At 37.0% G+C, this 144,179-nt stretch overlaps 1 protein-coding gene across 6 annotated transcripts; it reads right to left on the reverse strand.

Moving 5' to 3' along the window:
- Positions 1–55,250: 55,250 nt before the first annotated feature.
- On the reverse strand, positions 55,251–103,622 carry LOC122005751 (E3 ubiquitin-protein ligase bre-1-like). Of its 6 annotated transcripts, none has more exons than XM_042560936.1 (6): positions 103,564–103,622; positions 102,906–103,010; positions 102,663–102,836; positions 86,061–86,136; positions 56,826–56,905; positions 55,251–55,704 (listed from the first exon to the last, which is right to left on the reverse strand). In XM_042560936.1, exons 2-6 carry the CDS (start codon positions 102,978–102,980, stop codon positions 55,468–55,470), a joined length of 642 nt encoding a protein of 213 aa, XP_042416870.1. In that variant the 5' UTR covers positions 102,981–103,010; positions 103,564–103,622; the 3' UTR covers positions 55,251–55,467. The 6 variants fall into 6 exon arrangements, with proteins under 6 accessions (XP_042416870.1, XP_042416871.1, XP_042416867.1 ...); XM_042560937.1 differs by having other exon boundaries at positions 103,558–103,622; XM_042560933.1 differs by having other exon boundaries at positions 102,663–103,010.
- Between the last annotated feature and the right edge of the window lie 40,557 nt (positions 103,623–144,179).

Below are 144,179 nucleotides of genomic sequence, written 5' to 3' on the forward strand. Positions count from 1 at the left end.
AATCCACTCCAGATATTAATGATGATCCATTATGCATCAATGGAGGACCAATTACAAGGGCTAGGGCTAAAAAGATGAAGGAAGCACTTAATGTGCTAATTGAAGATGTGAAGGTCAAAGCTACTATTGAAGAAGGTTTGACCAAGAGCAAGTCATCCGGCTTAGTCAACCTAATTCGAGCCTTAGAGGAGCTAAATTAGTATTTAAGTCTCATATCTATGTAGTATGGATATGTTGGCTCAATTTGGACTCATTTTTACCTTTATTTGGGATGTAATAATGCCATATGCTTAAAATGGCTAAGTAATCTATATGGGCCTTTACTAAATGGGCTTTCTTTTGGCCTTTTAGGGTTTTTTGGTCACCTTATAGCTATAAATAAAGGGGGTGACGGCCACACATGTATCTTTGATATATTTTTCAATCTAAAACACGGTGAGGCTCTCGCTTGTTGGTTCTTCATTGAACTTGAACTTATCAAGGCATCTCCTTGTGGCGTTCGAAGACTTATCAACCTCAGTCCCAATGTTGTGGCGTCTTCCATCTTCTATACCAAGGTTCATGCTTTTCTAAGCATTGGGTCGAGGTTTCTTTTCATCCATCTTATCGACTTAGATCTTCCTTCTTTCTATTTTCAATTCGTTGTGGGTTCTTGAGATATCTCTCTCGTTGGGTTCACATCATTTGGTATCAGAGCCAAGTTTTTCTAAATCGATTTGGTTATCCTTTTCTCTTTGTGCTTGAAACTTTGTCAATTTGTTCAAAATTATCTGCTTATCATTATCATCTCAATCCTAGTGAGTTTTATTCGTCTTGGTGCTAGCAAATTATTTTCGGTACAAAAAAAAAGAGTTGACATTTTAAAAAAAAAAATCGACAAAAAAAAATTGAAAAAAAAAATTTTTTTTTCCAAAAAAAAAAAGCCGAAATTCAAAAAAAAATCGAAAAAAAATAATAATAAAAAAAGTTGAGTGTAGGGAATTGTTATTTCTATACTAGTACTTTCCAATTCTGCATTTCTTTTAAAGTTTTGCCTATTATTTTACACTTTCCAATTCCACATTTTTCTTTAATAATTCGCCTAGTATATTTGCACCTTCCAATTCCACAATTTCTTTAAAGTTTTGCCTAATATACTTGCACTTTCCTATTCCGCATTTCCTTTAAAGTTTTGCCTAATATACTTGCACTTTCCTATTCCGCATTTCCTTTAAAGTTTGCCTGGATTTAATTCTACACCTGCCTAAATTAAGTTCTGGCAAGATCATTTTCAGTTCTTATTTCAAATATCTTTATCTCTTAGTTCCGCATTCGCATAAGTTTTGCCTAGATTCAATTCTAGCAAATTTCCTTTCTGAACTTAATTTAATTTTTCAACTCTGCAATTTGCATTCTTCTATCATTTCCTTTCTTTTATCCTATACCTTTGGGATTTTCAATCAGTCAACGATCATTTACAAGGAATTGCCACAATTCTAAGTTCCTTAAAGAGCTAACATTAGCGAGTTGAGTGATTGAGTGACAACAAATTGCATTAATGGCGACAAGTGGAGAAGAAGCAAGACCTAGAGAAACACTTGAACAATGTGCCTTAAGACAACACTTGGAACGCATGGAAATCAGATTCAATCAAATCCTCGACAGATTGGAGAGACAAGATGCTGTAATTACTGAATTGCAAAATAGCCAAGCTGGTAGAGTTCCCACACGAATTTCAAGGCAATATAACCGTGAAGACAACAACGATGATGATGATGGCATTTCTGAGGACATTGATGATAGAGTTTTTAGTGGCAGATCTGGTGGCATCAGAATTGGTGGTAGAAGGGGAAGGATGACTGATTATGTTGATAGAAACTTGGGAAATATCAAATTGAAGATTCCTTCGTTTCAAGGCAAAAGTGATCCAGACGCATATTTGGAGTGGGAAAAGAAAGTGGAATTAGTATTTGATTCTCACAACTACTCTGAAGAGAAGAAGGTAAAACTTGCTGCTGTCGAATTTATTGATTATGCTATTATTTGGTGGGATCAAGTTATTCTAAGCAGGAGAAGAAACAACGAGAGACCCGTTGGCACTTGGGAAGAGATGAAATCAATTATGAGGAAGAGGTTCATTCCATCACATTACTATCGAGATTTGTACCAACGGCTACAAAGTCTAACCCAAGGATCCAAGACCGTGGAGGAATACCAAAAAGAGATGGAGATTGCCATGATTCGAGCCAATGTGGAGGAGGACCGAGAAGCAACCATGGCAAGATTTTTACAAGGTTTGAATTCAGAAATTGCAAATATAGTAGAGTTGCAACATTATGTGGAGCTTGAATATATGGTGCATATGTCCATGAAAGTTGAAAGGCAACTCAAAAGGAAGGGTTCAATCAAACATGGTCAAAGTTCTAATTCATCCACTTGGAAATCTAGTTGGAACAAAAGAGATGATAAAGTTGCATCAAAGAGTAAGACCGAGTTTTTGAAGAATAAAGATGCTAATTCTCCATTGGTTAAAGGTAAAGAACCTATCCAATCTTCAAGAAATAGAGATATTAAATGCTTTAAGTGTTTGGGAAGAGGACATATCGCTTCACAATGTCCAAACAAAAGAAGTATGCTTTTGAAAGAAAATGGTGATATTGAAACTGAGAGTGAGTCTGAAGATGATAATGCCTTGCCACCATTGATGGAAAGTGATGTAGAAGAGTATGTCGTTGAAGGTGAAGCCCTTGTCACTAGGCATGCTCTAAATGTGCAAGTGAAGGAAGAAGATGAAGAACAACGAGACAACATATTTCATACCCGTTGCCACATCAAAGACAAGGTATGTAGTATGATTATAGATGGAGGAAGTTGCACTAATGTTGCTAGTACTATCTTGGTTGAGAAATTATGCTTACCTACCACTAAACATCCTAGACCTTATAAACTACAATGGTTGAATGATTGCGGGGAGGTTAAGGTCACTAAGCAAGTATTGGTTTCATTATCCATTGGTAGGTATCATGATGATGTTCTTTGTGATGTAGTGCCAATGCATGCAAGTCATTTGCTTTTAGGTAGACCATGACAATTTGATAGGAGGGGCATACACGATGAGTTCACAAATAAATATTCTTTTAAGATGCATGGCAAACTTGTAACTCTTGTACCATTAACTCCTAAGCAAGTATATGAAGATCAATTGAGGATAAAAAATGAGAGTGAAAAAAAAAAGAATGTGAGAGAAAAAAAATGGAAAAGAAAAGGAGTATGAGAAAAGAAAAAGTGAGGATGAGAGGAATGAAAAAGAAACAAAAAATCTAGAGAGTAAAAAAGGGAGCTTTTATGCAAAAGAAAGAGAGGTTAAGAGAGCTTTTTATTCTTAACAGCCGATGATTATACTTTTGTATAAGGAGGCTTATTTCAACACTAACAATCTTAACCTTCTTTGCCTAGTGTTGTTAAATCTCTTTTGCAGGAATTTGATGATGTCTTTCCTTAAAAAGTTCCTGATGGATTGCCACCACTTAGGGGAATAGAGCACCAAATTGACTTCATCCCAGGAGCAGCTATCCCTAATCGACCAGCCTATAGGAGCAATCCTATGGAGATGAAGGAGCTTCAAAAGCAAGTTGAAGAATTGATGAGAAAAGGGTACGTCCGAGAAAGTTTGAGTCCTTGTTCAGTTCCTGTTTTCCTTGTGCCTAAGAAGGATGGAACTTGGAGAATGTGCGTTGATTGTAGGGTTATCAACAAGATTACGGTAAAGTATCGTCATCCTATTCCAAGATTAGATGATATGCTAGATGAACTACATGGTTCTTGCATTTTCTCTAAAATTGATTTGAAGTCTGGCTATCATCAAATTCGCATGCGTGAGGGAGATGAATGGAAAACTGCTTTTAAGACTAGGTACGGTTTGTATGAATGGTTAGCCATGCCATTTGGCCTAACTAACGCACCTAGTACTTTCATGAGATTAATGAACCATATTTTACGTGCTTATATTGGGAACTTTGTTGTAGTATATTTTGATGACATCTTGATTTATAGTAAAAATTTAGATGAACATCTTAATCATTTACAAAAAGTTCTACTTGTTTTGAGAAATGAAAAATTGTATGCTAACCTTCAAAAATGTTCTTTTTGCACTAATCAGATAGAGTTTCTTGGTTATATTGTTAGTGCTAAAGGAATAGCGGTTGATGAAGAAAAGGTTAAGGCAATACGTGAATGGCCAACACCAAAAACGATAACTGAGGTACGTAGCTTTCATGGGTTGGCAAGTTTCTACAGAAGGTTTGTTAAAATTTTTGGTTCTATAGCTGCACCCTTGACTGAAGTTGTTAAAAAGAATGTTGGGTTTCGTTGGGATAGTAAACAAGTTTCAGCTTTCAACTTACTTAAGGAGAAGCTAAGTTCAGCACCATTACTTGCATTACCTAACTTTGCTAAAACTTTTGAAATTGAGTGTGATGCATCAGGAATAGGTATTGGAGCTGTGCTAATACAAGAAGGTCGACCCCTTGCTTATTTTAGTGAGAAACTCAGCGGAGCAGCTTTGAACTATCCAACTTATGACAAGGAGATGTATGCATTGGTGAGGGCTTTAGAGACTTGGCAGCATTACTTATGGCCCAAAGAGTTTGTTATTCACACTGATCATGAATCGTTGAAGCATTTGAAGAGCCAAAGTAAGTTGAATAGACGTCATGCAAAATGGGTAGAATTCATTGAATCATTCCCTTATGTGATCAAGTATAAACAAGGTATGGAAAACATTGTTGCTGATGCTTTGTCTCGAAGGTATACCTTGATCTCTACTTTAAACACTAAATTGTTAGGATTTGAATACATTAAAGATTTATATTCTAATGATTCTGACTTTGGAAATGTGTTTGAAGTTTGTGAACATACTGCATTTGGAAAGTTTTATTGACATGGGGGGTTTCTTTTTAGAGTGAATAGGTTGTGTGTGCCTAATTGTTCATTAAGGGAATTATTAATCCAAGAATCTCATGGTGGGGGACTAATGAGACATTTTGGAGTTAAAAAAACTCTAGAAGTGTTGGTAGAGCATTTCTTTTGGCCACAAATGAAACGGGATGTAGTTAAATTTTGTGAGAAGTGTATTATATATAGGCAAGCGAAATCTAGATCTTTACCTTATGGACTGTATACACCTTTACCAATTCCTAGTGAACCTTGGGTTGATATTTCCATGGATTTTGTTTTAGGACTACCAAGGTCTAAACGAGGTATGGATTCTATTTTTGTGGTTGTGGACAGATTTTCTAAAATGGCTCATTTTATTCCTTGTAGGAAAACAGATGATGCTAACTATATTGCTGATCTATTTTTTAGGGAGATCGTGCGACTTCATGGAGTACCGAGGAGCATAGTTTTAGATCGTGATGCAAAGTTTCTAAGCTACTTTTGGAAGACATTGTGGGGAAAGTTAGGAATAAAGCTTTTGTTTTCCACAACTTGTCATCCACAAACAGATGGACAAACTGAGGTAGTAAATCGAACTTTATCTACTTTGTTGAGAGCTATCATTCAAAAGAATTTAAAAGGTTGGGAAGATTGTTTACCACATGTTGAATTTGCTTATAATAGATCTATGCATTCTACTACTAATTTTTCTCCTTTTGAAGTGGTATATGGGTTCAAACCTTTAACTCCTTTAGATTTATCGCCTTTGCCTATCTCTGAGTGTGCCAATTTAGATGGTACCAGAAAAGCTGAGTTTGTGAGGCAACTGCATGAGAAAGTTCGATTACAAATTGAAAAGAGGACTGGACAATATGCTGCGCAAGCCAACAAGGGACGAAAGAAAGTGATCTTTGAACCCGGAGATTGGGTTTGGGTTCATATGAGGAAGGAAAGATTTCCAGCTAAACGTCGTACTAAGTTGCATCCATGAGGAGATGGTCCATTTCAAGTCATTGCTCAAATCAATGATAATGCATACAAGCTTGACTTACCAGGTGAGTATAATGTGAGTGCTACATTTAATGTTTCTGATCTTTCTCCTTTTGATGTAGGTGATCAAGATTCGAGGACGAATCCTTTTGAGGAGAGGGGGAATGATGGAATAAATGAAAGAGAACAAGTTGTGCAACAAGCTAGTGATATGGGTCATGCTCAATCCACTCCAGATATTAATGATGATCCATTATGCATCAATGGAGGACCAATTACAAGGGCTAGGGCTAAAAAGATGAAGGAAGCACTTAATGTGCTAATTGAAGATGTGAAGGCCAAAGCTACTATTGAAGAAGGTTTGACCAAGAGCAAGTCATCCGGCTTAGTCAACCTAATTCGAGCCTTAGATGAGCTAAATTAGTATTTAAGTCTCATATCTATGTAGTATGGATATGTTGGCTCAATTTGGACTCATTTTTACCTTTATTTGGGTTGTAATAATGTCATATGCTTAAAATGGCTAAGTAGTCTATATGGGCCTTTACTAAATGGGCTTTCTTTTGGCCTTTTAGGGTTTTTTGGTCACCTTATAGCTATAAATAAAGGGGGTGACGGCCACACATGTATCTTTGATATATTTTTCAATCTAAAACACGGTGAGGCTCTCGCTTGTTGGTTCTTCATTGAACTTGAACTTATCAAGGCATCTCCTTGTGGCGTTCGAAGACTTATCAACCTCAGTCCCAAGGTTGTGGCATCTTCCATCTTCTATACCAAGGTTCATGCTTTTCTAAGCATTGGGTCGAGGTTTCTTTTCATCCATCTTATCGACTTAGATCTTCCTTCTTTTTGTTTTCACTTCGTTGTGGGTTCTTGAGATATCTCTCTCGTTGGGTTCACATCATAAACTATTTAAAAGTATTTGGTTGTAAAGTTCACATTTTAAATACTAAAGATTACTTAAGAAAATTTACACCCAAATCGAACCAAGGAATATTTTTAGGATACTCCTCAACCAGTAGGGCCTTTAGAGTATATAATCAAAATACCTTAAAAGTTGAAGAAACAACTAATGTAATCTTTGATGAAGAAAACAACCTACCTAATATAAATGAAAATATTGACATCAATCCAAGAACTATAGAAGATGATGAAATCCAACCTAACCTTAATAAACCAGAAGAACCAGTTTCTGATCCACACATAAGACCAACTAGAGTAAGTACCTCTCACCCACCTGACCAAATTTTGGGTAACCCAAACCTAGGAGTCAGAACTAGATCCTCCTATAGAAACCTGAGTCAGATTGCCCTTATTTCTAAAATTGAACCTAAGACTATAGAAGAAGCCCTACCTGACCCAGACTGGGTTATTGCTATGCAAGAAGAATTAGCCCAATTTGATAGAAACCAAGTCTGGGAACTTGTACCTAAACCAGTAGATAAGTCCATAATTGACACCAAATGGGTATTTAGGAACAAATTGGATGATCAGGGTGATATAGTACGAAATAAGGCAAGACTAGTGGCCAAAGGGTTCAGTCAGGTTGAAGGTTTGGACTATAATGAAACCTATGCACCAGTAGCTAGACTTGAATCCATTAGGATACTACTGGCTTATGCAACACATAAAGGATTTAGACTATACCAAATGGATGTCAAGTCAGCCTTTTTAAATAGGTTTATTAAAGAAGAGGTCTATATAAGCCAACCCCCAGGATTTGAGGACTTAGACTATCCTAGTCATGTATTTAAATTGAAAAAGGCTTTATATGGACTTAAACAAGCCCCTAGAGCATGGTATGAACGGTTATCCAATTATTTAATATCCAAAGGCTTTAAACAAGGTAACATCGATCTGACCCTATTTGTAAAAACCATAGAAAAAGACATCTTCATAGCCCAAATCTATGTTGATGATATAATCTTTGGCTCAACTAACTCTAAATTTCTAAAAGAATTCGTTAAATTAATGGAAAATGAATTTGAAATGAGTATAGTTGGAGAACTAAATTTTTTTCTTGGGTTTACAAATTAACCAACTAAAGATGGTATTTATATTTATCAAACTAAATATGCTAAAGAATTAATTAAAAAATTTGGCATGGAGAATTCAAAGATAATTAATACACCAATGGCTACTAATGCTAAAATTGACTCAGACTTAGAAGGTAAACCAGTAGATTTGAAATACTATGGAAGTGCGATAAGAAGTCTACTGTACCTTACTGCGAGTCGACCAGACATAATTTTCGCAGTAGGTATGTGTGCACGATATCAATCTTGTGCAAAAGAGTCTCACTTAACCCTTGTCAAAAGAATCCTTAGGTATGTTAAAGGAACTCTAAATGTAGGACTATGGTACCCTAGATCTGGCACTCTTGATCTGACCGACTATTCTGACTCAGACTATGCCGGATGCAAGCTAGATAGAAAAAGCACAAGCGGTAGTTGTCAATTTCTAGGATAATGCCTAGTAAGTTGGTCAAGTAGAAAGCAACACTGTGTTGCTTTATCTACCACTGAAGCTGAATATATAGCCTTAGGTGAATGCGCATCTCAATTGCTATGGATGATGCATACTCTTAAAGACTATCAACTGGAATATCATAAAATAAAAATCTCAATTGATAATATAAGTTCAATAAATCTAACGAAAAACCTAATTCATCACTCAAGAACTAAACATATAGAAGTGAAACACCATTTTGTAAGGGATCATGTAGCTAAGGGTGATATTGCACTCAACTATGTTGAGTCAAAATCAAACCTAGCTGACATCTTCACAAAGCCCTTACCTGAACTTGAGTTCAGCTCACTTAGAAGACAAATAGGAATGTGTTGGGTAGAATAAGAATTGCCTTTCAAACTCTTTATCCTATTTCAAAACTGTTATCATTTTAAAAAATTCTAGGAAAATATTTATTTCAAAATCCCAATTTATTAGATTTTTCAAAAGTTGGACTTAGCCTAAGCTTTCCCCCTAGATATCATGTTCCCCTAGACTTAAGCCAGAGCATCTCACAAAAACCAAGGTATACCTTGCTTGTGTCTGTAAAACATAGAACGGCGTGAGATGTATAGGGTACAGCCTGGACTCAAGAATGCTTATTTCTGTGCATCAATATGAGTCTGGGCGTTAAATATTTTATTAACAGTAATACAGTCAAGTCTTCCAGTCTTAGTCAAATCTAACTAGACTAAATGACTTAACTCGACTAACCAAGTGAAAGTTGTTGTCCTCTAGGCAATCAGCAAGTAGCTACAGGTTAGATAGTTGGTGAAAGAAATGGATCTATTAAGGTTAAACATGCTTGTACTTTAGGGCTCTGATACCTGACCATATCATATTCGATAATTTAAAATTTCTTTAATTTGACTCATGCTTGGACTTAAGGACCAACTGAATAATTAACCTAAAATTTTAGCTACTCCCTCTTTGTTCTAAATATTCCCAAGTTCTTAATTGTACCCCTATTTTCAAAATCAAGTGTTGTGTTATTCAAGTTAAGCTAAGTTTTTTTAAAACTTAAGCTATATTTTTGAAATTCAATGTTTGCAAAAGACCTAGCAACTTTCATTTTTTAAAGCATATTTTTGAGCTAAGATTTCTCACAGAATCATTCGTTACTTAGAAATATTAAAAAGCATATTTTTGCAAACTTTAAAAATTTCTACTAAGCAAAAGTAGCTTTCAAAACTTTCTGCGTTTAAGTACTTGGTTTTTCAACAAAACGAGTTCAAAATTTTTCTAAGTCTTTCACTTAGATAAACGATGAAATCACTCATAAAATGCTTTTGAAATTCTCTCTCTCTCTTTAGAAATCTATTGGCTATTTAATTCTCTATCTTTCTAACAAACAATTGTTTTTGGAAAATCATTGACTATTCTACCGAAGCTAAGTATTCCATTACTTATTTTTGATATATGGCAAAGGGGAGAGTAGCCAATTCAATGCAAAAGTAGCCAATTCAAAATTGATTAAAGGGGGAGTAACACTTAAGGGGGAGCTTTACAAGATCATTTTTGCTCACCTTAAAAAAAATTTTTGCTTTACTTGCATATCTGTTTACTTAACTTTGAATTTGAGTTGCCCTAATCAAAAAAGGGGAGATTGTTGGTGTGGGAAGCATCCGACGATCGAACTCGTATTTTGATAATGACAAACGATTCAAAGTTAAGATGTTTAGTGATCTAACAAATCTGTTAAGCGTTTCAGGAAAAGACCTAACTGTGGTTAGGCAAGGGAAAACCCTAGGGGGTGGTAACCCTAGGTCATAGGGGGTAGTAACCCTATGCGGAAAGTCTTGCCAGGTCGAAGGCTTCAAGCAAAAGTCCTAGGGGTGGTAACCCTAGGTGGAAAGTCCTGGTGTCGTGAACCAGGTGAAAGACTGGACTAGCCGGGAAGCGGATGTCGAGCAGAAAGTACGAAAGCTTCGAGTGTTAACCAAAAGTCCAGTCGATCTGGAGGATCGCACTGGCAGTAGGTAAATCTCCTGAGTGGAGTAGGTGAGGACGCGTTCCCCACAGAGGAAACAGTAGGCGTCTGGTCGACCTAGGGTTTCCGGTTGGAAACCCGAAGTTAGACTCGGACAGTCCGGAGACTGTCAAACTTTCACTTTTATACTATCACTTATGTGTTATGAGCTAACTTTGTGCTGCAGGGTATTTTTGTGTTTAACATATCTTGCAGGGACCAAAGTACAAAATTAGCCTCGGATGAACAGTACCGAGGTGCCTCCATGGAGCTTGGAGGCGCCTCGGGTGCAAAACCTGAGCTGGCTGCGAAGCAAGCTTGGAGGTGCCTTGAAGGAAGCCAAGGCGCCTTGGACAGCTTGATGAAGGCGCCTTGGAGAGGCTGAAGGCGCCTTGAACCTGATAAGATTCGACCAGTTCAGCCCATATCTCCGCGGCTGACTCGGCTCGTTCAAGGCGCCTTGGTGAACAGTAGAAGGCGCCTTGAACACCCTTTATAAGGGATCTCGACCAGCAGCTCATTACAAGTAATTCCAAGTAATCTCTCTGCGACCAGCTGCTAACAACACGATCCCGAACTGCTGTGACAACCACCCGACGACCCAGAGCTCCGAAACTTCAGTTTTTCTCACTATCGTCAGTATAATTCAATTGTTTATTGTTAGCTATTGTACTTCATGTTGTAATCATTTTTATCGAGCTTATAGTTTTTGCCCACGCAAAGTGATCAAGGATCGTGGGCCTTCGAGTAGGAGTCGATCAAGGCTCCGAACGAAGTAAAATCCCCTGCATCTTTCTGTGTGATTGTTCTCTGTTTATTCCGCTGCTTTAACTCTTATGTCTTTACGATTCCGATAATCGAAACAAAATAGCCGCAAGCGCTATTCACCCCCCCCCCCTCTAGCGCTTCTCGATCCAACAAGCACCACGCATAGTAAGGAGACAAGACGCAACAAAATAAAATTTTACATTTATCGATCATATATTCCATAAGGGAATGTACATGTAATCTAGATCGAACAAAATGTAAAATCCTAAAAACTGATACAGCACTTACTGTATTTAATAATTACAATCATGCACACACATAAAATGCCCTCGATATGCCCGAGGGTCCAATCACACACAAGCACAATATGGCCATAATAGTTGGAACTAGGATGCCTGCAATCATAGATTTAATCTATTTGCACATCCTACTATTATAATGCCTAAATTTATGTATAAAAAGTACATAATTTAATTGAAAATCAAACACATAGAGGTAGAAAACTAGCTCTGATACCACTTGTTGGATGCTACTCAAAATTCTGTTCTGCTTCCCCTGTACAAAAATTTGTACAAGCACAGAACTTTCCTAACAACCTATGAGTTTCTCATGAGTTAAACTTGAATTGAAAACGAAACTTAACATTTTTACTTCAACTTCAACTCATGTGTTCTTCAGTAGTTAAAACTTGGATTGCAAACGATAATTAACATTATTAATCCAAGTTCATCCCATGTTATAGAAGTTGATTAAATATTTATCTCAAGGATTGGCTTCCAGGTTAAACATGACGAGGCACTCGGCCTTCTTGGGTATGGGATCATCCACCACTTCCTAGACAAAGCCTTTCAAAGAAATTGGATATTTAAACTTCTTACAATAACCCTAGGTTTAACTACAGAGACATCAATAGAAGTACAAGATCAAAACACTAAATCGAAACACAAAAATGAAACACGGAATCACTAGCCTCTTGTGTTGGTATTTCAGGATCCATACAAAGAAAAACTAGTTTCGCTACGGAATTAAGAACTAGTTATACCTTTCCTTGTAAACAAAGTGTTGGGTTTTTCGGGCCGCGAAAACCGCTTTTTCGCGTCGCAGAAACCCCGAAACCCCCTAGCCATTGGATTCGTGCGAAGAAAACTTTCAAAAATATGAGTATGAGTTTCAAACTATGATCTACAGTAGATCTATAAAGGAAAAACATTTTATACCTTTGATGCGCGCCCTTCACAATCCCGCAAGTCCAAGGTACACCGGATCTCGAAGTTGTCAACGTAGACAACTCTCTAGTGATATCCACACGAACAAGATGTGTTCTCTAACACTCAAGGATGGAGAAAAGAACACCACAAGTGTGCTAGCACTTCTTGATTCTCTCGGATAGGATTGGAAGATGAAGAAAGGAAAAGAAGAGAACACACTCCTCTAAAAACTCTATGTGACTTTCACTAACCTTTCTTCTTGGATTAGATTCACTCTCCTTTCTTCTCCCTTGCTTGAAACACACGACCAAGAGAAGAGAAGGAGCAAGAAGAGAGCTTAGGAGGAGGAAGATCACTTGAATGAGAATTACACTTGCAAAATGAAACTCTTTTCATCTAATTAAGCGGTTTGTAACCTCCATGGGATACCAAGAGTCACAACTCTTGGTAACTCCCATGAGGTGGCACTTCACTTAAGTAACCATGATGATGTGGAGCATCATCATTGGTCCACTTAATGCCAACTCACCAATGAGGTGGCATAAAGTCAAGTCAAACTGGACTCTTCATCTTCCTCTCAAGTCAAGTCAAACTTGACTTAATCTCTCTCATGGTTGATCTAATCCAACCATTTAATTCAAGCCAATTTAATATAATGAATCTAATTCATTTAATTAAATTGATTCAATGAGTCATAATCTAAATTAGACTCATTGAACACATGAATCAACTTGAGTCCAATTCAATTAGCCCAATTAGGATTACTCTTAATCCAATTTAATTCATCAAATGGATCTAATCCTCTTGGTTCATCATATGAACCTAATCTCCATCCACTTGTTCTTTGTGTGTGACCCAATAGGTTCTTGTAACGTTGGCAATGCCCCTAAACTCATTTAGAAACATAAGTAATGAGCGGTATCTAGCAATACATCATTACTACCCAAGTTACAAGAATGTTGAGATCCAACATCACCTTGTGACTACTAATTGTGACTCCTCACAATATATGACAAGTGCCCTTCTATCCTAGACATCTAGATTGATCAATGTGAGGCATAGACCGTGTCATCCTCTGACCAATCTAAATCTTGAACTCCAAGTAGACTCACTCAATCAAATGAGCTCAATATCTCATATTGACTCATTTGGGCATGGCCATGCACTTCGTGGTCTCACTCTATCAAGAATATTGATGTCACTCCCGTCATATAAGAGGGATAGATCCCATCTACATCACTCACATCCCTCCGCATAATTTGTTACATACCTAGTAATCGCCTTTATAGTCCACCCAGTTACGGTGACGTTTGACGAAACTAAAGTACATAACTCCTTATGTAGGGATCCATGGTGACTTCAGGTCTAAGGACTTGTAGTCATACTAATAGCCACATGAGAAAGTATATGACACTCATATAACGATCCATGATACTTTCTCATGGCGGGTCATTCAGTATACATTCTCTAATGCATACCCATGTGTCAACTTGATATCTTTATATTTATGACTTATGAGATCAAGTCATCGAGTTGACTTACATGCTAGTCATATTGCATTAACATTGTCCCTGAATGTTAATACTCGATTAGGAATGATTAAGATTAGTGTTCCCTATATCATCTCACTATCGATTCAACCAATCGATTGATATAGGTAAGAACCTTCTACTCAAGGACGTTATTATACTTAATTTATTTGACACCAATACAAGTAAATATAATAACCAAAAGCCAAATGCCTTTATTTATATATATAGAATATGATACAACAAGTCCAAAATATAATCATCAAATGATTGGCTCTAGGGCTCTAGCTAACAATCTCCCACTAGCACTAGTGCCAATCAGTGTAGGCTCTAAGCCCCAATGACCTAGTGTGACCATCATGGTTCCTCTGTGCCAAAGCCTTGGTCAAGGGATCTGCGATGTTAGCCTCTGTAGGTACTCCGCAAATCTTCACATTTCCTCTTTCGATGATCTCTCGAATGAGATGGAAGCGCCGTAGTATGTGTTTGGTCCGCTGGTCTGAGCGAGGTTCCTTCGCCCGTGCTATAGCTCCATTGTTGTCACAATAGATCTCAATAGGGTCAGCAATGCTAGGAACCACCCCAAGTTCAGTGATGAACTTGCGAATCCAAACTGCCTCCTTTGCTGCCTCTGATGCAGCAATATACTCGGCCTCTGTCGTAGAATCAGCTACTGTGTCCTGCTTCAAACTTTTCGAGCTCACAGCACCACCATTAATGCAAAACACTAACCCCGACTGCGATCTATAGTCATCATGTTCGGTCTGGAAGCTATCATCACTGTAACCCTTTACAGCTAGCTCATCATTGCCTCCATATATCAAGAAATATTCTTTAGTCCTTCTCAAGTACTTAAGAATATTCTTGACCGCTATCCAGTGACTTTCACCTGGATCTGACTGGTATCTGCTCGTCATGCTCAAAGCATACGAGACATCAGGTCGAGTACATAGCATGGCGTACATTATAGATCCTATGGCTGAAGCATAAGGGATCTGATCCATGCGGTCTCTTTCCTCTCTAGAAGAGGGACCTTGAGTCTTCGAAAGACTCACGCCATGTGACATCGGCAGAAATCCCTTCTTGGAGATCTGCATGGCAAACCGTAGGAGTACCTTGTCAATGTATATACTCTAACTTAGGTCAAGCAATCTCTTAGATCTATCTCTATAGATCTGTATCCCTAGAATGCGGGATGCCTCACCTAAGGCCTTCATTGAGAAGCAACTCCCTAGCCAGGTCTTGACAGACTGAAGCATAGGGATGTCCTTCCCAATGAGGAGTATGTCATCCACATACAATATGAGGAAGACAACTATATCCCCTACAACCTTCTTGTAGACACAAGGCTCATCTTCGTTCTTGATGAAACCAAACTGTTTGATTGCATCATCGAATCGAAGATTCCAACTCCGAGAAGGTTGCTTTAGTCCATAAATGGACCTATGCAGCTTGCATACTCTGCTAGTATGCTGTGGATCTACAAAACCCTCAGGTTGTGTCATGTACACATCCTCGAGTAGGTTTCCATTCAGAAACGCGGTTTTGACATCCATCTGTCATATCTCATAGTCATGGTTGGCTGCAATAGCAAGTATGATCCGAATGGATTTAAACATCGCTACTGGAGAAAATGTTTCATCATAGTCAATACCATGAATCTGCTTGAAACCTTTAGCTACCAAGCGACCCTTATAGATAAGTCCATCCATGTCAGTCTTTCTCTTAAAGACCCACTTACACCCAATGGGTTTTACCCCTTCAGGTGGATCAACCAAAGTCCATACTTGGTTGGTGTACATGGATTCCATTTCGGATCTCATGGCTTCTAGCCATTTCTCGGAATCTGGTCTCATCACAGCTTCCTGATAGGTGGTAGGCTCATCATCTATGAGCACAACGTCATCATGAAATGAGTATCTCTCAGGCTGACGACGTACCCTATCAGACCTGTGAAGAGGTATGTCTACTTGAACTGGTTGTTGTCCCTCAACTCCTTGTGGAACAACATCATCCACAACACTTTGTGGTTCCAGTTCAACTTCAATCGAGGCTTCAGTGCTATTGTTCGCATCTTGAACTTCTTCAAGATCGAACGTGCTCCCACTAGTCTTTCTAGAAACAAAGTCCCTTTCTAGAAAGACCCCAGTTTTTGCCACAACTACCTTGTGCTGACTGGGAATGTAGAAGTAATATTCCTTAGTTTCCTTGGGATATCCAATAAAATAGCACTTGTCGGATTTGGGACCTAACTTGTCTGAGACTTGACGTCGAACGTAAGCCTCACAACCCCAAATCCTCATGAAAGACAGCTGGGCATCTCTCCCAGTCCATATCCTATATGGTGTCTTTATCATGGCCTTTGATGGAACTCGGTTGAGTATAAAAGCTACCGTGTCTAGAGCATAGCCCCAAAGGAATGTCGGAAGATCTGTGTGACTCATCATAGATTGTACCATATCTAATAGGGTACGATTCCTCCTTTCGGATACACCATTCCACTGTGGTGTTCCAGGAGGAGTGAGTTGGGATAGAATCCCACACTCAGCTAGGTAGTCACGAAACTCATGGCTAAGGTATTCTCCACCTCGATCGGATCGAAGTATCTTAATACTCTTGCCAATCTAGTTATGTACTTCATTCTTGAATTCTTTGAACTTTTCAAAGGATTCTGACTTATGTGTCATCAAGTACACATAACCATATCTACTGAAGTCATCAGTAAATGTGATGAAGTACCTATAACCACCTCTAGCAGCGACATTGAAAGGGCCACATATATCACTATGTATGAGTCATAACAAATCAGTCGCTCTCTCACTGTGCCCACTAAAGGGAGTCTTGGTCATCTTGCCTCGTAGGCATGACTCGCATATCTCATATGATTCTAAATCAAATGAATCCGGCAAACCATCCTTATGGAGCTGGGATAAGCGCTTGTCATTTATATGACCTAAACGACAGTGCCAGAGGTAGGTTTGGTTCATTTCGTTTGACTTGAACCTCTTGGTATTTATGTTATAGATAGGGCTCTCAAGGTCTAGAATATAGAGTACGTTTATCAGAGGTGCACTACAATAGAACATATCATTTAAATAGACGGAACAACATTTGTTCTTTATTATAAACAAAAATCCTTTCTTGTCCAAACAAGAAACTGAAATTATGTTCTTAGTCAAGGCAGGCATATAACAACAATCATCTTATTCTAGTACAAGCCTAGAGGGCAGAGATAGATGGTAAGTTCCTATAGCAATAGCAGCAACCCGTGCTCCATTGCCTACTCGTAGGTCTATCTCACCCTTCGTCAATGCCCTGCTATTTCTCAGCGTTTGTACATTAGTACAAATGTGTAAAGCACATCCGGTATCTAATACCCACGATGAAGAAATAGAGAGGTTGACTTCTATAACATGTATACCTGAAGTAGAAATCTTATTTCTCTTCTTCTTAAGATCTTTCAAGTATTCTTTGGAGTTCCTCTTCCAGTGCCTTGCTTGTCCTTGATATAGGTGACAAAGATGTTCAACCATATCGTAAGCGCCCATCAACTCATGTTGCTTCTGAAGCTCAGAGTTCATGGTTGCGAGCATAAGACAGGACACATCTAATGCGTCATCTTGATGTTTCTTGTAAGCATCTTGGTCTGCTCACGTGGCAGTGGCAGGAGGAGCCTCCGGAATGGGCTGCTCCAGAATGTACAGTTTACGTTCTTGGGTGAGAACTATTCTCAGGTTCCTGTACCAGTCCAAGAAATTTGCTCCGTTGAGCTTGTCCTTCTTAAGGACAGATCGCAGAGAGAAGGTGTTCGTATTCGACGTCATGGTAATCTACAATAGAAATAAATGCAGAAATAAATATCATATTCTTAATCATTTAATTAGGCCTTTAACTAAATGATACTCCCACTAAATTCTATAATTTTGTGGGACAAGATCCACATCATACTAACCCTTGAGTTAGCTTTGGCTAATACGCCCAAGACATAGTATGATCGGTAGGTAACGATTACCAATTACATCTCTATGCAACTCTTGTTTATAGGATCAATATCCGCATTTATATTAAAACGAGTTAGCTTTGGCTAATACGCCCGAGAGTTAATATATATGTGATTTTGACCTATCTTTCTAACCGTTGGAAGAATGCCTATAGTTATACTCGATCCAACCGAGTTAACTAGGAATACTCAATCTAATTGAGTTGTACTCACCCCATGCGTTGATAGGCGGGACCAAGATTGTCCCTCCGTACCCTACCAAGATAGTATGTGTTGCTCTGCTTTGGCAGATTCAACAACTACATGCGATCGAGGTAGTGGTAGGTATCACAGCATGGTAGGCATTTCGAGTTGACGTGATTTAGATCTAATCTAAACGATGATGCGTATCATATACTCGATAGATCTAATCTAATCGAAGGGTGCATCATGTGCACGACTTAGATCTAATCTAATCGTTAGGCACTAATTAATTACTTAATTAACTAGCATGCATCACATACACACAAAAGCAATTAATTAAATAATTTTGTGATTATGTCATGGCCCTACTACGATCTTCTCAAGCCAATGAGAAGATCGGATGGTCAACCTAAGGTCAACAGCTTCTCAAGCGCCTTCCTTTTGACCACCTTGTGTTGCTCGCGCATTCCTCGTAACTCCGTCTTGAGTGGACCTTCCATTGCTTCAAAATTTACATTACATTTTGAAACTCGAGTTACATTTGAGTCTAAATCTAATTTACAACCAGAATATAAATAGGGAGGCACGACACGCAGGTCACGTATCAAATATAGCACACACAAACACATGACGGCACGCAGGCCATATTATAAATTACAACAAAAATCCTATCATATTGGCTCTTTTTGGGCCATGACTATCACAAAAATAATATATAATTCTAAATTATATTTTTTTCATAATTTTCTGTAATTTTTATATAATTTTTACAATTTTTATGAGTAAATTTTTCCCCAGCGGTCCCGATTAGCGATTTCGAGCGCAATCGCGGAGCAAATCCCCTTGCGGGGTTAGGGGCAGTACCCCTACCCGCGATCTAACCATCGCGAGTTGCTCCTAAGCGATCCTACAGCGCCTTAGCCCGCTGTCCCAAAAGGTTTTGGGTCGAAACATTGCCGTTTTGGAAAATTCTTCTCGGTAGTCGAAGCCTACAAGTGTCGAAACACTTGTGCTTCGCTTCTACGAAAAAAATACTCATAAAAACCATTAAAAACTTAAAATTACAGAAATTCATAGAATGTTTATTTTTCATAAAAACCAAAATAAACTCGTATTCGTCTTCGCACGTGGCTCTGATACCACTGTTGGGTTTTTCGGGCCGCGAAAACCGCTTTTTCGCGTCGCGGAAACCCCGAACCCCCCTAGCCATTGGATCCGTGCGAAGAAAACTTTCGAAAATATGAGTACGAGTTTCAAACTATGATCTATAGTAGATCTACAAAGGAAAAACATTTTATACCTTTGATGCGCGCCCTTCGCAATCCCGCAAGTCCAAGGTACGCCGGATCTCGAAGTTGTCAACGTAGACAACTCTCTAGTGATATCCACACGAACAAGATGTGTTCTCTAACACTCAAGGATGGAGAAGAGAACACCACAAGTGTGCTAGCACTTCTTGATGCTCTCGGATAGGATTGGAAGATGAAGAAAGGAAAAGAAGAGAACACACTCCTCAAAAAACTCTATGTGACTTTCACTAACCTTTCTTCTTGGATTAGATTCACTCTCCTTTCTTCTCCCTTGCTTGAAACCCACGACCAAGAGAAGAGAAGGAGCAAGAAGAGAGCTTAGGAGGAGGAAGATCACTTGAATGAGAGTTACACTTGCAAAATGAAACTCTTTTCATCTAATTAAGTGGTTTGTAACCTCCATGGGATACCAAGAGTCACAACTCTTGGTAACTCCCATGAGGTGGCACTTCACTTAAGTAACCATGATGATGTGGAGCATCATCATTGGTCCACTTAATGCCAACTCACCAATGAGGTGGCATAAAGTCAAGTCAAACTTGACTCTTCATCTTCCTCTCAAGTCAAGTCAAACTTGACTTAATCTCTCTCATGGTTGATCTAATCCAACCATTTAATTCAAGCCAATTTAATATAATGAATCTAATTCATTTAATTAAATTGATTCAATGAGTCATAATCTAAATTAGACTCATTGAACACATGAATCAACTTGAGTCCAACTCAATTGGCCCAATTAGGATTACTCTTAATCCAATTTGATTCATCAAATGAATCTAATCCTCTTGGTTCATCATATGAACCTAATCTCCATCCACTTGTTCTTTGTGTGTGACCCAATAGGTTCTTGTAACGTTGGCAATGCCCCTAAACTCATTTAGAAACATAAGTAATGAGCGGTATCTAGCAATACATCATTACTACCCAAGTTACAAGAAGGTTGAGATCCAACATCACCTTGTGACTACTAATTGTGACTCCTCACAATATATGACAAGTGTTCTTCTATCCTAGACATCTAGATTGATCAATGTGAGGCATAGACCGTGTCATCCTCTGACCAATCTAAATCTTGAACTCCAAGTAGACTCACTCAATTAAATGAGCTCAATATCTCATATTGACTCATTTGGGCATGGCCATGCACTTCGTGGTCTCACTCTATCAAGAATATCGATGTCACTCCCGTCATATAAGAGGGATAGATCCCATCTACATCACTCACATCCCTCCACATAATTTGTTACATATCCAGTAATCGCCTTTATAGTCCACCCAGTTACGGGTGACGTTTGACGAAACTAAAGTACATAACTCCTTATGTAGAGATCCATGGTGACTTCAGGTCTAAGGACTAGTAGTCATACTAATAGCCACATGAGAAAGTATATGACACTCATATAACGATCCATGATACTTTCTCATGGCGGGTCATTCAGTATGTTAGCTAGAGCCCTAGAGCCAATCATTTGATGATTGTATTTTGGACTTATTGTATCATATTCTATATAAATAAAGGCATTTGGTTTTTGGTTATTATACTTACTTGTATTGGTGCCAAATAAACTAAGTATAATAACGTCCTTGAGTAGACGGTTCTCACCTATATCAATCGGTTAGTTGAACCGATAGTGAGATGATATAGGGAACACTACTCTTAATCATTCCTAGTCAGGTATTAACATTCAGGGATAATGTTAATGCAATAAGACTAGCATGTAGGTCAACTCAATGACTTGATCTCATAAGTCATGGATATATAGATATCAAGTTGACATATGGGTATGCATTAGAGAATGTATACTGAATGACCCGCCATGAGAAAGTATCATGGATCGTTATATGAGTGTCATATACTTTCTCATGTGGCTACTAGTATGACTACTAGTCCTTAGACCTGAAGTCACCATGGTTCCCTACATAAGGAGTTATGTACTTTGGTTTCGTCAAACGTCACCTGTAACTGGGTGGACTATAAAGATGATTACTGGGTATGTAATGAATTATGCAGAGGGATGTGAGTGATGTAGATGTGATTTATCCCTCCTATATGATGGGAGTGACATTGATATTCTTGATAGAGTGAGACCACGAAGTGCATGGCCATGCCAAAATGAGTCAATATAGGATATTGAGCTCATTTGATTTAGTGAGTCTACTTGGAGTTCAAGATTTAGATTGATTAGAGGATGACAGGGTCTATGCCTCATATTGATCAATCTAGATGTTTAGGATAGAAGGACACTTGTCATATATTGTGAGGAGTCACAATTAGTAGTCACAAGGTGATGTTGGATCTCAACATTCTTGTAACTTGGGTAGTAATGATGTGTTGCTAGATACCGCTCATTACTTATGCTCCTAAATGGATTTAGGGGCATTGCCAACGTTACAAGAACCTATAGGGTCACACACTAAGGGCAATTAGATGGAGATTAGGTTCATTAGATGAACCTAAATGATTACGTTCATATGATGAACCAAATTGGATTAAGAGTAATCCAAAGTAGACTAATTGAGTTGGACTCAATTTGGTTCATGTGTTAAGTGGGTCTAATTTGGACTTAGACTCATTTAATTAATTTAATTCAATGAATAGAGATTCATTAAATTAAAATTGACTTGAACCAATGGTTAGATTAGATCAACCAAGGGAGAGAAGTGGTCAAGTTTGACTTGACTTAAGTAGGAAGATGAAGAGTCAAGTTTTGACTTGACTTTGACTTGACCAATGCCACATCATCAAGGCTTCTTCATTTGGTCAAGTTTGACTTGACCAAATGCCACCTCATGGAGGAGATCAAGAGACTTGACTCTTGATATTCCATGGGGGTTACATGCCTTGAAGTGGCCGGCCACTTTTAGGTGGAATGAAAAATTGATTTTTCATTCAAGTGGTTGTAACTCCATCTTCTTCTTCCTCTTGAGTTTTCTTCTTGCTCTCCCTCTCCTCCCTACTGATCTCTAAGGTTGCTAGCACATCCTTAGAGATTTTTCTCCATTTCTTGATTGTGTGGATACACATAGAGAAGTGTCTACTTTGACACTTTCGAGATCCGGTGAACCGAGGACAAGCGGTATTGCGAAGGGCTTCGCATCAAGGGTATATTCTTTCTTCCTTATAGATCTACTGTAGATCGAGGTTTAGAAACTCGTACTCATATTTTTCGTAAGTTTTCTTTGCAGGAGATCCAGTGGCATAGGTGATTCGGGGTTTCCGCGACGCGAAAAGCGATTTTCGCGGCCCGAAAAACCCAACAGTGGTATCAGAGTCACGTGCGAAGACGAGTACAAGTTTAATTTGATTTTTTATGAAAAATAGAGGTTCTGTAACTTTCTGTAAATTTTGGTTTTTTATAGTTTTTATGGGTATTTTTCTCGTAGAAGAGAAGCACAAGTGTTTCGGCACTTGTAGGCTTCGGGTACCGGGAAGATTTTTCCAAAACGGCTTGGTTTCGCCCCAAATCCTTTTGGGACAGCGGGCTAAGGCACCATAGGATCGCTAAGGAACCCTCGCGATGGTTAGATCGCGGGTAGGGGCGCTGCCCCTGGCCCCGCAAGGGGATTCGTTCCGCGATTGCGCCCGAAAACCGCTAAACGGGATCGCCGGGAATTTTTACTCGTAAAAATTGTAAAAAATTGGTATTAAAATTGCAGAAAATTATGGAAATTACATAATTTAGAATTTTGTATAATTTGTGATATTCATGGCCCAAAAAGACCTAATAAGATTGGAATTGTGTTGTAATTCATATTATGGTCTGCGCGCCGTTATTTGTGATGTGCGTGCTATATTTATTTTTATTTTTATTTTCACGACCTGCGCGTCATGCCTTTCTCTTATATTCTGGTTGTAAATTAGATTTATATTTGAATGTAACTCGAGTTTCAAAATTGTAATGTAAATTTTGAAGCGGTGGAAGGTCCACACGAGACGGAATTACGAGGAGGGCACGAGCAACACGAGGTGGTCAACGGAAGGAGCTTGAGAAGCTGTTGACCTTAGGTTGACCATCCGATCTTCTCATTGGCTTGAGAAGATCGTTGTAGGGCCATGACTAAATCACAAATTAATTTAATTAATTGCTTTTGTGTGTATGTGATGCATGCCAGTTAATTAAGTAATTAATTAGTGCCTAACGATTAGATTAGATCTAAGTCGTGCACATCACCCTTCGATTAGATTAGATCTATCGAGTATATGATACGCATTATCGTTTAGATTAGATCTAAATCACGTCAACTCGTAATGCCTACCATGCCGTGATACCTACCACTACCTCGATCGCATGTAGTTGTTGAATCTGCCAAAGCAGAGCAACACATACTATCTTGGTAGGGTACGGAGGGACAATCTTGGTCCCGCCTATCAACGCATGGGTGAGTACAACTCAATTAGATTGAGTATTCCTAGTTAACTCGGTTGGATCAAGTATAACTATAGGCATTTTTCCAACGGTTGGAAAGATAGGTCAAAATCACATATATATTAACTCTCGGGCGTATTAGCCAAAGCTAACTCGAGTTTTAATATAAATGCGGGTTTTGATCCTATAAACAAGAGTTGCATAGAGATGTAATTGGTAATCGTTACCTACCAATCATACTAAATCTTGGGCGTATTATCCAAAGCTAACTCAAGGGTTAATATGATGTGGATCTTGTCCCACATGAATTATAGAATTCAGTGGGAGCATCATTTAGTTAAAGGCCTAATTAAATGATTAAGAATATGATACTTATTTCTGCATTTATTTCTGTTGCAGAATTGCCATGACGTCAAATACAAACACTTTCTCTCTGCGATCTGTCCTTAAGAAGGACAAGCTCAACAGAGCAAATTTCCTGGACTGGTACAAGAACCTGAGAATAGTTCTCACCCAAGAACGTAAACTGTACGTTCTGGAGTAGCCCATTCCGGAGGCTCCTCCTGCCACTGCCACGCGAGCAGACCGAGATACTTACAAGAAGCATCAAGATGACGCATTAGATGTGTCCTGTCTTATGCTTGCCACCATGAACTCTGAGCTTCAGAAGCAACATGAGTTGATGGACGCTTACGATATGGTTGAACATCTTTGTCACCTATATCAAGGACAAGCAAGGCACTGGAAGAGGAACTCCAAAAAATACCTGGAAGATCTTAAGAAGAAGAGAAATAAGATTTCTACTTCAGGTATACATGTTATAGAAGTCAACCTCTCTATTTCTTCATCGTGGGTATTAGATACCGGATGTGCTTCGCACATTTGTACTAATGTACAAGCGCTGAGAAATAGCAGGGCATTGACGAAGGGTGAGATAGACCTACGAGTAGGCAATGGAGCATGGGTTGCTTCTATTGCTGTAGGAACATACCATCTATCTCTGCCCTCTGGGCTTGTACTAGAATTAGATGATTGTTGTTATGTGCCAGCCTTGACTAAGAACATTATATCTGTTTCTTGTTTGGACAAGAAAGGTTTTTCGTTTATAATAAAGAACAAATGTTGTTCCGTCTATTTAAACGAAATGTTCTATTGTAGTGCACCTCTGATAAACGGACTCTATATTCTAGACCTTGAGAGCCCTATCTATAACATAAATACCAAGAGGTTCAAGTCAAACGAAATGAACCAAACCTACCTCTGGCACTGTCGTTTAGGTCATATAAATGACAAGCGCTTATCCCAGCTCCATAAGGATGGTTTGCCGGATTCATTTGATTTAGAATCATATGAGATATGCGAGTCATGCCTACGAGGCAAGATGACCAAGACTCCCTTTAGTGGGCACAGTGAGAGAGCGACTGATTTGTTATGACTCATACATAGTGATATATGTGGCCCTTTCAATGTCGCTGCTAGAGGTGGTTATAGGTACTTCATCACATTTACTGATGACTTCAGTAGATATGGTTATGTGTACTTGATGACACATAAGTCAGAATCCTTTGAAAAGTTCAAAGAATTCAAGAATGAAGTACATAACCAGATTGGCAAGAGTATTAAGATACTTCGATCCGATCGAGGTGGAGAATACCTTAGCCATGAGTTTCGTGACTACCTAGCTGAGTGTGGGATTCTATCCCAACTCACTCCTCCTGGAACACCACAGTGGAATGGTGTATCTCAAAGGAGGAATCGTACCCTATTAGATATGGTACGATCTATGATGAGTCACACAGATCTTCCGACATTCCTTTGGGGCTATGCTTTAGACACGGTAGCTTTTATACTCAACCGAGTTCCATCAAAGGCCATGATAAAGATACCATATAGGATATGGACTGGGAGAGATGCCCAGCTGTCTTTCATGAGGATTTGGGGTTGTGAGGCTTACGTTCAACGTCAAGTCTCAGACAAGTTAGGTCCCAAATCCGACAAGTGCTATTTTATTGGATATCCCAAGGAAACTAAGGGATATTACTTCTACATTCCCAGTCAGCACAAGGTAGTTGTGGCAAAGACTGGGGTCTTTCTAGAAAAAGACTTTGTTTCTAGAAAGACTAGTGGGAGCGCGTTCGATCTTGAAGAAGTTCAAGATGCGAACAATAGCACTGAAGCCTCGATGGAAGTTGAACTGGAACCACAAAGTGTTGTGGATGATGTTGTTCCACAAGGAGTTGAGGGACAACAACCAGTTCAAGTAGACATAGCTCTTCGCAGGTCTGATAGGGTACGTCATCAGCCTGAGAGATACTCATTTCTCTTGTCTGACCATGATGACGTTGTGCTCATAGATGATGAGCCTACCACCTATCAGGAAGCTGTGATGAGACCAGATTCCGAGAAATGGCTAGAAGCCATGAGATCCGAAATGGAATCCATGTACACCAACCAAGTATGGACTTTGGTTGATCCACCTGAAGGGGTAAAACCCATTGGGTGTAAGTGGGTCATTAAGAGAAAGACTGACATGGATGGACTTATCTATAAGGGTCGCTTGGTAGCTAAAGGTTTCAAGCAGATTCATGGTATTGACTATGATGAAACCTTTTCTCCAGTAGCGATGTTTAAGTCCATTCGGATCATGCTTTCTATTGCAGCATACCATGACTATGAGATATGGCAGATGGATGTCAAAACCGTGTTTCTGAATGGAAACCTGCTCGAGGATGTGTACATGATGTGACCTGAGGGTTTTGTAGATCCACAGCATACTAGCAGAGTATGCAAGCTGCATAGGTCCATTTATGGACTAAAGCAAGCTTCTCGGAGCTGGAATCTTCAATTCGATGATGCAATCAAACAGTTTGGTTTCATCAAGAACGAAGATGAGCCTTGTGTCTACAAGAAAGTTGTAGGGGACATAGTTGTCTTCCTCATATTGTATGTGGATGACATACTACTCATTGGGAAAGACATCCCTATGCTTCAGTCTGTTAAGACTTGGCTAGGGAGTTGCTTCTCAATGAAGGACTTAGGTGAGGCATCCCTCATTCTAGGGATACAGATCTATAGAGATAGATCTAAGAGATTGCTTGGCCTAAATCAGAGTACATACATTGACAAGGTACTCCTTCGGTTTGCCATGCAGAACTTCAAGAAGGGATTTCTTCCGATGTCACATGGCGTGAGTCTTTCGAAGACTCAAGGTCCCTCTTCTAGAGAGGAGAGAGACCGCATGGATCAGATCCCTTATGCCTCAGCCATAGGATCGATCATGTACGCCATGCCATGTACTCGACCTGATGTCTCGTATGCTTTGAGCATGACAAGCAGATACCAGTCAGATCCAGGTGAAAGTCACTGGATAGCGGTCAAGAATATTCTTAAGTACTTAAGAAGGACTAAAGAATATTTCTTGATATATGGAGGCAATGACTAGCTAGCTGTAAAGGGTTACAGTGATGCCAGCTTCCAGACCGACCAGGATGATTATCGATCGCAGTCAGGGTTCGTGTTTTGCATAAATGGTGGTGCTGTGAGCTGGAAGAGTTCGAAGCAGGACACAGTAGCTGATTCTACGACAGAGGCCGAGTATATTGCTGCATCAGAGGCAGCAAAGGTGGCAGTTTGGATCCGCAAGTTCATCACTGAACTTGGGGTGGTTCCTAGCATTGCTGACCCTATTGAGCTCTATTGCGACAACAATGGAGCTATAGCATAGGCGAAGGAACCTCGCTCACACCAGTGGACCAAACACATACTACGGCGCTTCCATCTCATTCGAGAGATCATCGAGAGAGGAGATGTGAAGATTTGCAGAGTACCTACAGAGGCTAACATTGCAGATCCCTTGACCAAGGCTTTGGCACAGAGGAAGCATGATGGTCACACTAGGTCATTTGGGCATAGAGCCTACACTGATTGGCACTAGTGCTAGTGGGAGATTGTTAGCTAGAGCCCTAGAGCCAATCATTTGATGATTGTATTTTGGACTTATTGTATCATATTCTATATAAATAAAGGCATTTGGTTTTTGGTTATTATACTTACTTGTATTGGTGCCAAATAAACTAAGTATAATAACGTCCTTGAGTAGACAGTTCTCACCTATATCAATCGGTTAGTTGAATCGATAGTGAGATGATATAGGGAACACTACTCTTAATCATTCCTAGTCAAGTATTAACATTCAGGGACAATGTTAATGCAATAAGACTAGCATGTAGGTCAACTCGATGACTTGATCTTACAAGTCATGGATATAGAGATATCAAGTTGACACATGGGTATGCATTAGAGAATGTATACTAAATGACCCGCCATGAAAAAGTATCATGAATCGTTATATGAGTGTCATATACTTTCTCATGTGGCTACTAGTATGACTACTAGTCCTTAGACCTGAAGTCACCATGGTTCCCTACATAAGGAGTTATGTACTTTGGTTTCGTCAAACGTCACCCGTAACTGGGTGGACTATAAAGGCGATTACTGGGTATGTAATGAATTATGCAGAGGGATGTGAGTGATGTAGATGGGATCTATCCCTCCTATATGACGGGAGTGACATCGATATTCTTGATAGAGTGAGACCACGAAGTGCATGGCCATGCCCAAATGAGTCAATATAGGATATTGAGCTCATTTGATTTAGTGAGTCTACTTGGAGTTCAAGATTTAGATTGATTAGAGGATGACAGGGTCTATGCCTCATATTGATCAATCTAGATGTCTAGGATAGAAGGACACTTGTCATATATTGTGAGGAGTCACAATTAGTAGTCACAAGGTGATGTTGGATCTCAACATTCTTGTAACTTGGGTAGTAATGATGTGTTGCTAGATACCGCTCATTACTTATGCTCCTAAATGGGTTTAGGGGCATTGTCAACGTTACAAGAACCTATAGGGTCACACACTAAGGGCAATTAGATGGAGATTAGGTTCATTAGATGAACCTAAATGATTACGTTCATATGATAAACCAAATTGGATTAAGAGTAATCCAAAGTAGACTAATTGAGTTGGACTCAATTTGGTTCATGTGTTAAGTGGGTCTAATTTGGACTTAGACTCATTTAATTAATTTAATTCAATGAATAGAGATTCATTAAATTAAAATTGACTTGAACCAATGGTTAGATTAGATCAACTAAGGGAGAGAAGTGGTCAAGTTTGACTTGACTTAAGTAGGAAGATGAAGAGTCAAGTTTTGACTTGACTTTGACTTGACCAATGCCACATCATCAAGGCTTCTTCATTTGGTCAAGTTTGACTTGACCAAATGCCACTGCATGGAGGAGATCAAGAGACTTGACTCTTGATATTCCATGGGGGTTATATGCCTTGAAGTGGCCGGCCACTTTTAGGTTGAATGAAAAATTGATTTTTCATTCAAGTGGTTGTAACTCCATCTTCTTCTTCCTCTTGAGTTTTCTTCTTGCTCTCCCTCTCCTCCCTACTGATCTCTAAGGTTGCTAGCACATCCTTAGAGATTTTTCTCCATTTCTTGCTTGTGTGGATACACATAGAGAAGTGTCTACTTTGACACTTTCGAGATCCAGCGAACCGAGGACAAGCGGGATTGCGAAGGGCTTCGCATAAAGGGTATATTCTTTCTTCCTTATAGATCTACTGTAGATCGAGGTTTAGAAACTCGTACCCATATTTTTCGTAAGTTTTCTTCGCACGAGATCCAGTGGCATGGGTGATTCGGGGTTTCTGCGATGCGAAAAGCGGTTTTCGCGGCCCGAAAAACCCAACACAGTATACATTCTCTAATACATACCCATGTGTCAACTTGATATCTCTATATCCATGACTTGTGAGATCAAGTCATCGAGTTGACTTACATGCTAGTCTTATTGCATTAACATTGTCCCTCAATGTTAATACTCGACTAGGAATGATTAAGAGTAGTGTTCCCTATATCATCTCACTATCGATTCAACCAATCGATTGATATAGGTAAGAACCTTCTACTCAAGGACGTTATTATACTTAGTTTATTTGGCACCAATACAAGTAAGTATAATAACCAAAAACCAAATGCCTTTATTTATATATATACAATATGATACAACAAGTCCAAAATACAATCATCAAATGATTGACTCTAGGGCTCTAGCTAACACAAAGACCTCTTGATCTTCTACTGTATTCCTCTCCTTCTCTTGGACGTCATGTGGGCAACGATCTACCAAGATGAAATCCACCCGAACCACTTCTTCTTTGCCTACAAGTTTCGGCCACCCAAAGAATGCCAAAATAAGAAACTTCCTTCTCTTCTCCTTCTTCTCTAAGCAACCGGCCACCAAGTGCTTTTTCTTTTCTTTCAAGTTTCGGCCACCAAGAAAAGATGAGTGCCAACCTTAGAAAGAAGAAAGGGAGAGAAGAAGATGTGTGCCGCCAGTCTTAGGGAAGAAAACAAGGTGAAGGGGAGAAGATGAGAGAACCGGCCACACAAGGAGAAGAAGAGGAAGAGGTGTCGGCCCTAAGGGAGCAAGGGAATTATGGAGATGTGTATCACATAAGGCACCCTCTACCTCTCTTTTATAATCCTTATTCATGACAAAAAAGGAAATTTTAATAACAATTAAAATATCTCTCTTTTAAATTTCCTATTATGATGACTACAAAAGGAAAGTTTTAAAATTAATCTCTCTTTTAAATAATATAGATGGCTACAAAAAAAGGAAAGATTAGAATTAAAGCTTCTCTTTTAAATCATGGTTACAAAAAAAGAAAGTCTTATCAAAATTAAAATATCTCTTTTAAATATTATAGATAACTACAAAAAAAGGAAAGATTTTACCAAAATTAAGATCTCTCTTTTAATCCTTTGTAGATATCTATAAAAGGAAAGATTTTAAAATTTAAAACTCTCTTTTAAAACCATGTGGATGCCTTCAAAAAAGGAAAGATTTTACCAAAATTTAATTTTAAATAAAATCTCCTTTTTTTATCATGCAATGGTCGGCCCCTTACTTGGGCGCCAAGCAAGGCTTGGCCAGCCACTACTTATGCTCCAAGCTAATGCTTGGTCGGCCCCCTTGCACCAAGAAAGGATGTGTCTGGCCCATTACTTGGGTAAGAAGTAGACTTTGTGGATATAAGGCTTTATAGAGGCTACAATAGGGATCGAGAGGAGGAATTAATTTTGGTCTCTTGATGAGCTTGAGCTTCTTGTATTCGACCCGAACACCCAACTCAAGTTCATCAATAATAACTCATATCACTAAAGAGTTATTATTGAACTACCGCCGCACCAATCTCATATTACATTATGGACTCCTTCTTATCATGAGTGCATTAATCTCCCTGTGTTTAAAATATCGAATGTCCATTAATTAAACGAGTTACTGACAACTCACTTAATTAATATCTAGCTCCAAGAGTAGAACCACTCAACTTCATTGTCATGTCAAATAAGTCCACCTGCAGGGTTTACATGACAATCCTTATGAGGTTTTGAAGGGGACATCATCAACTTAGATAACTAGGATACAGTTTCCTTCTATAATCAACAATACACTATATAAATAATATTATTTCCCAACTTATCGGGCCTATTGATTTAACGAATAAATCTCACCCATTGATAAATTAAAGAAATAAATACTAAGTATATGTGCTTGTTATTATATCGGGATTAAGTGTACGCACATCCATAATAACAGAGATTATGTTCTTTTATGCAGTCAATATAAAAGGAACAACCTCAAATGGTCCTACTCAATACACACATAGTGTACTAGTGTAATTTTATAGTCAAGATAAACTAATACCAAATTACACTACAATCATTCCAATAGTGTGTCCCAATCCATCTTGGTTGTGAGCTACTATTTATAATTTATAAGGAACTGATAACATGATCTTCTGTGTGACACCACACGCCATGTTATCTATAATATAAATTAAATGGACAACTACATTTAACATAAATGTAGATATTTGACCAATGTGATTCTTATTACAAAATAAATGTTCATTCGATAAATGTTCATACAAAAAGCTAGGCTTTTAGTATACATCCTAACATATATGACCTAAAATCCTTGGTCAAAGCTCCTTAAAAAGAGATAAGAGTATGTGTCAATTGGCACATGATCTGAAACTTATTAAACCTTTTTAGTAATGTTGGGAAATGATAACTAACTACACAATTGGATTCTTGGGTACTTCAAAACCCCATAGGACTTGGAATGAGTCAAATCTGAGCTCTCTAAGTCCATCAATGAGAAGAAATCTCTAAGTGTGGAGAAGGTAGAGATGTTGTGAAAACATGGTCTAAGTCTCTTGTAAGAAATTATAGTTGTGTTCCAAGTGGCACAAACACTGGTACTGGTCTCGAAATACCAGCACCACTGTAGTGTTAGTATTTTATGATCAACATCATAGTGTTGTGTTCTTCTCAACAAGGCTAGTGTTGGTTTACAAATATCAATACCCACAGTGGTGTTGATCCTTTAAGACCAACACTAAAATGTTCTAAAATTTTTTAATCATTTTGACCACTACTAGAAAGGTCTAAAAATAGTAAAGGAGGTCACCTTTAGACTCCTATGCAACAGATAAACCTATGAAACTTGGAATGGGTAAGATCTAGGCTCTTTAAGTCTATCAATGACTTTTGACCAAAACTTATTGATGAACTTAGGTGACTTGGATTTTTGAAAACTTTCCATGATATGGAACAGATGAGTGTCTAGAAGGTATATATGGCTTGAAATCCTAGGCTTGAGCTCCTTAAAAATAGTTATTAGTCTATGCCAATTGGCATATTGTTGAAACTTCATAAACCTTCTTAGTAACACTAAGAAATGATAATTAAGGGCATACTTGGATTCTCAGGCACTTCAAAAACCCATAGGACTTAGAATGAGTTTAATCTAAGCTCTCTAAGTTCATCATGGGTCTTGACTAAAATCCATTGGTGAACCTAGGGAGATCAAAATTTTGAAAAATTACAATGAGATAGAATCTCTGAGTATGGATAAGGTAGAGATATTGTGAAATCATAGCTCTTAGTCTCCTACAAGATGTTATGGATGCATTCCAAGAGGCACGGACACTAGTGATGGTCTCTGAATACCAACACCATTATGGTGTTGGTCTTCCAAGATAAGTACCATAGTGTTGTGTTCTTCTTAGAAAGGCTGGTGTTGGTTTACAAAGATCACCACCTAAATGTAGTATAAAATTCATATTTTCACACATAACAATGTTCAATACTCGACTAACAATTAATAAAACCATAATACAATTATTCATTACATTTATTAAGATTATTACAAATATAATATAGAAATCACACAAGACTTATGAAATCATAGCTCTGCTATATCTTACAAATACAAATATACAAGTAACATAATTAAACAATTTTAGCTTTCAATCCTAACCCAAATGTTCTTGTTGCAACAAGATGGATAATTAACAATAAATTTTTTAGAACCTATTGTTGGGATTTTCGAGCCGCAAAAACCGCTTTTTGCGTTGCAGAAACCTCGAAATCCCATGCCACCGGATCCGTGTGAAGTTATAAAAACAAAATTTTCATGTACATGTTTTCTAAACCTAGATCTACTCTAGATCTACATGGTAGAGAGATTACCCATGATGCGAAGCCCTTCGCTTATCCCGCTCATCCAAGTTTGTCAGATCTCGAGAGTGTTCAAGTGGGCACTCCTTTATACGTATCCACATGAACAATTAGGTGGACAAAAACCAAACAAAAGGTGTGCTATCACCTTTGAAGGTTCGGCCAAGATTGATGTGAACCCAACGAGAGGGATATCTCAAGAACCCACAACGAATTGAAAACAGAAAGAAGGAAGGTCTAAGTCGATAAGATGGATGAAAAGAAACCTCGACCCAATGCTTAGAAAAGCACGAACCTTGGTATAGAAGATGGAAGACGCCACAACCTTGGGATTGAGGTTGATAAGTCTTCGAACGCCACAAGGAGATGCCTTGATAAGTTCAAGTTTAATGAAGAACCAACAAGTGAGAGCCTCACCGTGTTTTAGATTGAAAAATATATCAAAGATACATGTGTGGCCGTCACCCCCTTTATTTATAGCTATAAGGTGACCAAAAAACCCTAAAAGGCCAAAAGAAAGCCCATTTAGTAAAGGCCCATATAGACTACTTAGCCATTTTAAGCATATGGCATTATTACAACCCAAATAAAGGTAAAAATGAGTCCAAATTGAGCCAACATATCCATACTACATAGATATGAGACTTAAATACTAATTTAGCTCATCTAAGGCTCGAATTAGGTTGACTAAGCCGGATGACTTGCTCTTGGTCAAACCTTCTTCAATAGTAGCTTTGGCCTTCACATCTTCAATTAGCACATTAAGTGCTTCCTTCATCTTTTTAGCCCTAGCCCTTGTAATTGGTCCTCCATTGATGCATAATGGATCATCATTAATATCTGGAGTGGATTGAGCATGACCCATATCACTAGCTTGTTGCACAACTTGTTCTCTTTCATTTATTCCATCATTCCCCCTCTCCTCAAAAGGATTCGTCCTCGAATCTTGATCACCTACATCAAAAGGAAAAAGATCAGAAACATTAAATGTAGCACTCACATTATACTCACCTGGTAAGTCAAGCTTGTATGCATTATCATTGATTCGAGCAATGACTTGAAATGGACCATCTCCTCGTGGATGCAACTTAGTACGACGTTTAGCTGGAAATCTTTCCTTCCTCATATGAACCCAAACCCAATCTCCGGGTTCAAAGATCACTTTCTTTCGTCCCTTGTTGGCTTACGGAGCATATTGTTCAGTCCTTTTTCAATTTGCAATCGAACTTTCTCATGCAGTTGCCTCACAAACTCATCTTTTCTGCTACCATCTAAACTGGCACGCTCAGAGATAGGCAAAGGTGATAAATCTAAAGGAGTTAAAGGTTTGAACCCATATATCACTTCAAAAGGAGAAAAATTAGTAGTAGAATGCATAGATCTATTATAAGCAAATTTAACATGTGGTAAACAATCTTCCCAACCTTTTAAATTCTTTTGAATGATAGCTCTCAACAAAGTAGATAAAGTTCGATTTACTACCCCAGTTTGTCCATCTGTTTGTGGATGACAAGTTGTGGAAAACAAAAGCTTTGTTCCTAACTTTCCCCACAATGTCTTCCAAAAGTAGCTTAGAAACTTTGCATCACGATCTGAAACTATGCTCCTCGGTACTCCATGAAGTCGCACGATCTCCCTAAAAAATAGATCAGCAATATGGTTAGCATCATCTGTTTTCCTACAAGGAATAAAATAAGCCATTTTAGAAAATCTGTCCACAACCACAAAAATAGAATCCATACCTCATTTAGACCTTGGTAGTCCTAAAACAAAATCCATGGAAATATCAACCCAAGGTTCACTAAGAATTGGTAAAGGTGTATACAGTCCATGAGGTAAAGATCTAGATTTCGCTTGCCTACATATAATAATACACTTCTCACAAAATTTAACTACATCCCGTTTCATTTGTGGCCAAAAGAAATGCTCTACCAACACTTCTAGAGTTTTTTTAACTCCAAAATGTCCCATTAGTCCCCCACCATGAGATTCTTGGATTAATAATTCCCTTAATGAACAATTAGGCACACACAACCTATTCACTCTAAAAAGAAACCCCCCATGTCTATAAAACTTCCCAAATGCAGTATGTTCACAAACTTCAAACACATTTCCAAAGTCAGAATCATTAGAATATAAATCTTTAATGTATTCAAATCCTAACAATTTAGTGTTTAAAGTAGAGATCAAGGTATACCTTCGAGACAAAGCATCAGCAACAATGTTTTCCATACCTTGTTTATACTTGATCACATAAGGAAATGATTCAATAAATTCTACCCATTTTGCATGACGTCTATTCAACTTACTTTGGCTCTTCAAATGCTTCAACGATTCATGATCAGTGTGAATAATAAACTCTTTGGGCCACAAGTAATGTTGCCAAGTCTCTAAAGCCCTCACCAATGCATACATCTCCTTGTCATAAGTTGGATAGTTCAAAGCTGCTCCGCTGAGTTTCTCACTAAAATAAGCAAGGGGTCGACCTTCTTGTATTAGCACAGCTCCAATACCTATTCCTGATGCATCACACTCAATTTCAAAAGTTTTAGCAAAGTTAGGTAATGCAAGTAATGGTGCTGAACTTAGCTTCTCCTTAAGTAAGTTGAAAGATGAAACTTGTTCACTATCCCAACGAAACCCAACATTCTTTTTAACAACTTCAGTCAAGGGTGCAGCTATAGAACTAAAATTTTTAACAAACCTTCTGTAGAAACTTGCCAACCCATGAAAGCTACGTACCTCAGTTATCGTTTTTGGTGTTGGCCATTCACGTATTGCCTTAACCTTTTCTTTATCAACCGCTATTCCTTTAGCACTAACAATATAACCAAGAAACTCTATCTGATTAGTGCAAAAAGAACATTTTTGAAGGTTAGCATACAATTTTTCATTTCTCAAAACAAGTAGAACTTTTTGTAAATGATTAAGATGTTCATCTAAATTTTTACTATAAATCAAGATGTCATCAAAATATACTACAACAAAGTTCCCAATATAAGCACGTAAAATATGGTTCATTAATCTCATGAAAGTACTAGGTGCGTTAGTTAGGCCAAATGGCATGACTAACCATTCATACAAACCGTACCTAGTCTTAAAAGCAGTTTTCCATTCATCTCCCTCACGCATGCGAATTTGATGATAGCCAGACTTCAAATCAATTTTAGAGAAAATGCAAGAACCATGTAGTTCATCTAGCATATCATCTAATCTAGGAATAGGATGACGATACTTTACCGTAATCTTGTTGATAGCCCTACAATCAACGCACATTCTCCAAGTTCCATCCTTCTTAGGCACAAGCAAAACAGGAACTGAACAAGGACTCAAACTTTCTCGGACGTACCCTTTTCTCATCAATTCTTCAACTTGCTTTTGAAGCTCCTTCATCTCCATAGGATTGCTCCTATAGGCTGGTCGATTAGGGATAGCTGCTCCTGGGATGAAGTCAATTTGGTGCTCTATTCCCCTAAGTGGTGGCAATCCATCAGGAACTTCTTCAGGAAAGACATCATCAAATTCCTGCAAAAGAGATTTAACGACACTAGGCAAAGAAGGGTTAAGATTGTTAGTGTTGAAATAAACCTCCATATACAAAAGTATAATCATCGGCTGTTGAGAATAAAAAGCTCTCTTAACCTCTCTTTCTTTTGCATAAAAGCTCCCTTTTTTACTCTCTAGATTTTTTGTTTCTTTTTCATTCCTCTCATCCTCACTTTTTCTTTTCTCACACTCCTTTTCTTTTCCATTTTTTTTTCTCTCACAATCTTTTCTTTTTTCACTCTCATTTTTTATCCTCGATTGATCTTCATATACTTGCTTAGGAGTTAATGGTACAAGAGTTACAAATTTACCATGCATCTTAAAAGAATATTTATTTGTGAACCCATCGTGTATGACCCTCCTATCAAATTGCCATGGTCTACCTAAAAGCAAATGACTTGTATGCATTGGTACTACATCACAAAGAACATCATCATGATACCTACCAATGGATAATGAAACCAATACTTGCTTAGTGACCTTAACCTCCCCGCAATCATTCAACCATTGTAGTTTATAAGGTCTAGGATGTTTAGTGGTAGGTAAGCATAATTTCTCAACCAAGATAGTACTAGCAACATTAGTGCAACTTCCTCCATCTATAATCATACTACATACCTTGTCTTTGATGTGGCAACGGGTATGAAATATGTTGTCTCGTTGTTCTTCATCTTCTTCCTTCACTTGCACATTTAGAGCACGCCTAGTGACAAGGGCTTCACCTTCAACGGCATACTCTTCTACATCACTTTCCATCAATGGTGGCAAGGCATTATCATCTTCAGACTCACTCTCAGTTTCAATATCACCATTTTCTTTCAAAAGCATACTTCTTTTGTTTGGACATTGTGAAGCGATATGTCCTCTTCCCAAACACTTAAAGCATTTAATATCTCTATTTCTTGAAGATTGGATAGGTTCTTTACCTTTAACCAATGGAGAATTAGCATCTTTATTCTTCAAAAACTCGGTCTTACTCTATGATGCAACTTTATCATCTCTTTTGTTCCAACTAGATTTCCAAGTGGATGAATTAGAACTTTGACCATGTTTGATTGAACCCTTCCTTTTGAGTTGCCTTTCAACTTTCATGGACATATGTACCATATCTTCAAGCTCCACATAATGTTGCAACTCTACTATATTTGCAATTTCTGAATTCAAACCTTGTCAAAATCTTGCCATGGTTGCTTCTCGGTCCTCCTCCACATTGGCTCGAATCATGGCAATCTCCATCTCTTTGTGGTATTCCTCCACGGTCTTGGATCCTTGGGTTAGACTTTGTAGCCGTTGGTACAAATCTCGATAGTAATGTGATGGAATGAACCTCTTCCTCATAATTGATTTCATCTCTTCCCAAGTGCCAACGGGTCTCTCGTTGTTTCTTCTCCTGCTTAGAATAACTTGATCCCACCAAATAATAGCATAATCAATAAATTCGACAGCAGCAAGTTTTACCTTCTTCTCTTCAGAGTAGTTGTGACAATCAAATACTAATTCCACTTTCTTTTCCCACTCCAAATATGCGTCTGGATCACTTTTGCCTTGAAAAGAAGGAATCTTCAATTTTATATTTCCCAAGTTTCTATCAACATAATCAGTCATCCTTCCCCTTCTACCACCAATTCTGATGCCACCAGATCTGCCACTAGAAACTCTATCATCAATGTCCTTAGAAATGCCATCATCATCATCGTTGTTGTCTTCACGGTTATATTGCCTTGAAATTCGTGTGGGAACTCTACCAGCTTGGCTATTTTACAATTCAGTAATTACAGCATCTTGTCTCTCCAATCTGTCAAGGATTTGATTGAATATGATTTCCATGCGTTCCAAGTCTTGTCTCAAGGCACGTTGTTCAAGTGTTTCTCTAGGTCTTGCTTCTTCTCCACTTGTCGCCATTAATGCAATCTGTTGTCACTCAATCACTCAACTGGCTAATGTTAGCTCTTTAAGGAACTTAGAATTGTGGCAATTCCTTGTAAACGATCGTTGACTGATTGAAAATCCCAAAGGAATAGGATAAAAGAAAGGAAATGATAGAAGAATGCAAATTGCAGAGTTGAAAAATTAAATTAAGTTCAGAAAGGAAATTTGCTAGAATTGAATCTAGGCAAAACTTATGCGAATGCGGAACTAAGAGATAAAGATATTTGAAATAAGAACTGAAAAGGATCTTGCCAGAACTTAATTTAGGCAGGTGTAGAATTAAATCCAGGCAAACTTTAAAGGAAATGCGGAATAGGAAAGTGCAAGTATATTAGGCAAAACTTTAAAGGAAATGCGGAATAGGAAAGTGCAAGTATATTAGGCAAAACTTTAAAGAAATTGCGAAATTGGAATGTGCAAATATACTAGGCAAATTATTAAAAAAAAATACGGAATTGGAAAGTGTAAATATAATAGGCAAAACTTTAAAAGAAATGCATAATTGGAAAGTACTAAAATAGAAATAACAATTCCCTACACTCAACTTTTTTTTTATTTTTTTTTTGATTTTTTTTTTGAATTTCGGCCCTTATTTTTTTTGCCGAATTTTTTTTTTTTTTTAATTTCGGCATTTTTTTTTACAATTTTTTTTTCTAAATGTAAACTCCTTTTTTTTTACCGAAAATAATTTGCTAGCACCAAGACGAATAAAACTCACTAGGATTGAGATGATAATGATAAGCAGATAATTTTGAACAAAGTGACAAAGTTTCAAGCACAAAGAGAAAAGGATAACCAAATCGATTTAGAAAAACTTGGCTCTGATACCAAATGATGTGAACCCAACGAGAGAGATATCTCAAGAACCCACAACGAATTGAAAACAGAAAGAAGGAAGGTCTAAGTCGATAAGATGGATGAAAAGAAACCTCGACCCAATGCTTAGAAAAGCACGAACCTTGGTATAGAAGATAGAAGAGGCCACAACCTTGGGATTGAGGTTGATAAGTCTTCGAACGCCACAAGGAGATGCCTTGATAAGTTCAAGTTCAATGAAGAACCAACAAGCGAGAGCCTCACTGTGTTTTAGATTGAAAAATATATCAAAGATACATGTGTGGCCATCACCCCCTTTATTTATAGCTATATGGTGACCAAAAAATCCTAAAAGGCCAAAAGAAAGCTCATTTAGTAAAGGCACATATAGACTACTTAGCCATTTTAAGCATATGGCATTATTACAACCCAAATAAAGGTAAAATGAGTCCAAATTGAGCCAACATATCCATGCTACATAGATATGAGACTTAAATACTAATTTAGCTCATCTAAGGCTCGAATTAGGTTGACTAAGCCGGATGACTTGCTCTTGGTCAAACCTTCTTCAATAGTAGCTTTGGCCTTCACATCTTCAATTAGCACATTAAGTGCTTCCTTCATCTTTTTAGCCCTAGCCCTTGTAATTGGTCCTCCATTGATGCATAATGGATCATCATTAATATCTGGAGTGGATTGAGCATAACCCATATCACTAGCTTGTTGCACAACTTGTTCTCTTTCATTTATTCCATCAAAGGTGGAGGAGAGGGAGAAGAAGATGAGAGGAGGAAGAAGAAGGAGGTTACAAAACCAAAATAAAACTCACACAAGAGTAAAGTGGTCGGCCACTTCAAAAGCTTTTAAACCTCCATGGGATATCAAGAGTCAAGGCTCTTGATCTCCCTCATGAGGTGGCACATACATGTGCTAGCCTTGATGATGTGGCACATCATCATTAGTCCACTTAATGCCAACTCACAAATGAGGTGGCAATGATCAAGTCAAACTTGACCTTTCATCTTCCTCTCAAGTCAAGTCAAACTTGACCACTTCTCTCCCATGGTTGATCAAATCTAACCATTGGTTCAAGTCAATTTTAATTTAATGAATCTCCATTCATTGAATTAAATTGGCTCAATGAGTCTAAGTCCAAATTAGACACATTTAACACATGAACCAAATTGAGTCCAACTCAATTAGTTTACTTTGGATTACTCTTAATCCAATTTGGTTCATCACATGAACCTAATCCTCTTGGTTCATCAAATGAACCTAATCTCCATCTAATTGCCCTTTGCGTGTGACCCTATAGGTTCTTGTAACGTTGGCAATGCTCCTAAACCCATTTAAAAGCATAAGTAATGAGTAGTATCTAGCAACACATCATTACTACCCAAGTTACAAGAATGTTGAGATCCAACATCACCTTGTGACTACTAATTGTGACTCTTCACAGTATGTGACAATGTCCTTCTATCCTAGATATCTAGATTGATCAATGTGAGGCATAGACCGTGTCATCCTCTAATCAATCTAAATCTTGAACTTCAAGTAGACTCACTCAATCAAATGAGCTCAACATCTCATATTGATTCATTTGGGCATGGCCATGCACTTAGTGGTCTCACTCTATCAAGAATAATGATGTCACTCCCGTCGTATAGGAGGGATAGATCCCATCTACATCACTCACATCCCTCCGCATAAATTGTTACATACCCAGTAATTGCCTTTATAGTCCACCCAGTTATGGGTGACGTTTGACTAAGCTAAAGTATGCAACTCATTATGTAGGGAACCATGGTGACTTCAGATCCAAGGACTAATAGTCATACTAATAGTCACATGAGAAAGTATATGACACTCATATAACGATCCATGATACTTTCTCATGGCACGTCATTCAGTATACATTCTCCAATGCATACCCATGTGTCAACTTGATATCTCTATATCCATGACTTGTGAGATCAAGTCATCGAGTTGACCTACATGCTAGTCTCGTCGCATTAACATTGTCCCTGAATGTTAATACTTGACTAGAAATGATTAAGAGTAGTGTTCCCTATATCATCTCACTATCGATTCAACCAATCGATTGATATAGGTAAGAACCTTCTACTCAAGGACGCTATTATACTTAGTTATTTGGCACCAATACAAGTAAGTATAATAACCATAAACAAATACCTTTATATACATAAGAAATATGATACAATGAGTCCATACAACAATCAAAAATGATTGACTCTAGGGCTATAACTAACACCTATCCCTCAAAATTGATACTAATACATCTATTCTAAATTTTTTAATGTTTGCTTATTTGAAGTCCATCTTTAGATCATATAGTAAACTTCTAATATATTTCATCACAAAGAAGCCATAATCATTATTGTAAATAACTAAAAAATTTTAGTATTTCAAACTTAAGGTAAAATTAAATATTCATATTGATTCTATTTTACTTACCTGCTTCTTGTTGTGGACAATTAACTATGACAGAGGCCTATTGTCAATGGGGTGTTGATATTCTGAACTAGGATGAATGACAAGCAAGTTTCTCATGATAATATTCTTTTAATTTGGGCACCTACAAGAATGAAATGGAAAAGGTAACATAAATTGTAATTTATACTGAGATAACAACATAAACATGAATATTGTATGCTCACCATTGCTTCAAAATCTAATTTTCCATTATGATTATATGCAAGAGAGTTGTAATGATTTAAAGTTATTGCCTTTGTATTGATAGACAACAAGTGAAAATGTACATTATCAATGGTAATAAGTATAACCTAACCCCTCCCTCTTCCATATCAATTTTTATGATATGTGTCATGATAGTCTTCCATAAATATTTTGATGTTGACTACAATTGTGCAAAGAGATACATAAGTAACCAATTAATTTAATATATTCAACCATTATATATTATCAAATACTTGAAATTTCTTATAGTAAAGTAGGTTGAACAATATACAGAGTTGTTGTTTGGCCTACCAAATGAGAAGGCGGGGCCCCTAAACATAATCAAATAATAGGTATCAATTAACTTCTCTATTGTAAAAAAAAACATTACCATTTAAACCAAATAATAAGAAAGTCATAGTTAAACAAAAATGTGTTTCCTCCCAAATAAGTTATGTAGTAGACCTACAAAGAAAATCAATTACTTTCAAGAAGGTAAATAAATATTAGAACCTGTGAATGATTAAACTTGTGATAGAATTAAATTAACTATCTAATGAGGGGTTGAAACAACCATATTTTAATTTTTCAAAAATATTTAATGAGTAGGTCACATCTTCATCTTATTTTTTCTTCTTGAGAGTCTTAAATTGTTTCTTGACATACTACCATAAACATAAAAGAAATGTAATTAGTGATTGAAATCAAACTACTCAAACTAATTGATGTTTAAGTATTGACTTACTGCAATGGCTTCCAATCTCATTTTGTTTAGTTTAGCAATCCTTTCTTCCTACTTCTTGACCTCTTTTCAGAATTTTCTTCAAGAATTAAGATAATATCTCCCTCTTTGTGTGTATCATCCATATCAATTTTTCTTTTTCCCTAGTTAACAACAACTTTTGTTCCTTGTCATGTGAATACTTAGAAGGCTAGCAGATTTGTATCTTTATTTTCTTCTTTTGATATAAAACCTTGAACCACATAGGACTATCAATAGGAAGATCCCTATAATCATAGTGAGTCTGATCACGTCCTCTCCTAGTTCTTGTTTTAGAAGCAACTAGTTCAGGATGATGATCCACTATAGGATCGCTTGATTCATTCAAGGTGCCTTAATTTTCTATTATTTGAAGTAATTCTTTCACCTTTTTATTAAGTTACATGTTGTCCATTATTAGCTTTTTGATTTGGTTTTGATGAATAATGCAATTAGGGTATTCAATATTGTAGAACCAAAAAGTGCAATAGACAGGGGTGAATATCAATCATTTGAAAACTTTCTTTTCTTTTGAAATTAGAAACAAAGTCACAGTGGAAAGATAAATTATGAAAGACAAGGTTGGTTACTTGATTCACAGTCCAAAGACTACTACTTCAAAACCCACGATCCCTTGGACTATTTTTGAATGGGAAATCCACTAAAATTTCTCCTTCCGAAAAACTTGTGAATAAGAAGAAGAACATGTTACAAATGTGTAGGATAGGAACAACTTTACTATTCCTCTACTAAATAAAATGCAAGTACAAGATTATTGACAACAAGAGCATACAAAACATTGGTGTAGGTTGTCAGAGAGATCGGTGTGCCAATAGCTTGCTTTCATGAATTCCAAATGGATGAAGGTGTTGCTTGAGAAGAATTAAGGAATTGATTTACCAACTTTGAATCTCAATGCTTCTTTTATAAACTTTCCATCCTATCAATTGGTCATCTTTCTGGTCGACCAGCCTTAAAAAAATATCCCAATTCGCATCCAAATTTATAATCTGCCCAATCGTATCTTCTATGAAATCTACTTTATCGGTCAACTGATACTCCTTATCAATTGACTAGAAATCAAAACTCTCTTTGCTGATCAATCCAATCTTAGCTAATTTGTGATTACAATAGGTATTCATTTGACTGACCCCCCTCCCTATAATAGGTCAACTGAACCCTTGAGTTGTCTTTGTTAACTGATTCGATTATATCCAATCTCCAGTTACCAAATGTGTTCAGTCAACTGATTCTCATGTTCAATCGACTGAACCTTTATTTCCTTCTTCACTGGATATGGATCTGATTTGTGCCTATCCACTCAGATTGATCGACCGAACCCTTCCATCGATTGAACCCTTTGGTTGACCAAAGTCTTTGTTTATCTGCAAAATAAAGTTAGCATAATAGATATTCTAAATATAATAGTAATCCTACAAAATAGAGTTAGAAACCAATAAATGTATGCATTAATTCATCTAATAGTTAATACTAACTAATCTCAACTTAGAAACTTCCGTTGGTTTCTTCAATTAGATCAACCCTTAAGGTTGTCCCAACTGAGACATGTCCTCATTGCCTTCCAGAATGAAAGGCCTCTCTAGGACTTACCTTACTTATGTGTCATACATCTAGTCCAGTTATTTGGACTTCTTTTTCTGCTTAATGTTTGATCGATCTAATCCACTAATACTTTCCTGCAAAATTGAATAGCATAGTAGATACAAATAGTAAAGGTAAAACAATGTTAGCAATATTCTAAATACATTGGTTTGGTCGACCACTTATGGTCAACTAGAAACCTTGTTTCAGCCTCACTTAGTTAGAGTTCACTCCTCCAAGACTTCTCACTACCTATGTTTTACTCCCCTAGGATTTTCCTTTTTCTTAGAGTTGACTCCTCTAAGACTTCTCACTACCTAAGGTTCACTACCTTAAGATTTTCCCCTTACCAAGCATTTAGTCATCCTTGATGTGCTTAGGCGTTACCCGTGCCAAACATTTAACAACCTTGACTGGCCTGGTCTTTCTCCTTAACATGCATCCAGTCAAACTTGACCTACCTAGACTTTTTCCTTACCAAGTATTCAGTCAACCTTAACCTGCTTCAACTTTTCCTTTGTTAGTCATCTAATCAACCTTAACCTAGATGGACTTTTCTCTTACCTAGGTTAGCCTTAACTTATCAAGACTTCTAATTAACTTGGCCAACCTTGACTTGATCCCATTAAACATATTGTCAAACAAGTATCAAAATCCTAGAGGTTGATTGCACTAACAATCTCTCCCTTTTTGAAGTTTGACAATAAGTTTAAGATAGGCTAATTACTTAACCCAACTTAATAGGTCTTATGCAACAATTTAAAGAATTAGGATTTCTAACTTAAATATTTTTTTCTCTCCATTTTCATATATCAAAAGGAATATTAACTACTAAATTGTTTTGATTCCTAAGGAACTCCTTAGGTTTTGCACCAACAATCATTTAACTCCCTAGTTAAAAATACATCTCCCTTACCCTTTTGAAAGATAATTTCGAGTTTTCAAATAATTGCAACTCAATTTCATTTTGAAGAACTCCTTTTTAAACATAATTTAAAATTTATTTTCAATCTTATTTTCCATGATTTTACAAAATCATTTTTAAATATTTTTAAGATATTTTCAAAAGTAATTTTCAAAAATATTTACAAGGCATAAAATATTGTGCAAGACTACTCAAGAATATTTTAAAAGATATTTTTCAAAGTAGAATTGATGCTTCCAAAATAGAGGTGTAAATGAGCCAAGCCGCTCGTGAGCTATTCGAAGCTCGATTCGATAAAAGCTCGTTTGAGCTCATTTAATGAGGCTCGTTAAGATAAACAAATCAAGCTCAAGCTTCACAATATTCGGCTCGTTAGCTCGTGAACATGTTCGTTAAGCTCATAAATCAACTTTTAAATAAAAAAATAATAGTTTTGATATTGAATTTATAGATTTTACACTCTACTTATGAAAAACATAGACAAATATATTAAATTTATTTATTAGAATAAAATTATAAATTTTAATAAGAATATTATAATTTTTTTAAAATATATAATTTAGTTTTTAATGAATATTTAAATTTATAATTTATATTTATTAAGCTCGTTTAGGTTCGATAAAAGCTCGAATAAGCTCGTGAACCATGAATATATTCGTTAAATAAAGCTTAAGTTTGGCTCGATTATAAACGAGTCAAACTCAAACATCCAAGAGTTCGGCTCGGCTCGGCTCGATTACATCCCTATTCCAAAATAAATTTCAAGGAATTTTGCAAAAGAAATTTAAAATATTTTCAAGATATTTTCAAAATTAATTTTCACAAATATTTTTCAAAGCATGAAAATATTTTACAAGAGAAAAGATGTTTTTCATAGGAGAAATTTTCAAAGCACTTCCAAAAAAAATATTTTTGAAGGTATTTACAAAAATATATTTCAAAGATTTTTCACCAATATTTTTAAAACATTTTGAAAAATTATTTTTCAAAGGATTTTCAAAACTTTTTTCAAAAATTATTTTCCAACTGCCTTTTCAAAAAGTTTTAAAGATGAAATTTTTCAAAATCTTTTTCAATGTATTTTGAAGATAAATTTTTCAATATATTTTTAAAAATATTTATTTTGAAAATTTCCTTTTTAAAGATATGTCTTTCAATAGATCCTCCCCTTAACTTGACACCTTTAAGATATTCTTGTTAACCACAATGAGGGCATTCCTATGTGTCTAGGGGTTTTGGAGTTCATGGTTGACCTAAGGATTTATAATCTTAGGTGTTGGTCAACAACTATCTTTTTCAAATTGTATAAGTTTTTGAAAAATAATTTTATACTTACACATGGACAATAATGAAAATATATGACTCACTATTTTGAAAATATTTTTAAGAAAGTAATCATATCAATTTTGAAAACCTTTTCAAAATATTTTCAATTAACTTAGCATCTCACCAATTATAAATTTTCAAACATGGTAACCTTATGAATTTTGAGAGATGCTCAATTAAATTTATTAACACAATTTGTATAAAGTAGTTTGATCTTGTATTAGATTCAAACTTACCTTTGTGTCCCCCAAGCAAGCATTTTCATAATAAACTTCTAGGTTGTGATGAATCACAATGGACATCCTTAAAGTAACCACGTACTTAAGATAAAAAATTTATAAAACATCACAAGGTAAGTTTGAATCACATATGATTGTACCAAGTAGAACACATATGATTCAACCTTGACATACATTCGACATAGCTTCCTTAGCCTAATATCATCTCAACCCTCTTTGATACTATTGATCAAGATAAAACCCCTTTTTCTTACATTTGTCATATCTATCCATTCTAAGCATAAAGTAAACATGGCATTTAAAGCATAAATTAAGCATACAAGTCAAACAATAAAAAGAAAAACAACAAACTTGCTCCCCCTAAATCAATGATACAAGTTTATTTTTCCCTCCCCTTGGATCATAGCTTTGGTATCATTTATCTATGAAGTAAACATGATCTTTAAGAATCAAGAATTGGTTGTTTCCTATTTTGTTGATTAGATAAGATTCTGGAACCCATGCTTTAACATTTTTAGTTATATATCTATTCACCAAGGACATGTAGGTTTTATGTTGAATGTTAGACTTAAACCCTAGTCCGGATTCATTGTGCATAGCCCTTTAAGATTCAAGTATTATGCTTAGGTACTTGGAGCCCAAAGAGAACTTTTTCAATGTTACCTTAAGTTTTTCAGCTTGATTTTTCAAAAGGGAATTCTCTTCCTCGAGTTTTTGAACTTGAATTGAGGTTCCTTGTTGAACTTGCTTAATTGAAGAACTTAAGTTGATCTCCGCCTTAAGGACTCTTACCTCCTTTCGAAGGGATTTAACTAGTTCATTGAATTTAGCTAGCTTTCTAATTAAGTAGGTAATTATACTATACAAGTTATAAAATAAGGGAGAGAGGTTACCTCTTCTTCTTGGTCGTCTTAATCGGATATGGATCTGTGGCTTGATTCGAACTCAAACTCAGATTTGGGTTCGGACTCAAATTCGGGTCGAACTCAAGTTCAGCTACTTTTTCATTGCCATTAAATCCATGAAGCTCATTTGGTTTGATTCCTCCATGTCTGACTCCTTTAAAGATGATTCATTGTCCTACATTTTATTGTTAGATAATTTATTTAAATTAAGATTATTTTTTGTTACCTTTGAAGCGTCAATTGACCAACTTATTACAAAGTTCCTTAGTATTGTTGAAGGCTCCAACTCGATCAAGTTCTTCATTTGTTAATTCACACCGAAGGGTGTGTGTGGCCCGAGCGTCGATTGAACCTTCTTCTTGATATTTGGAGTCCACCTCCAAATTTATCAACTGGAATAGTGAATCCCTTCTTGATGATGATCCATGTATCAATTTCTACCGGGGATAAAACCCTGGTATGTTGCGCCAAAAATTCCTTCGACCCCCAGTCACCTATCCTGCCCAACATTAACCATGATTTACTCCCTCTGGAATCTTGTGGGGCCAGGGCCAGGGCCGCTAGGGTGGCGGTTCCACCTTTTGCCAATGTATCAATTTCTATCTTCAAAAATTGATCCATCCACCTCTTTCAAAACTGGAAACCTTTTCATTGAAGAATGGTGGGTGAGAGATACTGAACTCTTCTTTTTGAGACATTTTTTATTCTTGTAGAAAAAACTTAAAAGAATTACAAGACATTTTACGGTCTTAGGTAAGTAGTGCAATAGAAAAAATATAATAAGAAAGAGAAGCATGTTTTAAAAGAAAGAAAACATTTTCAAAAAGTTTAAAAAAATTGATTAAACTGATTCAAAGCAACCTTATTCTGATACCAATTGTAGAACCGAAAATCGTGATACTCAGATCTTGAGGTTTCTTTTATAAACTTTTCATCTGATCAATTGATCCTCTTTACAGTTGACTAACCTTGAGAAAATACTCGGGTTCACATCCAAGTTTACGATTAGACCAGATCATATCTTCCACTAAATCTACTTGATTGGTCGACTAATAATCCTTATCAGTCAACCACAAATTAGAACTTCCTTTACTAATCAATCTGATCTTATTTGATTTGAGATTACAATATGCATTCAATCGACCAACCCCCCTCCCATAATTGGTAAACTAAACCATTAGTTTCCTTTGTTTACTGATTCGATAATATCCAATCTTTGGTTACTAAATGTGTTCAGTTGAATATTCCTCATGTTCAGTCGACTGAACCTTTATTTCCTTCTTCACTAGATCTAGATTTGATTTGTGTCTATCTGCTCAGATCAATCAACCAAACCACCATGTTCGATCAATCGAACCCTTTAGTCAACCGAAGTCTTTGTTTATCTATAAAATAAGGTTAGCATAATAAACATTATAAACATAATAGTAATCCTGCAAACATAGTTAAAAACATATAAATGTATGCATGAATTCCTCTAACAATTAAGATTGTCTAATCTCAACTTAAAAAATTCCATTGGTTTCTTTAGTCGGATCAACACCTAAGGTTGTTTCAACTAGGACACGCCCTCATTGCTTCCAGAATGAAAGGCTTCTCTAGGACTTACCTTACTTTCCTACCAAATATCTAGCCCAGTTGACACATTTGGACTTCTTCTACTTAGTGTTCCATCGACCTAATCCACAAAGACTTTCCTACAAAACTGAATGAGCACAATAGATACAAATAGTAAAGATAAAACAATGTTAGCAATATTCTAAATACGTTGGTTTGGTCGATCGGATGTGGTCGACTGGAAACCTTATCTTGGTCTCACTTACTTGCAGTTCACTCCTCTTAAACTTCTCACTACCTAGGATTTACTCCCCTAAGATTTTCCTTTTGCTTGGAGTTCACTCCTCCAAGACTTCTCTCTATCTAAGGTTCACTCCCTTAGGATTTTCCTCTTGCTTGGAGTTCACTACTCTAAAACTTCATACTACCTAAGGTTCACTCCCTTAGGATTTTTCCCTTAACAAGCATCTAGTCACCCTTAACATGCTTAGGCTTTACCCTTGTCAAGCATTTGATTAACCTTGACTTGCCTGGACTTTTCCCTTGCCAAGTATATGGTCAAGCTTGACCTACCTGGAATTTTTTCTTGCCAAGCATCTAGTCAACCTTAACCTTCTTGGACTTTTACCTTTGCTAGTTATCTGGTCAACTTTGACCTAGACTTTTCCCTTATCTAGGTCAGCCTTGACATGTCAAGACTTTTAATTAACTTGATCAACCATGACCCGATCCCATTAAATATATTATCAAACAAGCATCAAAACCCTAGAGGTTAATTGCACTAACAAATATCACTTGGCCATCTGGCTTTTATATCATGTGTTGGTGATGTCTCTAATAGATGTGGAGTATCATTGAGATAAGGGAGGTTCTCAGATCAATAATAACCTATCAAATTAGGAATAATTATTTAGAAACTGCAAATGAAAGGTAGGTGACACTCTTCTATATTTACCTCTTCAGGTGAGACTTTTTCTGACAAGGCTCTCACCTTACTACTATGTGAATGAGTAAACCTTCACTTATTTATTCGTGCATATTCAATATTATATGATTTCTATATTTGAACATGCTTCAAAAATCATGTCTACTTCATTATATAGAGTGTTACATACATAATATTGTCCATATAAAAAATTCACATTTACAATTAAAAAACTTAAAGCCAAAAGATTGGCAAATCCCTTCAGGTAGGAAATATGAATCACTAACAATCAAAGATTCACTATCAATAGTATTCCATCATTGATTCAATCTAGTATACATCCAACAACGTTCCACTAGCCACCAATTTTTGTGTCATTATCAAAACTTCTATCTTAACCTTCATCTTATCTTGGAGTTCCTCATTGATCTCTCCCTTTAGCTTCTCTACGTTCACATTCTCCTTTTGTACCTTTTCTTTTTAAGGATCTGCATCTGCAACATATTCACCCATTAAATACAAAGAAAAGCACTATTCAATAAGGCCTAGTGAAGAGAATAAACAAACAAGAAATAGAATGAAAAGAATAGAGGATATTCAACTTAATACTTGATATTTAACTCCTAGTGCAAAGTTTCTTTGCGAGGTACTTTGTTTCATTTAATCTACTGGATTGCAAGTGAAATGTAAAATATTGACAAGAAAGAATCTAAAACAACTAGATTGAAAATTAAAGGGAAGCACTTTGTCTTTCACCCAAACTAGTAATATATCATGTCTTGTAAATGTGAATATTTTACTATATGTATTTACACAACAAAGTTAGAATCTCAAAAAATAATTCTACAAAGATAAGCATAGAAGTTGCCAATTATACAAAGAGAATCAAGACATAATGAAGGAAATAAATCATCAAATATTTTTATTCTAAAAATAATTTATAGTGAAGAGATTGAACAACCCTAAGTCTATGTCTACATATTGTGAGCATTATATAGAAAAAATATTGTGAACATTATATAAAAAGAATCAAGTAACGAATACAAAATAGTAATTTGTCCATAACATAAAATATTGGTTGATGAGCAAAGTAGATACTACTATGATTAGATGAGAAATAACAGCACAAACGTAACTAAAACTCCAATATGGCACATTACATTACAAAGAAATTAAAATAGATGCACAAAATTCTATTTAAAATATCTATAAAATTGTGGCAGGATACTATAGTAACACTTGAAAATATCCTCTCTCTCTCTCTCTCTCTCCCCCCCCCCCCCCCCCCCCCTTTTGTACATTTTCCATGTATCACTTCTTGAAAATCTCCTTTTTAACCATCTACAAACACTAGAGCATGACAAACAACCTTCAACCACATTGCTAATTGCCTTATTCTTTTTCAACACATTGTATCTCTAGCATCACAAACATCATTGTTCTAGCAATCATCTCAAACATAAAGACATTACCACATAGATATCGATACAATTTGGGCATATCTAAGCTTCTACTTCCTATTCTTTGTGAATTTTCCACATGCATACTTCCATCTTTTTGCAACTAAAAGATGCCTATGAATCGAAGACAATCTCACATTCCTTTAACTATAACATTAAGATCATAAGTTTGTCTAAGAGAGCAAACTACCACATAAAAGAATCCAAGGAACAATGAATACCTCATTGTAATTTGATGAATATGTATCAAAGTGGAATTGAATTCATTTTAAAGAAGCAGCTAAACTAGTCGAATTGTAGGAGGCAACATCCCATTGTCTAGTATATACGTTTTTGTACTTGATGTCCCTAGAGGCTAACTTCCAAAGATTGAAAGCGCCATGGACGAGCTTGTGGGAGTTGGCCTTGTCATCTTTGAAGAGAATGGAAGCTGCAGCAGCCTCTGTGGCAAGGTCAGAGCACCTAGCCCAGCAAATGGCAACCAACACCGATAATCAATGTCCTCTGGCCTCATCCAAGAGTAGTGGTCGTTTAGCTTGGATCCTCTTGAAGCTAAGCCTTGCCCAACCTACAAAAACTAAATATTTCAAAGCACCATTTAGGGTTAATTTCTATAAAAATTGTCTTTTTTTGCTTTCCTTTACCTCTGCAACGATGTTATTAGTGGTGGCAGCGGAAGAATTGAAGGTTTTTAGTAGGTAATCGACGCCCCATCTTATGATCTCCTTGACGTGGTGGAGCTCTTCGGTGGATTCGTATTTGGCACTGTACTCGATAATGCTCCAACTGAGCAAGGTCATGGAGAAGGAAAGGGGGAAGGTGAACTTGATGGCGTCACGACATCGTAGAATCCACTGACGAGACTCTTCCCGTATGATTGATTGGAGAGGTCATCCCTCAAGTCGGAGTTCCCCTTCCATGATACATTGTTGTGTTTTGGAATTGGTCATGCTGCAAAAGAAATCAGGGGAACATTTTTTATCCAATCAAAATCCTTTTTAATTTTTTGAAGAGGTTATTGATGAGGACTCACATCACTAGGCATTGAAGAACAGAGTGTGAGGTTGTAGTTATCTTGTGGCGACTCAGGGGCAGTAATGAGACTGAGGAAGGAGTGTCGTAGAGATGAAGGTGGAGTGCAAGGCAAAGCGCAAAAGATTTTGGCAGAGAGGAAGGTTTCAAGCAAAGAAGAAGGGTTTCGGCGAAGAGGGAGTAAGGTTTGCGGTGGAAAAATTTTGGTGAAGAGGGAGTCGCAGGGTGGCTTTAGGGATTTGGCGGAAAGAATTTGGCTAAGGATTTGTCACAAGGTGGGAGCAAAGTTTTAAGGATTTTAAAATTAAAAAGAATAAATAATAGTAACAGTGTGCAACATTCTGTTAATATTTTTTTTACCAATAATATTTATTGACAGCGTATATTTTTTACACGTCGTCATTTATATAAGTATAATAATATTAATAGCATACTCCACACGCCATTAATATTAAGTTTTAACAGCGCACTCTGCACACCGTAGAAAAGTTTATTAATAGCATACTTTTTCTACACGCCGACATTTATAAACATATTATATTATCCGCAGTGCACATAATTGGCCACTCCATAAAAACTATTATTAACAGCGTGCTCTAACAGCGCGCTGTTGATGATGCACTGCGGAATGTCATATTTATTGTAGTGAAAGGCACATCTCTTCTAGTGAAAGTAACTGAAACACTTAAAAATTTAAAATGATTAGTTTTTTCTAACTTTCAAAATTGGGAAATGTAGTTAAAAATATAAAAGTTTTAGATATTGAATTCCAATTTTGAAATATATTCATCAATAGACCGTCAATTTACTGAATATCTTATATATATAAAAAAAAAGGGAATTATTTAATGATAGTTTTGTGTCAATTATATAAACGAGCTATGCTTTCCTTTCATTATTGGAAGGCCAAAAAATTTATTAAAGTGACCTAAAACACTTGTCATTAGAGTTTCTAGCCAGCATCAATTGATACTTGTAATTTTAAAATATATACTTCATTAACATGAAAAAAAATAAATGTCGAAATGCACAAACAATGATTATAAGATTTTGATATTAATATAACAATATGTTCTTTGACTTCTCTATCTTTATCAATATGTTGATGCTAGTTTTCATATTGTAGAACCATCGTGATATTAATTTTTTAGAAATTGAACCATGTTGATCTGACTTCTCTATTTTTTTTAAATTGGGTGGTCTTGATTTTTGAAATTCAACACCACATTGGTCTGACTTCTCTTCTCTATTTTTTTTTTAAATTTGGTGGTCCTAGTTTTTGAAATCCAGCACCATAGTGGGGTTTTTGAAATCCAAACCCACCATTTCAGAATACCTGAGACTTGCTTCCAAGGTGGTACTGTTCTACTACCACACGATAAATTTACATACCCTAAACCTTAAATAGTGTGGTTGTTAGCAACTATAGGACCCTAAAACCAACACAAAATCAAAGAATGCAAGTTTATGTGTAAAAGACAAATCCTAAACATATGCAAGAGATGGGGACTATATTAGCAGTTGAATACATACCTTGGGAGATGATCAAAATTGAGAGGTTGAAATATTTTCTTGCGCTATTCTAAAATAGTACACAATAAAAGAGGGAGATGACCAATATAGTCTCGACAAAAATCCAACCTCGCTAACCACAAGCTGAGAGTTGAACTAGAGGGCCTATGTCTAGGGTTTAAAGATTAGGCTTCTGCAATTTGTGACGAGAGAGATTGCCTTTGACGCCCAAAGAGAGATCTTTCCCCAATCAAATTTTGCAAATATTTACTTTCCCCGAACATACATACATCCAAACCAACAAAAGTATTTTTTTTTTATTGAAATGTGGCTCGGATATTTAGTAAAACAAGAACGAAGTTAACAGAGGACTATCGAAATAAAATACGCCTCTTTTGAAAAATTCCAAAGTTCAGTGTGTCACAATCCCAAACTTTTATATGTATAGCTACTGTATTGTGTTTTATATTATACAATTACTTTTAAAGTGCATAATTTTGTTTAAGTCTCACTTCCAGCCCAGAATAATATTGAGAATTTTAAGTCATTGGAGGAATATGTCGGTGCATCTGTAGCAAGCCAGTTGTAAAATGTCAGCAGCCACAAGATGTTGTGCCTCAATGTTGAAAAACTAGAATATACCCTGAAAACACGATGAGATGTCAAATAGTTTACTACACTAACTAGGAAAATTATGCTAATATCCACTTGCAACTGTTACATTTTTGTTTTTGGCACACGGTAAGTTAATGTGACTTACATTTGATATAAAACCTATTCCAAAATAAAGAAAGCCTTGAGTATCTTATATAACATTATAGGTAGATGGGTATAAAACCCTTCAAAATGGACTCAAATAGCAGTCCTGCTCCATTCGTCAGTCAGTCAGCCAGTCACTGTTTGGAAGATACACCCTATGGAAATTGTTCATATTGAGCTTTCTTCGACATGTAGGGCATTTCTTTTGTGCTTGAATGGAGGCCACGATGCAGCTCTTACAGAAAATATGGCCACAAATAGTTGACGTTGCCTCAGTCATTGTGTTCATGCAGATGGGGCAAGAGAAAGTTGGTTGCTTTGGTGGATCTTGAATAGATTCAACAACCTTCTTGCCCTACAAAAAAAAATGCTCATTTGGGTCGTGCAATGATGTCTAACATGCAGTAATTAAATATATAGAGATGGCAACTCATTATAAGTACTAGCTTAAAAATCAAATTTCTGCAAAAGTGAACCGAGTCCCAAATTTTACAAACGCAAGGATTAACCAACTCTATGACATTCTTAGTGAAAGAATTCTATCGATAGTTCGAACATTGTTCAGAAAAAGGCTCATGAATGTTTCGCTAAAGGCAGAAGTGTTCACAAACTCATGCAAAGATCAAACAGTTTGCAAATCAAAATCAGTAATACACGGTTTCATATTTATGTTCGACCTTTTAAGAGATTCAATTTTTTCCTATCATATTTTAAATAAGAATAAACATCTCTTATGAGTAACACAACAGATGTTTTTCTCAACTTATCCTCTTTCCTTCATGCCACAAGATCATTCCACAAGATCGAAGTAGAGGAGAACGTCATTTCCAAATGACTGAAATACAGGACACTTTCTTCCTATCCTTACAACTGCAGCAGTAGTCTCACAAATCATTTCAACTGTGCAGTGAAGAGTGTGCACCTTTCTCTCAGATCAACCATTCGCTTGAATAACAATCACACCATTTTTCTTACTATCAAGTCCACTATTTCTTTATGAAAGTTCATGTCACAATTTGTTGACAGCCAACATTTGCTGAAATCAGTTGAACAAAGAATGACAAATTATAGGCTGATTAGATCTTTGACCTAACTAGGCTAGTTTCATGTCAATACAGTTCTATTTCATCATTTGTCAAAACCCACAAGTCCTTATCTGGTAGATATTGAATATCCAATAAGTCCCATAAATTTGGGAGGTCCAACATTATCAATCCAAAGTTCAGGATAGCCTGCTAGTACTGGGACCTGCCAATATAGAAGATTATGATTCAACATTTTAAAGCACGAGTATTTGCATTTTGAGTAACTCCTTGTACATTTTTATTAGCATATATCAAAGTGGTTTAGATACATTGTCATGCCGACACTCATCATGTTTGTGTGTTTGTCTCTATATGTGTGTGCAGAAGGTCAAACAATCAACTACATGAGGAACATCTAAAGCATACACAAATGATACAAGAAGAATATTACCTTCGAATTTTCATCTTGCAAATCTGGATAAAGATCACAGTTGATGACTATTTTGTTTCCTGAACTTCTGGCTGTAGCTACTGCAAAAATCAAAAAAACAAAAAGGAGAACAGTTTAACTAGCCATTATACAGAAGCAGCAAATATTCGACATGGGTCACAGATGGAGCACATGGATGGTCTTCTTTTCCCATCCTCGCCTCAAAAGCGTGGAGGGAGTGGAGGGAAAGGATAGAAGAATGAGTAAAAATATACTTAGTAAATTAACTAATATTTTAGATCTACTCCAATATAAGAAAAGCTGGATAGACACGCTGGCAGGCCTGGCTTTTTTTTTAATTTGAGGGGCACCTAACTAATACATGTATTGAATAGAATAGGGAGGTCCGTCTAATAGGAGTAGAGGTAGAGGCAGTTCTATATAATTCTAACACATTTTTTAAAAAAATAAAATTAATTTTAAAGAATTCAAAAAAAAAAGACAGTTTTACTGAAAAATGCAGGAAGTTATTGAAACCCATCAACACAATAGAGATGTGCAGCTAGGAAAATTAAAACAATTTTATGACTATCTAGAGAACTATTGGGCGATCAATAATAGTCCCTATAAGGATAGAATGTTTTATACAACTTAATGTAAAAAAATCCATGGAAATGACCCAAAATACTTGGTTCCTTGCAACTTAATATTGTAATGCTAGAAACACACTGCCACTATCTACCAATGTGGGCAACGCGACCATTTTGTTTCTACAATAAATCAAGGAGATTTGATCCAGAAGTTTCTTTAATTTATTTATAAAATCTGAAAAATAAAGAAAAAAAAAACATGCTTTTTTAATATTATGATTCAATGGACAAGGAATGGATTCATCATGGTTGCTGACAAAGCTTACCAGTTACATGGGTGCAACCATGGCACCTACAAATGAGGGTATGGCTTAAGTCTCCCCCAGATGCAGTCTAGGAAAGTCAGTGTATATAGTTCACTCACTGATAATGCTATCAACACTTTTCATGCATTAGCTATCATCCAATGATCATAGAATAACAAGAAAAAAAATAAAGTATAATTACATGACCTAGATCAAGTTTAACGATATACCTTAGGATTAAGGATAGCAGACTAAAGTAAGACCAAATCTGGCTGGATTTCCATTCTCACCTATCCAAGTAAAACGAAAAACAGGAGAACAAAACAGAGGAACAGAAAAGATAATGGACAATCAGAACCATATCAATATTTGGATCAATGGGGAAGTATGTGATGTTCCAAAAAAGCATTGATGATGGAAAGATAAAAGCAAGATTCAAACTCTCAAATCGCGCCGGAGTTTTGGACTTTGAGTCTATCAATACCATATAGTACCAACCATATCAATGCTTCAACATATGGTACTAGTGGAGAATTGGATGGAGGAATGAGATGAAAAAAGTAAGAAGAAAACACATCTATATTTCTAACTCTCATATGTACAATTTCATTGGATTGTATGAAAAAAAGCTATAAAAATAACATGTATCATTTCAGTTTGAATCATGTTAAAGGGTGTTATCGTACAATAATGATTGACATGATTGACACAACATGGGATATATTTCAATTGTATCCTATGCCAAGTAATTTCGAATAGTTTCAAACTTCGGTAATTTATCGAAATGAAACATTTTGATTGTGCCGCTCGGCATGATATTAGATTTCAAACCATGGAACAAAACAATTATGCTTCAAAATTCAAGCCAAAGAAATGTTGTAAAGACTATTTACAATGGGTCAGACTCAAAGTAACCTAACTAATAAGATAGAACAAATTGAACAGTTGACAGATAGAAGACAGGTCTCAAGGACATTCTGCTTGTCAAAACCATTGCCCTGCCTCGAACAGAAATTGAGAAGATAAAGATTCTCCAAGACTAGTAGACAACCAGAGCAGGTACTACGCTGAGGATGAATTTTTAGTCTCAAAGCTGACCTCTGCCCAGGTAGCATTTTATCCATCCTTCCAATTCACATTCTTACCGCTGCCTTCTCTGTGTTTAGTGGATTAAAGATCAACTATAATAAATTATTTGTTTCCTGGATTGGTTGTTGATTCCTCACAAAGGGAGAATATTTTCAATTGCAATTTCCATGTTGCCAGTATATTACTTGGGTTTACAACATGGAATAAAAACCCAAATTTGCATACTGGGGCAAACTCTTTTATAAGGTTTCAAGCATATGGAAAAAGGCATCCTCTCTCTCTTGAGGTGGCCCAACTCTCATCAATAGTGTGTTTTCCTCACATGTTGCATCCTTTCTTTCACATAGTGACATAGTTAAAAAAATTAATTTAAAATTTTTGTTATTTTTAAATTTAAAAGAGTTGCTTAGGTTTATTTAGAAGTTTGTTAGAATTTTTCTATATGAATAAGCCCAATCATTTTTTTCACAAAGAACTAATCTTATTGTCAGCCTATAAGGGTTAGCATCTCCTGTATTCAATTACATTTCTATTAGTATTATTTTTCCTTTTCGGCGAGTTGAGTTGTTCCCAGTGTTGGATCAATTTGTATGTGAGCCAAATTACTAATTCAGTCCTAGTACAAATTTTTCTTTCACGTCTAAATCTCCTTCTATCAGTGTTGCCTTGATCCTCACTATGAGTAACCCTTTTGGATCCCCCTTTGCTCGAACCTTGCACATATTGGAATATCCTTCCCCTAATGAATGATGCCTAAATTGAGCCAAACCTCCACTTGAACCACCATCCTCTTAATGGTTAACTCCACATCCAACATCTCTCCACCGCCGATATCTCAATGACACTTGCCATCACATGCTACGATCGAAATCCCACATACTTTGGAAGTTGTTGGTGCAACAATGCTTCCAAGTGACTGACTTCAACTGACTTATTTTAATGTCTTAGAAAATTAAAGTTAGGTTCATCTTGTATTTATGATATGTGTATCAACTGTGTAGAGACTTGGCAAAGGCTCAATGGATTTAAGTCTATTTGATACGATCATGAGATATAACGAGGCAAACTTCGAGGCAAGGAAAAGGATGCCAAGAAACAAGCTCAAGGAACTTGATGTATGAACTCTAAGACGAGAAGCAGAGTGGTAGTTAATTGAATGGATTGAAGGCAAGGTGAATTCAGGGATAAGGAACATAGACCAGTTGACAGTTTGATGGGTCGAAGATACCGTGAACTTAGAAGCAAGGTGAAGGATGACATGGAGCAAGCTTTGACAATTTGGTGCATTTGAGGGACCGAAGGCATGGCAAGATAAAACTCTAGGGTGGCCCATTGAGAGTTGAACTTGGAGGCAAAACAAAGAATGACAGAGAGCAGTCTCAAGAAGCTTTACGACATCCAGGGATCTAAGGTCTGATAAGGTGAACACTAGGGCCAGGAGCATCAGCAATATTGAAGACTTGAAGATATGAGAGCTTGAGAGATTATGCGAGCAAAATGAAATCTTAGGACTTGGGCAGCAACAACGAACACAATGTATTTAGCTAGGTAGGATTAGACTATCTAGAGGTTTGAGTGGCACAGGGATTGCTTCTTAAGTTATAATTTGTGGCTAAGCTTAATCTTGTAGTTTTGTGTAAGCTTATAAGGGTGTAAGCTGTTCAAGCAGATTTAGTCAACTACAGGTGAGCTTCAATCTTAGAATGTTTAGTTGCCTTGAGATTCAATTGAATACAAGGGTTTAAAGAATAAAAAATGATTCATATAAGCTCAATTGAGTATTACATCCAACTAACGAGATGTTTTCCAATCGACAGCCAAGTTAGTTGTTGGCAGCCTAATGAATACTTTTGCCAACCCATTGGCTGGAGGTTGGTCTAGTCAACTAGAGGCGGGTAAAATAGAGTCCTTGTAGCCTAGCTTATAAAAGCTCTTACAGACTAATCTTGAATCCAAGGGATTACACAAGGTTGAAATGCTTGGACATGGTTGAAAACATCAATTCAAGCTCCTTGGTAATCTCTTGCTTGCTTAGTTTTACAATTGTTATATTAAGAGAGTGACTCTTTGTAAACCTCATGAGCAACGATTGTAAAAAGGTTTATCGCATTACCTCTTATGAAGGGATGAGATTAGTGGAATGTTTGTGAAGGTGACACACATCATATGCTGTGAATTAGGAATGGGATCTCTAAAACATAAACAATTTTATTAGCATTATTTGATTGTGTTTTTGTATTTTTGCCACCCACTCTTGGTACAAACAAAACGCATGAGCACATATGCATTTAATCATTTAATTGTTTATATTTGGGTAAGAAAATTAAATTAGCTAAAAAGATTCACCCTCTCTCGCTCTAGATGAGATCAAGCACACCATCAACAATCCTACTGAAGCATCACCAACCACTAACATTGCCTTCATCTGCATCAATCACAACAATCAGTAAAGAACTAGTCTCAAACTTGAGATCAACTTTATCTCCCATGAGAGATGTATAGCTCATGACAAATCCACTTTCCCATTAGCGCACCTTTTCCCGTCACCATGCATGCTTCCGTCACCAACACATGCCTCTCCACCAAGATTGTATTTGAAAAGCCACAACCTCTTTATCATTGTTCCTTGCTAACATTGGAGCAAAAGGTGATATCGCTCACCACAAGCGGCCAAGTATCGCCTGGGCATTTTGTCTTAACGCAATGGCTCTTTGCATGGAGAAAGTCAAGCACCCAATGAGGCATTTTGCACCCGCTGGGAATTGACCCCAAGACATATTGGAGCAAACAGTTATGCAGGTACCAATTATGCCAACTAGTGACTAACATGATAGAAAAGAAGTTGGGTCCCAACTAAGGTCCCAATTAGATTAAATTAATCTATTTTTTTGTTATTAGAAAAAAATATCATTGCTATAGTTAGAGAGAGAGAGAGAGAGAGAGAGAGAGGGGTTTTTAATGCATTCAAGTAAGACATCATACACATTGTTGAGACACTTGTGTCAACAAACTTCAACAATAGAATGTGCTTGCATTAATCCCAATTAGATTAAATTAATCTATTTTTTTGTTATTAGAAAAAAATATCATTGCTATAGTTAGAGAGAGAGAGAGAGAGAGAGAGAGAGGGGTTTTTAATGCATTCAAGTAAGACATCATACACATTGTTGAGACACTTGTGTCAACAAACTTCAACAATAGAATGTGCTTGCATTACCTCATAGATTCCATTACTTATTTGTAAATTACTTGTTTCTCACAAAAATTAAATTGTTTTCCTTTTTCATAAAAAAAAAGAAAAAAAAAATTACAAGGGGCGTATAACTTGTCATAAAAAAGGGGGGAAAACATATATATCCTTAATTTTCTTATCATCCCTTCGTACTTTAATTTATACTTCAAGAAAATAGTCCTTTATTTATACCCTTAGTTTACCAGTGTTATAAATTTTATAAATTTCATTGGGTGAACTCTTAGAACGACATACCAACCTTCACTATGAGAGATGTGGAAAATAGGAGTGAAATATTAAAACTATATGTAACAATGTTGCAAACAGACTTAAACTTTTAAGTCTTCAAATCTATTGAAGGGAACACCTAAAAAGTTTAAAGGACATACTTTTAGTAGTTTGAAAAGAATGGATAAGAACCATATAACCTCATAAGGTAGATCAAGCATCTAATTTAACTTCACAAGTTTCACCTAGGGAGAGCATGCATAATGATCACTATCCTACGCTGATCAATGAAACTCATAATCAATTTAGACCAAATCTGATCGAGCATGATTTGTAAAGCTTAAATTCATAGGTCCTACAAAATAATATTGGTAAAGTGTCCAAAGTCACTATATCATGATAGGAACGAAACCCATAATACATTAAACTGACAAAAAAAAGCCACATGGATAAATTAAAAATAGTGTAATTGAGTATCAAAGTAAATTTGAAAACCCGCACATGCATTGCAATCCAAACTAGACTCTAGAGATATTCTCATTCATTCCATCAACGAACTTAGGCAAAAAAATTCAAAAACAAGTTAGATTGACTTGAAAGAAGAGGCTTGCCATCAAGCCTTAGAAATCCAACAATTTCTAAAGTCTTCCCTGTTCAAACAATCAGGCTCCTCAATCGATGATGCACCACCATATAGAGTATCACCCCCTTAGGGGAAAGTCTAACTCAAACCTAGAGAAAGCTAGAAAAACCTACCTCTAGCTCTAACCCCAACCATAAAGTACAACGTTATAATTGTCATGATAGAGATCACGTGGCATGAAGATGTTGGCAGAGTCTTGTACATAGAACACATTGTGCATAACACCCGAGTACAACTCTAACATTAACATAGTTTCCATCTCCAAGAGGTGATCACGGTTCGGAAGCAACAGTTTGATTGTTCAGAACCGCTGGTTCGACGATTCGGAACTGTCGGTTCGACGATTCTTGACAGGTCGACTCTTAACCTTAATTGCCCAAGACGATTACGATTCACAGTTCAGAACCGCCAATTCACGATTCGGTTCACGGTTCGTTACGATTCGTCACAATTCAAGATTATTATATTAAAAATTTTAAAATTTAAAATTTATTAAAAAAAACTTAAAGAATCAAAGCTCATATAGTTCTTTTACATTTTTACCCTTTTACATTAGGAAATAACATTATTATTCACTTCAATTTCCCGTTCCTATTGTATTAGTTCCTTCGATATCAAATTCTTCGACTTCATCATCAGAAAGTTGCATTCCTTGTATTCTTTATTTTCTTGTAAGATACGACAATTAAATAATAAGTGTTATTGGAGAAATAACCTTATAAAATTTTCTGAAATTTTTTCAGAATTTAAACGGAGTCCATATGGCACATTTTAAGGGAATAAATCTATTAGGCTTAAGAAAAGCCTCTTTAGATTATCACTTAAGTAGAGTTGATTAATTTGATTAACCTAAAGTTAGATATAGTTAATCTAGATATAAAAACCTAAGTCTTGTCGAGCCCTATTCATTTGCCAATTCCTCTTCTCCCCTCCTGATTCACCATCGATCCTCTCCTCCTCTTCATCGCCGATGCAAATCTACGCCATCGCCCGACGCGGTCGCCTCCTTCACATGAGGCCAGATGGCGATGCCACAGCCATAGCCATCACCGTCGCAAGGGTTGAGCGTCGATCCCCCCTCGGTCTTGATGCACCGCCGCCGCCTCTCGTGCCCTAGTTGCGCTACTCCGATCGCCATCTTCGTCCGGTCATCGGACGCTGTTGATTGTGGTGTGTGTCGACAACCCCATAGTAGCCCTCTTCCTCCCGATTCCGAGCCATCATTGTCACGTCACCAGCGCCACCTCACTATCACCGTCGCCCCATCGTCGCCGCCTCCCTCCTCACTAGCTAGACGCGACCACCCTACTAGCCCATAGCCGCGGGCAGCTTTACAGCCACCGCAGTCACCACTTCCATCTCACTGTCGCCACCACCATTGAGGTCGGCCACTGTCGGGATCGGCCACCACTATAGTTGATCTGACAAAACCAGCTCGTCGTCGTCATTCCCTTCCTGTGTGGCCACTATTTTGACGCTAGAGTAGTAAGGTAAAGCTTAAGTGAGTATTAACCTAATTGAATTATGAAATTTCAATTAAGAGATTGGTTAATTAAGTTAATTGTGGATTGGTTTCATTTTGTGATAGATTTAGAAAGGATAAAATTTGGAGGATGTCTTAAAGGGATTAACTATTTCATGGATGAGTTCGATTGAATTAAAAGATTGATTAAATCTTGTTAGTTTCAATTAATAATGTAAATCCATGATTAGAAGTTGATGATGTTAATTGGAATTTGAAGGGTAAATGAAGGTGGATTGATTCATGTATACATAATCTAATTAGGTTATGAAATGGTTATGATTAATTGAGGGTTAAACCTAATCTAATGAAGAGGATGAACTAATTAGGATTAAAGTTGGCTAACTCTAATTTAAGCAACGAATTGTATTCGTGAGACCTAAACATTAATTGGGGATTAATTAATGATCATGTTCGGTTAGAGTTATCCTAATAAATTTTTGGGATTTTATTTAACTATTTAATTCATATAAAATTAGCTAAATAAAATATATTGATACAGGACTCTGATTTGAGAGAAGTATCTCGATATGAGAGTTACTTTTGACACGCATTATATTTGAGGTGGATACTTCTACCTTGACCTCTATAGTTCATTGAACTTATGCATGGTTTTAATTGATGGATTAGGTCATTTTACTTTAAATCTACTCATATTTATCCATGCTTGATAATTACCTGATTGACCTTGGAGTTGATCTAGTTATTGCTTATATAGTCTTAGTTTTAGTTATCTGTACTTTAGTGTACACATGTGTATGATGTGTTTTATAGGAGTTATGTTGATTATGCATATGTTGTAGTATGCACACGTGTATAGTGTGTACTATAGGAGTTATCATTTTGACTGCCTATACTCTGTATGGTTCACGTATGTCGTGCACGGTTTAGTTTCTGTATTTTTTTTATTTATATATAGTAATTATTAGATAAATATATTTATTGTATATAATTTAAAAATAAGTTATATATTGATTTTATATAAGTTCTTTATTATTAAATAACTTAATATTGTTTGAAAAAATAATTAAATAATTTTCTTTAAAGAAAATTGATCTATCAATAACTCGATTTAAAATTGATACATCATAATATGTTATCTTACTAATACTAAAAGGAGAGGTTGTAGGTAAGCATTAGCTCTTGTAATATTTTACTTAGATAACTTTTATAGTTCTCCAATGTCCAAATTAAATAATGATAATTGTAAAAATTAATACAAAATACTATTTTATATATAACAATTATATAAATTAACTATTTATTTATTTAAAAATTTAAATAATATATATTAAAAATTTGTAAAAAAATAGAATATCAATTAAACATTAAAATAGTAAAAAAATATAAAATAATTAAAAAATATATCAGAATATAATTTTGATTTATTAGAATTTTTATAAAAAAATTTAAAAAGTTTTTAGAATTTTTAAATAAAATTTAAAATAGTAAAAATAATTTCAGAATATTATTTAATAAAATTTATTATTTTTAAAAAAAATGTAAATATATTTTTTATATTTTATTGGGATAATTTAATTAGGATTTATGAAAGTCTTTTTAAAATATCACACTTGGGAATTGTTTGATTTATTTAAATTGAAATATTAATTTTGCATAGTGCCCCGACGCCCCCATGATGCACACCTACGACACCTCAGACACCCCGTGGATGCCTCCGACGGCACCAGATGCTTTCGGCTCTACCAGAAGCATCGCAACGCCTCCGGGATCTGTGACACTTCAAGCATCCCATAACACCTCCAACGGCACCGAAAGCGTCTGACAACGAATCTCTGCTATTTGAGACACGCACGCGTGACGTGTCAATTTCGCTTCTAGTAAAAGCTATCTATGCCGTGTGGCACAAAACGACATTTCAATCGCTAGTATGGTGTGTACAATAGGTGTTACTATTTACTATGCATGATGTTTAGTAGACATTTGTTGGATCTTTTCATACATATAGATATATGTGGCTCATAGATCATGTAATGGATGATCCTCTGTATCATGATTATTTGCATCATGTTCATCATTGCACTATATGCATGCTGACAATTAAGTCTCCCTCTATGGTGGAGAGAGTTGTTAGCCATATTCGCTGCCTACTAGGCTACTCAGGGGTAGTGGTAACTAGGGTTAGGCGCAACTTGTCCTGTAGTGCTCACTCGGTCGCTCAAGGGTAGCAGTGCCAGAGTTGTGTGCATGTAGTGGACCTCTTTTTATATAGCTAGATAGCTACTCAACATCCTGCTTGACCGATGACTCAGGAGTAACCAACCACTAAGTAGTGGTATTTGAAGTCGTGAGCAATTGTTACAATTTTACCTATTCGTCCACACAGATGTCATGGTAGCTTGAGTGAAGTGTAAGAGTGGCACATACATGATCATGTGCATATGATGCGTGATGCATACCTTAGAGATATTATCTACATATGCTAGAGATATGCTGTATTTGATTGAGCTATGATTGTTTCATATGCTTGTCATGATTCATACATGTTCATTTATCATACATGTATATGTTATCACTAAGTAGTGGTATTTGAAGTCGTGAGCAATTGTTACAGTTTTACCTATTCGTCCACACAGATGTCATGGTAGCTTGAGTGAAGTGTAAGAGTGGCACATACATGATCATGTGCATATGATGCGTGATGCATACCTTAGAGATATTATCTACATATGCTAGAGATATGCTGTATTTGATTGAGCTATGATTGTTTCATATGCTTGTCATGATTCATACATGTTCATTTATCATATATGTATATGTTATCATGTATTGCTCAGGTGTTACGAGCAGATCTGTTGTTGATCCTTAGTGAGTTTCCTAATCACTATACCGTGTGTGTTAGATCCAGATTGGGTATGTGCATTCATAATATCAGTTATAATTATGTGCATTTATTATGTCATATACGATCATGTTCTCATTTCTCTACTGAGATTGTATGCTTTGATCTTCATATTCTATGTTGACCATGCATTATCATGTCTATTACCCGTTGAGTCACCCGAACTCACCACCCCTAGGTATGTTTTATGTTTCTCAAGTGACGTATAGATGTTGCAAAGTAACTTGGAATATCCTGTCTGCCGATCCCACGTCATATCTGAGGACGGTCTTTGTTTTGCATTTGCTTTACTTGCATTGCTTTAGACTCTATGGATTTGGCATTGTAATAATTTAACTTGAAATTGGTGTTTAGCCTCGGGGCTCCTTTTGTTGTTTTTGGGTGGATGTTGTGTAAGCCGAGTCAGCTCGCAGTCGATTGTTTTTGGTTTATGTGACTTATCTTATTTATTTCAGCTGTACGGGCTTCTTATCATCTTGCATGGTTATGTATGTTTCTAGTTGTATGGGTTGTAATTATTATACTTGTATAGCTGTGTGGCTATGTATCAAAGTTTCATATGTTGTCATAGGGGGAGAGATGTCCGTTTGTCAGAAAGGGACTCCTTCGGGACATGCCAATTTATTAGTATCAGAGCCACAAGTTTACGAGATCGATTTTCCGTGTTTTGGATTTCGTGATTTGCTTCCTCGAAATGACTTTTTGAGTTTTGGAACCAGACAACGGTAGAACATCTCCATGCTATAAGAGGTAAAGTTGTATAATTGTTTTTATATATATGTTGTTAGTACTTATCTAGTTGTCACATAGTGGGTCAGTCACTATTCAAAATCGTGGTCTGGGTTGATCACGGAAACAACATGTTGAGTCGATGAAACTTGAACTTATTGCTAGAAAAGTGATTTTTCTAAAGATTCGACTGATGTTGGGTCGGATAGCAGAGGTTAGGTCCATCAAACCCCTATTGGAGAATTAGGGATTACAATCTTTGGGAATGCCACCAACCATACCAACCCCGGCTACTACCATATGGGTGAAAGATAGAGTCATATTCAGTAAAGGACCAATTTACTCTTGTTGACTTACTTGGTCAGTAAAGGACTAATTTACTCTTGTTGACTCGGTCAATAGAGGACCGATTTACTCTTGTTGGTTCGATCAGAAGAGGACCGACTTACTTTATTTCATAGAGATTTTGATCCTTGGATTCCTTGTGCCCGGTTAGATAGCCTGGAAGGCACATCTGAGTACCTGACTTGTACAGACATAGAAAGAAATGAATTAGTTGTATACCAATGTTGGCTTAATCAGTAGAGGATCGATGTATTCTTTTAATAGGGACTTTGACTATAGACCGATCGTACTAGGTTATATAACCCAAAAGGTACATTCAGATATATAATCCACGGTGAGTTGGAAAAGGGTAGAGCTAGCTGCATAATATTTACGAGATACAACCGTTACTTGGGTGTATAACTTGGAGAGTACATTTAGATATGACTTGTACATATGTGGAAAAGATAAAGTCAGTTGCTTATCCTTACATAACCAATCACAACGTGGAGGAAGATGCAGAAGACAAATTTTTAAAATAAAGTATCATATGGTGATTATTTTGAAGTGTTTAGAGAGATGGTATTTCCTTGACTCTTGTTTTATAACTCACTGTCAGATGTCCTGAACCTTAGGTAGAGTAACCCGTAGCATAATTGTTTACAAGGCAATTGTTAATTAGCTTGCCTAATGCTATTCTATGGGAGATTTTGACTCATAGATCGATTGTATATGGTTAGATAACCTCGATGGTATATTGGGATATATGACCCGCAATGATACAGAGAAGGTGATGTTAGATACTTAACATCTATGAAATTGAACCATCACTAAGTGAAAATTTCATATGATGATCTTCGAGGGGCAGAGAATCGATGGACAATTATTTCGACAAGCAATTTAGTGATAGTGCACCTCTACCATTGTGTCTATAGTTTGTCAATAGAGGTTTCTTAACTATAAGTAGAGTAACTGCAGTGTGAAAGGTTACAAGACAATGGTTAGTTGACTTAGCTGACATTGTCTCCATCAAATAGCTCAAGACCTTGACCATATGATCATTTACTAAAGGTCTTGAGGTCTATATACATATCAGAATATTTGACCTTTTGTCAACATTTGTCGGTGGATATTTATGGGCACGATTTTGAGAGTTGTGATGATACCCTCTTAATGTGTAGACTCTCGGTCAAGAGTTCAAGTGGCCCTTTAGACTTTAGATTATCATTCCCTTATGGTGGATATTTGAGTACCTGAAAGGATGAGATTTAGCATACTTCTTGACATGTACTGGTTGGTCATTTATTATGCTATACTCAATGGTCGAGTAAGGATAGTAACCATGCAACCCCCGAACCAATCAACTCAAGTATTCGTCGAGAGTAATAATGAAAGAATATTCTGTTTCAAAAATATAAGTCAAATAGTTACTAATTCATGATGTCGAAGATATTTACTATTCTTAAAGAGATTTAACAAGGATAATACATAACTTCACTGGGATATCTGTATAGTTCGAGAATATCTAGATATGTTTCTAGATGAACTCCTTAACTTTCCACCTGAAAGTCAAGTGGACTTCGTGATTGAGTTATTTTCAGGTCTAGCTCTGATACTCTTTGTCAAAAAGAAGGATGGATGATTTCCTTTAATTCTATTATTACTCATGAAGCTATTAAGGTTGTTTGATGTTAAGGATGATTTGGGATTGGTACATATGATGAAATAAAATTTTATGATATGTACGATCTGATGACCTAGTAGTGGATATCTAATTTGATGATCTATTGTTAAGTAATTGTCATTGATAGCGACATGAGTAGCACGTGTGTGATATTTATAGATGATTTACAGTTGATGATCAGATATAAACCCGTTATTAATAATCTTACGGTTGAGTGTGCCTATTGTATGGATATTATGAGTCCTTGATAATGTTATTTGGGCTTACCAATGCTCCAAATGTTTTCATGAACTTGATGAACTGGGTATTCCTAGAGTATTTGGATCAGTTGTCAATGTCTTCATTGACGATATTGTGTATTCCCAATCCGAGGTGGATCACGAACAACTTAGTATAGATCTGGAGATGCTTCGACAAGAACATCTCAATATGAAGTTCAGTGCATGCATATTTTGACTATCTTCTATAGGATTTTGACTATCTTCTAGAAATATATCAGTGGACCCACATAAAATACAAGTTGTTACAAGCTGAGAGCAGTCGAAGACAGTATAGAAAGTTCATAGTTTTCTATATTAGCTAGATATTACCGGGGACTTGTTGAGGGTTTTTCCATCATCGCTTGTGAGGCCAGTTTTCAGGAGCTTAAGCAAAAGCTGATAACTACACCCGTTTTGAGATCATTAGAATTATCCGGTTCATGATTTAGAATTAGCAGCTATCCATTTCACACCAAAAATTTGGAGACATTATTTGTATGAGATTACTTTTGAGATTTTCACAGATCATAAGAGTCTTAAGTACTTGTTTACTCAAAAGGAGTTGAACCTTAAATAGAGAAGACAATGAAATTCTTGAATCATTATAACTGCACTATTAACTATCATCTAGAGAAAGTTAATATAGTAGCAGATGCTTTAAGTAGAAAATTTCGAGGAGTTTTGGCTTATCACCAAGTTATAGTTATAGAATTGGTACAGAGTTTTTCCAAGCTAGGATTAGTAGAGCAGGGACTGATAGAGCGAGGGATATTGGTATACATAATTACTCAGCCGCTTAGAGTCGATGTTCTAAATGGCGTTGTAGGTGGCCCGCCTAAGCAGTACCTAGGCAAGAGGCGTTGGTCATCCACCTGCTTTTGTCAGAGGCAGCCTTAAAAGGCGGGTAAAACAAGTAGGTTAAAAAAAACCTTAATTGCCTTCCGCCTTCGCCTCCTTCCACCTGCAGCTGCTTCGCAGCTACTGTCGCTAGCCGCCCGCAGCTATTGCCAACAACCGCCCACGCTGTTGCCCGCCACTATGGCCTGCCACCATTGCTGCTGTCATCAAGTAAAGTTTTCAAAAACCTAGATTTCAAAATTTCCTTCGAAGGCTCGCGTAAGAACGCCAAAACACCTCGTCAGACCTGTCACTAGGGCACAGACGCCTCGTCGGACCCGTCGCGAGGGCATAGACGCATCGCCCGGACCCGATAATAGGCCCGGACGTGTCGCCCAAGCTCGACGAGGCTTCTGTGCATGCGCGACCACCCCTTCCATCTCACTATCGCCACCACCGTTGAAGTCGACCACTGCTGTAGCTGATCTGACCAATCCAGCCTGCCATCGCCATTCCCTTCGTGTGTGGCCACTGTTTTGACACCAGAGTATTAAGGTAAAGCTTAAGTGAGTATTAGCCTAATTGAATATGAATTTTCAGTTAAGAGATTGGTTGATTAAGTTAATTGTGGATTGGTTTCATTTTGTGATGGATTTAGGAAGGATAAAATTTGGAGGTGTCTTAAAGGCGAATATGCTCGCCCCAGCGCCCTCGCCAACCCGTTCCAGGGCCAACACGGAGGACGTAAATCACGGGCGGCTACTAGACTTTGGAATTAACTATTTCGTGGATGAGTTCCATTGAATTAAAAGATTGATTAAATCTTATTAGTTTCAATTAACAGTATAAATCCATGACTAGCAGTTGATGATGTTAATTGGAATTTGAAGGGTCAATGAAGGTGGATTAATTCATGTATAAACCTAATATAATTAGGTTGTGGAATGGTTAAGGTTAATCAACAGTTAAACTTAATCTAATGAAGAGGATGAATTAATTAAGATTAAATTTGACTAACTTTAATTTAAGCAACGAATTGTATTAGTGAGACCTAAATATTAATTGGGGATTAATTAATGAGCGTGTTCGGTTAGAGTTACCCTAATTAGTTTTGGGGATTTTATTTAGATATTTAATTTATATGATATTAGCTAAATAAAATATATCAGGACTCTAATTTGAGACGAGCATCTTGACGTGGGAGTTATTTTTGGCACGCACTATATTTGAGGTGTGTACTTCTATCTTGGCCTCTATAATTCATTGAACTTGGTGCATAATTTTTAATTGATGAATTAGGTCGGTTTACCTTAAATCTATTCGTATTTATCCATGCTTGATAATTACCTAATTGACCTTGGAGATGATCTAGTTATTGATTATACAATCTTAGTTTTGGTTATCTAAACTCTCTATAGTATATACACGTGTATGGTGTGTACTATAAGAGTTAACATGTTGATTATGCATATGTTGTAGTGTGCACACGTGTATGATGTGTACTATAGGAGTTATCATTTTGACTGCCTATGTTACCACTTCCTATGTGCTTAATATCGTCGGTTCTCGCGAATTTGAACCTAGTATTTTACACCCTAGTTTCCTATACTAGTATATATATAGATATATATATTCCTACTAACGTAAGCACTGACACGGGGGAGACACACGACCCGTTCTTTGGAAAAACCAAACTTCCATCGATTTTACAGGGATTCCATCACGTGCCACTGGCGAGCCACCCTTTCTGAAAGAAAGGCAACTTTGACAATCTCCAAATAGCAACTTACTCAACATCCTACTTGACTGGCCATTTAGGAGTAATGGTAGCTGGAGACGTGAGCAGTTGTCACAGTCTACCCATTCGGTCACACAGATGTCGTGGTAGCTTGAGTGAAGTGTAGGAGTGACACATACATGATCATGTGCATATGATGTGTGATGCATACTTGGAGATACTATCTACATATGCTTGTAATATGCTGCATTTGATTGAGCTATAATTGTTGCATATGGTTGTCATGATTCATATATGTTCATTTATCATACATGTATATGTTATCATGTATTGCTCAGGTATTACAAGTAGATATGTTATTGATCCCTAGTGAATTTACTAATCACTATATCGTGTGTTAAATCCAGATTGGGTATATGCATTTATTATATCAGTTATAATTATATGCACTTATTATGTCATATATGACCATATTCTTATTTCCCTACTGAGTAATCATGTCCTATCATATCTATTACCCGCTGAGTCACCTGAACTCACCACCCCTACGTATGTTTTATGTTTCTCAGGTGACGTGTAAATGTTGCAAAGTCGCTTGGAGTATTCTATCTATCGGTCCCACGTCATATCTGAAGACGATCTTTGTTTTACCTTTGATTTACTTGCATTTCTTTAGACTTTAAGGATTTAGCATTGTAATAATTTGATTTGGACTTGGTATTTAGCCTCAAGGCACCTTTTGTTGGTTTTTGGGTGGATGTTGAGTAAATCGAGCCGGCTCGTAATCAGTTGTTTTTGGTTTATGTGGCTTATCTTATGTCTTCCGCTGTGTTTTTGTTTCAGTCGTGTGGATTGTTTATTATTCTACGTGATTATGTATGTTTCTAGTCGTGTGATCTGTAGTTATTATACTTGTATAGTTGTGTGGCGTATCTAGGTTTCATATGTTGTCATAAGTGGAGAGATATTGTCCGTTTCTCGGGCAGAGACTCCTTTAGGGCATGATATTTTGCTAGGCTCTGGTCCAATCATCGAGTAATGCTTGAGCTTCCAATAAGTCGTGAGACAAAATCGATTGTCGTTCATCTAATATGTTACCGTCGGCACTAAACATCTGCTCCACAGCAATAGTTGATACTGGACAAGCTAAAATTTCTTTGTCGATCACGAAGATGACGAGAAAGCTTTGAATCTTCTATTACCGTCACTTTAGGATATCAAAATTTTTACTATTTACTTCACTAAAATCAAAAGAAGTCATAAATAATTCTCAAGTTCCTGTGTAGAACTTAAGGATCCTCGTGAACGTTTTGTTCGTTCTTTTAATAATAGTTGAACTTTTGTATGTTTTAAATTACTACTACAATTTGTTATGTTTCAAAAATTTTAGATTGTACTCCATATTTTACATAATATTGATTATAAATATCATATAACTAAAATCTAATATTATATATAATATTAACTGAATCGAGAGAAGAATCTTTAATTAGAATTAAAACATCATAATACAAAGTTAATATTTCTTATAAACTTCTAATTTAAACCTAGAAATAGGATCTAAAACAAATACAAATAAATAAATATCAAAAATAGTATAAAAATATTTTTCTCATTTAATTTTCATTGCTAATATACAATAAGATTCATTATTAATATGCTCATTTACAATTAATACTATACTAGAAAATTTTTTAAAAATTAAATGAGGAATGGGAAATAAACACCAAAAAATTGTTCGATTGTATCGTTAAGTACTTTTAAATTTTCACAAATATTACTACAAATATTCCATTGTTGTAAAAATAAATATATATTAATATTAGTATTTTGTGCAAAAAATAAACATAATAATTTTTTATATTGAAATGAATCTTGTAATAATTGATATGTTGAATTCCAACGCGTTGATACATCACGTGAAAATTTTTTAAGTTTCATTCTATTAGTTTTACAAAACTTACCAAATTGTTCCATTATAGATGGATGTGATCATAAATAAAAATTACAATTCTAATTGGTTTAATATGATTTTATAAAATTTTTAATCCATCTTTGAATAGATAAATTTAAAATATGACATTAGTTCTTCTATACAAACGGTATTGGATTTAGCATTATCTAATGATATTGAAAAAATTTTGTGAGTTAATCCATATTCTTATAAAATTAAACATAATAATTGTGCAATGTTATGAGCAGTATATGATTTATTAAAAACTCTATAAGCTAACAATCCTTTTGGAGATTCCAAGAGTTATCAATCCAATGACAAGTTATATCCATATACGAATGTATTTGCCTCACTACAAATATCATAACATAAAGAAATTTTATTATTTAATTTATTAAATTTATCAATTAAATTCTTTTTTCTTTATTTTATTAATTTTTTAATTGTACGAGTAAATGAAATCTTAGAAACATATTTAGCACATGGAATAAGAGATTCTTTATAAAAAATCTTCAAATGTACATTTAGATCCAAAACTAAAATGTATACTAGGTGGGGTCGGCTGTATGAATCCTTTATACCATTGAGCTCTATCTCTTATTATATCATCATCTATATTTAAATAAATTTTATCTTGTTTTATTGTTTCTAATCAAGTCTTTTTCGGTCTTCCTCTTCCTCGTTTGATATGCATATTTATCATAGTTTCACATCGTCTAACTGGAGTATTTATTGGTCGTCTAAGTACATGTGCGTACCATCTTAAACGTCTCTCGGAGTTTTTTCTCAATAGATGCAACTCCGACTTTCTCTCTAATGCTCTCATTTCTTATTTTGTCCATCCTCGTATGTCCACACATCCACCTTAACATCTTCATCTCTGTAACTCTCATCTTCTGATCATGTGCTCGAGTCAGAGCCCAACATTCAACTCCATATAACATAACAGGTCTAACTGCGATTTTATAAAACTTACCTTTAAGTTTAAAAGATACTTTACGGTCACATAAAACACTCGATACTCCCCTCCATTTCACTCATCTCTCTCAATCCCTCCATCGTTTTGCAAAAATGATCCTAAATATTTAAATTTCTCGATTCTGGGCAACTCGTCCTCTCCTATCTTAACAATTGTTTCATTATTTCTAATATTGCTAAACTTAAATTCCATATATTCCGTCTTTAATCTACTAAACTTAAAACATTTCCCTTATAGTGTTTCCCTCCAAGATTCTAGTTTAGCATTTACTATTTCACGTGTTTCATCTACCAAAATAATATCATCTGCAAACAACATGCACCACGGTACTGTGTCTTGAATGTGCGAGTTCGTCCATAATTAGTGTAAAAAGATAAGGACTTAGAGCTGATCATTGATGTAACCCTATATTTATTAGAAATAATTCAGTTATTTCGCCTGAAGTCTTTACTCTGGTCGTTACATCCTCATACATATCCTTAATTAATTCAATATATGTTAGGCTAACACCTCTCTTTTCTAAAATTCTCCGTATAATTTCTCTTGGGACTCTATCATAAACTTTTTCTAAGTCAATGAATGTCATGTGTTGATCTTGTTTTTGCTCTCGATATTTTTCAATTAATTGTCTAAGAAGATATATAGTTTCTATTGTCGATCTTTCAGGCATGAACGCAAATTGATTTGTTGTCACTATGGTCTCCTTCCTTAATCTTTTTTCTATTACTTTTTCCCAAAATTTCATAGTATGACTCATTAATTTAATACCTCTATAGTTTGCACAATTTTGTACATCTCCCTTGTTATTATAAAATGGAATTAGAGTACTTATCCTCCATTGATCAGGCATTTTTTCGTTTTCAATATCATGTTAAATAATTTTGTAAGTCATTAAATATCTTGTTTCCCTAAGCACTTCCATACCTCTATCGGAATATCATCTGGTCCAACAGCTTTTTCATTGTGCATCTCATTTAAAGTTTATTTTACGTCTGAAGTTTGCTTCTACGATAAAAATTAAAATTTCTATGCTCATTTGACCTACTTAAATTACCTAATTTAAATTGGTCACCAAAACCTTCAATAAAAAGTTAATGAAAATACCTCTTCCACCGCTCTTTTATTTCTCCATTGTTTACTAATACCCTATTACATTCATCTTTAATATATTTTATTTGGCTAAGATCTCTTGTTTTCCTTTCTCTCACTTTAGCTATTCTATAAATGTCTCTTTCCACTTCTTTTGTATCCAATTTTTTATATAATCGTTCAAAAGTTTCATTTTTTTGCTTTACTCACTACTTTCTTAGCTTTTTTATTGGCCATTGTATATTTTTTTAAGTTTTCCTCGTTCTTACAAATATATAATTCCTTATAAGCTATTCGTTTTTCCTTCAATTTCTCTTGTACTTTCTCATTCCACCACCAAGATTTTTTACTTAGTGGTGCATGCCCTTTGACTCACCGAGTACACTCTTAGCTACTATTTTCAACTTTGATATCATCTTATCCCATGTTGTATTAGAATCATCGTATATTTCAACTAATGCTTATACTTCTACCTTCTCCTTAAATATATTTTGCTTCCCATCCTTTAACTTCCACCACTTAATTCGAGGAATCGTATATATTTTCTTTCTATTGATACTATATTTGAGGCGTATATCCAACACTACTAACTTATGTTGGATAGTTAAGTTTTCTACAAGGATGACTTTGCAATCTTTACAAATTTTTCTATCATTTTTCCTAATCATAAAAAAGTTAATTTACGATTTATTATTCCCACTTTTGAATGTGACTAAGTGTTCTTCTCTTTTCTTAAAAAACGTATTAGATAATATAAGGTCATATGCTATCGCAAAATCTAATATAGTTTTCTCTTCCTCATTCCTCGTTCCAAACTCATAACTCCCATGTACTCTCTCATATTCCTCATTTTTCACTCCGATATGTCCATTTAGATCACCTCCTATTAAAATCATTTCATTTGGTGGAATATTTTGTAATATTTCATCTAAGTCCTCCTAAAATCTTGATTTGGTAACTTCATCTAATCCTACCTGTGATGCATATACGCTAATTATGTTCATAGTTTCTTTCGCCACTATTATTTTAAGGGTTATAATTCTATCTTCTTTTTTAACTACTCCTACAACTTCATCCTTTAACAAACTATCTACAATAATACTCACTCTATTTCTTACTTTACTTTCTCTAGTGTACCATAACTTAAAACTCAAGTTCTCTATCATATCTGCCTTAACGCCTGTCCATTTTGTCTCTTGTACATACAAAATACTAATTTTTTTCCTAATTATCAAATCTACTACCTCCATTGATTTATCAGTGAGAATTCCTATATTCCGTGTTAGTTTTCCTATCATATTTGTTCTTATCCAACATATTGTGTGAGAACTCTTGCCTATTTAATACTATATCCAAGTTCTCATGGAGATGTAGTGGTTCATGCTGAGACGTTACAGTCGGACCCTGTAACGCGAACTCTTGCATATTTAGGAGTCCACCCGAGTTCTGGAGATGTAGCGGTCCTTACCGAGACGTTACAGTCGGACCTTGCAACGCGTTCCTTCCGGGGAACATCCTAGCATTAGCACAATAATTTAATGGATGCATTCATTGAATATTTGTCATAGTTTTGACGCTGGCTGGCAACCTAACGCAACCCTCCTCCTTTATCCGGGCTTGGGACCAGCCATGACCAATCGTGGGCGGAGTTAAAATAGTTTTAAATTATTATTCTTAATTTATTATCGAATTAAAAATAAATTAAAATTATGTACTAACTAAAGAAATACTATGATGTTAATGTCATTGTTTGTTTACAATCGGGTGTTTCGTTTTAACGACCCATAGCCGCCGCCGACTTGGAATTTGTAGGAAATGCTTACATTTTGCACGCAATTCTCCCGACGGAAGAGTGACTTTCTCAAAATGTTTAGTGAAAATAGAAGATTTTAGAGGAATTACCCGAAACTTAGAAGTAATTACATCGGTACTTCCTTATGTTTCAGGTGTTGGAATCAGAAGGTGCTCGGTCTCATAATCTGTAGATTGAATGTTAAGGTCCTCGTACGGATTCATTATTTCTTTTCCCCTCTAAGATCGAGATAATGAACCTCCACGGCATCTTTCCATTATAGTTTAAAATTAGAAACGAAAGTGCGTAGAAATGGAAACTTGGAGTTAAAAACATGTAGAGAATGCGAAATTGAAAATGAGTAAAGAAGATGTGTATGAAAATAATAAAATAAACTCCCTATTTATAGAGTTTGGATAATAATGGACACTAATTATAGTCATTGATAAAAAAAAATGGTCAAATGATCTTAACCGTTGAAAAGAATACCCAAAAAACACCCCCCACCCCCAACGACTATAAACTGTCGACTAAAACAAAAGCAAAAAAAAAAAAACTCAACAAGCCAAAGCGATGGTTCGTCCGTTTTAAGGGCCTACCGGGTCGGTTCAACCTAGCGACCCAGGTCAAAGGACAACCGGGTCGTTGACCCAATTACGGGCCCGGGCCGGGTCCGGGCCAAACCTAGGCCGGGGTTAGGTATAACTTCATAGTATCTCAGTCCCGGGCCTGGTCGGGCCCGAACCCTACCCAGGATCAAGTCTAACTTCACACTGTGTCTCATCTTTATCTATATCACGATTGTTGAAACGCATTAACATTTTTCATACAAGAGTCTTTAGACAGTGAAATGAATATAGTTTTCATACAGGCTCTTTTCAAAATCTAACTCATACTAGAATCTAAAATAAAAAGTTCTTGCTCAATCACATAGAGGTATTTAGTTACTATTGCGATGAGCTCTGGTCAGGTCTAACTTCACATAGTGTCTCATCTTATCCATATCACGATTGTTGAAACACATTAACATTTTTCATACTTATGCAAAATATAAGATATAACATACAAGAGTCTTTAGACAGTAAAATGAATATAGTTTTCATACAGGCTCTTTCAAAATCTAACTCACACTAGCCTCAAATAGAAAGTTCTCTTAGTCACATAGAGATATTTAGTCGCTATTACGATGAGCTCTCACACTAACAAAAACTAGTGCAATGTCCTCCCCATAATGTTGTGCATATCTTCCTTAAAAGGTCTTGTCTTTACAATCTCTGTATATATAACTCACTAAATAACGTCGGGCAGACAACGATTATCGTGTGCTAACGAGAAGGGGAAACAGAGGAGAAGACAAGAAGAGAATCTGAAGAAAATAAGGAGAAATGTCGTTTGCTAAAAAAAAGAAACTTTATTAATAATTGAGGGATGATTCCTCGTACAACTAAATAGGTATTTATATAAACTCTAGACCCTAAGACAAAGAAAGAAAAGAAATTATAATATATGGACCTCAATTCCAATCTTATAATAAAAGAAATATTTCCAGAAAAGAAAATCTCTTAACATAAATTAAGATTAATAAAATAGGATATTATTATAAACTATGACTTATAATTACTAGGAATATCAAAAATATCCTAAACACCATAAAAATAGAAATTACTAAAAAATAGTAATAAAATCTTTGAAGGCTCGAATGAGGGCTTAAACGTTGGAATGTGGGCCCGAAAATTGACAGTTATAGTGTCAGTAACAAATGTAGATTTTCAAATTCTGCGCGCATAACTACCGACAAAGTCTGATACCAAGTTCCGAGTCAAAAAGTTATGACCGTTTGAAATTCAAATGGTCATGTTGGATTGATCTTGCATCACTAAAGGAGAGAAAACACCTATGACTTTAAACACAATAGGCAATATGTCATGTTGTTATCGCACAAGCCTAACCTAGTCAAACCATGATCTAGCGAGCCAGTCTTTGAGATAGTCCCTTCAGTTTCTTACACAATCTCAATTTGAAAAAGAAAAAACTCAGAAGTGGTAGTAGCCTTAGTAGCACAAAACCTTAATGTTTTCCCTAGTACCTTACCAAAAGATCATCTCCCTAAGATTAAAAAGCTCTTAGACAAGTATTAGGTTAACTCCTACCAGAGAATTACCTAACCAACTATCACCTCTACAGACAGTTCAACATGCAATATACCTTATTCATGGACCACAGTTGCCAAACTTTCCACACTACTGCAACAATCAAAGGAATCCTAAAGAAAAGCTTTATTAGAGAAAACATTAGTATATGATGTGCTTGCATTAACACTGTTCAAAGCTTTCATGGCTTTGTAACTTTAAGAATCATCATTAGGAATTTTAATAGCATCGTAGCTCCCATAATAAATTTCCTTAAAAAGGAAATAGGAGTTTCATTGGGCTAAATAGACCTCTTTATTCCTTCAAAAATTAAAAAGGATAAGGATCATTCTCAGTTATCGCTTTCTAAACCATTTGACATAACTTGCAATGTATCTAGACTAAGAATTTGAGATACCATAATCTACGAAAGACACCATGTTGCCTTCTTTAGCGAGAAACTAAATGGAACCCAAATGTTCTATACATATATGATATTTTCACACAATAGCCCAAGTTCTAAGGCAATGACCATACTACTTGTTACTAAACGAATTCATATTATTACCTAAGACCAAATGGTACTAGTCTATCTAGTCACAAATGGTTGAATGAAACACACTAGATTGATTGGTTGGGTGTTTATATATATATATATATATATATATATATATATATATATATCCCAAAATATTGTTTCTTTTCAAATCTATTTTTAATTAATATTTCGATATGCTTCAAACAAATAAATTTTTAAAGTTGTTGCAACGGTAAAGTTGTTGCTTTGTGATCTAAAGGTCACGGGTTTGAATCCTAGAAACAGCCTCTTGCAAAAAATATTATAAGGCTGCATACAATGGATCCTTCTTCGAAACCCTGCATGGCGAGAGTTTCATGTACCGGGCTACTCTTTTTATTTCGTTATGCTTCTAACAAATTAATTTTTAAATTCAATATTTTTTTCCTCCTCTCCAAAGAAATAATTGAATAGAAAGTATTTTATAATTCTTTTTTGATATATTTTTCCCCTACCTTGTATTCCTCCTCTTTTCTTCTTTTATAGGAAATAGGACCCTTATGTTAAAGCACTGACCTGTAAAAGATAACAAACCTATTGACGCATTAAGTTGACTCATAGCCACCTTATATACCAATGTAATAAGATGGAATAATTTTTCAAGACATTCTTTCAAAACCTTCATAATTTTATCAAACTTGCGAATAATATAGGTTGCACATTTAAGGGCTCACACATTTGTGTATCCTCCAAATGTCAAATAGGGACCTTTCAATATGTGAATCATGCAAGAGGTCTTGCAAGACATTTCGATAAAATGAAAATCATAGCTCTTGTTTTAGACAAGTTTTAAAGGCCAAAGTAGACAAGACATAGCTAGGACTATATAAGAATGTCGCACATGTCAAGTAACTAAGCTAAAAAATTTAGCCACTAACACCATAATCCCTCGTAAGCAATGGGTAAAACTTAGTATGGGATTTATTTTAAGATTCCCTCCAACCAATCATAGTCATGATTTTATTTTAGTGATTGTAGATTTGTTTTCTAAAATAGCTCATTTTATTCCTTATAATAAGAGTAATTTACCAATCTTATATAGCTAGATCATCTTTCAACGAGTTTGTCAGATTGCACAGCTTACTACAACAACAGTATTAAATCTAGATATTTTGTCACTACTTTAAAAGCCCTTATGAAGTTGTTTAGAATACAAATTTTCACATTTCATCAATAAACGAACTAAGGTTGTAAATCATAGTTTAGGAAATTAACTTAGATGTTTGATAAGGGAAAAACTAGATTTAAGATTCTCTTGCCCACTGTTAAATTTACTTAACAAAATTAGATACATGGGTAAGTCCATTCAAAGGTTGTTTATGGGTTTAAAACTTGTCACGAGATCGATTTGACTTCATTGCAAACCATTTCTTAACCTACCACCTTCTACTCTTTTGAGTCAATTGAGAGTTTTCTAAGAGTATTTGAGAATACATCACAATGTTAAGAGAAACCTTATATTGAATAATAAATTTTATGTAGATACACATCATACACAGATAAATATAACATAGGATAATTTATTCTTAACTGCATCTGCCTTGAACAATTTCTTTGAAACTCCTATAAGAAATTTTATACTTGCTCCACTAGTCTTAAAAAATAATTTAATGCTTACATTTTTCATCACCTGAATTACTCTTATCGAGAGTCATTTGAGCCCTTTATTTACCAGTTAATTTGCCCACAGGCCGTACTCCTATATATGAGACACTCTTCTGCCCTTGTCACAATTGACATATGATACATGGACAATGTTAGCTCCTCATGAAAGCACTAAAAGATATCGAGTCCATTAGAAACACCTACCATAGATTCTAAACGAACTACTACAGATGGCACAAGATTTATTTGTCAAGATTTAGCAAGTGGCACCCAAACTATCTTCCACAAAGGTAGTCCGAATCGTCTGCTTCATACTTATAGGAGGCATCCCAAGACTTGATTGATAAATCATCGTGATTCCTTATTAGACAGAGTTAAGTTCTTAGTCGGAGAGCCTAATGTAGAGTTTTTAATTTAGAAAGAATATGATGCACATAGAAGATGAATGAAGTCACGAACCTCATCCAAAGAAAAGCTAGTGACTCTCATCTAGAGAAAAGGAAAATGAAGTTGTATTAACTCAACTTGTTCATTACATGGAATCCCAACTCCTTTTATTTATTCTTTATAAAATAAAAGACTTTTTCTAATAAAACCCTAATTATCCTAATAAAACTTGACTCACTCTTTAAAAAAAAGAAAAGAACTTTTTGAAAGTTCTAACAAATTATAAAAATTAATGACTTAGATAACTTTTAATAAAATTAAATTATTATCTATGTTATTCTCCCCCAACCAAAGAATTCTTGACTCCGTCAAGTGCAAAAGATGAATGGACAAATCAAGTCTGTCAACAGAATATATTGGTGCGCGTCTTCAGCTGAAGCATGTAGTCTTTGCTCCATTTTTTCTAGAATCTTGGGAGAGAAGCTTCAAAGTTCATCTTCGGTGATCCACGTGTTATCAATCTTTCAAAGTTCTTCCCCAACGAACTTGGTATCGATGAGTGCTTCCATCTGGGAAGATCACTATTTGATGGTCTAATATGGTCTCAATATGATGAGAAGGTTGTGTACGGATGGGAGTGTCAGAAGTGACACGATAGGTACACGTCCTTCAGGCAAATCAACAGAAAAAAAAGGCTCGAATATTCCCCAATATGGTATTAAGGTTCTGTAGGTACCTAATGTTAAAATTATCAAGTCAACAACATACACATTAGTGTCAATTTTTCAAAATTTGAAATAGACCAGAGGAGTGGGCATGAAGCTTTTTGAAGGATTTTAATGCGGATAAGCATATAATCTCCTACATTTTTACTCCTTAAACCTACAATGTGCATCGGCTTTAAACTTACAATGTGTATCAGCTTGAATTTTATAAGGCTCATTATTACTCAGCGCAATTTTCGTCCTAACATCAACATTAATCTCCCTAATGCTCTCAATAAAACTTTCAGCTGGCTCAGAAGAATGAGAAACAGGTCAATACATTGATGAGCTTTCGACCCATACATAATTTCGAATGAACTATGACTGTTAGATCTATTAGTTGAATTATTGTAAGAAAATTCGGCAAGTGGCAAATTGAATCTCAAATACCTGATTTTTCACCCACTAAAGACCTTAATAAATTTCCTTTGCTGCAATGAACAACCTCAATTTGACCATCAATTTATGGATGAGAGGCATAAAAGGATTTAAGTTGGGTCGCAAATAACTTCAATAGGGTTTTCCAAAAATAGCTACCAATCTGACACTATAGTTGTTGGTAACCCATGCAATCGGATGACTTCTCTAAAGAATAATTTATCTATTTGTGATGTATCATTTGTTTTATTGTATGGAATAAAATGTTCCATTTTTAAAAATTAGTCTACTACTACTAAAATTAAGTCATGGCTCCAGTGGTTACGAGAAAATCCTAAGACAAAGTCAATGCTAATATTTTTTTAGGTTCATGGGGTATAGACCGTGTTGTGTACAATTCATGCTCCATCGGAAACTGAATATAATAGATGCTCTTATCTAAAAGCATGCTGGCATTTCCATGCACCTTATATGCGCTATGAGCCAATAGCCAACCAAGCTATGTTGAATCACAGCATATATTCTTCTTTTGCAAAGCTGCTTAATTATGATGGTAGACCTTGAGTTCTTTCTTTCAATTAAATTACTATTACTCACCACAGGAGTGATTAGATCGGTATGCAAGCTTACCAAGTAATTGTTCAAGGATTTCCACCACATTAATCCAAGCTTGTTCTATGCAATTTGATTGACTCGGTGCAGGTGTGGTTTCTATAATGAGCAAGACATTTGGTTGGACTCATTGGCCAGCTGGAGCAGGAGTGTTCCCTCAGTTCAACAATGATGTTACCTGCTGCTCTGTAGGCTGCAGCATTATCGAGGTAGCAATAGGCTGCTTAACCCTAAAGCAAATTCCATTTTGTACTGATATGTTTTCATGTTTACAAACCATCACAGATGACGGTTTTTCAGGATTGTAACCTGTATGAATTCTGGTTTTCTGGCAATAAGCAAGTGAACAACTTTGTCCACTTGTTTTTCTTGAAAATAAAAAAAAAAAGGAACATTATTGAAAATGCTAGTGTACTTGTATACTTAATGTTGCACCATAATACCTGACGGCCACACTGGCAATCTGAGATTGATTAAACTATTAATTTTAACAACCATGTTGTGACGAATAGACTTGTCAAGCATCACAAACAACTCCAGATTGCCATCTCTTCACGATTTACAAACACATGTAAAATCAAGTTCCACTTACAAGCTAGCCCTTGAACTGTATCAGAAACTGCATTGACCGCATAGCATTCCTAATCATTATTCTACTTCTCTATATTGAAACAAAAATAATCAACTATCAGGAGAACCTTCTCTGTGCTAACTAATGAAATTGCAGTCAAAAGCAAACTAATTATTAACAAAATAAAAGTCATTAAGAAAAGTAATAATTTTATGACATTTTAAGAAGCAGTTGATTAACTGTGAACATTTAACAATCTTAAGTCGTAACAAAGTGTTGGATATTATGATGGGTTTTACAGAAAAATTATCAGAATGTTTTAAAGTTGATGCCATGGGATAACAATGACATGATGGCAGAACAAAGAAGACAAACCTGATCTTGGGTCAGTGTCAAGTTCTTCATCCAGGAATACTGTTGAAGGTTGATTTCTCCTAGAAAGGTTCCTTGCCTAAAACAATGTAACTATAAATGTTGAACCAATAATATCACAAGCAATTGAAAGAGTTGATAGAGTACAATACATCCAGCAAGAGAAGACTATAGGTATTCAAACTTCACAGTCATCAGTCATAGTAGCAGCATTTTTAGTCTAGTAAATGTTCCACATTACGAGTTGGATTTTCAAAATTTGTTCTCTAATTCACCCATTTCCTTTATTATACTTAGGGTTGGTTAACATGAAGCTTATTCCTTCATTGAATTTTATACAATGATACCTAAAAAATAATATTCAAATCAATTAAATTATTTTTTATTGCATTCACTATTTTTTTATCATATAGCTTCAGTCCAATAGATTCAACTTTTCTTTGGTCTCCCACCCATCAACATCATCAATTATAATTGATTCAACATCTCTAGAAATAGAATATATCGATAATCTTTGATCATGTATAGACCATATTAACCTCTCTCATTTATTCATGTATTGAAGCTATGCCTAATTGCTCCCGGATAGTAATACTTTTAACTTTGTATCTTCTAGCAATCCTATGCTTACATTTTAATATCCCTATCTTTCTACATTTTCCTTTTAGATAGATAGTTTTTCAAACTACACAATAAATTGGTTACATCACAATCTTAAAATATCTTTTTTTATCCTAAGAGGCACATCACTATTACACGACTACAAAAGCACCTCTCCATTTCAACCACTTATCTTTATCTTGATTATGATATAGATATTTGGTATATGCTAAACAGATAACTCAATCAAGTTGATACATAGAAGAGATCTAAGTTATAGTCGTAAACAAGAGCACAAATTAATCATGTTGTTAAAAATTCAAACTCTCAACTCATTAACAGCAAAAAAAAAAATATTATTAACTACAAAATTATTTAATAGAATCCTAATCACTTTTTAAAACTCAAAATAAGACCAAGTCAACCAAAAAAGTTTATATCATCTCTTAAAATTGTAATGAACCTTAAAAAGCCTAACTTCCCTCTAAAAACTATATAACAAACATTTAAAATTTTAAAACATAGAGTATTTAAAACTATAAAATTTTAGAAGGAACTTTTTAAAATTTATCTCCAATCCTTGGAGTGTGCCATTCTCCACAATTGATGCAACACAAACTAATCATGTATATCTACAAATCAAATTGTTGACCCATAAAGAGGAAAAATATTATGAATCTCAAACTTATTTAACATATAGGATCCTAATCCCCTTTATAGACTCAAGGTGAGACTAAAACATTTAAGAAAAAGTTCTAAACTTATTAAGCCTTTAAAAGATCTAATTTCCCTCTAAAAATTATTAAAAAAAACTTTTTGAAATTTAAATACTTACAGTTTTGCAAACTATAAATTAAAAAGAATAATTTTGAATTGATCCCCAATTCTTTAAGTGCATCATTCTGCTTGATTGATCTAGAATAAACTAATTATGTCGCCAAAAGCACTAAGTCTCTACTCACGAAGAGGAAAAATGTATTAAACTCAATATTATTCAATACATACTATCCCCTTTTATAGACTCAAAATAAGGACAAGTCATCTAAGAAAATCTATTTTATCTCTAAAAATACAATGAACCTTTTAAAACCTGATTTCTCTCTAAAACTATATAAAATAAATAAAATAAAATTTAAAAACTTACATGAATTTATAAACTATAAAAATTTCAAATTTTTTAATTGATTTCTAATTCTAGTATTATGTTATTATCCTAGATTAATGCAACAAATACTAATAATGCAGCCAAAACTACAACCTCTCAACAACAACAAAGACTTATCCCACTAGGTGGGGTCTCAACTCACAAAGAAGAAAAATATTATTAACTTAGGATGATTCAATAAATAGAATTCTAGCCCCTTCCATATAAACTTGAAATAAGATCCAAGCATCCAAAAAAGACCATTTTTGTTAAATACTTTCATAAAAAAATTAATTAAAAGTGATAACAAAATAATAATAAATAATAATATTTTGAACTGCTAAAGCATCAAACTTGAGTTTTTCTAACATCGACAAAATAAAATGAACCAGATAGTTCAACACGGAATGTGGGTGTCAAGTTGAAGTCGGATTGCGCTTGGATCAAATCCATCGGGTAGCAGTTGAAATAAGGGTTACGTGAGTTCAAACCAGAGTTAATTTAGAATTGATTTAGCTAAATTATGGTTAAACCAAATTTTTAATGGGTTAAAGTAGTTCAATCAATTTAAAACAAAGTAGAGAAAATTTGAGAAGACTTTTCTCTTTTTCTTTTCTCTTCCACCACTGAACCGCCACCTCCTTCTCCTCCTATCCTTGCGTTGAACTCCCCTTCCCTTTTCTTCTTCTTCTTTCTCCTCTCTATTTCTCCCCTACTCCTTTTTCTTCCCAGCAGCAACAGCACCTTCTCTGGATTTCCAGCAGCCATCTTCTCCCTCTTCTCCTCCTTCCTCACTTCCAGCACAAGATCCTGCAGCAGCCCTAACTCTTTTGTTTTATCAAGTCATTGAGACTAGCAACCTGCCCTCTTTCCAGCAACACAGCAGCAGGTTTCCTTTTCTCTTCTCCAACAACTTAGTCTACAACAATTTCAGTACCAATGTCTACAGAAGCACTCTCTTTTTCCAGTTTCTTTAGCAAACAAGCAGCAGCTTTCTTTCCTCCTTTCTGGTTTTACCAGCAACAGGGCATCTCCTACACAGATACTCATTTCTTTCCATAGACCCAAGCAGCTTCTTTTTCTTCTTCGGCCAACAGCTACTTGTTTTCTTTGATTTCCAGGAACAGCACCAGATTCCAGCAATTCTTCTCTTCACAGAGACATCTTCAATATTTCCAGACAACAGCAGCACGTGAGTAGCAGGTATTGTTGCTGCTGTTTGTAACAAGCGCAGCCATCCACTGTTCCTGGCTGCTAAAGCCAAGGGCGAGAACCACCAGCCCTCCCTTGTCTCCTTGTTCATCGCTGTTGCCAAAAGGAAAGGTCATGCCGGCTATCTGACTTTACTCATTTTCAAACCTTCACTCAACGAGGTTATCATTCCCACGACAGCAGTAAAGGTAAAATTGTATGAATGATATTAGAGAAGTAATTGATTCATATCACTATATTTAATTTGGTTTAACTGGCTCAAGCATTTCATATCAATGAAATCTCTCCCTCATTTCATTGGTTGAGAGAGATAAGTATTCTATTATATTTCCAATTTAAGTTGGTAGACCTAATTTAGAATGGGAAGTTGAAAATTAAATTATTGTTTGATTGTGATATATGTCTTGTGTAGGAATGGGATTATATCATGTTAACAAGGTCAAATTTTATGTATTGACTATGTACCTCTAATAATGTTAAGAATTTTGTGTTATCATCAAAATATTATTTCAAATTTTCTAAGTTATTTTCATATTGTACTTATAGATAAGTTCGAGTGGAACATAGTGACTTACCACACTACTTTTTACACTGTATAGATAGGTAGGTAAATTTATCTTTGATGTCTTTGTGCATGATTAGATAAATAAAATAGAGTATATATGCTTGTACAATTATTTTTGAAAAAGGGATTAAAGTAATATTTAAAATAGTGAAATGGGTTATAAAAAAAAAAAAGGGTTGCCTGATGTGTGAAGCTTCCGCCACTACAGGATCCTGAGGAATAGAGTCATCAATTTGGGTAAGCGCGTTGGGTTGACTCGCCCAGCCAAACAATTTAAACGAATTAGGTTGAAATTTTATCAACTCATTTTAAGACGGATCTAAGCGGCCCCTCTTCGTAGACCTGCAACAAGCACGGGCCCATGGTGAGCTCGAGTTGGCTCACGGCTTGGGAAAAAACATCTTCTAATATTTAAAACTAAAGTGGAAAATTCAATGAGTTGCTTGACTTGCTTAATCCAAAATCCAAACTTTAAAATTTTTGCATTTTCTATTTTTATTTTTTTTTAGTGGGCTCATGGGCTGACCCGCCTTGGGTTGGGAATTCACAACCTGCCATATGACAAATTTTTAGAAGATTGGCTCACCCCGCATTGGCCCGTTTGATAGCACTATCGAGGAAGGATGGGACCATATTGGGTCTAATGTAAGCAACCTTATGACAACAACTCTATCATTGCACAAATGCTTCCCTTCAAAATAGATTATAAAACAATTAAATCATTAAAGGATAAAAAATTAATGTTATTTTATGTTCACATGTGGATTTCATATGGAAATTAAAATTAAAAAAATTATTTCAAAATTAAAAAATGAATATTTTTAATTTCCCTTCAGTAGTCAACCTCACCTAGTGTGATAAGGCTTAATTGTTGTTAGTTGTTGTATTCTAAATTTCTCTTCGATGATAACTTTCATTAAATTGCTTGATCTTACATGTTACTTAGGGGGTAATAGGAGTGGGGAATGGGAATGAGAATCATTGATTCCCATTGTTAATATTTGGATTATAAGAATAGGAATACAAATAAGGGAATGAATCCTTGAAATTGGGTAATAACTCATTCCCATGTACCTCCCCTTCAATGAGCCATTACCTATTTTCATCAATAAAAATATTCCCTTATTCCAAAAATACCCTTGACTTAAAACTAAAATTTTCTCCATTAATATCAAATATCAAAATATATTTATTTATTTTTTCTTTCATATCACTTATCTCTCCTTATTCTCTCTCATTATATTTTCTCTCTCATCATAGTTTCTCTCTCATCATTTTATCACACACTTTCTCTCTCCTTAATCTCTTCTATCACACTCTCTTTCCTCTTTTTTTCTCATTACACTTTCTCTCTCATCATACTTTCTCTCTCCTCAATCTCTTCCATCGCACTCTCTTCCTTCTTTTTTTCCTCATCACACTTTCTCTCTCATCACACTTTCTCTCTCCTCAATCTCTTCCATCGCACTCTCTTCCTTCTTTTTTTCCTCATCATACTTTCTCTCTCCTTAATCTCTTCCATCGCACTCTCTTTCTTCTTTTTTTCCTCATCATACTTTCTCTCTCATCATACTTTCTCTCTCCTCAATCTCTCTTATCACACTTCCTCCTTTTTTCCTCAACACACTTTCTCTCTCATCACACTTTCTCTCTCATCATACTTTCTCTCTCCTCAATCTCTCTTATCACACTTCCTCCTTTTTTCCTCAACACACTTTCTCTCTCATCACACTTTCTCTCTCCTCAATCTCTCTTATCACACTTACTCCTTTTTTCCTCAACACACTTTCTCTCTCATCATACTTTCTCTCTCCTCAATCTCTCCCATCATATTTACTGTTTTCTTTTTCTCTCACCATACTTTCTCTCTTCTCAATCTCTCTCATCACACTCTCTCTCCTCATTTTTTCTCACTATATTTTCTCTCTCTTCATCCTCTCCTATCATACTTTCTCTCACATCATATTTTCTCTCATCATGCTCTCTCCAATCACACTCTCTTTTTTCATTTTCTCTCATCACACTTTCTCTCTCTTCATTCTTTCTTATCACACTTTCCAACTCATAATACTTTCTCTCTCATCATTCTCTTTCATCATATTTTTCTCTCACATTCATCTTTCTCTCACATCTAATTTTTTCTCTTATTTTCCTTTAAGGGTAAAAAAGGAAACTTTGATTTATTCCGATAGAAGATATACAACTAACCAAACATTGCTTTTAAGAGTGATATCCATGCTCATACCCATTCCCATTCCACAATACAATGATTCCCATTCCGATTTCTATTCCTAGGAAAGAACCAAACGCCCCCTTAATGTTCTAGATGTAGATACTTATATTTTTTTCATGTTGGATAATTCTCATCTACTGACACTATAAAGATACCTAATTAAGTTAACATAATTTAAGTTAAAAATTTGATTTAGGTTGGTAGGATAGACTAACGGATAATATATGAAATTAAAACAAAGTGTGCTAAAAAAACAAAAAATAAAATAATAAAGATGTTAAATAAAGGAAAATAATACTAAAAAGTGAAAATTCTTAACATAGTCTTATACTAAAGAAGTTGATCACCCACGGGTTGGTGTGGTAGTGAGTGATCACTCACAGATAGTATTTACTTATGTGAGGGCGCTAATCCTTGTATTTCATTGATGAGGAGGTTTTTCGCCCATACATCAAATTATTACACTAAGACACTAGCTCCACTGCTCTCGTGATTCATTTCTTAATTGATTTTACGTTATTCGTGACATTTATAGATATTTATACTTATATCATTTGTGACATTTATACATTGATATTTATACCATTGTCTATTCATGTCGATTGAAGAGTAATAATAGAAAATGATCTTAATATGTAATAACAGATGATAATTTTGGGTGATAATATTAACTCTAATATTGATAAACAATTAAAATAAAATAGTAAATAATAAAAAGCATGCACAAAGCTCCCGCTAATGCGAAGTTACGGGGAAGGATTTATTGTACGCAGTCTTACCTTACTTTGCAAGAGGCTATATTCGAAACTTGAAACTATGACTATTATGTCAAGGCTCCCCTTCAAAATAAAAGTAATAGATAATTATATATATAAAAACAAGTTATACATCTCGTATAACTAATTGAAAAATATCAGAAACAGAAGCAAGACATAAACATGAAATTTGTCAAGTTAAAAAATAGATTATAATAAAGTCTCAAGGTAAATTATATGAAGAATTCTAGAAAAGAAAGGTGTTAACTGATAGATTTAAAATCTCAACCTGTGCTAAGATTTTGGTTCCGAACCAAAACAATATGGTTTCGGTATCGAATAATGTGATAGTTTCGATATTTTTAAAAAATTTTAAATATAAACATATATTAATTTTATTAATATTTGATTATTAAATATGGTTTATATTTTGAGATGTTTAATTTATATTTCAATATTTTCTTATAAAATAATGCTCATTAAATTTTTATAAAAAAATATTTTTAAAAATAAGTAATTCTCAAAATTCAAAAGTAAATTTACAACAACAACCAAGACTTATTTCACTAGGTAGGATCGATTATATGGATTTTTTTTATACCATTGAGCATCTCCTACTATATCATTGTATATAATTAAATAAATTTTATCTTATTTTATTATTGCTAACTAAGGTGGCGTTTGGTTTATGGGTTTGGGAATGAGGGAATGGATTCATTCCCAAACCTTGTGTTTGGTTAATGGGAATGGAATCAAGATTTTGGAATGAAACCCAAAAATTTGGGTATGGATGAAACCCACCCCTCCCTTGGGTTTTGATGGAATAGGATTGTAAATTAAGTTTTAGACAAAAATATCCTTAATATATTTGTTCAATTTTTTTTAATTTCACATTCTCTCATCATATTTTCTCTCTCCTTATTTTATCATCATATTTTCTCTCTCAAGATACTTTCTCTCTCCTCATTCTCTCTCTATATTATCTCCCATCATATACTCTCTCTCCTTATTTTCTCTCTCTTCATTCTCTTCTATCACACTTTCTCTCCTATTACACATTTTCTACTTATTTTTTCATCATGTTTTCTCTCTCATCGTACTTTCTCTCTCATCGTACTTTCTCTCTCATCATACTTTCTCTCTCCTCAATCTCTCTCAGCATACTCTCTCTCCTCATTTTCTCTCATCACACTTTCTCTCTCTTTATTTTCTCTAATCACACTTTTTCTCTAAGCATACTTTCTCTCTCATCATATTTTCTCTCTCCCAGTCTCGCATTTTCTCTCATCACACTTTCTCTCTCTTTATTTTTTCTCTCTCAACACACTTTCTCTCTCATCATACTTTCTCTCTCCTCACTTTTTCATTTTCTCTCATAATACCTTCTCTCTCTTCATTTTTTCCATCACTCTTTCTCTCTCAACATATATTCTCTCTTCCCAGTCTCTCATCATACTTTCTCTCTCTTCATTTTTTCCATCACTCTTTCTCTCTCAACCCACTTTCTCTCTCATCATATTTCTCTCTCCTCACTCTTTCATTTTCTCTCATAATACTTTCTCTCTCTTCATTTTTTCCCATCACTTTTTCTCTCTCATCATACTTTTTCTTTTCTCAATCTCTCCTATCATGCACTCTCTCCTCATTTTCTCAAATCATACTTTCTCTCTCATCACACTTTCTCTCTCATCATATGTTTCTCTCACATTCAACTTTCTCTGCCATCAAATTTTTTCTCTTATTTTCCTGTAAGGGTAAAAAAGGAAATTTAGGTTCATTCCGATTGAAAATATTTAACTAACCAAACATCATTTTTAAGAATGATACCCAACCCCATATCCATTCCCATTCCATAATACTATGATACTCATTCCCATTCCGATTCCTAGGAGAGAACCAAACGCCCCCTAAGTCTTTTTTAGTCTTTCTCTTCCTCGTTTGATATGTGTGTTTGTCATAATTTCGCATCGCCTAACTAAAGCATTTATTAATCATCAAAGTACATACTCGTACCATCTTAAACGTGTCTCTCGAAGTTTACCCTCAATAGATGGAACTCTGATTCTCTCGAATGCTCTCATTTCTTATTATGTCCATCCTCACATGTCCACACATCCACCTTAACATCCTCATCTCTACAACTCTCATCTTCTGCTCATGTGCTCGAATCATAACCCAACTTCAGCTCTATATAACATAGCAGGTGAGATTTTGTAGAACTTTTCTTTAAATTTTAGAGGTACTTTACGATCACATAAAACGTCCGACGCTCCCCTCTATTTCAATCATACTGCTTGTATTATATGTAAGACATCTCTCTCAATTCCTCCATCGTTTTACAAAAATGATCTAAATATTTAAAGCTCTTGATTCTGGATAACTCATCATCTCCTATCTTAACAATTATCTCATTACATCTAATATTGTTAAACTTAAATTCCATATATTCTGTCTTTATTCTACTAAGTTTAAAACATTTCCTTTCTAGTATTTCCCGCCAAGATTCTAGTTTCAAAATAATATTATCTGCAAACAACATGCACCACGGTATTATTTCTTAAATGTGTGTAGTGAGTTCGTCCATAATCCGTGAGTTGATCTTTAATATAACCCTATCTTTATTGAAAATAATTTAGTTACTCCGCCTGAAGTTTTTACTCTAGTCGTTACATCCTCGCATATATCATTAATTAGTTCAATATATGTTACGCTAACATCTCTCTTTTCTAGAATTCTCCATATAATTTTTCTTGAGACTCTATCATAAACTTTTTATAAGTTATGAATACTATTTGTAAATTTTGTTTTTTCTCCTGATATTTTTCAATTAGTTGTCTAGTAAAATTTATATCTTCTATTATCGACCTTCCAAACATGAATACAAATTGATTTTTGGTCACCATGATCTCCTTAATCTTTTTTCTATTACTTGTTTTCAAAAGTTATGGTATGACTTATTAGTTTAATACTCCTATAGTTTACATAATTTTGTACGTCTCATTTATTCTTATATAAAGGAACTACTTGCCCTCCATTGAGTAAGTATTTTTTTTTCATTTTCAATATCATGTTAAATAATTTTATAAATCATTCATTGCTTCCCTAAACACTTTTATACCTCTATCAGAATATTATCGGGTCGAACAGTTTTTCCATTGTGCATCTCATTTAAAGTTTGGTATACTTCTGAAGTTTGAACTCTACGATAAAATTTTAAATTTTTATACTCATTTAACCTACTTAAATTATCTAAGTTAAAAATCGTCATTAAAAGTTGATAAAAATACCTCTTCCACCGCTCTTTTATTTCTTCATCATTTACTAGTACTCTATTATATTCATCTTTAATACATTTTATTTGGATAAGATCTTTTATCTTCCTTTCTCTCACTTTAGTTATTCTATAAATGTCTCTTTCTCTTTCTTTTGTATTTAATTTTTTATATAATCGTTCAAAAGTTTCATTCTTTGCTTCATTCACTACTTTCTTAGTTTCTTTCTTGGCTATTATATATTTTTTTTAATTTTCTCGTTCTTATCAAAATAACAACAACCAAACCTTATCCTACTAGGTAGGGTTCGGTATATGAATCTTTTTACGCTATTGAGCTCTCTATCTCCTACTATATCATCATATATATTTAAATAAATTTTATTTTGTTTTATTGTTGCTAACAAAGTTTTTTTTTTATCTTCTTCTTCCTCATTTAATATGCGTGTTTGTTATATTTTCGCATCGCCTAACTAGAGCATTTATTGGTCGTCTAAGTACATGCGCATACCATCTTAAACATGTCTCTCGAAATTTAGCTCAATAGATGCAATTCTGACTTTCTCTCTAACGCTGTTATTTTTATTTTGTCTATTCTCGTATGTTCACACATTTACGTTAATATTCTCATCTTGCAACTCTCATCTTCTACTCATTTGCTCGAGTCATAATCACATTCAGCTCCATATAACATAGCAGATCAAACTGCGATTTTGTAAAATTTTCTTTTAAGTTTTAAAAGTATTTTACAATCACATAAAACACCCAACACTCTCCTCCATTTCAATCATGCTACTTATATTCTATGTAAGACATCTCTCTCAATCCCTCCATTTTGCAAAAATAATTCTAAATATCTAAAGTTCTTGATTTTAGACAACTTATCATCTCTTATCTTAACAATTATCTCATTATGTCTAATATTTCTAAACTTAAATTTTATATATTTTGTCTTTATTCTACCAAGCCTAAAATATTTCCCTTCTAGTATTTCACGCCAAGATTCTAGTTTAGCATTTACTCTTTCACGTATTTCATCTACCAAAATAATATCATTTGCAAACAACATGCACCACAGTACTGTGTCTTGAATGTGAGTTCGTCCATAATTAGTGTAAAAAGATAGGGGCTTGGAGCAGATCATTGATGTAACCCTATCTTTATTGGAAATGATTCAGTTACTCCGCCTGAAGTCTTACTTTAGTCGTTACATTCTTATACATATTTTTAATTAGTTCAATAAATGATACGCTAACACTTTTCTTTTTTAGAATTCTCAATATAATTTCTCTTGGAATTCTATATGAATACTATGTATAGATCTTGTTTTTGCTCACGATATTTTTCAATTAATTATCTAAGATGTATAACTTCTATTGTCGACATTCCAGATATGAACCCAAATTGATTTTCATTTACTGTGGTCTTCTTCCTTAATATTTTTCTATTATTTTTTCCCAAAGTTTCATGTTATAACTCATTAGCTTAATACCCCTATAGTTTGTATAATTTTGTGTGTCTCCCTTGTTCTTATATAAGGAAACTAAAGTATTTATTCTCCATTGATCAGGTATTTTTTTCATTTTCAATATCATATTAAATAATTTTATAAGTCATTTAATACCTTGTTTCCCTAGGCACTTCCATACCTCTATTGGAATATCATCTGATCCAACGGCATTTCCATTGTGCATCCCATTTAAAACTTGTTCTACTTCTGAAGTTTAAATTCTACAATAAAAATTTAAATTTTTATGCTCATTTAACCTACTTAAATTAACTAAGTTAAGTTGATCACCTAAACCTTCATTAAAAAGTTGATGAAAATACTTTCCAACGCTCTTTTATTTCTCTAAATTTTTCTCGTTCTTACAAATATATAATTCCTTATAAGCGGTTCGTTTTTCCTTCACTTTCTCCTTTACTTTCTCATCCCATCACGAAGATTCCATATTAATTAGTGCATGCTCACCGAGTACATTCTTAGATACTATATCCAACTTTGATACCATCTTATCTTATGTCGTATTAGAGACACTATATATTTCATCTAATACTTACTCCTACCTTCTTCTTAAATATATTTTTCTTTTCATCCTTTAACTTCCATTACTTTATTCTATGAGTCGTATATATTTTCTTTCTATTGATATTTTGCTTGAGGCATATATCCAACACTACTAACCTATATTAGGTAAAGCTTTCTTTATGTATGACCTTGCAATCTTTACAAATATTTCTATTTTTCTTCCTATGTTCCTACTTTTGAACTTGACTAAGTGTTCTTCTCTTTTCTTTAAAAATGAATTAGTTAATATAAAGTCTATTAGCTAATATAAGGGCATATGCTATCGCAAAATCTAATATAATTTTCCCTTCATCATTTCTCGTTCCAAACCCATAACCGTCATGTACCCACTCATATTCCTCATTTTTCACTCCAACATGCTCATTTAGATCACCTCCTATTAAAAACATTTCATTTGGCGGAATGTTTAAAATTCAAACTAAATTTAAATTTATAAAATTATTTTAAAGGACAAAAATAAATATAAAAATATTTGAAAAGCTTAAATTATTTTTTATGTATTTGTAAATTTTTAATAAAAAAATTATTTGAAATGTCCAAGAATTATTTGTTTTAATTTTTATATTATTTTAAATTTATATTTAATTTTAAATTTAAGTTATTTTGTAAACTATTTATTTAAATTTTAAATTATTTAAAATTTTTGATATAATTTTTAATATTTTATAACTATTAATAATAATTTATTTATAAAAAATACATAACTATAATATTAAAAATTAACTAAACAAAAAAAGCTAAAAAAAATCGAAGCTGCAGTGAATCGCGGATACGGAGACCCATAGAGGCCAGTGCAGCACCAAGGTCCCTCGGAGGGTTTTAGGAATATATAAAATTTTATTAAAATTTTTATATATTTTAATGGGATAATTCAATTAAGATTTTAAGAAATATGTTTGGCTATTTATTTAAGTAAAGGATTGATTGGATCAATTAAAAAATAATAACATAGCTAGGAGATAAATAAATAAATAAATAATAAATTATTATATATTTGTAGAATTAAAATAAATAAAATATATAATTAATTAGATAATTTTATTAGGATTTAATTAAGCCTTCTTTGGATTATCCCTAGCTAAGAGTTGATTGAGATAATAAAACTAAGTTCAATTTTAATTAAAACCCAACAACGCGACCTCGGCATAGCTGTGGGGGTCGCGCGGCCGCGGTGGTCACGCTAGGGTGTCAATTCAGGTGGATTGAATAGGTTCAGGTCAAGTTGAAAAAAAAAAATTTAATTCCAACCCGTACCCGACCCGAATCTAAATACAACCCAACCCAAACCCCTAAACTCGACCAACCTGACCCGAATACGATTAAAAACGACCCTTTTTAGATTATTTTCCATATAATTTTTTTACTTTTATCTCAATACTACATTATCATACTAACATTGAAATTAATATATATAAAAACATCTTAATTTTCAAAATAAAATTTGATTTAACCCCAAAAAAAAAAAAAAAAAAACCCACTAAACTCTAAATTCAGGTCAACCCGAGTCCAACCCAAACTCGACCTAAAAATTTTCAACTCGAAAACCCTCCAACCCGAACCCGACTTGAATCCGAAAATCCCCAACCCAACCTAAATTCATGTTTATGTGTGGCTCTTCATTCTCGATTATTTTACTATCATAGTACCTCCTGGTGAGTAGAATTATACCCCGGATATAAGAATTTTATCATTAAAATTATAAAGAACCTTTAAAAGATTGAATTTGTTTTTAAAAACTTTAAAATTTAAAAGTTATTAAAGGGCAGCCTAGTGCACAAAATTCCACCAATGCAAGGTCCCGAGGAGGGTTTATGTGCACAGCCTTATAAAACTTTGCAAGAGGTTATTTCCAAGACTTAAACTTGACCTTAAGTCACATGACAGTAACTTTACCGTTGTGCTAAGGTTCCCCTTTAAAATTTAAAAGCTTATTGAATTTTAAAAAACATTTAAAATTTTTAAATTGATCTTAATTACAGTACTTCATCATTCTTCGCAACTAATGAGAATTCGACTCCAAATGAGGTGCTAGCCCCTTCTTAAATCATTATTTTCAAGTATAGGTAACATTTGACTCACAAAATTGGGTAAACATGATTTCATTATTATCCTTTCTTAGACGATGCCTCCGAGGAACTCAAGTAGTTTCTTTCTCATTTTGATATTTGTAAAATTAAGCATTCACCTTATTTTGATCCTTTTAGTTGTTCCTTTTAATAAGACAAACAACACTACCTTAGATTTAGAGGTAAAAGTGGAATTACAATCTATAGCTCACTTGTGATAAAGTTAACATACAAACACATCAGCTTGATAAATTAAATAATTTAGGATACCCTCATTTGTTTAAATAAGTTGATAAATTAAATAAATAGGCATAACTTTCAATCTTTTTTATACTATGAATAAAGCCTTGTGTAGGACAATTTATGGGATATTTATGGCTAATAAACATATTAAGTATATTTCAAATTGTTGTCATTGAGTCCACGAGGTGCATTAGTATATCTTTTAGCATGTGTCTCATACACACAATAGAACTCTTGGTTTCATGAATATAAGTAAACTAAGAAACCAAATCAATATGTTAACAAACTTAAAGTTTAAATATTACTATAAATGACCACATACTAAAGGACGTTATAAAGGAACACATTTGTTTAATATTCTTCTAATCTACTTAAATTTTCTTAAACTAAGTTGGTTATCTATCCCTTTATTAAAAAGTTGATAAAAGTTTAAATACCTCTTTCATCACTCCTTTATTTTGTTATTCTTCACTAGTACCGTATTAAATTCATCTTTAATACATCTTATTTGGGTAAGCTCTCTTACTTTCCTCTCCCTCATTTTATCTATTTTATAAATTCTTTTTTCCCTTCTTTTATATCAAGCTATCGATACAAGTATTCAAAAATTTTATCCTTAACCTTACTGCTTTCTTGGCCTCTTTCTTGAATGCATACTTTTAAAGGTTTTTCTTCATTCTTATAAGTGTGCAATAATTTATAGTGCACAAGCATCGGGTTTATAGTTACAAGGCATTCGGGAAACAGAGCCGAAGTTGCACGGTATTCAATAGTTGGGTTCAAAATGTTGCGATGCTCTTAAGCCCGAACAAAAGGAGATTGGGTCTAGTATTGGGGTTTTGTAAGCCAACATGCTTGCTGGGTCAGAGTCATATAAATGTTCGGTAAGTAGAGTCGGGTTCTTACCGTGCTTGAGCATTGAGTTCAAAGTCGAAAGGTGCACGAGCATCGGGTTTATAGTTACAAGGCATTCGGGAAAGCAGAGCCGAAGTCGCACGGTGTTCAATAGTTGGGTTCAAAATGTTGCGATGCTCAGGAGTCGGGTTCAGAGTTATAAGGAGCTCGAGAAGTGAAGTCGTAGTCGCACAGTGTTTGAGAGTCAGGTTCGAAATCTTACAGTGCTTGGGAGTCAAACCAAAGTTATAAAGAGCTCGAGAAGCGAAGCCGAAGTCGCACAGTGCTCGAAGTCCATTTCGAAATCTTCCAAAGCTTGGGAATCGGAATCGAACTCAATGTGTGTTCAGAAATTGAAGACAAAGTCAGAGTAAGGTGATTGGGAATTAGGTCCAGGACCCAATGGCACTCAACTTTAGAAGCCAACACCCAGGAAATCAGCTCAAAGACCAACGATTCAGTGTATTGTAAGTTAGGAAAGGGAGTGAAGTTATGTGAGAAAAACAAGAATCCCTAATGACAAGTGTTAATGTTCATTATCAATGGAGTGTTATCAAGAGAGGAGATGGCGAGGCTATTGCGGAAGGAAAAAATAATGAGCGGCAACCATTGCGACAAAGGAATTTAAGTGTCATAAAACACGTTATACCAAAAACTATAAAAGATGGTGATAATGAGAAGGCATATGCTAACTCACACACTCATCTCTCTCATTCCTACTATTCTATGCTCTCGCTATCTCACTTAAGCATCGGAGGGGCCTTACTAGGACTAGACCAGCACCCTCTGATTCGTGTTGACTTTGAGCAGAAACTCTTCTACTCAATATAGAGAAGATGAGGTGCACTTCACCACCAACATCCAAGAAGTACTTGAGAGCTTCTAAATTTGTTACATATCAATTGTGTACCTATATTCTACTTGTGATGATAGCAATTTTATTTAACTTCGATATTTTTTGTAGTCGATCTATATGTGCTAAGCCTACATAAAGGCCTTCAGGGTGTCTGATAAAGGTAAGTTGCTTAGAAAACTACAGTACTTCCCTCTCCCCTCACCTATTCCATTCTGTACATAATTGTCAGTCTTGTCATGCTTATGGGAACATCTAATAAGGATAAAATTAAAAACAAGGAACTTCAAAAGTAATCAAACAAGAAAAACAAACAACAATATACAAACTACCCTTTAGAATATCAAAGAAGAATAGCAAATAGTAATATGATAAATTGTCAAACACATCTGGCACAGACACAAAATAGAAAAAATAAGCAAATAAAGATAAAGTAACTAGCTAGATTTTGACCATCTAGCAACAACGAATAAACAAGATACAAAGAATTGCACCATATGATTGTAAAAGAATGATTCTAGCCAAACTCAATAAGGGATACTGTATGTGCATCTTATTCAGCTAGGACCAAGGGAAAACAAATAAGAACAAAATTGAAGGGACAAAAAACTAGGTAAATTAGTCAACTAAGTTTCATCTATATGCAATAATGACAAAAGAAAACAGAAATATTAATGAACCTCACGAAACCTTCCAGAGGCCAGGAGCGGGAGCAGCTGGACCTCATCCTCAATTTCCTCTACATCAATGATGAAACTATTTGGAGCATCATTGGACGGTGCTGCAGAACTACGATGCTGTCCAGTGGGATGAATGCGATGTGAATTCATAGAAACAGATGTCCCTTGTGATACCTGCAAGAATGCAGAACCAGAAGACATTTCCAGTTCGTGGCTCACAATGGAAGGAGAATTGAGGTCTACCACATCTATTTTAGCCCGACTTTTGACTTGGGAACGCCTCTTTGCAACCCGCCTGGGAGGTCCCAGAGTGGTCATGCTGTGCGTAATATTAGTCTCAACTCTCAACTGCGCCTCACAAAAAAACAATAAAAATACTCACCAAAAGATGTACGATCAAAAAGATTCAGCAGTAAACTGTTAATCCAAGAGGTAAACCCTAATTTTTCGCACAAAAGAACCCAAAAGCTGAAAAGAACAAACAAAACGAAACAAAATTCATGATATTTTACTTCTTTCACGCCCAAACCCTATAAAAAGATGAAAGGGTGGTCATTTCATACCAAAATCATTGAATTTGCCGTAAAAAATAGACCAAAAACAAAAGGGGAAAACTAATATTTTCCTTTAAAATTCTAGAAATTGGGAATTTTGCACAAATTAAGACTATAGATGGTGGACAAAAAAAAAACAACAGAATCCCCTTAGAAGATGACGACCAAAAAGAAAAAACAAATTTGCAGCCCGTCATGTCTTTCATCGAGCCCATCAACGTTAAAGAAAAACCCACTAGCAATCGAAGAAAAGAAATCTCAAAATTTCAAATCATGCGACCGAGATAAGCATCATCGAGAAATTGGAGAAAGAGGAAATCAAAAAACAAGAGGAAGCGTACTCCGACCAAGATTAGGGCTTCAGATCAGGAGGATGGATGATGGTGAAGAAGCGTAGAGACTGTCATAAATGTGGGTTAATAAATAGGAATGTCTTTAAAAAATTTTTATTTAAATAATTGACAACAAAGTTGACCGACCTCGAGATCGATAATATGAATTAACTGATAAATTAACAGTGACAAAAGATAAATACATTCATCTTTAACATCTTCGTCAATTTGAATTAGGACTAACACGGAAGAGAAATTAACTGATAAGTTAATGAATATATCTATGGTTGCATAATGGAGACAGAAAGGCTATAGTGTAAGCTCAAATAATTTCTCGAGGTATTAATGATTTGAATCTTACCAAAATTAATTGAATGGTAAACTCAAATTATCAAAAGTAATAATATTATTATAATAATAATAACATGGAGACGGAAAGGTTGCTTTATTTGTTAAGTTTTAGAAAAAAAAGAAAAAAATATTTTTTTCTTAATATATAATATCTATCCAAATCCAAATGTTTACACATTTTTGAAAAAGAATTCCAAATTTATTCTCTCATTTTTAAAGTCCAGTAAAAACAACTTTGCTGTACCATGCTAGCAAAGTCCACATCTGAATGCCAATAAGGAATTATCACATTTTCCCCCATTTTATTCCTCTTTACCCCCTTCTTTACTAAAAGCCACCGCAAGTACCACTCTCTCTCCATCGTGGTGGATGGTTGGAGAGGCTAAAGGGGTGGATAGTATTTATTTGAGCTTATTTTTGTTTTTCTAGTGTTAGTTTATCAAAAATATGAAAAATGCAGCCTGTGAATGAACAAATAAACCAATACAAACCCACATGAGTAATACGGTTCAGCATGCCTCTAGCTCCCGTTATTATTCTGAATGATTTGACCATGAGTTTTAATATTTGAAAAAAGGATTTAAATCAGATCTTATACATATAGTGATCAGTGTATACGAACTTAAAAATACATGCAAGTATACTCGTTGAATTAAGATTATTGAAAGTGAAGAGAAGAGTAGTATGGGGCACCTCAAAAGATCAGATGATAAAGAGTATTGGAGGTAAATACACTTGAAGCAAAAGACACAAGCAAAAGAGAAATATGGTAAGAGTGAGTTCATTAGCTTGGACACATTCTGTTGATATAATTTATACGAAATGAAAAAAATGAAAACTTACCGTCCGAGGAAAACTAGTTGTTGTTTATTAGAATATCACCATGAGGGACCGTTACAACCAAGAACTTGTTGTCGACGAGAAGATCACACAAGGAATCTTCTCGATGTCTCCATAAATCAAATCCCTTTATGTTGTTCTCTCTTGCTCACCTCTTCGATAAACTGATCCTCTTTTATTGATTGGCTTGGACACCTTTTACACAACAGGCAAACAATAGTAACGTTGATGATTAAAGAGGAAGAGGCAGGGGAAGCAAAGTCCTTTCTTCTTATGTACAATGTATTAGTACGGGAAACATCCGACAATCAAATCGATGTTTTAATTATATCAAAAGATTCAAATTAAGTTAAATGTTATCTAATGTGTATGAATAAGGTTGTAGAAAAGTCCTAATTGCGGTTAGGTAGGTGGAAAACCCTAGGGGGTGGTAACCCTAGGTCCTAGGGGGTGGTAACCCTATGTCCTAAGGGGTGGTAACCCTAGGTGGTGGAAAATCCTAAGGGGTGGTAACCTTAGGTCCTAAGGGGTGGTAACCCTAGGTGGTGGAAGGTCCTAAGGGGTGGTAACCCTAGGTGGTAGAAAACCCTAAGGGGTGATAACCTTAGGTCCTAAGGGGGTGGTAACCCTAAGTGGTGGAAAATCCTAAGAGGCGATAACCTTAGGTCCTAGGGGGTGGTAACCCTAGGTGGTGGAAATCCTAAGGGGGGTAACCTTAGGTCCTAGGAGGAGGTAACCTTAGGTGACAGAAAACCCTAGGGGGTGGTAACCCTAGGTCCTAGGAGGTGGTAACCCTAGGCAGAAAGTCCAGTCGGTCTAGATGATCGGATTGGCAACAAGTATACTCTCTTGAATGGAGTAGGTGAGGGTGCGTTCCCCGCGGAGGGAACAGTAGGCGTCGGTTCGACTTAGGGTTTCCGGGAGAAAATCCGAAGTCAGAACCGAACAGCCCGAAAGCTGTCAACTTATTTGTTTATGTGCTATTTGTCTAACTCTGTTTTCCAGAAAACTAACATTTCTGTAGGGGTCAGACATAGCCATGATCGGTCGATCGAACAGCCTGATCCGTCGACCAAACCACAGCACAAAAGGACCAGATTTCTAGATTGCAGAACAGGTTTAGTCGAGGGATCGGTCGACCGAACCTGGGGATCAATCGACCGAACCAAGGATGGGAGTTGACCAGATCGAAGTCGAGGGGATCGGATCAGATGAGGAGGTCATCTGATCGGTCGACCGAACCTTGGGATCGATCGACCGATCCAAGGATAGGAGTTGACCAGATCGAAGCGGAGCGAGCGGATCGGATGAGGAGAAGATCATCTGATCGGTAGACCGATCCGCTTCGGGTCAAACCTGATCCCGAGCTTTGAGGATCTGGATCAGTCCTACAGAGGCTATAAAAGGAGTCTTGGGAAGTAGCTTAAAAAAACGAGAATTAAATAACCTGTGTTCTTGTACGCTGCTCTGAACATTCCAACTACGCTCTACGACCTCGACGACCAGGAGCTTCAAACTTAGTATTTCTGTTCATCGTTGTATATTTGCGAACTTATAGTGATTGCTTAAAGTAAACGCTCAACGAGCGTGAGTCTTGGAGTAGGAGTCGCCCAAGGCTCCTAATCAAGTAAAAATACTTGGGTCTTCTTGTGTGTGTTTTATTTGTTATTCCGCTGCGTTACTCGAACGTTTTCAAAAACGCTAAGTGAAAGCCACGAGCGCTATTCACACCCCCCCCTCTAGTGTGTCTCGATCCAACAATTGGTATCAGAGCGGGGTCGCTTCGATTTGGTGCAACCACCAGTCAAGCATTCTTTTCGTGGTGATTTTCAATTTTTTGGAGTCGATATTTTTGCCGCCTTCCGATCCTATTTTTCGTAATTGAATTTTTCTCGAAGTTGGTACAACACCCTTCGAGAACGCATGCTATTTCTTCTTTTATCCCATACTACTAATCCAGGATATAAAGTCCTAGGATAAGTTTTTTCTATAGTTTTGTGCTAGATCTTCAATGGCTCTCCAAAAAGGTTATAGCACCGCTCGCCCACCGCTCTTCACCGGATATGACTTTGGTTACTGGAAGGGTCGGATAGATGCATACCTCCAAACGCATTTTGAAGTCTGAATGATCATTAAAACTGGTCTGGATCTTCCAACTGATGACGCTAGCAAACTTATCTCATGCGAGAACTGGGATGTAGCACTCATAAAGAAGGTAGAAGCAAACGCCAAAGCAACGTATACATTTTAGTGCAGACTAACCAATGATGATCTGAACCGCATCAGCTCTTTCTTAAGTGCAAAAGAATTGTGGTAGAAGTTGATTGAGCTACACGAAGGTACTTCTGATATGAAAGTAAGTAAGCATGATTTAATAGATGAATTATTTGAGCAGACTAATACTACTCCGGTCGAGGAAGGTGTTGCGTTGGTTGCAGGTACAAGCAAGATAAAGGAGACTAGAAAGAAGAAAGTGTTGAAGGCAACATGGTCCGAGTCATCAGACGAATCTGAATCCGACGAAGAAGAATAAACGAGCTTTCTCGCTCTACCGATACAAGCGAACATCGTCAAAATCGAGTATGAGTTTGAGTCCGAAATCGAGAGCGAATCAGATACCGAGTCCAAGCGAAGCCACAGATCCGTATCTGTTTCCGAAGGGCCTAACTCCACTGTAAGTTCTCTATTCGTCGGTACTCAAGTAAACGATTTACAAAAGTTAGTTTCTTATTTGTTAAGGAAATTAGCTAAATCTAACGTCTGGGTTAAGTCACTTGAAAAGGAGGTAACAACCCTTAAGGAAGTGACTAACTCGAGTCCTTTGACTGAGCTAGTTTAAATTGAAAGTTCAACTCAAGTCCAACAACTTGAGGAAGAAAACTCCAATTTGAAAACTCAAGTTAAAGAGATCAAGGACACGCTAGAACAGTTCACATTGGGTTCCAAGAATCTTGATCTGATTCTTGGAAAACAGCGAACTGTTTACAATAAATCCGGGCTTGGATTTAAGACCAAACACAAATACAAGTCGTATTTATCACTTGTAAATAGATCAAATAGAAAAGTAATCCAAGCATGGGTCCCCAAGTCAAATCTAACTAATCAAGTCAGACTTGGACACTATTGGATCCTCAAGTCTAAGGCGAGGGGAGGAATACGGCAGAAGATCTCAAGGTTATTAGCATACAAACAGAAGGTATAACTAGTATTTTTCTTCCGCATCATACTAGTTATTTTTCTTTGTAAGAATTTCAAACACAAGACGCATTAGATCTAGTTTTTCAAATTAGTTTTTTGAGTTTGTGTTTTCTTCATTTTTTGAATTTGTGATTTGATTGTTCTTTTTGGTTAACCTAGAGTTATTTAAGGAAATTAAATATTAGCTTTCCTTAAAAGGCTTTGTCTAGGCGGTGGTGGTTACTCCCATATCCAAGAAGGTCATGTGCCTAATTTAACTTCGCCATGCAGTCCTGGAAGCCAATTCTGGAAATTAATATTTAATGGAATTAATAGCATAGGTGGATTTGAATCAATAGTGTTAAGTTCCGCTGCGATTCAAATCTAAACTATTAAGAACATATAAGTTAAATTTGGAATCAATGATGTTAAGTTCCATCTGTGATTCCTAATTTAACTTCTAAAGAACACAATAGGTTATTTAATGAAAGGTTCGACACTTGTACAAAATTTTTGTATAGTGGAACCGGTACGATTTTCCTAGGACTAACCAACAATTGGTATCAGAGCTAGGGTTTGCCTCTGTGTGTTTTGGTTTTCAAATTAATTATGCACATGTCATACATAATTTAGGCAGGATAATAGTAGGATGTGCTAACTTTGTGGTTGCAGGCTCCAACTATTATGGCATTTAGATATTGTGTATGATTGGACCCTTGGACATGTCAAGGGCATTATTTTGTGTGTATGATTGTATGTATCAAATACAACAGGAGCTGTATTATTTTTAGAATTTTATTTTTGTTCGATCTAGAATACATGTACATTCCTTTATGGAATATAGGATCGATATATGTAAAATTTTATATTTGTCGCGGATCGTATCTTTGTGAGGCGTGGTGCTTTTGGAGGACCAGAGACGTAGCGAAATAAGAGACCAGGAGCTGTATTATTTTTAGAATTTTATTTTTGTTCGATCTAGAATACATGTACATTCTTTTATGGAATATAGGATCGATATATGTAAAATTTTATATTTGTCGCGGATCGTATCTTTGTGAGGCGTGGTGCTTTTGGAGGACCAGAGACGTAGCAGAATAAGAAGCAAGATAGATGCGACAACTCGACCCGATGGCGGTGGCTAAAGATGGCAGCAGCTAGGGTTGGAGCATACTGAAGACAGTGATGGAAAAGGCCATAATAGTTGGAAAATTAATTTCCAAATTTATTGCTTTTATTTACTGTGATGTTTATGTGCATGTGATGTATGCTAGCATAGGTTAAAATCCTCATTTTTAAATAACTAAGTGGGAGAGGGATTTTAATAAATTCCACAGTCTCCATTACTGGTTTGTAAGTGATGCAACAAGCTTGCGTGTTGGCTCTGAGTGCCTCCCTCCACAAAGGATGGGTTTGTTGCGGATCACTAGATCAAACTTCCTTTATGGATGGTTATAGGAAATTATTTAGGAGCGTGTGATCTTCTCCAACTGAAGGGGAATAATCATATTTAATGGACTAAGTATCAAGTAATGGTATACACTTAGACGCATTTAATAGTATCCTCCCCAACAGAGTCACTGCTATTGTTTTGCGGGACCAAAGTATTACCAAATATTAATTTGTCATAAAATTAGGTAAAACCCCCCTCTTACAAATGTTTGAATTTGTATACGTCCACACTAACGTGGCATACAAAATTCACGGTGTTTGAGGTAATTTTATTTGTCATAAAGTTATGTTGACAATATAAAATGGGTAATACCTCCTCTTACAAACAATTGAATTTGAATTTGTATACGTCTACACTAACGTGGCATACAAAATTCATGGTGTTTGAGGTAATTCAAGGATGACAAGATAATTAATGGGTAAGACCCTCCTCTTACAAATGTTGAATTTGTATACGTCCACACCCATGCATAATTCCCGGTGTTTGAGGTGTTGGTGAATTTAAATAATATTGTTTGAGGAATCAATGTTATTTTAAATTCAAAATTTTGACCAAATATTTGATCAAAGACAAACTAACTATTAATTTTATTCGTCATAAAGTAAGGTTGACGAGATAATAAAATTAATGGATAAAATCTCCTCTTTGATTTTGTATACGTCCACACTATCGTGGCATACAAAATTCACGAGGATTTTTAAGGAGTTGATCTTGACCAAATATTTTTGTGATTCTTAGGTTTTTAAATGTTAGTCAATTCTCTAGTTGTTATACTATAGAAAAGACTTAGTAGTCCCAATTATAATGTTTGGAAATATGACTTGGACATTAAGGTAGACTGTCTTCTTAGAACTGAGAAGAATATATGTGTATTTAATTCATTAGTTGTTGAAACATGTTTAGTGGTGTTATCTACTAGTACCTGGAGTGTAGATACAGTTGTCATTAATCATTTCTGCAATTCATTGCAGGGTTCCAGGAAACCCAACAACTATATGAAAAGGAAAACACTGTCTACATGGGCACTACTACAAAAGTAGCAGCTATTGTAGTGGGAGATGTTTATCCTCTGATAGGAATAAAATATGGATTTTCAGAAATTGTCTTTACGTACTAAGTTTAGAAAGAACCTGATTTCAGTTTCTAAACTATTAAAGAATAGATATTCTGTCTACTTTGATAACAAACTTGTTATCAAGAAAAATCGGAAAGTTATCTGTTTTGGTACATTGGTTGACAATTTATAATCCAATAACTCCCATGATGCAATAAATGGAAATTAATAACACATTTTCTAACTTTAATAAGAGAAAGTAACCTTCGGAAATGAACCAATCATATTTTTGGCATCTAAGGCTAGGTTATATTAACTTGAGTAGGATTCAAAGGATAATAACCAATGAACTCTTAGGTTCATTGGTAGTGGAAATCTTTCCAACCTGCGAGTCTTACTTGGAAGGAAAAATAATCAAGAAGCTTTTAAGTCTAAGGGATATGGAGCCAAAGATATGTTGGAATTGGTTCATTCTGATTTGTGTAAACCTTTGACTATCCAGGCAAGAGATTGTTTCGAATATTTTCATCTCTTTTATAGATGACTATTCGAGATAAGGATACATTTACTTGACGCGCCACAAATCTAAGTGCTTTGATTAGTTCAAAGAGTACTAGGCTGATATGGAGTAACGTCAAAGTAAAAGTATCAAGACACTACAGTGAAATCGTAGTAACGAGTACCTCTTAGGAGAGTTTAGGAGACACTTATCAGAAGTCGGGATTTAATCCCAACTAACTACACCTGGTACACCCCAACAGAATGGTGTAGTAGAAAGAAGGTATAAGGCTCTTATGGAATAATTAGATCGATGATGAATTATTCAGAAAATTACCAAATTTGTTTTAAGGATATACACTGGAAACGGAAGTGAACATAGTACCTTCTAAGTCAAAACTCTCTACTCTCATAGAATTGCAGAATGGGCGTAAGCCTAGTCTGAAGCATATTCGAATTTGGGTGGTCTAGTACATGAGAGATACTGATAAGTTGGACATGAGTTCACTTGTTTGTGAGTTATCCTAGAAAAATGAAAAGAGGTTTATAGTCCTTAAAATCGAAAGGTCATTGTTGGCACCAATGTCCGATTTTAGAAAAGGACTATACTATGAACCACAAGTCCATGAGTAAAAATTGTTCTTAAGGAAATTAAAGGACACATCTAATCTAGTACCAACTGTACAAGATGAAATATCACAAGAAACTGCAACACGTATCACAAATGATACACAATTAAAGAAAGTGCCCTCGTCGTAGTGGGAGGGTTGTTAGACAACCTAAAAGATTCATGTTTTGGGAGTCTTTGGACTTGATCCCTGGTGGACATGAACCTGATCCCCGGACATATAACGAAGCACTCCAAGAAAAAGATGCAGAATCTTTGCAAAGAGCAATAAATACAGAATAAGAATATATGTATTTTAATAGAGTCTGGGAGCTTATAAAATCACCAAATGGTGTAAAAGTCATTGGGTGAAAATAAGTCTACAATAGGAAAAGAGGGATAGATAGGAAGGTAGAAACTTTCAAAGCAAGGCTTGTTGAAAAAGGAAACTTTTTCACCGGTAGTCATGCTTAAGTCTATCCGGATTCTTTTATCTATTACTTCTCATATGGACTATGAGATTTAGCAAGTGGATGTTAAGATAGCTTTCCTTAATGGAAGTCTTGAAGAAAACATCCATATATAGCAACCAGAAGGGTTCATTGCAAAGAGCGAAGAGCATCTTGTGTGTAAGTTGAATTAGTCTATGGACTGAAGTAAAGTTTCAAGGTCTTGGAACATCCGGTTTAATAAAGTAATCCAGACCTATGGATTTATTTAATAACCGAATGAGTCTTGTGTATACAAGAAGTGTGATGGAAACATGGTGGTATTTCTTATACTATACGTAGATAACATTTTTGGTAGTTGGAAATAATATCAAAGTATTGTCAAAAGTAAGGGTATGGTTGTTCAAACAATTCGATATGAAGGACTTGGGAGAATGCATTTATTCTTGGGATCAAAGTAATAAGGGATCGCAAGAAAAGAATATTTTACTTATCCCAAGCTTCATATATCGAAACAATCCTTGCTCGTTTTAAGCATGCAAAACTCCAAGAAAGGTTTCTTACCTTTTTAGCATGGAGTAGCTTTATCTAAAGAGATGTCTCCGAAGACATCAAAGGAGATAGAGGAAATGAAGGCAGTTCCTTATATTTCGGCTGTCGGAAGCCTAATGTATGCTATGCACGAGATCAGAAATCTGTTTTACCGAGGGCATAGTTAGCAGATATCAAAGTAACCCTGGACAAGGACATTGGACTGCGGTAAAGCATATATTGAAGTACCTTAGAGGCACTAGAGATTATATGCTAGCTTACAAGGTAGATATTTTGGTCCCTGTGAATTGCACGGATTTTGGCTTCCAATCAGATAGGGACAATAGTAAGTCGACCTCGGGGTTTTGTGTTTACTTTAGGAGGTGAAGTCATAACTATGAAAGAGTGATAAGCAAAGGTGTTTTTTCGGACTCCGCCATAGAAGTTGAGTAAGTGGCAGCCCCTGAAGCAATCATAGAAGCTGCATGGCTCAGATACTTCATGATGGACTTAGACATGTTTTCTGGTTTGCCCAAAAAATATTACAATTTATTGTAATAATAGTGGTGCAGTAGCAAACTCGAAGAAACCATAAGTCTATAAGGCAAGTAAACACAATAGAGCACAAGTACCACCCAATACGAGAAATCATATAAACGAGGAGAAATTGTTGCCGCCTAGATTACATCAAGTGATAATCTAGAAGATCCTTTCACTAAGGCCTCTAAGGCAAGAGCTTTTGATGGGCATGTTAAAGGTTTGGGAATCAGATGTATGGTAGGATATATGACAGCATCATAGTCTTTTAGTATAAGTGGGAGATTGTTAGAGTGTATACTAAAAGTCTAGCTTTTGTATAAATATTTATTTAGAAATAAAGAATCACAGTGGTCAATATCTACATTTATTTGTTAAATATAATTTGTTCAATTAATTTATATAGTAGACAACATGGTGTGTGGTGTCACATACAGAAGATCATGTTGTCGGTTCTTTATAAATTATAAATAGTTGCTCGCGACTAAGATGGAAAGGAACAAACCGTTGAAGTAGTCGTAGTGTAATTAAGTATTAGTTTATCTTAACTAATAAATTACACTGATACACTCCAAGTGTATTGAGTAGGACCATTTTAAGTAAGTTCTTTTTGTACTGACTTTATAAAAGAACTAGACCTTAGTTATTATGGAAGTATGTGCTCTTAATCCTAATATAATAATAAACACATATATTTAGTATTTATTTCTTTGACTTATCAATGGGTGAGATTTAACTCGATAAGTCAATAAGCCTAATAAGTTGGGAAATAATATCACTTATAGTGTGTGTTGTTGATTATAGAAGGAAACTGTGTCCTAGTAATCTAGGTTGAGAATGACCCTAAGAGGAGCTCATAAGAATTGTCATGTACCCTGCAGGTGGAGTTAGTCCAACATGACGATGAGGTTGAGTGGTACTACTCTTGGACTAAGATATTAATTAAGTGAGTTGTCAGTAACTCATTTAATTAGTGGACATTCATTATCTTAAACACAGGGAGACTAACACACTCATGATAAGAAGGAGCCCATAATGTAATTTGGGATTGGTGCAGTAGTGCGATAATAACTCTTTAGTGGAATGAGTTATTATCGATGAACTTGAGTTGTGTGTTCAGGGTGAACACGGGATATTCAAGCTCATCGGAAGGCCAAAACCAATTTCTCCTCTAGGTCCCTGTCGTAGCCTCATTAAAGCCTCAAGTCCATCCAAAGAAAGGCCCATCTTGGTGTCCAAGAAGGGGGCCGGTCCATTGCTTGGTGACCAAGCAATGGTCGGCCACATTGTCCTCTTAAGGGGTCGACCCCTTTGCTTGGTGCCCAAGCATGTAGGGGTCAGCCACATTAATTCAAACGAGGGGTGTTTTGAATTTTTAAAATCTTCTCTTAGTAGAAAACTACAAGTTTTAAAAGAGAGATTTAAAATTTAAAAACTTTCCTTATTTGAATTAGGCCACATGTTTTAAAAGAAAATTTAAAAGTTTTAAAATTTTCCTTTTTTAACCATCCTCATGGTTTTAGAAAAAGGAAGAGAAGTTTTAAAATTTAAATTTTTATAAACATGTTAAAAAAAGAAATTTTTAGAAGAGAAATTTTAAATTTTAAAACATGATTTTAATTTTTAAAACTTTCCTTTTTAACATCCACTTTAGGAAATTAAAAGAGAGCTTATAAAATTTTATAAGAGTTTATAAAATTTTTACAAAAGATATCTTTTCCTTCCTTATAGGGGTCGACCACCCTTGCTTGGTGCCCAAGCAAGGGGCCAGCCAATAGGATTAAATCATCAGCCAATCAAATTAAAACCAATCTATGATTGGTGATTGATTCAATCAAGAGGAAAGAAAAGGAAAAATAAAAAGGGCAAAGGAAAACATGAGGAAGATTTTAATTTTCGTAAAAAGTTTTTCCTTATTTGCCTTGGGCAAATAATATAAAAGAAGGGGAGGAGAGGCCTCATTAGGATGCTATTGTTTTCTCTCTTCTCTCTAGTTGTCTCCTAAGGGTCGACCCTTGCTTCTCTTCATGCTAGGGACGACCACCTCTTGTGGTTCTTCATTGTGGCCAGATACAAGAAACAGAGAAGAAGAGGAGAAGTAGGGAAGACAACAACTCTTATTCTCTTGTGGAGTTCTTCATTGTGGTCGACTCTCTCCCTATCCCTTTTCCCTTGCTCTCTTTGGTTTCTAAATTGGTGGTGGTGGCCGAATACTAGAGGAGGAAGAAGAAAGCTCTTTGGGTGGTGTTCATCTTGGAGGATCATCGCCCACATGACGTCCAAGGCGAGGTGAGGAATATGACAGAAGATCTCGAGGTTATTAGCATACAAACAGAAGGTATAACTAGTATTTTTCTTCCACATCATACCAGTTATTTTTCTTTGTAAGAATTTCAAACACAAGAGGCATTAGATCTAGTTTTTCGAATTTATTTTTTGAGTTTGTGTTTTCTTTATTTTTCGAATTTGTGATTTGATTGTTCTTTTTGGTTAACCTAGAGTTATTTAAGGGAATTAAATATTAGCTTTTCTTAAAAGGCTTTGTCTAGGCGGTGGTGGTTGCTCCCATATCCAAGAAGGCCATGTGCCTCGCCATGCAGTTCTAGAAGCCAATTTTGGAAATTAATATTTAATGGAATTAATAACATAGGTGGATTTGAATCAATAGTGTTAAGTTCCGCTTATGATTCAAATCTAAAGCATTAAGAACAGATAAGTTAAATTTAGAATCAATGATGTTAAGTTCCGTCTGCGATTCCTAATTTAACTTCTAAAGAACACAATAGGTTATTTAAGGAAAGGTTCGACACTTGTACAAAATTTTTATACAGTGGAACCGGTACGATTTTCCTAGGACTAATCAGCACAGTCAACGGAACCTAGATGTTGTGGCAGAGTTAAATTGTGCAGAGTAAAGATGGAATTTAAGTGGATCGATCGACCAAACCAATTTTGGTATACATAATGGTAGATTTAGATCACAGTGAAGAAGGAAGTTTCAGGGATCGATCGACCAATCAAGGTGATTAGTTGACAAGACAATTAATGACATGAATATTAGATCTCGATGAAGAAGGAAGGTTAGTTGATCAGTCGACAGATAGGGAGATCGATCGACCGAATAATTTTTTGATCGTCCGAACATGGCTTATAAAAAGACTGCAAGATTAATGTAGACAACAACTTTGGTGCAACTTTCTAATCTTCTATTCTTCTGTTCATGGTATTGCAATTCTGTATGCAAGCTATGATGCTGAAGAGCTCTTACTAATCTTCATCTTATTATTTCATTATTATATATTTATTTTAGCTTGCATAATCCTTTGAAAAAATCTTTTTATGAATTTTCTCTTTTTTAAAGGTTTCAAAAAGAGGAATTTTAGTGGATTACCCAAAGCTGCGATCAAGGACGTGGGTCTTGGAATAGGAGTCAACATAGGCTTCAAACCAAGTAACCAATCGAGTTACTTATATTGCTTTTACTATTCTATTTCGCTACTTATTCTGATTCACTTTTATGATAAAATAAAAGATTTTTGATGAGCGATAGTCAACCCCCTCTATCATATTTTTGATCCTTCACATACTTGGTTAGTGTACATGAATTCTGTAAGGAACTAGGGTGCTAAACACGTAAAAGCGCAGTGGAAAACATCTAGTTCTTTCAGAAGATCCATACGAAAGGAAACCATATAATAAGTCTTACATGGGAGGATTATACCTTTGATGTGTGTCCTTCACAATCCCAGTAGCAACCTTTCTTTAGATGCATATCTCAGCATAATCAAGTGCACGCACCTCTACGGTATCCACACGAACATGTTCCATTCATCTCACGAACTCTCGATCTGGAGAAGAACCAACTTTATGGTGCTATCCACACAAGGTGATTCAACCATGAGGAAGGATTGGCCAAGGGGAAGAAGAGGAGGAAGGAGAAGAAGAAAAAAAATGAACTTTCTTACAATCAATGGCCAAAATTCCTCCTTTTGTACTCCCATGGAATACCAAAAGTCCATTTGGCTATTGATCTCCATTTTGCCTCTTGATCTTCTTTATGAATTGACTCTTAGTCATCTTTCATGAAGAGTCTTTTGGTCAAGTCAAAATTGACCTTTACTCTTCCCTTTTGGTAAAGTCAAAACTTCCTTGGTGAATTCAAGTTCACCCAATAAGTCTAACTCATTGAACCATATCAATCCCAATTGACTCCATGGACATCAATCCAAATTGACTCCATGAATCTAATTCAAATTAGACTCAATCCAATAATTTGATCCAATTGAGTCTAACTCAATGAGTCTGATTCGGATTAAACTTCTCTTTATTTTCCTCTTAATAGGTTGGATTATTATATTGGATTAACCATTAACCTAATAACCCAATAAGTCTAATCATCTCATAATTGGCTCTTAGGATTATTACTAACAATCTCCCACTAGCACTAGTGCCAATCATTACAAAGATGACACCAACACTTTAGATTAACCCATTAATCTTAAGATCCTCAGTATTTTAGTTAAACTAAAATATTTATCTCCAAACCAATATGTTCTTTGTGTGTGACCCAATAGGCTCTTGTAATGTTGGCAATGTATCTAAATCAACATTTTAGATACATAAACAATGAGTGACATCTAGCAATGCATCATTGCTACCCAAGTGACGAAAAAGTCAAGATCCGACCTAACATGTCCATGGTTATTATCTTGTATAACTCAGTCCCTCTATCCTTGATATCTAGATTGATCAATGAGATATAGACTGTGTCATCCTCTTATCAATCTTTGTGTTTCTTGATCTCTCAGTAGACACACTCAAAACAAATAAGCTCAATATCTCATATTGACTCATTTGAGCATGGTCATGTATTCTTGTGTCCTACTAATCAAGGGGCCCACAGATATTACTTCCGTCATATGGAAGGGATAGATTCTATCTACATTACTCACATCCCTCTGCATAATTCATTACATACCAAGTGATTGACTTTATTGCCCACCTTGTTACATGTGGCATTTGCCGATATCAAAGTACACAACTCCTTATGTAGGGAACCGTAGTGACTTCAGGTATAAGGACTATTCATACCAATACTCACATGAGAATGTTTATGATACTTATATAATGATCTATGAAACATTTTCATGGCAGGTTATTCAGTATATTTTCTCTAATACATACCCATGTGTCAACTTGATATCTCATATCCATGACTTGTGAGATTAAGTCTTCCATTGACCTACATGCCAGTTTCAACACATTAATATTGTCCTTGTATATAAATGCTTAACTAGAAATAGTTAAGTGTAGTGTTCTATGTATATCTACAATCTCACTATCAATTCAACCAATTGATATGCTGTAGATAAGAACATACTACCCAAGGACATTATTATATTTATTTAATCGACACTGAACTGAAATAAATATAATAACCAACTTTACCATTTTTATTAATAATGAAATATAATACAAAAATGAGCCCTATACAATCATCTCATAATTGGTAGTAGGGCTAATACTAACAATCTTCCACTAGCACTAGTGTCAATCACTGAAATATCTAATACCCAGTGACCTAGTATGACCATCGTGCTTGCTTTGTGCCAAAGCATTAGTCAAGGGATCCATAATGTTAGCATCGGTTGATACTCTGCATATCCTCACATCTCATTTATCAATGATCTCTTGAATGAGATGGAACCGCTGTAGTATCTAATACCTAGCACCAACATTTAAACAAAATACATACCCTAAGTGCAATATGTAATCATCCTTATCTATTTGGAAGCTAGCATCGGTGTAACCCTTTACAATAAGATCTTCATCGCCTCCAAAGATCAAGAAATAATCTTGAGTTCTTCTCAAGTATTTAAGAATATTCTTGACTGTTGTCCAGTGACCTTCACCTGGATTTGACTAGTATATGCTCGTCATGCTTAATGCATATGAGACATCTGGGCAAGTACAAAGCATGACGTACATGATAGACCCTATAGTAGATGCATAAGGAATATGATCCATGTGGTCCCTTTCTTCCTTAGAAGAGGGGCATTGAGTCTTCGACAGACTCACACCATGTGACATCGACAAGAATCCCTTCTTGGAATTCTGCATGGAAAAACATTTAAGCACTTTGTCAATGTATGTACTTTGATTTAGACCAAGCAATCTCTTATATCTATCTCAATAGATCTTGATGCCTAAAATGTAGGCTGCTTCACCTAAGTCCTTTATTGAGAAATAATTCCCAAGCCAAGTCTTCACTAACTGAAGAGTAGAGATATCATTTCCAATGAGAAGTATGTCATCTACATACAATATGAGAAAAATGACTGTGCTCTCACTAACCTTCTTGTAGACACAAGGTTCATCTTCATTCTTGATGAAACCAAACATTTTATTGCATCATCGAATCAAAGATTCCAGCTTCTAGAAGTTGGTTCAATCAATAAATGGATCTTTGCACCTTACATACCTTTCCAGCATGCTCTGGATCTACAAAACTCTTAGGTTGTGTCATGTACACATCCTCAAGTAGATTTCCATTAAGAAATGTGCTTTTGACATCCATCTGTCAGATCTCATAATCACAGTAAGCAACAATAGTAAGCATGACCCGAATGGACTTTAGCATCGTAACTGGTGAAAAGGTTTCATCATAGTCTATACCATGAATCTACTTAAATCCTTTAGTTACCAATCTACCTTTTAGGTATGCATATGACCATTCATGTCAATCTTCACCTTGAAGACCCACTTACACCCAATGGGTTTGATCCCTTCAGGTGGATCAACCAAAGTCTATACTTGGTTAGTGTACATGGATTCCATTTTAGATCTCATGGCCTCTAGTCATTTCTCAGAATCTGGGGCCTGTACAACTTCTTGATAAGATTTAGGCTCATTGAGACCAACTAGCACTACATCACCGTTGTTAGACAAAAGAAAAGAATATCTCTCTGGTTGACGACGGGTCCTATCAGATCTGTGTAGAGCTTGTGCTACTTCAACAGATTGTTACTCCACAACTTCTTGTGGTGTAACAACATCATGTTCCATAAGATCTTGTGGTTTCTATTCAATTTCCATCAAGGTGTCAGTGCTAGTTTGTGCATCTTGAATATCTTCAAGATCGACTTTACTCCCACTAGTTTTTCTAGAAACAAATTTCCTTTCTAAAAAGACACCAGTTCTGGCAACAAACACCTTGTCTTGTGTGGGATTAGAAAAGTAGTATCCCTTTATTTCCTTGGGATATCCTATAAAATAACACTTGTCTGATTTGAGTCCTAGTTTATCTGAAACCTATTATCAAACGTAAGCCTCACAACCCCAAATCTTCATTAAAGACATCTTGGGACTCTTCCCAGTCCATATCGTATATGGTACCTTTATAACAGCCTTAGATGGAATGCGGTTAAATGTGAAGGCGGCTGTCTCTAGAGCATGTCCCCAGAAGGAAATAGGAAGATCTGTATGACTCATCATCGATCGTACCATATCTAATAAAGTAAGATTTCTCCTTTCTGATACACCATTCCATTGTGGTATTCCAGGTGGAGTGAGTTGAGATATGATCCCACACTCAATGAGATGCTCATGAAACTCTTGGCTAAGGTATTCCCCACCTCGATCTGATCAAAGCATCTTAATACTCTTTCCAAGTTGGTTTTGTATTTCATTCTTGAATTCTTTGAACTTTTCAAAAGATTCTGACTTGTGTCTCATCAGATACACGTAGCCATACCTACTAAAATCATTAGTAAGGTAATGAAGTAATGATAGCCTCCTCTGGCTGCTATTTTAAAAGGGCTACATACATCAATATGTATAAGTCTTAACAAGTCATTAGCCCTTTGGCTATGTCCACTAAATGGAATCTTTGTCATCTTGCCTTGGAGACAAGATTCACATGCCTCATATGATTCAAAATCAAATAAGTCCAAAAGTCTATCCTTATAGAGTTAGGATATGCAACTCTCATTTATGTGACCTAAGCGACAATGCTAGAGATATGTTTGGTATTTATGTTATAGATTGGGATATTAAAGTCAAGAACATAGAGGTCATTCATAAGAGGTGCACTATAATAGAACATGTCTTTGAAATAAACAGAACAATATTTATCCTTTATTACAAATGAAAAACCTTTCTTGTCTAAATAAGAAACATATATAATGTTCTTAGTTAAAGTAGGCACATAACAACACTCTTCAAATTCTAAAATAAATCTAGTGGGCAAAGATAAGGAATATGTTCCTACAACTATAGCAACAACCCTTGCGCCATTGCCTACTCATAGGTCGACTTCGCCCTTTGTCAATGATCTACTATTTCTCAGCCTCTACACATTAGTACAAATGTGAGATGCACATCCGGTATCTAATAACCCATGAAGAAGAAATAGATAAATTGACTTCTATAACATATATATAATAGATAAATTGACTTCTAAAACATATATATACCTAAGGCAGAAGTCTCACTTCTCTTCCTTTTCAGTTCCTCTAGGTACACCTTGCAGTTCCTCTTCCAATGTCCAGTCTCACCGCAGTGGAAGCAGGTTCCTTCCTTAGCAACCCCACCTTTGGGTTTCAATTCATAAGTCTTGCCCTTGCCTTTGGCTTGGGTCCTACCCTTACCTTTAAGCTTCCATTTTCCTTTGCCCTTTTGCATCATCAAAATGATTTTAGGCTTTGCCTTCTTAAGGTTGAGTTCAGCAATTCTCAACATTCTCAACATCTCAGGTAATGGTTTGTCAATTTCATTTATGTTATAATTCATGACAAATTGACTATAGCTCTTAGGCAATGACTGCAAGATAAGATCAATGGCCAATTCTTGGCCTAATGGAAATCTCAATCTTTGTAGGTCTTCTACATACCCAATTATTTTGCGTACATATAGTCCTACGGGACTACCTTCTTGCATCCTATATTGAAACAGTGACTTATGTTGGACCCCGTGGTTATTTTGATGTGATCAACCAAGTTAGGTTAGGTCCTGTTTATTATTTGATCCCTGTGTCTAAGTGTGTAGGAGCTTATGAGCGTAGGAAGTCGAGCGGAAGATGCAGCTAGTGAAAAGGACGACACGGGAAGGGAGCCGACGGGTTCAGTGCGTCCGAAGGACGAAAGAGCTGCAGAAGAGTACACCGGTGGACAAGAAGAATGTGCACAGCATTCGAGGGATGAGAAGTTGGGTCAGAAGCCTGCTCGAGGAGAAGGCCAAAAATTGGGTTTGGGTGAGCCCTATTTTGGTTGGCCGCAATCACCCAAGCAATCAGAGCTTCGGAAGAACAAAAGGAGTCAAAAGGAGCTGGAAAAGCAAGCTGGAAGCGCCTTCAACGGAGTGCTGAAGGTGCCTGCGCTACCTGCAGTCTTGAAGGTGCCCTCATCTCCTTGAGGACACCCTCAACCTTGTCCAGGGCGCCCTCAAGCCCATTGAAGGCATCTTCGACCCAGTCTAGATAACTGTTTCGAGTTCGGATAAAGTTTTATCCGCTGACTCGGCTGGAGGCACCCTTAACCTGGTTGGAGGCACCCTAAAGGCTAGAGATAAGTTTTCCCAGAGCTATATAAAGGCCCTTGGAGCTAGGAAATTAAATAATCAACTCTGTAATCAATTCCTAGCAACTTGTGAGCTTTCTTAGTGTGTAAAAAGGCTTCTCCGCCTACAGTGAAGGAGACTTTCTTAGTGCGCTTTCCAACTGCCTTGGATTAACAACCTTCTTGGTTGTAACCAAGTCAACTCGCTGAGTCTTCCTACTTTTCTATTATTTTGTTTTAATTTTATTGTTGTTATTTTAGAGTTGAAAGTTTTGAGGAGGATATTTTTATTTTATAGGCAATTCACCCCTCCCCTCTTGCCGGCCCCGCTGCACCACCAAGTGGTATCAGAGCAAGATCGTCTCAGAAGGACTAACTGTCGACTGAAGCACAAAGATCAAAATAATGGCGCATGCAAATATTCATCCCCCGAAATTCGACGAAGACTTCGCTATATGGAAGCGAAGAATGGAGGTATTTTTTAAAATGAATTTCGATATTCTTATAACTATGAAATATGGTTTTACAGCTCCAAAAGACAAAGAAGAATACCAATGGATGAAGAAGGAGCAAGCTGATTTCGTGGCCAGCGGAAAGGCAGAGTTCTATCTGCTCAGCGTGCTACCGCCCTAGGAGGTAAGTCGGATTGGAAGCTACGATTCCACCAAAGACCTCTGGGAAAAATTCTTGGAGCTCCACAAAGGCACCTCAGAAGCGAAATTAGCAAGGCATGACATTCTCCGGACCCAGCTAACAAATCTCCGGATGAACAACGACAAAAAGGTAGCACAACTCCAAGCGAGAATTAAGGAGCTGATAACTCAACTAACCAATCTCGGAGAATCGGTAACGAATCGAGATTCTATCCAGTATGTGCTCGACACCTTCCCAAGAACTCTAGAGTGGTCATCCTTAGTAGATGTTTACTACATCTCTAAGGACTTTGAGGTAATTACTTTAGAAAATTTATTTTCTACTTTTGAACTTCATGAGTCTCGAATTGCAGAGTCAAAACAAATAGAGAAATCATATCTCAATGTTACCCTATAAGCTAAGATAGATGATCCCGACTCTGAAGTGTCAATCGATGAAACTGAAGCGACGCTATTGGTAAGAAAATTAAATAAGTTTATTAAAACTAATAAATTTAGATCGCGGTCGAGAAAGCATCAACACAACAGAAGGACGTTCCGATGCTACAACTGCAACGAGGAAGGGCACATCAAGGATGACTGCCCAAAACTAAAGAAAAGGGACAAGGAGAAGTCTTAAAGGCCGACGTCCTCGAAGCGCAAGAGTCTGAAGGCTACATGGGATGAATCATCATCCTCGGAATCAGAAGTCGAAGCATTCTCAGGAGTAGCACTGTTGGCCAACCATCAAATCTTTGAAGAAACCAGCTCAGAGATGAGCATAGATGAAGGGGAGGATCATCAGAAGAAGAAAACTACGATGAAGGGTGAGCATCAGAAAAATAGGTAAGTAATGTACGTTCTCTAACTCCCAAGCAGTCCTTTCAGTTTATTAAAGTGCTCACTAAAGATTTAGTTAAATTAGAAAAGGAAAACAACGAGTTAAAATTAAACTTAGCGAAAACATGTCCTCTTGAGATGTACAATAATCTAAAATCAGAAAATTAAAAATTAAAAATTAAAATTGAAAAATTGAAAAATAATGCAAGCTTAAATAAATTTCCAAAATAAAAAATTAGAATTTATGAAAAATTAAATTGGTATATTAGAAAACATCAGGGACAACTTAGAAAAGTTCCCAAAAGTTATATACCCCCTAAGTTTTTGATTAATTCGGTAGGAAGGAACCTATACTGGGTTCCAAAAACCTGTCTAGATTAAAATTTTTTAAGTTAGCGCTTTCAGTAAAGAAAATTAAATAGTTAATTTCTTTTGAGGGTTTGTCTAAGAAAGTGATTGTTGCTCCAATAACCAAGAAGGCCTAGAGCCTTGTCACTGCTTGGAAGCCAAAATATTGAAATAAAATGTTTAATTAACTTACTGATAAAGTATGAAAATAGAAATTAGAAAATTCTTTAAACAATCTTTTTTGGAAATTTCTCAAAAAAATTTCTAAAATTTGCCTAAGTTAGAAATTTTCTTTTACTTAGAAAATTTTCCTGCTTAATTTTTTTTTCTAAAATATTTGTGTTTACAAAAACTTAAGAATTTTTTTGTTTATTGAAAATTATTACCCCATTTTTTTGATGTGATCAAAGGGGAGAGATAAGTACAAGTTTAGGGGGAGTTTTAGGGGAGTTAATATTTTTTTTAATTTTCTTTAATTTTACTTAGTGTTGCAAATTCTTTTATTGCAACCTTTTTGCTTAAAATGTTAGTTTATTAATTTCTTTAAATTACTTGTCTATTTTTTCCCTAACTTGAACTTGGGTTGATGCACATCAAAAAAGGAGAGATTGTTGGACCCCGTGGTTATTTTGATGTGATCAACCAAGTTAGGTTAGGTCATGTTTGTTATTTGATCCCTGTGTCTAAGTGTGCAGGAGCATAGTAGTGCAAGAAGTCGAGCGGAAGACGCAGCTAGCGAGAAGGACGGCACGGGAAGGGAGTCGACGAGCTCAGTGCGTCCGAAGGATGAAAGAGCTGCGGAAGAGTACACCGGTGGACGAGAAGAATGTGCGCGGCGTTCGAGGGACAAGAAGTCGGGTCGGAAGCCTTCTCGAGGAGAAGGTCGGAAATTAGATTCAGGTGAGCACTATTTCGGTTGGTCGCAATCACCCAAGCAATCGGAGCTTCGGAAGAAGAAAATGAGTCAAAAGGAGCTGGAAAAACAAGCTAGAGGTGCCTTCAATGAAGTGCTGATGGCGCCTGCGCTGCCTGCAGTCTTGAAGGCGCCCTCATTGCCTTGAGGGGCACCCTCAAGGCCATTGAAGGTGTTGGTTGCTACTCGGAATATTGTACCGGTTCCCCTGTACAAAAATTTTGTACAAGTCCTGAACCTTTCCTAACAGCATATATTGTGTTCTTTAGAAATTAAATTTAGAATCGCAAACCGAACTTAACATTATTGATTCTAAATTTAATTTATCTGTTCTTAAAGGTTTAGACTTGGATCACAAACGATGCTTAATATTCTTAATCCAAATTCACCTATGTTACAAATTTGATTAAATATTTATTTTAGAGATTGGCTTTCAGGTTAAACATGGTGAGGCACTAGGCCTTCTTGGTTATGGGAGCATCCACCACTTCCTAGACAAAGTCTTTCAACGAAATTCAATATTTAATCTCCTTATAGTAACCCTAGGTTTAACCAATAAGAACAATCAAATCACAAGATCGAAAAACAAAAGAAACACAAATTCGAATCATAAATCTGAAACCTAGAAATGTTAGCCTCTTGTGTTTGGTATTTCAAGATCTAAACAAAAGAATAAACTAGTTATGATGCGGAAATTAATAACTAGTTATACATATTGTAGCTTATAGACCTCACGATCTTCTATCGTATTCCTCTTCTTATCTCGGATGTCGTGTGGGTAACGATCTACCGAGACGAGAATCCACCCAAGCTTCTTTCTTCTCCAAGCAAGTTTCGGCCACCAACAATCTTCAAGAGATGAAGAACTTTCGACCATCAACCAAGCTCCAAGGGATATTAAGAAACAAAGCCTCCTATCTCTCCTTCTTCCTCTAACAATGTAAAATACGACAACAAATAATAATTAAATAATAAGATTTAATAGACAAATAACCTTATTAGAATTTTTAGGAATTTTTAGATATTTTTCTGGAATTAATCGGAGCACGTACGACGTATTTTGAGAGGATGCATTTATGGGCTCAAGAAAAAGCCCGTTTGGAATACTCGGAGGTGGGAGTTAATTGAGAAACAGATCTAGGGTTTAATCAAACTTCCCTAAGTTATAAAAGGAGAATTTCCCTTGCCCTAACTCCCCACACGGCGCTAACTCCTTCCCGAGCCTTCACCGCGCGGCCTCCCTCACCCCGAGCCCTCACCTTCGCCGGCCTCTTCCTCTCTCAAGCCACAGCCGCCTGCTCTCCTCCCTCACGCAGGCCACCTAGCCAGCGATCACAGCAACCGGCGACCTCCCTTCTTCGCGCGCGAGCACCGCAGCAGCCGGCGATCGTCTTCCTTCCCTCACTCGAGCACCACCATAGTAGCCGCCGGCCTCCTCTCTTCACGCTGTGCCCTAATTGATCCAGCAAGTATATCTAACGGTGATAGCATAGGATCTGTGAGGTATAGAGGGGTGGAAATCTGGAATGGAGGAGACGATTGTTGTGTGTTCGTTCTTATTAGGGTTGTTTTCTCTGTTGAGTTTTGATTCGGTCATTTGGTTTGCATATGATTCGGATTTCTGATCTGTGAAGTTTGCAATGATCGTGTTTGATTTTCCTTGGAGCGTGCCCTTCTTGTGTTCTTCTGGCGTCCGCGAAAGTGTGTATGAGTTGAGGTTTCAATTAGCTTCTGACTTCAGGTTTCATTAATGTGATTGGTTCGCTTAATGTTTTTAGAGATTCCGGTTTTCGTTGTTGATAGATTTCATTGGTCCATGGTTTGTTCTGTTCGGAATTCTTGCTGAGTTTGCTTGGCTGCGGAAGGTATGAAACCTGTGTGGTTAAATGTCTGGCCGAAACGTTAGATTGGTGGATTATGTGGTGTTTTGAAGGTTTATGTGATGTTTATCTCTAGTAATTCTGGTTGATTTATTCCTTCGATTTTCGAGATGTCTGAGATTTAACTGAGTCCGGACTGGGTTTTGTGGTGTGGGATTTGAGCCTTGTTATCTTGTGTTGACAGTGGCATTTTGTACAGATTCGTAGCGGATAAAATGGATTTTCATTGTGTTATTATTTCTTGTATCGACAGTGGAATTTCTGGACAGATTCAAAGTGTTAAAGATGGTTTCCAGTGTGCATTGTATTCCTTCGGTTGACTGCAGAATTTACGGACAGATTAGAAGGAATAGGTTTAGGTGTGGTAGTAGATGTTTTCATTGTTCCTTAGGGTGCTTAGAGGTCTTCACTGTTCACCTCTAGTACTTTGATGTTTTTTTTCATTGATACCCTATGATATATGGCAAGTATATGCATTACTTGGAGTTTGAATTGTTGCCGAGTTTGTTTCTTTTGATGTTTCTTGGTCTTCTTGGCAGATTGGGTATTCGTAGCTCGAATTTGATGAAGTCTTTTATATTGATAGATTTCCTTTATTTCCTTTATATATAAAGAATTATAGATTGAATTGAGTCAGCGATGAGCTTATGGTCTGATCTAATAGGTTGAAGTATGAACCCAATATGCTTTTTCTCTGCTCTTGGTATTGGCTCTTGAAAGGTAGTTGGGAATTTTGATAGATTTGGGTGAATCGAGGTTCACAATTGGATTAGGATTTTTCCCTAATTAAGTTGGGTTTCGGTTTAGCTAGTGTCGTTATGAAATTAGCTAAATTGTACATCACGTGATTTGCAGGATGTTGATTGAAGATGGTTGACATGATCTGCATATAAAGGCGGGTACTTCTTGCTTTGTTTCTTTTAGTGCTTTGACCTTGGTGCATGAACTATTTTGGATAAGAAATTATTTTACCTTGACTCCACTCTTATTTTTCCTGCACTTGATACTTCCACGTGATCTTTGAGATATTCGTTTCCATATCTTTACAGTCTCTCGTTGTTGTTTATAATAGGTAGCAGATACTAGATACTATGGTTGTATGCTTTGATTGTTGTTTATTTACGCATTATATTGAACATGCTAGCTTCGTGTAGCATACCTGTTTCTATATATATATATATATATATATATATATATATATATATATATATAGAAACAGGTATGCTACACGAAGCTAGCACTGTTGCATTGTTTGCATCATGTCATTGTATGCATGCCGCATCCTTGGCCACTCGAGAGAGTGGTAGCTGGAGTTGATGCCACTTGTCATGTCGTACCGCACTCGGCCACTCGTGTGAGTGGTAGCTGGAGTACGAGCAGCAGGGGCCCCGTCGCAGATGTAGCTAGTTAGCTACTATGCAACTGTCCCCTCAGCCACTCGTGTGAGTGGTAGCTGGAGTGGTGTACAGTCTGTCACTGACCCGGCCTCTCGACCATACAGGGGTCATGGTGCGGAGAGATGGGCGGGAGTGGCCATCCGTGCATACGCTGTTTGTTATTATATTTGCTTTGGCTGCTACTGTCTATATATGTTGTTATTGCTTACTGTTGTTGTTCACATATGCTGATATGCTTACTTAGGTTGAGATATATTCTCATTGTAGATGTTTAGTCATTGGAAATTTGTATATACCTTGCTTATTACCTCTGTAGTATGAGCAGTACTGTAGAAGACACTACAACAAAATTGACTTTCCGCAGCGCATCATCAACGGCGTGCAATTAAAGCACACCGTTAATAATAGTTTTTACGGCGCGCCTAATTATGTGTGCTGCGTATAGTATAATATTTATACAAATGACAGCGTGTAGAAAAAGTACGCTGTTAATAAACTTTTCTATGGCGTGCAAAGTGTGCTGTTAAAACTTAATATTAACAACGCGCGGAGCGCGCTGTTAATAATTATTATATATATAAATAATGGCGTACAAATATATATGCTGTGAATAAATATTATAAAATATTAACAGCAAGCAATATGCGCTGTTAATAAGCTTTAAAATTTTCTAAATATTTAACTAAAAATTTTCACATAAAAACAAACCTCCCACGAATATTTTTCCACGCACCCTCGTCTGCCCGCGAAACATATGCTCACGCCCGAAACATCTCCTCACGCCCGAAACTGCCCACAAAACCTAAATTCGCAACCAACATCCTCACACGTAACTCCTGTCGCCGAAACCTCCCTGCCGCAGCTCCTCTCCGCTAACATCTTCTCCCATCCTCTCTCCGTCGAAGCCCTCTCCGACTAAATCCTCTCCAGCGAAGCCCTCTCAGCCGAAGCCCTCCTCACGCGAACTCTCTCCACCGAAGCCCTCTCTGCCGAAGTCCTCCTCACGCGAACTCCCTCCGCCAAAACCTCTCTGCCGCAACCCTAAACTCCTCTCTACCAAACATCTCCACCCATCCTCTCTCAAACAAAGAGCTCTCCGGCGAAGCCCTTTTGTCCGAAGCTCTCCACTGAATTGAACATCTTCGTCGATCCTTTAGTTTATCTGGTTGGATTTTCTTTTTGTTTTTCTTGTATTATGTTGAACATCTTCAACTCTTTCTTGTATTAACTTTCCTTCCTCTTCCTGGCATTCTTCATCTTAGTAATGGGACCCTAATTGTTTGTTGCATTACAATGGCCATCATATGAGAAGCTCAACTTCAAGATTGTCACAACATGAAAATAAGCACAGTCGCATGTTGGAACATCATATTCTGGTGGTGTTGTATTCCACATGTTGTATTCCACATTTCTGGTGGTAAATTTCTAGGCAGATAGTAACTTCAACCGTCGAACTGTTTGCACTTTTTACCAAACAATTGCGAGCTGACTTTTGAGATGGTGTAGTGAAATGCGCCTTTGTTCACCATTTTTGGGGTTGTGATCTAGATTAAGATGTACAGGTTCATTAAAAAAAAAAAAACTTTGCATGTTATTCGCTTACAGTAGAACGTAGCGAAAGTCTAGTTGTTGCAGCAGCTAAGGTACCATTTCTATTGTTATGTAGCATCATCATCCATCCCAATCTCTTGTGTTCATGTTCTCTTCAAGTCATTCTTATTGACTTGGTAATCGCATTTGGATGAAACAGCAGTGACTATGGATATGCACTTTACGGTCAAACAAACTGTTTTTATGATGTTTGAATTCGCTGAACTTCTTTATATGAAGCTTTTATTTGTTGAGATAACTAACCATTGTATTTTTCTTTTCTGAAAGATCATAATAATGTCAGGTTGAGGCAACATGCAGAATTTTTATCTGTGGAGGTGACCGAAATAAGTGAACATGAGTTCTTGTTTTGCTGCTTTGTTTTCCTGCAAAAAAGATATTAAGCCTACTGAACAGCACTCCAATGGTAATCAACTGTGGCAATCAGCAATCTAAACTGTTTACAGTTATCACTTTCAACAATTATTTTATGTTATTTTCTTTCATTTATTTTAAGGCCTATGATATTCTAGGTAACAAAAATTTGTAATTTGCCATAGCTCTGGGAAGATGAATATTCAGTGCTTTCTAGAGAATCATCTCACCAAAAAGCAATTTGTAGAATCGACTGTTATGTGCATTGTAACATATTTTTGAAGCTCAACGGAGAGATAAAATTCATTTGATTGAACCCAATTGTTGGGATAAACACCGATTGACAACTTTGTATGTAATTTTCTCTGTCTTCTTCATGCAACTTTAGTTACACTAAGAGGTATTGGACAATTACCAGGTAAATATATGTTAATGGGAATATATTAATTGGTAGGTTGTGAGTGCTCAAATATTTTTAACTTAATAGAATTTTAGCACAATTTTTTAAACAGACAGGAAACAGACCATTGATTTCTTAGATAATCTCACTCAGCACAGCCTTTCCATGATCCTTGAGCCTATTATCTCAGGATCTTATTTCTGACTAACCACACAACTTAGAAATAACATATTTACTTCTAAATATATTCAAACTGGGCACTTTTTGTCACTTGTACAAATGATGTGATTATAGGTAATTTATAGATTTATCATAGATCACTTTAACATCTTATTCAATTATTTCATTTTTGCTCCACATTAGTGTTTGTATTGTAAGCCGCTGCATTAATTCCCCTATTTCTCTGTTCAGAATTTTTATCAGTCAAGAATATAAGACTTTTCTCATACGTTGAGCTAAAATCAACTACAGTCAATTTTCATCCAAGCAACAAGATTGGCCAGGGTGGTTTTGGAACAGTATACAAGGTAAGTAAGGAAATCTTATTGTTGGAGCCTTTGACACTGTAGTTAGAGAATATCACAGTTTCTCTTAGGGAAATTTGCATTTGGGATTTTATATTCTTTTTTATTTATTGATAATGCATTAATATGAGTTCCTTTGCCATCTCTCAAGAGTAATCTATCATGTGTGTATCTGGAAATGCAATTGCATCTTTTTAAACTGCCTTTATACAGTTTGCGGTAATAGCAATTTATGATCTAATAGTTTGCTGTCAGGATTTCTTAGTTCAAGGATAAACTTATAGCTAGAGGTATTATTATAAAATGTTAGGTATGTTGAAATTTGCTTAAGTTGGTTTTGTGATTTACTGAGCAGCTGCCTACAACTTGAGGGAAAGCAAATGGAGTTGAATCGTGTTCGAAAATTAGTATTTTTTTGGCATAAAACAATTACAACTAGTGGAAAACAATTCAACTTGAAAATTCAGCAAATTAGATGAAAGTACTTCCTTGTAATAACATACTATAGCAACCATTTTCTGTAATGCTTTCAATATTGTCAGATTAGCTAACATCGAGCCATAATAAATTCCTGAACATGCAGGAAGACACTACCTCTCAACGTCTAAATTAGCCAGCATCACTATTTCATTGGAGATCGATTCATAGACTTAATGTTTCTCTTCCGGTTCTAAGTTATGCTAATGTCTTGATGCAGTGGTTACCTGGCGCCTGAGTATGCTTTGCAGGGACATTTAACTAAGAAAGCTGACATATATAGCTTCGGAGTAGTCCTACTCGAAATAATTACAAGCAGAAGCAACTCAAGGTCATTTTCAGACTGCGGGAAACCACTTTTGAAATGGGTAAGTACTAATTTCTACTAGCAATGTGCTATTTAGTCTTCGGTATCATTGTCTCGCCGTTAAATGAACAAATCTTTGATTTTTTCTGGTACAAATCACAACCTTCTAGCTCATTGGGTTATTGTTATATGTACGTTAATCATTATACTCGCGCACATGCCTTAGTTGCAAACATTCTAATTGAATATTGTTGCCATTCACTCACAGGTATGGAACTTGTTTGAAGAAAATAGGCTTACTGAGGTGGTAGATCCTGCTCTGGAGGAGTACCCCCAAGAAAATAGTCTAGAACGTTCAACAACAAATGGAAGATATGAGACAACAAAATCAAATAGAAATGCAAGAAATGAGGAACATGTTTTTATAAAGTATGAGGCAACAAAATCATCAAGAACAAGTTAGTAAGTAAACACTATATATACAATAAGTTTGGTATATAAACTTAATTGTTTTCGAATTATCATGATGATATTACTTAACACAATTGTGTTGTTAAATTAGATTGCAAGTTGTGACATTTGTAGTGGTGTTGAGAATGAATTTGGTAGCAACAATGATATCAATATTGGTGCCAACAAAAGTGATGATTTTGGTCATATTTCTCAGGTAATTAAAATTATGTATTTTTTTAACCATAAATTTGTTATAATTGCTAGACATGATTGAATTAATAACCTTGTATTGTTTATTTATAGTCAAATTTGAAGAATGTGAGTCATGGAGATATCCCTATTAATACTAAATGCAAGCTGCTTCATTGGTGTGTTGATGAACTAGTTGTCGCTGAAGGTCGAATTGCATCCACAGATCTAAATACAAAAGTGCATCACGTCATTCTTGGTGGATCATGTTGGAAAGTTTGGGTTGACAAGGTTTTCGTAGAAAAAGTGGACCTAATTCGACCAAATGATGAAATGCAATTTCTGGATGATACAATAGGAAGTACGGTCGCATGGTTATCTAAATTTATAGTACTTGTCTGATTGATACATATTCTACTTGTTTGTGATGATTGGATTTTAATCGAAGTTTGTAATAGCTACTCTTGGATCTTAAAACTGGTTTTTGGTATAATGAAATGACTTTTATTAATTGTGTGTGGATTGGATTTGTATTTAATTTATTATGAAATGTTTATTGATTATTTTAGCATAATGAAATTATTTTGTTTTATATTCATTAGACTATCCGCGACGCGCATTGCGTGCTGCAGAAAATAGTATCCAAAGCGCACAATGCACGCCGTAGAAATTACTATCCACGGCATGCATTGCGTGCCGCGGATATTATTTTCCGTGGCGTGGATTGCGTGTCGCGGATACTATTATCCGCGGCGTGCATTGCACGCTGCGGATATTATTTTTTATTCGCGGAAAATACAATCCATAGCGCGCAATGCATGCTGCCGATAGTCTTTTTCGCGGCGCGCAATGCGTGCCGCGGATAGTATTTTCTGCAGCGCGCAATACGCGCCGCGAATAATATAGGACTTTCAACAGCTTTCAACTGCGCAGCATGCAATGTGCGCTGTGGAAAGTGAATTTGCGCGCTGCGAAAAGTGATTTTTGTTGTAGTGAGATTAGTACCTGATGCGGATAGTGTTTGATGGCAGAAGAGTGATTAGGTGGAGGAAAAGGGGCAATTCGGTCTTTGGGGCATGTTAAGGGTTTGTTAAAGTGGGCACTGTAGCAGAGCGAAAAAGAGGGGAGGGGGGGTTCGTGGTTCCGCCGCCGCACACATGAAGAACCTTTCTTCCTCATCCTCTCCGGTGCTTCCCACCGTTGGACTTGCACTGCCACCGGCGACAGGCACTCACAGCTGCCTCCTTCTCTCTGCTGCCGCCGAGCTCGAGGGCTTCATGTGTGATCTTTCCGCCACCACCAAGGGGCCTTTTCCTCCTCCCGCCTAGTCGGCCGACCCCTCTTGCCATCCCTGTTCTTCCTTCTTCTCTGGACACATAGCACTGACGCCGAGTAGAGGAGGATGCTACTTGTGCCGCCTTCATCGCCGGTCAGGTTAGCCTCTCATCGACGTTGATGGCATGGAGGAGCCACCATCTCCAGCGGGAGGGGCCACTGCCACCTTCTCCCGCAGCCACTGCCGTTGCCTTCGACGGGCGCTGCCGCCTCCAGCGGCTGTCACCGCTGCCTCCGGCGGCTATGGATGCCACCGCCGGCGCCCCCAGCGGGCGTCAACACTTCTTCCAGCGGCCACCGACACTTCCCACCACTGCCATCGACGCCGACGCCTACAGCAGGTGTTGCCTACAGCAATAGTCGTGACCACCTCTAGCGTGTGCTGTCACTCTCTGGACAACCGTCATTTGGCGAGCTCAGGTTTGTTTACTCCGGCCTTCGGGCTAAGATGATGTTCGGCCTGCGAGCCGATTTGGTTCCGGCCATCGAGCCGTGGTATTTCATTCTTCGCACCATTATTATGCTTGTGAGTTATCTGTACTACTCGGCCTGCGTGCCGCGTATCGGCCTGCGAGCCGTTATCACATTCTGGCCTATATGTCGCTTTCCGGATCCAGGCTTCACCGGATTCCGTGCCGTCACCCTCAGATCTGGTTCCTCAGCGGGTTCACATCCATCCACTCGTCCGAGCTGTGACGACTCGATCAGCAGCGCGATCAGTTCACCCATCCATCCAAGGGCGCCCCCCCCGGGGCCAGGATACGTGACCGTACCTTTCCTGCATTTATTTTACTATTCTGTTATTAGTATTCGACTGCTTATATATTTGTGGGATTCGCCTCGAGCACCGGGGTACCAGAGAACGGGGCGACCCGATCACTGGCTGTAGGGATTATTGACCAGAGGACTTTTGGCGATTCGGTCAACACAGAAGACAGCTCACACTTTGGGTCATGGAGATGCGGTCAACATTCCAGCCACGTCACGTTGGCAGGTCCGTCTTCTCAGCTTCTCGACAGGAACAAATTGGCGCCGTCTGTGGGAACGTACCTGGTCTGGAACGTGAAGACAGACGACCCGGAAAGTTCCGCCATCCTCATGGCCTTGATGAGTTTCGACGAGTATATCGTATCTTCCTCACTCCACGGGTATTCGGGAGTTGAGAAATTGAGTCAGATCCTCTATTGGTCGTCAGGTCAGTTTTTTCGTTATCTGTGCTCTTTCAGTTATATGATCTGCCCTAGTTCCTCGATTGAGGACCCCCGAGCCAATCGGCCGGGCGTATAAGCCCCGTACCAATCGACCGGGCATATATTATCCGAGCCACCGGCTCGATGCCGAAGACCCCGTGCCGATCGGCCGGGCGTATATTATCTGAGTCAAGGGCTCGATGCCAAAGACCCCGAGCCAGTGGGCCAGGCGTATATTATCCGAGTCAAGGGCTCGATGCCGAAGACCCCGAGCCAGTCGGTCGGGCGTATATTATCCGAGCCAAGCGCTCGATGCCGAAGACCCCGTGCCGATCGGCCGGGCGTATATTATCCGAGCCACGGGCTCGATGCCGAAGACCCTGAGCCGGTCGGCCGAGCGTATATTATCCGAGCCATGGGCTCGATGCCGAAGACCCCGTGCCGATCGGGAGGGCGTATATTATCCGAGCCACGGGCTCGATGTCGAAGACCCCGCGTCGATCGACCGAGTGTACATTATCCGAGCCACCGGCTCGATGTCGAAGACCCCGCGCCGATCGGTCGTGCGTACATTATCCGAGCCATCGGCTCGATGTCGAAGACCCCGTGCCGATCGGTCGGGCGTACATTATCCGAGCCATCGACTCGATGTCGAAGACCCCGTGCCAATCGGCCGGGCGTACTTTATCCGAGCCATCGGCTCGATGTCGAAGACTCCGTGCTAATCGGCCGGGCGTACTTTATCTGAGCCATCGGCTCGATGTCGAAGACCCCGTGCCGATTGGCCGGGCGTACATTATCTGAGCCATCGGCTCGATGTCGAAGACCCCGTGCCAATCGGTCGGGTTTCCATCATATCCGAGCCATCGGCTCGATGTCGAAGACCCCGTGCCGATCGGCCGGACGTATATTATCCAAGCCATCGGCTCGATGTCGAAGACCCCGTGCCAATCGGCCGGGCGTACTTTATCCGAGCCATCGGCTCGATGTCGAAGACCCCGTGCCAATCGGCCGGATGTACTTTATCCGAGCCATCGGCTCGATGTCGAAGACCCCGTGCCAATCGGCCGGGTGTACTTTATCCGAGCCATCGGCTCGATGTCGAAGACCCCGTGCCAATCGGCCGAGCGTACTTTATCTGAGCCATTGGCTCGATGTCAAAGACCCCGTGCCAATCGGCTGGGCGTACTTTATCTGAGTCATCGGCTCGATGTCGTAGATCCCGTGCCGATCGGCCGGGCGTACATTATCCGAGCCATCGGCTCGATGTTGAAGACCCCGTGCCAATCGGCCGGGTTTCCATCATATCCGAGACATTGGCTCGATGTCGAAGACCCCGTGCTGATCGGCCGGGCGTATATTATCTGAGCCATCGGCTCGATGTCGAAGACCCCGTGCCAATCGATTGGGCGTACTTTATCCGACCCATCGGCTCGATGTCGAGGACCCCGTGCCGATCGGCCGAGCGTATATTATTCGAGCCATCGGCTCGATGTTGAAGACCCCGTGCTGATCGGCCAGGCGTATATTATCCGAGCCATCGGCTCGATGTCGAAGACCGTCGAGCGGCGACGTTAAACTCTAGAGTCGAACCGGCGACTATAAAAATCCCGGCTTGAAGACCGTTGAGCGGCGATGTTAAACTCTAGGTCGAACCGGCGACTATAAAAATCCCGGCTTGAAGACCGTCGAGCGGCGACGTTAAACTCTAGAGTCGAACCGGCGACTATAAAAATCCCGGCTTGAAGACCGTCGAGCGGCGACGTTAAACTCTAGAGTCGAACCAGCGACTATAAAAACCCCGGCTTGAAGACCGTCGAGCGGCGACGTTAAACTCTAGAGTCGAACTGGCGACTATAAAAACCCAGGCTTGATGACCGTCGAGAGGTGACGTTAAACTCTAGAGTCGAACCGACGACTATAAAAATCCCGGCTTGAAGACCGTCGAGTGGCGACGTTAAACTCTAGAGTCGAACCGACGACTATAAAAACCCCGGCTTGAAGACCGTAGAGCGGCGACGTTAAACTCTAGAGTCGAACCGGCGACTATAAAAACCCCGGCTTGAAGACCGTCGAGCGGCGACGTTAAACTCTAGAGTCGAAATGGCGACTATAAAAACCCCGGCTTGAAGACCGTCGAGCGGCGACGTTAAACCCCCTTCTTCACGGACCAGCTTATCAGTTATTTCATCTCCCCCGTTCGGGGTTGAGCGATTATTACGAGTCTCGGATCGGCTTATCAGAGCATTTATCTCCCCCGTTCGGGGTCGAGTGGTCTTCGCTGGTCTCAGACCAGCTTATCATATATTCTATCTCCCCCGTTCGGGGTCGAGTGGTCTTCACTGGTCTCAGACCAGCTTATCAGATTTTCTATCTCCCTCGTTCGGGGTCGAGCGATTGTCATTATCATATATTCTATCTCCCCCGTTCGGGGTCGAGTAGTTTTCGTGAGCATCTATCTCCCCCGTTCGGGGTTGAGTGGTTGTTACTGGTCGCAGACCAGCTTATTGGATATCCTATCTCCCCCGTTCGGGGTCGAGTAGTTTTCGTGAGCATTTATCTGCCCCGTTCGGGGTCGAGCAGTCTTCGACAGCATATCGTATATTATTATCTCCCCCGTTAGAGGTCGAGAGTAATTCATTGGTCTCGGACCAATTTCAGATATTTTATATCCCCTGTTCGGGGTCGAGCGTTCTTCACTGGTCTCGGACCAGCTTCGGATATTTTATCTCCCCCGTTCGTGGTCGAGAGTTATTCATTGGTCTCGGACCAGCTCCAGATATTTTATCTCCCCCGTTCGGGGTCGAGCGTGCGTCATTGGTCTCGGACCAGCTCCAGTTATTTTATCTCCCCCGTTCGGGGTCGAGCGTGCGTCACTGGTCTCGGACCAGATCTGGATATTTTATCTCCCCCATTCAGGGTCGAGCGTGCGTCACTGGTCTCGGACCAGTTTCAGATATTTTATCTCCCCCGTTCGGGGTCGAGCATGCGTCACTGGTCTCAGACCAGATCCGGATATTTTATCTCCCCCGTTCAGGGTTGAGCGTGCATCACTGGTCTCGGACCAGCTTCAGATATTTTATCTCTCCCGTTCGGGGTCGAATGTTTGTCACTGGTCTCGGACCAGTTTCAGATATCATATCCCTCTCGTTTGGGGTTGTGGAGCATATCGGAGAGTCTTATCTCCCCCGCTCGGGGTCGAACTATCACCGATGGTCACGAACAAGAGTCCCCACTGGTTGTGGACCAGGAGATCTCATAGGCTCTGCGCCCGTTCGGCTCACGATTTTCGCTTCCATGCGTCTCCGACAGACGGACTACACTTTAGTACAGTTCACGCGCGATGCGCCCGTTCGACATCGACCACTTAGCTTTACTCGATTGCCCGTTGACTATTCTTGGTGCTACTCAGTCAGCGCTCTCATAGCCGTCCGACAGGTATCGCTCGATCGTCCGTTCGGACACACGCTTGAGCTAGGTCGCACATTCGGCATCATCCGCCCGACGTTTACTCACTCGATCTACATCCTTCTGATTCTCCCATTTAACGCTACTTGATTGCCATGTCAGCATTTTACGATCGCCCGATTGACTATTCTCTGAGCCGTTTCGTCAGCACTCTCGTAGCTGTCCGACCGATATCGCTCGGCTTCGGGCCGGTTATTGACTTGATTCGCTCGGCACTGTTGCTATCTCATGTGACACCGTTATTATAGCGACCGCTCGCGTGACCTTGTACATTGGGTTCATCGATTTGACTTTGGCATCGAGAGCGGTTGAGCCGTAAGAAGGACTGTCTAGTTAGTCGGACTCGCGCCACCTTCGACTAGACTTGAAGGGGAGGCTTGTGATGCAGATAGTGTTTGATGGCAGAAGAGTGATTAGGAGGAGGAAAAGGGGCAATTCGGTCTTTGGGGCATGTTAAGGGTTTGTTAAAGTGGGCACTGTAGCAGAGCGAAAAAGAGGGGAGGGGGAGTTCGTGGTTCCGCCGCCGCACACAGGAAGAACCTTTCTTCCTCATCCTCTCTGGTGCTTCCCATCGCTGGACTTGCACTGCCACCGGCGACAGGCACTCACAGCTGCCTCCTTCTCTCTGCTGCCGCCGAGCTCGAGGGCTTCGTGTGTGATCTTTCCGCCACCACCAAGGGGCCTTTTCCTCCTCTCGCCTAGTCGGCCGACCCCTCTTGCCATCCCTCTTCTTCCTTCTTCTCTGGACACATAGCACCGACGCCGAGTAGAGGAGATGCTACTTGTGCCACCTTCGTCGCCGGTCAGGTTAGCCTCTCACCGACGTTGATGCCATGGAGGAGCCACCATCTCCAGCGGGCGGGGCCACTTCCACCTTCTCCCGCAGCCACTGTCGTTGCCTCCGGCGGGCGCTGCCGCCTCCAGCGGCTGTCACCGCTGCCTCCGGCGGCTATGGATGCCACCGCCGGCGCCCCCAGCAGGCGTCAACACTTCTTCCAGCGGCCATCGGCGCTTCCCGCCGCTGCCATCGACGCCGACGCCTACAGCAGGTGTTGCCTACAGCGATAGTCGTGACCACCTCTAGCGGGTGCTGTCACTCTCTGGACAGCCGTCATCTGGCGAGCTCAGGTTTGTTTACTCCGGCCTTCGGGCTAATATGATGTTCGGCCTGCGAGCCAATTTGGTTCCGGCCATCGAGCCGTGGTATTTCATTCTTCGCACCATTATTATGCTTGTGAGTTATCTGTACTACTCGGCCTGCGTGCCGCGTATCGGCCTGCGAGCCGTTGTCATATTCTGGCCTATTTGTCGCTTTCCGGATCCAGGCTTCATCGGATTCCGTGCCATCACCCTCAGATCTGGTTCCTCAGCGGGTTCACATCCATCCACTCGTCCGAGTTGTGATGACTCGATCAGCAGCGCGATCAGTTCGCCCATCCATCCGAGGGTGCCCCCCCCCCCCCGGGGCCAGGATACGTTACCGTACCTTTCCTGCATTTATTTTATTATTCTGTTATTAGTATTCGACTGCTTATATATTTGTGGGATTCGCCTCGAGCACCGGGGTACCAGAGATCGGAGCGACCCGATCACTGGCTGTAGGGATTATTGACCAGAGGACTTTTGGCGACTCGGTCAACACAGAAGACAGCTCACACTTCGGGTCATGGAGATGCGGTCAACATTCCAGCCACGTCACATTGGCAGGTCCGTCTTCTCAGCTTCTTGACAAGAACAGTACCAGTTCTGACCTATTATATCTAGCATAGGATATGGTTTCAGATATAAGCATTTATTTTGGTTCTATTATAGTATCTGCTATTTCTCTTATGAGACTGTATACTGTTGACACTCTCTACTTACATGTTCATGCACTATCTCTTTCCTTACCCGCTGAGTTCCAATACTCACCACCCCACAAAATAGTTTTCTTTCGCCAGGTAATAGGTAGATAAGTCGTGGATGCTTGGAGAGATGCCGGCTGCCAGTCCTGGGTCCTACGTCAAACTCGAGGATAGTTTTCATTTTGGTTTTGTTATCGTTTGGGGTGGTATATTGATTTTGTGTATTCTGTTTTTCAATAAGTCGATGTGAATATTGGGTCAAGTATGTGATGACAGGTATTTTTGTTAGTGTCGTTGTTGGTTTTATGTTCGTATCGTTTTATGTCTTCCACTGCTGTGTGTTTACGTTCAGCCATGTAGGCTTGTTAAACTGTGTGGTTGTATTTATTTCGTTCGAACCGAGTGGGCTGATGTTATAAACCGCGTGGTTGTGTTTATTTCATTTTGTATATATATTCCAGCCGAGTGTGGCTGAGGTATATTTTGTATGTAGTAATGCTTCAGATTGTCACCCGTACAGGGGAGATGCTGCCAAAATTTCTTCGGACAGGGACTCCTCTGGGGCGTGATAATTTTATGGTATCAGAGCCATTTTTCGATGCCTATTTTTCGTGTACTGGATTTTTGATTTAATCTGATACCAATTTTATGGTATCAGAGCCGTTTCGATCTTGTTTCGCTTTATGATTGTTCGAGTTGATTCCGTGTTCTGGGTTTTATTTTTTTGAGATTTCAATTTGGCTTCGACCCTTGATGTGACTCTTGAGTTTTGGGACCAGGCAGCGGCAGGATATCTCCAAGCTATAGGATGTAAGTGGTCTAATGCTAAATCATTTTCCTTACATACTTATTATTAACAGGAATGGCACGAAAAGGGTCGACTGATATGCATTACCGTGGACAAGGTCGACCACGAAAACAACCCACGGTATCGATGGGTCCCGAACCTACTGGCCAAGAGACGGAGTTTACAGGAAACCCGAATGAGTTTGATTCAGGTAGCAGTGATCGGAATCCTCCAACCTCTACTAGGGAGCATGAGTTACGGACGCCGAGAGTACCACCTTCTATACCTGCTCCAGACACTACTGGTTGGGTGATGGACAAAGCCCGAATACCCTTGTTGGCGAAGTCTGTGAAAGATCGAACTACTCTGTTCCATGGGGGTGCTGACCCTTGGGCGGCTCGTAGCTGGTTGAAAAACTTGGATGGCACATTTTGGTACATGAAGTGTACAGATGAAGAGAAGGTGGAGTTGGCTGCATATCATCTTCGTGATCAAGCCGTCACTTGGTGGAACATGCAGAAGACGATATTTGGGGAACAACATATCACGTGGCAGATGTACCGGGAGGCATTTGAGAGACAGTATTTTCGGGTTACATTTTGTCTATCCCGTCGTCAGGAGTTTCTGAGTCTTAAGCAAGGCGACCGTTCGGTGATGGAGTATAACGCAGAATTCAGTAGATTGGCTGAGTTTTGTCCTCATCTGGTGGCTAAGGATTATGATCGGATGCATCAGTTTACTCAGGGACTTGCGGCATACATACGACTCAAGATGTTCGGATTTCCTGGTAGTTCTTATCGAGAGGTTTTAGATCGGGCGTTATTCATTGAGATGACTCAGCAACAGGTGAATCTGGAAAAAAAGTAATAATAAACAAGTGACGTAGAAGAAGGAGAAAAGAGGACAGAGCTCACAGGTTACCTCTGGAGGATCCTCTCCACCTCAGAAGACAAGGAGAACCTCGGATGGGGGTTCTCGTTCTTCTCAACGAGATCGGAAGAACAACTTTGGAGGGATTATGTGTTTTCAGTGTGGCTCCAAAAGTCATACCAGGAATGATTGCCCGTTGGATCACGCTATATGCTTCCATTGTAAGCTTCTAGAGCATGAGAGTCGAAATTGCACTCTGAAGGCTCAATTAGAGACGACTAAAGATACCACTCAGGGAGGGCGACCACCCAGCCACGACAGCAGAAAGGACCTCAGAGGACTCAGAACCCATATCCAGAGTCAGGAGTATCCAGTGATGCCAGCGACCACGCAGTACTCTACTGCGGCGTCCCCTTATCAGACATATCCGGTACAGCAAGACCCTGCACTTCCATCTCAACCTTATTCGGCATTTCAGCCGCAGACTCAGCCTCAGTACTCACAGCAGCAGCAGGGTGACGCTCCTCCGATTCCACATCAGCCTACTTTAAGGATGCCACCATCGAGTGCAGAGGTGGGACGGGGGTTATGCCGTCACACGGGAGGAGGCACAGTGGACTGAGGGATTGGACTTCCGAGGTATTAGCCACTTTATACATTTAGTGTAGATCTATTGATAGATACTGGTAGTTCTCATTCGCTCATCTCTCGGGTATCTTTGGATAAGATCGGGGGGGGGGGGGGGGTATCTTTGGATACTGTTAACATGAGTTAACAGTATCTGTACCATCTAAAGGGGCACTTATTAGTAGTCAAGAAGTCAAAGAATGTTCTTTGGACTTTGATGGTCAGGTACTTGCGACGGATCTACATATGTGGGGAATGGTGGGATTTGATATTATCCTGAGCTTAGATGGGATGACTATAAAACATGCCACTTGTTGTTCAACGTACTTAGGTCGTAAATTTGGGGACCAAATTTTTATTAGTGGGGGAGAATGTAAAATACGAAAACAAATAATAATTAAATAATAAGATTTAATAGACAAATAACCTTATTAGAATTTTTAGGAATTTTTCTGGAATTAATCGGAGCACGTACGACGTATTTTGAGATGATGCATTTATGGGCTCAAGAAAAAGTCCGTTTGGAATACCCGGAGGTGGGAGTTAATTGAGAAGCAGATCTAGGGTTTAATCAAACTTCCCTAAGTTATAAAAGGAGAATTTCCCTTGCCCTAACTCCCCACACGGCGCTAACTCCTTCCCGAGCCTTCACCGCGCGGCCTCCCTCACCCCGAGCCCTCACCTTCGCCGGCCTCTTCCTCTCTCAAGCCACAGCCGCCGTCTCTCCTCCCTCACGCGATCTCCTCACCTCGCGACACCACAACCGACGATTTTCCCTCTCGAGCCACAGCTGCCTGCCCTAATCCTTTCGGTGATAGCATAGGATCTGTGAGGTATAGAGGTGGGGAAATCTGGAATGGAGGAGACGATTGGTGTGTGTTCGTTCTTATTAGGGTTGTTTTCTCTGTTGAGTTTTGATTCGGTCATTTGGTTTGCATATGATTCGAATTTCTGATTTGTGAAGTTTGCAATGATCGTGTTCGATTTTCCTTGGAGCGTGCCCTTCTTGTGTTCTTCTGGCGACCGTTGAACTGTGTATGAGTTGAGGTTTCAATTACTTCTGATTACAGGTTTCATTAATGTGATTGGTTCGCTTAATGTTTGATCGAGATGCCGTTTTTGATTGTTTTCAAT

Source organism: Zingiber officinale, chromosome 7B, assembly GCF_018446385.1.
Source record: "Zingiber officinale cultivar Zhangliang chromosome 7B, Zo_v1.1, whole genome shotgun sequence".
Lineage (NCBI taxonomy): Eukaryota > Viridiplantae > Streptophyta > Magnoliopsida > Zingiberales > Zingiberaceae > Zingiber > Zingiber officinale.

Excerpts from the sequence above, each read along its gene's own strand:
- LOC122005751 (XM_042560933.1), bottom strand. The coding sequence starts at position 102,980 with ATGACCACTCTGGGACCTCCCAGGCGGGTTGCAAAGAGGCGTTCCCAA. Across the intron at positions 56,906-86,060 it reads TGACACTGACCCAAGATCAG|TAGCTACAGCCAGAAGTTCA; the intron begins GTTTGTCTTCTT and ends TGATTTTTGCAG. Across the intron at positions 55,705-56,825 it reads TGCAAGATGAAAATTCGAAG|GGCAAGAAGGTTGTTGAATC; the intron begins GTAATATTCTTC and ends TTTTTTTTGTAG.